The sequence below is a fragment of the Marmota monax genome, unplaced genomic scaffold (genome assembly GCF_021218885.2).
Source record: "Marmota monax isolate L192 unplaced genomic scaffold, Marmota_monax_Labrador192_F-V1.1 WCK01_AAM20220418_F8-fsc00105, whole genome shotgun sequence".
Classification (NCBI taxonomy): domain Eukaryota; kingdom Metazoa; phylum Chordata; class Mammalia; order Rodentia; family Sciuridae; genus Marmota; species Marmota monax.
This window is the reverse complement of record NW_026692947.1, coordinates 326,147-468,791: the sequence shown is the minus strand read 5'-3', so window position 1 is coordinate 468,791 and position 142,645 is coordinate 326,147. Positions and strand designations below refer to the sequence as shown.

Below are 142,645 nucleotides of genomic sequence, written 5' to 3'. Positions count from 1 at the left end.
CGCAAGGTATCAGGGAAGTCCAAATCCAAACTCAAATCTCCTCTTAAATTCACTTGAGGAAGGAACTACACCGTCCAGCCTCTCAAAGAAGAGGTCTAGCTCGATTCAAAGATGGGATCTTTTCACATAAGACAGGCATAGTGGACTCTGTGCCTGGTGAGCATGTGAGAGAAAGCAGAAAACGTGAAAAGAGGTGGAGGACAAGTTTTGCCTCTTCATGATTGTGTCTGGCGATAGGAGAGTTTGTTGTCAATGGAAGTCTTCTGTATTGGCAGAAGCCCGGTTAAGATAATCAGAAATGGGGTTGGAAGGCTACAAACCTCAACTTCCTCTTCTCAAACCCGGTCTCCCTACTTCAAGAAACCAACTGTACTTTAGTTTATAGCTCTTATTGACCCTTTCCCATCCCCCCTCTCCACATTTGGAAAAAGAAAATTGGAAAAGAAGTATGCAACCCAAAAGAGAGAGTTCATTATTCTCAGGGTATTTTCCGTTGATCCTCAGTATCTGCTGTGTTCGGAAAGTGAGACAGCCATTTAGGTAACCATGGAGATAGTACTGTCCTCGGTCTTGTTTCCTTCCTTTTCTTTGCTATTAAAATCTTTCCCTCTGATTTCAGTAATGCACCCCACCTCTGCAGGCGTCTGGATTCCTCAGCTCCTCTCCCTCTTCAAGGGCATTCGTGTAGGGAGCAGAAACACATTTAGGAACACATAAAGCTGTCGATGGACCTTTATTTTATTTTTATTTCTATGTGGTACTGAGAATCGAACCCAGTGCCTCACACATGCTTGGCAAGCACTCTACCACTGAGCTATAACCCCAGCTCAGGAACACATTTTTAACACAGAAGTGTGTGTAAGCGTAAGAACGAGTGAGGTTTTTATCCAAGAGGGATCAGTCCCACCTAAGAACTCTGGAGCTTCAGCCTCTCAGCCTCGGGGCTCTGGTGCTCGGCCTCAGCCCAGACTACAAGTCCCAGAAGACCGCGCGGTGATGATGTTCTCCATCATCCTTCCCTTGCTCTCCCGGAGCGCTAAGAGAAAGGTTCCGTGAGCGGTGCACTGTGCGTTGGTTTGTTTGCAACGGCAGTGACGGAGGCTGTCAGCCCGGAGGACTGCAGGCGGGGGCGTCAGGAGGCGGATTCCGCCTCCCTGAAGCACTGGGGGGCGGGAAGGAGGGGGAGTGGATCAGCGGCCGAGGACCCGACCGAGAAGACAGTGCGCTGAGGAGATGGAGGGCGACGGGCTGCCATGGGGCAGCGAGCCGCTCTCGGGTCCTGGCCCCGGAGGAGGCGGAATGATCCGCGAGCTGTGCCGGGGCTTCGGTCGCTACCGCCGCTACCTGGGACGGCTGAGGCAGAACCTGCGCGAAACCCAGAAGTTCTTCCGCGACATCAAGAGCTCCCACAACCACAGTTGCCCCTCCTCCCCCACCGGCGGCGGTGGGGCCGAGCCTGGCCCTGCCGGCGATGTCGCCGAAACCGGGCTGCAGGCTGGTAAGGAGGACAGGCCTGAGGGAAATAGCAAATTTGAAGGCGAACCTCACCGCTGCCCCTTCCCCTACCCAACAACCCTGGGAAAAGGCGCTAAGTGGGAGTTGGGCTGCGTGGCGGGGCCTCGGGGCCTGGGCCGGCGGGATCCGTGATGCGGTGGGAGGGCATCCCTGGGGGAGGGGTACCGAGGGCTCGGCCGGGGACCTGGGAGCAAGGGGCGTCCCGAGTGCAGGAGCCAGGACCCAAGGGACCCGGCTGTGCGCGGGCGGACTGGGAAGGGCGGGTGCGTGAGGAGTGTGGGTGTAAATCCGAGGAGTGGGGAAAGTTGCTTTGAGTTGGAGGGGAGCGGTTGTGGCTCGGAGTCCCAGTTTAGGGATGGAGGAGAGACAGCAGTCAAGGTGTCGCAGAGTCTGAGGAAGCCTCAGGACTACAGCGGTGGGTGGGTGTGTGTTCAAGTATATAAAATGCTTGTACATCCCTCTTGAGGCAGCTCTGTAGAGAAGGAATGTATTCTAATAGGGTTGGGTGTCACCAAAGGAAACCATATCTGATGGGTGCCAGGGAATTGCCCAGAGATGTTGCTTGTGCTTAATGGTGAAGAAGTTAGAGGGAAGGAAGGGATCACTTTAGTCCTGAGCTCTTCGAGAACTAGTTACTATTGCCCTTGTTTACATGATTCTTTCTGGGATGTGCCCGATGCTCCAGAGCACTTAAAATTATGCATGGTCTTTAATCTTTCCTAACTTCTTGTTTTAAAGTGTTGTTGTTGAACTGGAGGGTCAATTGACTTCTGTGTCTTATTAGGATATAGACTGAAAAGGAGGAGGGACTGGCATTCCACATAGATATTTCAGGGACAACATTGGTTTAATTTAGTGATTCTTAAACCACAATGCGTATTAAAATCATACCATGTCTCAGGCTTTCTCTCAGATTCTGATTAAGTAATTGTGGTAAGGGATCCTAAAAATCTGATTTAACATGAAAAGACCCCGAGATTTGGATGCAGGTGATCTGCTAACACTATCAGAAACACGAGTTTAGATGCCGATAGCAAATTTGAACAACTATTATGTTGAGAACTTGCATGAAATGCTTTGAGGTTGTGTGTTAGATCTTATTTTCCCAAAAGTGTGTGTTTAATGTCTTGAATTTGAAATTCCAGAATTGGTAATAAAAATGAGCTCCTGTCAGTTGCATTGTGCACACACACACCTGTAATCCCAGCAACTGGAGAGGCTGAGGCAGGAGTACTGCAAGTTCAACGACAGCTTCTGCATTTTAGCCAGGCTCTCAGCAATTTAAGGATACCCTGCCTCAAAATTAAAAGGGCTGGGGATGTAGCTTAGTGTGTAAAAGTACCCCTGGATTCAATCTCCAGTGGAAGGGGAGAGCTTGTAACATTCTGATAGTATCCTAAATTATACCATTTCATTTAGTTGACCTGGATATCAATTATTAAAAGCTCTTATTTACCTTAGGGGATAAGTGGGATTAGGATGATAACTAGCTTTTCTGAAGTTGGGTTTTTGACATCTTATGTCGGGGATTTGCTGTTCTAGAAATGAACTTGCAGGAGGAACTGTTTTCTTTGAGGCTATCAGAAAACAGCTGATAAAGTAACTAATGGTTTCGGAGAGGATCCCGGGAATGTGTACTTTCACCTTCTCTCTTAGCAGTGTTTTCCAGCATCTTTCATGCTCAGAAGCTTTTCTCAAAGTTTATCTTAGAAAGCTCTCTATTGCTGTTTTATTTTAGTTTAGTTAATTAGTATTTAAAATTTCTTTTAAATTATTATTATTATTATTTAGTGCTGGGGCTCAAACCCAGGACCTCTGGCAAGCAAATGTTCTACCATTGAGCTACACCCCCAGCCAGGCTGTTTTATTTTATTTTACTTATTTTTACTTTTTTCCCATTTTACCATTGAACCCAGCGCCTTGCACATAATAGGCAAGTACTTCTGATGTACATTCCCAGTCCTTTTTATTTTATTTTGAGACACGATCTCACTAAATTGCCCAGGTTGACCTTGAATTTGAAATTCTCCTACCTCAACCTCAAGATTACAGGTGTGCACCACCTCACTCAGCTCTTGCTGTCTTATGTTACACAACTATTTTAGAATTATTCCTAAGAAAATCAGAGAATAGAGTCACCTTAGGGAGATGGACGTTTTCAAGGCATCTTTGTTGGCTCTTGTTTTTATTTTTTAAAAGCCAACTTAAGCAATACAAATACACCTTTGTATTTTGCCTCATTGACTTTTCTAGTTGACTGCATCGTGAACTAATTTTGCATATTTAGCTCTCTTCATCCTCTGGAATCTGTCCATCCTAAATAAAAACTGAGAGGGTGCAGAAGACAAAACTGGGGGCAGTTTGATTTGTTCCATGAGACACTTCCCTTCCTGTCGCTGTGGAGGGTCTTGTTTTGGGGAAGTAGAAAACACCAGGGAAAATTAGATGATACTTGCTATGTGTATTTAGGGGTGCCATTTTATCAGCTATTTAGGTAATTATGTTAGGAAATAGAAACCACTCTGTAAAAGACAACTAGCTCTTGTTCTCTCTTTTTGCAGGCTATCTGTGTAAGGTCAATGTCATTCAGAGACTGTCTCAACTTTCTTTTGTGAATGCTGGTTTCTGATTAATAGGAACCTGGAATGTTAAGGAAAGGAACACTCAATTCTTAAGAAACTTCAAAAAAGTTTTAATCATTTCAGAATGGCAGTGACCTTCTGGGCTTGAGGCAGTATGGTATTTAAGCAGTTGAAAATTAGGGACAAACTATAAATTTGAAATTGTTGGACTATAAGGATGGTAACAATAGAAAAAACTTTTGTTTCTTTATATACTATTTATAGTGCCATATAATGCCAAGAAGTTTTGTTATTTCACTTTCAACCACAAAGGATTGGGAAGAACCTCAAAATAATACTTCCCTTTTCCCCCCCCTGGTACTGGGGTTAAACCTAGAGACTCACACATACTACATCCCCAACCATTTTTTTAATATTTATTTTTTAGTTATAAGTGGACACAATATCTTTATTTTACTTTTATGTGGTGCTGAGGATTGAACCCAGTGCCTCATGCATACTAGGCAAGCACTCTACCTCTGAGCCACAACCCCAGCTCCCCAACCATTTTTATTTTTTATTTGAGACAGAGTCTCACTAAGTTGCCCAGGCTGGCCTCAAACTTGGCATTCTCCTGCCCCAGCCTCCTGGGTAGCTGGATTTATAGGCATGCACCACCATGCCTGGTTTATTTCCCTCTTAATTTTGATAGTTGATGATGTCGAGAATATATAATATGTTATATTTTAGAAGTTAAACATTTAGAAGTTTAAGAGTTAAAAAGTAGGTGGAATAGGACTCCAAAATGATTTTTTTTAAAAGAGTAGCTTTGTTTATATTAAAAAAAAAATGGAATTGTAAGTGAAGTTTCCTTTATTTAGTTCTGCTGCCCAAATGGGCCTTTTTTCCCATTTTACTTTGGGAGATGAGACCCCCCCTTATATCTTGATTTTTCATCAGAGGGTTCAGAAGTAATGAGATAAAGACTGAGCACTTCTGGAGAAAGGCAGAATAGAATATTACAAAACAAAAGAGGGAAAAGTGTTTTTCTTGTTTTATGATCCAGTAGAGTTCCTGGTTTTGCAGTTTGTCATAAACCTCTCAATTTTAAGAAACTGGAGTGACTCAATTCATTCCAAAGGAATTCTATTCTTTGTGTTGCCTTCCTTCCATCCTGGTTCCACTCCCTACTAACTGAATGACAAACCACAACTGTGTTGTTCCATAGTCTTCATCTGGAGAAGGGAATTTGAATAGTACTTACCTGTAGGATTGTCGGGAGCTAATATATGCACAGGTTTAGAACAGGTGCCATGTAAATATTAGCTATTATTCAATAGAAATTTGAGTTCCTGGGATGTACTAGTCTGTGGGATATATGGGGGTAAAGCGTAAAAGATGTCGGTTTTGGCTTTGGGCTAGTGGACATCGGTCTTTTTCTTCTATGCTTTTCTCCTAAGAAAGAAAAATAATTATAATTATCCTCACTATAAAATACTTACTTGTTTATGTTGGATGATACATAAAAGAACAAGGTAGACCTGAACTTGGTCCTCTACAAAGGTGTAATCTAATCCAAACTTTATTCACCTCCAACACATAAAGCATGGGAGGTGGTGGGAACCATAATAGGAAGGTGTAAGATTATAGGAATTTTTCTTTTTGGTACTAGAGATTGATCCCAGGGGTGCTTTACGACTGATCTACATCCCTAGACTTTTTTTTATTTTGAGGCAGGATCTTGCTAAGTTGCTGAGGGTCTTGCTCAGTTGCCCAGGCTGGCCACCAACTTGGCAATCTTCTTGCCTCAGCCTCCTGAGTTGCTGGGGTTACAGGTTTACACCACTGTGTCAGTACCAGATTATAGGCATTTTATGTGAATTATAATTCTTAGGTTTTTATAACTCTTTTTGCCTTTGGTTAGCGGATAGCTATGTTTCCCCAATATTCTTCATTCCCTTTTTGGCATGTCTAGTATGAACTTGTTGCCAGAATTTAAAAGAAGGAAAAAAGCATTAGTGCACTTATTTAAAACAGACATTATCTTAGAAAGTTGTATGGATGATAAAGTTTAAGTGGCAGAGCGACACTTGGGGGAGATATAAAACACTGGGAGAAAGGAGTCTCTTTGCAACCTGGTTTTGTACACCTGCCATCTTTATGGGGCTGAGGGTTGGGGAGAACAGGTTGTGGGGCAAAACATAGACAAGAGATGGAATTACTGTGTATTCTAGTAGTTTGTGATGTTTAGAAGAGCTGCCTATGAATTATAAGCTCTAGTAGAGATGGTCTTGTAGTTATTTATTTATTTTTATTACCTTAGATTAACAAAACCCCATCTTTTCAAGTATATATGAAACTTTCTCTTTCTCAATTTTCTACCCATGTGGAAGCAGCATACAGTGGTTAAAAGCAAGCATGAACATTTAATCAGACCTGAGTCCAAATTTAAATTTATTTTGTGTGTGTGTGTGTGTGTGTGTACACGTATGTATTGGTACTGGGGATTGAACCCAGGGGCATTTTACCACTAAGCTACATCCTAATCCTGTTTATTTATTTATTTATTTTACTTTGAGATAGGGTCTTGCCTAGTTGCTGAGGATCTTGCTAAGTTGTTGAGGCAGGCCTTGAACTTGTGATCCTCTTTATTCAGCCTCCCCAGTAGCAGGGTTTATAGGCGTGCACCATCACAAAACTGTGTGACTTTGGCAAGTTACTTAGCCTATTTGAGTCTTTTCTGTATAAAGGAGTGATACACAATGCCACACATTGTGTCATTCTATTTATATGAAATGTCCAAAATAGGCACATTTATGGAGACAGAAAGTGGATTAGAGGTTGCCAGGCATTGTGGGGAGAGGCAAATGAGGAGTGACTGCTGGTGGGTTTGAGGTTTCTTTTAAGGTGTTGAAAATGCTCTGGAATTCAATAGTAGTGATGGTTGTACAACTTTGTGAACATACTAAAACCACTGAATTTTACACTTAAAAAGGCATGGTGTTGGAGCTGGGGTTGTGGCTCAGTGGTACAACGCTTGCCTCACACGTGTGAGGCACTGGCTTCGATTCTCAGTACCACATATAGATAAATGAATAAAATAAAGGTCTATCAATATCTAAAAAAACTTTTTTTTTTTAAAGGCATAGTGTCGCACATCTATAAGCACTGTGATAATCCCAAGGACTCAGGAGGGAGGCTGAGGTACAAGGATCACACATTTGAGGCCAGCTTGGTCAATTTAGCAAGACTGTCTCTAAATAAAAAACAAAAAGGGCTTGGGTATGTAGTTCAGCAGTAAATTGCCCTTGGCTTCCATCTGCCAAAAAAAAAAAAAAAAAAAAAAAGAAGTGGGAGTGGGGAGGAGGCTAATTATATCTTAATAAATAAGATGGGAGTGGTAATGCCAACTTTCCAAAGTTGTGACATTTGGTGACAATGATATTAAAACTCAGGTGTATACTTAGTGCTAAATCTATGTGTTTGTGTGTGTGTGTTTGTGTATAGTTAGTGAACACTGGATTAGGAAGCTGGCAAATGGGGTTGGGGAAAGAAAATGAGGGCAAAAAGATGGAATATGGGACAGAACAATTTTGAGTGGGAGCCAGATTTAGGCCCAGGTCTCCAGGCTCCCAGTCCAATTCTGCTTCTGTGACTCCTTGTTCTTTTTTGACCTGGCTGGCCATGGGAATACAAAATGCACTCTGCAGTAGAGAGAATTTGTTACAAATGAGTCATAACCGAGGCTCCATAGCTTGTCATGGAACCATGATTTACTTCAGTGGGAGACTGTTTGATTCAGTGACTATAGTGTGATGTAGCCTACTCAGGCCCCTTATTCCAGTTTCTCCTCCCTGACTTTCAGGGTACCAGGTCTCCTTTTGCTGATTAGGAACCTGGGAGGAAATGGCTTTCTCAAGCACAATGGTGCTTCGCACCCTTTCCCTTTTTAGCCTTTCCCTTCCTAATCTTCCTTTCCTGGAAAAATCTGTTTCCCATAGCTCAGGGCAAGCCTGCTTTTAAAAAGGGTTGTAAAATTCTGCCTGCTCTTAAAAAGAAAAAACATTATTGCCTTTAACTTATTATCAACTGCAATGTATTTAGTTTAGTCTTCAAGTCATTACTTCAGGGCTGGGGCTGGAGCTCAGTGGTAGAGCACTTGCCTATCACCTGTGAGATACTGGGTTTGATCCTCAGCATCACATAAAAATAAATAAATACAATATAGGTATTGTGGTATTGTCCATCTACAACTAATAAATAAATAAATAAATAAATACACAAATAAATAAGTCATTATTTCAATATGGCTTGTGCTTCAGCCATGCAAGTGTTTTTAAAGGCAGCATAGAATTAGCTGGGCCAGTGGTTTGTAATCCCAGCAACGTGAAAGGCTGAAGCAGGTGGACCACAAGTTTGAGGTTAACCTTGGCAATTTAGGGAGACCCTCAGCAACTTAGTGAGACCCCATCTTATAAAATAAAAGAGGACTGGGAATGTAACTTAGTGGTGAGGTGCCCCCCCCTTCACCTGAGTCATAAATAAATAAATAAATAGGGCTGGGGTAAGGTGGTGAAGTGCTCCAAGGTTCAATCCCCAGTACCCCCTTCCACCCAAAAAATCCCCCACAGATTTTGATAAAAATCCAGTGTTAAATTTTGTTTTGGTCTGTCCACTTTCTCCTTTGCTTTCTTCCTTTCTCTGTTCTGTGTTTCACTAGATTGAGAGAACAAAGGATCTTTCTGTGGTTAAATACACTTCAAAAACAATCTTAAAAATAAAACTTCAAAGAATATTATTGAAATAAAGATAAATGTGAATTTCACATTATATCTGTCTAATTCTTATAGGCTCTTGTTTTTATTTATTTATTTGTTTGTTTGTTTGTTTTTGTATGATAGCTGTGAGTGTATTTGTTTTATCCTGCTGACTAGATTGTAAATCTTTAAGAATAAAGACTGTTTTATTTATCTTTGTATTCCCTGCAATGCCTACCATGAGCAAATAAATATATATTAAATTATTTCCATGGCTGGTAGATGTTGGAATGATGTTTTGAAATTAAGTGCAATTTTGGGGCTGAGGTTGTGGCTCAGTGGTAGAGTGCTCGCCTAGCACATGTGAGGCACTGGGTTCAAACCTCAGTACCACATAAAAATGAAATAAATATGTTGTGCCCACCTACAACTAAAAAATAAATATTAAAAAAAAGAAATTAAGTGCAATTTAATTCCCACTTCAGAAGGTTGTTGTTGTTGTTATTATTATTATTATTATTATTATTATTATTTTACCAGAGAAGATATGGATTTTTGTAGACTCACCTACATTTTACTTCTTGGGCCCCTAAAAAAAGAACAATAATATACATTTGATAGATGATGAGTAGTCTGGCATTACTTCTTTTTGGAGACCAAGTCTTGCGATGTTGGCTACGCTGGCCTGGAACTCCTGGGCTGAAGTGATCCTTGTGCATCAGCCTCTTGAGTACTGTAGGTACACCTATAGGGACTGTAGGTACACCCCACGTGCCTGGCTAGGCTGGAGTTACATTCTATGCTGGTATCCCAAATAATGTTTTTCATGTCCCAGAGGATGAATTAGTTGCATACAATACCAATAGACCAGAGTTTCACTCTGATATGGTAAGTAAATTCTTTTTAAAAAAAACAAATTCTAAAAATATTAAATTTTTTGTTGTTGTTGTAAAATACCTTTACTTCATTTTTATGTGGTGCTGAGGATTGAGCCCAGTGCCTCACACATGCAAGGCAAGCACTCTACCATTGAGCCATAACCCCAGGCCCTGGGAAGTGAATTCTTAATTTTTTTCACTCAAAAAATTATTATTTTATTTTCTGATTCTGTACTGGGCACATGACATAGTAGTGAACCACTCTGTCCAACTAACAGATTATTAATTCTAAAGCAATGTTATGAAAGAAGGATTGATGTTTCATTGCATACCCTCTAGGGAGTTGTCTACAAATTAGTTATCTACTTAACCAACAGCTTCTTTGATGGGGTAGGGCACATGGGAATTTGTAAGATTAAATGGCACTGTTAAGAATAGAAGTTGAGTGCTGGGGGTGTAGCTCAAAGATAGTGCACTTGCTTGGCATATACAAGGCCCAGAGCACTGCATCTCCAGCACTGCAAGGAAAAAAAGTAAGAGTTGAGACGTTCTGCTGACTATCTGACCAAGTACAAGAAAATTAACCCTCTTCTTTCTTTGTTAGAGTATTGATAATTTTTGTGTTTACAGGTTTCAAATGCAGGATGCATTCATAAGGATTACTGTTAGAGTTTCTCTCCATCTCCATATCTTTCTTAGAGATTACTTACAGAGAAACCAGTAGTGAGAGTGTAAGGTGTGTAGATAGATGTGCTTTTCTCCCTAACAGTTCTAAGACCTAAAGTCAATTTGCTCCTTCTTGTAGAAAAATAGTCAGCCTCTAGGGATGATAGATTTTTGCTTCCTACGTGGCCCAGGGAATCTGAGTGGTGTCATTTATAACGAGTACAGGGAGTGAGTCCATGTGGAATATGCAGTTTTTCTTTCTTATTTCTCAGAGGTCTATCTGAAGTGCCCTGTGAGGATGTCCAGTCTCAGGCCATTTCTAGGTTGGCAGACTGATTCACCTCTTTGCCAAATGAGGAGTTAGTGATGTTGGGGTCTTGGGATTTGGCACCTGAGCAGAGAATATATATATATAAAATAGTGGTAGAGATCTGTGTTTCTTTGCTTTCTCTGTATCACTGAGAAAGCCTCCTTATGTATAATGTTCCTCCAAAGTTCAATCCAAAACTGTGAAGAAAGGTTGGTCAGAGCCTGAGGACCCATCGATCCCCTATGGACTCCAGATGAAATGCCCATCACAGGCAGTGTGAAAGGTTTGGATATGATCCCCTGCTGTGTGTCGTGTGGCTGTGGGAACCTTTTGACCCCTACTCTCTTTGGGGTTGGTTTTATTATGCTGTGCTTCCGTTCCCTGGGGTGCTATTCTCTGGGCAGGAAGATGAGAAGTAGGACTGGAGAATTGTTTTACTTTTCAGTTGTCTAAATGATGTATCAGAATCGCCTGAAGAATGACTTCTTGGTTGTATATTCATAAAAGACTTTGATTTTTAAAAAAAAATGCACATTTCTTTTTAAAAACTGCTTTTATTTGTATTCTTTTACTTGGATGTAAAAAGTGTCTAATTTTAGCTTCATCAGATTAAGAGCTTTAGTGCCTTACTTATGCCAGACAGATTTCGGTTTGGTGTTCTTTTACCCTTTGTAGTCCATATAATGGGGACAGAATTTCCCAGGATTTCTTTGTTTTTAATAAAACCACTTTGCATCAACAAATGGGCCAAGGACCTGAACAGACACTTCTCAGAGGAGGACATACAGTCAATCAACAAGTACATGAAAAAATGCTCACCATCTCTAGCAGTCAGAGAAATGCAAATCAAAACCACCCTAAGATACCATCTCACTCCAGTAAGATTGGCAGCCATTAGGAAGTCAAACAACAACAAGTGCTGGCGAGGATGTGGGGAAAAGGGTACACTTGTACATTGCTGGTGGGACTGCAAATTGGTGCAGCCAATTTGGAAAGCAGTATGGAGATTTCTTGGAAAGCTGGGAATGGAGCCACCATTTGACCCAGCTATTCCCCTTCTCTGTCTATTCCCTAAAGACCTAAAAAGAGCATGCTACAGGGACACTGCTACATCGATGTTCATAGCAGCACAATTCACAATAGCAAGACTGTGGAACCAACCTAGATGCCCTTCAATAGATGAATGGATAAAAAAAAATGTGGCATTTATACACAGTGTATTACTCTGCATTAAAAAATGACAAAATCATAGAATTTGCAGGGAAATGGATGGCATTAGAGCAGATTATGCTAAGTGAAGCTAGCCAATCCCTAAAAAACAAATGCCAAATGTCTTCTTTGATATAAGGAGAGTAACTAAGAACAGAGTAGGGACGAAGAGCAGGAGACGAAGATTAACATTAAACAGGGATGAGAGTGGGAGGGAAAGGGAGAGAGAAGGGAAATTGCATGGAAATGGAAGGAGACCCTCAGGGTTATACAAAAGTACATACAAGAGGAAGTGAGGGGAAAGGGAAAAATAATACAAGGGGGAGAAATGAATGACAGTAGAGGGGGTGGAGAGAGAAGAGGGGAGGGGAGGGGAGGGGGGATAGTAGAGGATAGGAAAGGCAGCAGAACACAACAGACACTAGTATGGCAATATGTAAATCAATGGATGTGTAACTGATGTGATTCTGCAATCTGTATATGGGGTAAAAATGGGAGTTCATAACCCACTTGAATCAAAGTTTGAAATATGATATATCAAGAAATATGTAATGTTTTGAACAACCAACAATAAAAAATTAAAAAAAAAAAGATCAATGATAATTTGCAGTAAAATGAAGTTCCTGTGATTAATACCAAAAACAAAAATACACTTTGCAAGGACCAAAGCCTTGTCACAAATGCAGCTAGGTTTACAGAACTCGTTTTGATAAAAATTCTCTCTAGAGGGACAGCAATTGAACTAGTAGCGTGAAGCTTAGCTTTTAGAAATATTCCAAAAAATGTACTCTAGCCTTAGTTTTTAATCTTGTGGTGATACATAAATGCAAGGAGAAGTTGGGGGAAAATAGCTTGTTAGAAGAAAAGTCATTCTTATTTTTTGGCATACAAGAACTCTAGTTAAAGCTATTTCAGTTTCTCCTGATTGAAAACTGTCTTGCTCTGCTGATGATTGTCCTGTGAAGAGAAATGGAGAAGTTCTGCTGTTCCCACTTCAGAAATGGTTTTTAGCATAGAAGAAAAGTAGTTAAGAGTATGCTAAGGAAGAGTCCTGCACTCCTGAAGAGGTGGCAATATGTTCTCTAACCCTGAGTAAACAGAAGAGGCCACTCCTGGCATTGCAAGGTCAGGCTTCTCTGGTGGCTTCTTAACAGATGAGCTTGATGGTTAGAGGTTACCTTCATCAGAGTGTCCTGTGCATGGTGTCGGTCTAGGCTGCTTAGCCTTGTGAATCTGGGTTCTAAGTCTGACCCTGAACTACTTGAATTAGTGCCCTGAACTCCCCAGTCCGAATGGGCAGCCATAAACCATCACAGGAAGACTGAAGACATGAAAATAGTATGCAGGGCAAAAGTGGGAACAATGAAGAAACTGTTATTGTTCACATCCTGTTATTACTGAGTAGGATGGATTTTTCCCTGCTGTTTTTCCTTTCAGGTAAAATTCTGTTTCTTGATCACTTTCTTCTGAGATCTAGAGCTGCATATGCCTTGCTAGGGTTTCTTTTTATCATTAAAAATAATTTTTAAGTAATTTCAAACATGCATAAATGTTAACAGAAAAATATTAAGAGCTCTCATACCTACTTCCCGCAGATTTCCCAGTTGTTAACATTTTAACACATTTGATGTATAACCAGCTCCCCCCACCTTCTGGTATATTATGTCTTGTCTTTTTCAGAACCTTTGAGAACAAGATGCAAATAGGTTGTTTCATCTGTAAACATTCAAACATTCTCCCGAACAAGGACATGCTTGTACATGTCAGTGTACAGCTCTCCAAATCAGGAAATTAACATGGATTCTATATTACCAACCAGTCCTCAGATCCCATTCAAGTTTTGCTAACTGTCCCAACAATGATTTTTTTTTTTTCTTTTTGATCTAGAACCCTGTCCAGGAGCACATGTTATTATGTCTCTTCAGATTCCCTTAATCCTAAACAGTTCCTTGGCCTTTTCCTGTCATTCATGTCTTCTGCAAATTTGTAAAGTAGGCCTTACATTCTGTAGTAGGCCCCTTCACCTGGATCTATATGTTGTTTCCTCACTATTAGACTTAGGTCATGGGCGTTTTTTGTTGTTGTTGTTATTTTTTTATTTTATTTTTTTACAATACCTTTATTCTATTCCATTCATTTTATGTGGTGCTGATAATCGAACACAGGGCCCCACACCTAGTAGGTGAGCACTCTACCTCTCAGCCACAATCCCAGACCCAGGTCATGGGCTCTTAACAGGACGGAGAGATGCTGTGATGCACCCACCTCACAGAGTGCATGATGTCAACCCTCCCTGGAGATGTTAAGCTTGAAATTCACCATTTCCCCCTTTGCACTTCATTAGTCCTTTGTGGGGAAGTGTCTGAGATTTCACGGATATTCATCCCATTTCCCCACAAACCTCCTTCCACTAGACCTAGAATCCACTGACACTCCCTCCTGTCTCCATGTTCCTTCTGTGTCTATTAGTTGGCATTCTGCTGGAGAAGACCTTTCCTTTTCACTTTTTTATTTATGTCAATGGGGGACGTGTGAATTTTTTTCAATGGGTTATAACTCTGTTATTTTTAATTTTTATGCATGAATTATCCCCAATTTGGTCATTTAAATCCTCCTTCAGGTTGCTCCCAACGTTTTTTAATCTCCTAGAAGTACTCTACCACTGAGCTACATACCCAGTCCTTTTTATTTTCAGACAGGGTCTCACTAAGTTTTAGAGGCTGGCCTTGAGTTTGCTATTCTCCTACCTCAGCCTCCTAAGTCACTGGGATTACAGGCTCCATTGTCCTTCCCTTTGTACTGGGGATTGAACCTATTATGGGCAAGCTACCACTAAAGCCAATTCACCAGCCCTTTTTATTTTAAGCTAGGGTCTAGCTAAATTGCCCAGGCTGTCCTTGAATTTACTATCCTCCTGCCTCAGCTTCCCAAGTAGGTGGGATTATAGGCATGCACACTATACCTGGCTCCAGTATCCTTTTGACATATTACCACTTTTGAATCATTCTTTGGTTATAAACTGTTAAACACTTCTTTCTAAATTACAGAATCTAAGCTTTCTGTGAAGCCTGTACTTGATGTCTTTTGAGGAACCACTTCCATCTCTATATCCCATAAATTACAGCCTCATCTTCCAGCCACATTTTTGTTCCCCCTGTAGCATGAGCAGCTTCAGGAGCAGTTTCACCCAGAAAGGAACTTGTCAGCAGGCTGCTGAGTGCCTTCTTCTCGTCTCATGTGGCTCCTGCCATTGTAAACTCCCCTTTTTCCTGGTAACAGGACAATCTGCTTAAAATCTGTTGGATCTGGTCACAGTGGCATACTCCTGGAATCCCAGTGGCTTGAGAGGCTGAGACAGGAGGATTATGAGTCCAAAACCAGTCTCATAAACTTAGTGAGGCCCTAAGCAACTCGGTGACACCATGTCTCTAAGTAAAATTTTAAAATGGGATGGAGATGTGGCTCAGTGGTTAAGTGCCCCTGGCTTCAATCCCTGGTACCAAAAAAAAAAAAAAAAAAAAAATCTGTTGGTAATCTGCCAAACAGTGGTGCATGCCTGTAATCCCAGTGATTCAGGAAGCTGAGGCAGGAGGATCCCAAGTTCAAGGCTAGTCTCAGCAACTTAAATAACTAAATAAGTGAGGCCCTAAATAACTTAGTGAGACCCTGTCTGAAAATAAAAAGAGCTAGGCATGTAGCTCAGTGGCAAATTGTCCCTGGGTTCAATTCTCCATACAAAAAAAAAAAAAAAAAAATTCTGTTGAAGATCTTATGACCAGCAGATAGGATAACTTTAGAGATGCTTCTGCCAGCTTGGCTTTCAGTTTCCAGCAAGAGCTTTAGCTACTTGAGTGTATTTCAGCGTTTAATCTCTGCACCCTGACCCCTTCATCAAAATACCTTGTACTGATTGGTCCTGATGATTCTGAAAGCAAGACTACCTAAGCATATAGTTTCCTTAAATCAGGTGCTTCCTGTGTCATTCAGCATCTTAAATTTTGCTGAAGGCCAGTGAGCTTGTTTGGGAATGATAAGTAAATGTTTCTTGTCTATACTTTCTTCTCTTTCATACCCCAGGAATTTTTGGAGCTGAATACTTTGAAATTTATAGTAGAATTGATTATAGTAGAAAGACTATATAACATTCTTTTCTCAATTTAGGTTTTGTTCTTTACTTTTGGCACATATAGTTGATATAAAATAAAGCATCATACTTATTTATGGAAATGCACATTTATGTCACTGGTTGCTTAAGTTAATTATAAAATCCTTTAAATTTCTTTTGCTTTTAGAGAAGACTTGAGGTAGCTTGCCATAAAAGCACATATTATATTTCAGGGAAATTCAATGTTAAAAGTGAGATTCAAAACAAAATAGGGTGGGGGCTGTAGCTCAGTGGCAGAATGCTTGCCTAGCATGTGTGAGGCACTGGTTTCGATCCTTAGCACCCCATAAATAAAGTAAAAGCATTTAAATAAAACAGTCTCCTCGAAGAAGAAAATCATTTGGTACCAGGAACAAGGACTAAGTAGTAACTGTTGATATCTGAATTAACTCTGAAGTCCTTGTTTACCTTGAGTTTACAGAGATTGAAAAAATGTGTGACTGTCATAGGGGTCATGACCCACACTACTCTAAGAAAACACAAGATGACAAGAACAAAACATAACAAATTTATTTAGTCAAAGTTTTATATGCATAAAGCCTTCAGAAAGGAAACCGCCCCCAAGACTCAGGCAAAACTATTAATGATTAGGTTTATTAGAGAATGAACATGAATGGAAACAGTAGACAAAGGGATCTAATGGTAATAGATGAGGTGGACCCAGCAAAATCTGCCCAGATTCTTCTTGGTCCTTCTGTGTAGCCTTTCTTCCTTCCCTTGACCTCTCTTACTAGTGTAATTTAACTTCAAATCCAAATGGTAATCATACTGACTGATAAGAAGTATGTTAAGAATTTCTCTGAAAAGCACCTATAGTTTCTTATAGAAAAGAGACTCTAGAGATCTTAGGTAGAATAATAGTACCAATTTTGAAAATGTACCAGATAGTGGTAATTCTGTTTTTCTCCTCAAAGTCTGTATTCCTCGTGGTTTGGGGCAACTTCTCCTTTAAATTTGGGTCTTACAATACTAAATTTTGTGTTTGGCTCCAGATTGAGAAATGTTGTATTTGGGTAGTAGAGAGCATTGTCTGCTACTGAGTATTAACCTGGCCCCTGAAACTTTGGGGACATCTCCTGCACAGCCCTGCGTTTCACCTTTTATCTGCTTAGATAAGTAGAGGAAACTGGGCTGTTTCTTAGTTCTGATTTTTAAACTTATGTTTTCTCATTTATAAGTGAGGATAAGAGGAGTCTTTGGTAGAGTTGTGAGCATTAAATGAGATTAGGCAAACAAAGTGATCAATATATAGAAAGGGTTCAATAAATGTTACCTAGGACAAATAAGCAAAATGACTTGCTCCTTCCATTGTTATTCTCTTCTTCCAACTTGAAACCTTTGTTTAAAAATAACCCCAGTCAAGATCATCTATATTTAAGTATAGCCACTAAGCAAAAGAAAAACAGAAAGAAAAAGAAGGCCTTGGTTTGCACTTAAGACATTTGATATGAATTTTTCTGCAGCCAGAGTTGGCAGGGTTAATGTGCACCAGCTGAGAAGCCATGCTGTTACCTTCTGGCAGCCATACACAGATGCTATTGTATTAATTACAGAAGAAAACGCCATTAACTCAGAAGTCCTCTGACTGTCAGAGAGGCAGCTGCTCCATCTCTGAAACAGGTTTCCTTCCTCCCTCCTACTGTCAGTCTACCACTTTTGATCTCTTCTTTAGAGAACTGCTAAGACTGCGCTGTTGGTCCTCAGAGCTCCTGGTGAGTTCAGTCAACTTTTTCATCTGTAGTTAGAGGAGTCCAGGGAGAGCTTGCATAATTAAGTTCATATATAAGTTGAAGTAAAATAAATACAATCAGACCAACCTTCCATCTCTTCCCCATCCTTACTCTTTCAACAGTTAAAACTGACAGTAGTTTAGAATTGGAAAGGATGTTAAAGAAGATCTAATCCAACTTCCTCCATTTACAGGTGAGCAATTCAAGGCACAAAAAGAGCAAATAGACTGCCAAAGTCATAGAGCAAGTCAGTGATAAAGCCTGGGATCAGAACATCTGCCTTCACTCTCGTGTTTTTCCCACTTCTGTGTTGTATACTTCATCACTACTGACCTGTGTGCCTAGAGAAGCAATAAGTAAAGACACCTGCATTCAACTTCATTTCTCAGCCTGGCATGGTGGCACATGCCTTAATCCCAGCTACCTGGGAGGCTGAGACAGGAAGAGTGCAAGTTTGAGACTACCCTGGGCAACCATCAAGATCCTATCTCAAAATAAAATGATCTGGGGGTGTAGCTCAGTGTTAAAGTGCCCCTGAATCCAATCCTGCAGGGGGAAGAAAAAAAGAAAGCAATGATCATCTTCATTTCTTATGTCCATGTTCAAATCTCATAGACATGTTGGAGGTCAATGAAAAAAACCAAAGATATGTGGGGGGTGGGGTGGGGACAAAGGGCTTGGATAGTGATATATTGAAAAAGAGGGATAGATGATGACGTCCATCTTGAAGACCTTTCTTCAGTCCAGTAGGTTGTGCTTGGAACCCTTGCAGAGTACCTGAAAACAGAGAATTAGGACGGGGCTCAACTTCAGCCTTGCGCATTGAGCTGGTCTTTGGTTGTTTTGACAGTGGCAGTTTTATGTGTAGGTACTGTTTTTGTGGGAGAGATGGAGCAAGGGAGGTGATAATTTAGTAAGATGAATAATGGGGTGTGTCTCCCGTGATTTTGGCTGATGCTGCATATTTTACTGGCTTTCCTATAGCTAGCACTTGGTCTCAGAGGTGTTGAGGCCTCTCCTTCTAGTTCTCAAAAGTAGTTTAGTTTGTTTTCTTCTGTAATAGCAGTAACAAAGCTCATGTAAGTTTGCTGTTTTTATTTATTTTTTCATTAGGAAACAACAACTTTTATTATAAGAATTTAAAGGTTATCAATGTGAATTGACTCCTGATACATGAAAATCTGGGCGTGGGGCATGGGAAAAGAAGAAAGCTGGGGAGAGTAGATGAGAGAAGATAGTCTGGCTGGACTTTGAATGGTGAGGTTGACACTATGGCAGTTAAATTCTGCCAGATGATTGAGGAAGGTTCTTTTCTTTTGTCCATGTATACTTTCTGGATTGAGATAAAGGCATTTTTTTAAGGAATAATAGTTCCCCTTAACTATTCTTCATGATACTGTACTTTTTTGAAATACTTTGTGTATTCACTTGTAGATTTCTGTAGACAACTCTATGATTCTGGATTCTGACCCAGAACAAACAAAAGTATAACTTTAAGCACTTCCTGTTTGTCAGTCATTATACTGGATGTCGAGGATACAGAGAGAAATAGGATGGTTCTTCATGGCTTTTGATAAGTATAAACAGATAATTAGGATAAACTATGATAAGTGTATAATTATGAACAAGGTACAAAGGGACCTTGTACACAAATGGATCTAGCCCTAGCCCATGCTACTTGCTAAGTGGCCACACAGACAATTGACGAAGCACCCTTGCTTTTAGATCATAGGAGAAAGATTAACCAGTAGCCTGGTATTTTGCTCTCATGCTTATTAGTAAATATCTTGCACCAAATTAGGCACTCAATGCATGCTTTTTTATTTTTCTAAGGAACCCATCTTTTCCCCAGGAGACTAGATTTCCTTGTTTCAGTGTCTGGTATTGCTGATGTTTATTGCAGGCCAGAGTGATGCTCATATAGACAGGCATGAAAGGAAGAGCCTCAGTGAAATGCATAGAGAGGCCTGCATGAACACATACCTTTTTAACCCTTTTGGTGGTGCCATTTGTTGAGGAGCAGGAAGGTTTGAAATAGTAGTAGGGTAGGTTCATCCTGAAGTAAAAACACTTTTGAAGTAAATCAGGCCTCTTGCTTCAATTTTATGAACAAATCAGTCAGCCTATCGCTGGTTTAATGTAGTTTATGGTAAAGTGACTAAAGCAAATACTATTTTGGTTAGTAGTACTGCCCCCCAAAACTTAAATTATGATGTATATGTTTGGCTTAAAGATTGGCCTTTCTGAATCTTAGATATAGGCAGGCCCTGGAGCTGAAAAAGTGGGAAAGGATCAAGTTCAGGGAATCAACTTCTGGTTCTTTTTCCCCAAACAGAAGTTCTCTTGCTTTAGGAGGATTGTTGGTCTCTATTTAATAAATCTAGCATGCCTAGATTTTATCTCCACAGACAGTTCTTTCCCTTTGTCTTACTCAGGGTGTTGTCATCTATAAACAGAAGAAATATGACTTGATAGGAACTCTTGATCTTAATTGAGCACCTGATATTCTAAAAACAGATGACTTAGCAGCTGGGACATTGTCACCAGCTATCAGAGAGATGAACTGGAAAATAGTCTAGAGCTCATGCAGTCTTTTAAAACTTTTCATTTCACTCTAAGTGTATATACAGATCAGCTCGAATATTTAGTTACAAAATATGTCATAAATAAGGAAAATAAGCAAAAACATATGGTAGAGAAATGTAAAAGGCTTGTACTTGTTTAAGCTTTGGGTCTTCTTCAGGAGGTAGGTTTTAATTTTCACACACTGAGGTATAATTTCTTCCTGGACTCATGTCCTAGTAATTGTCATTTTAATTATCTTGTGTTTGTGATACAGTTCTTGTAAACTTCTTAGGCTGTCTCTCCACTGGATGTAAAATAAGTGGGGAGAAGGGATCAGGTCACTGCCACCTTTAATAGCTTTTTCCTTGGGGATCAGCTGGGAAGGAACCTCTGTTTGGTATTTGAAGAATGTTTTTTGACTGGTATGTTTTCCTAGTATCTCCTTTAAGTGCAAGTCTTCTAGAAATTTTTCTTTTAGGTCCTGACAGCCTGAGTCTCTGTCTTCTCTTTCTCATTCTTCTCTCTTTATTCCTTTTTCCTCCACTCTCCCCTTCCCCTACCAGGTCAGCTGAGCTGCATTTCCTTCCCACCTAAGGAAGAGAAGTACCTCCAGCAGATTGTGGACTGCCTCCCCTGCATATTAATCCTCGGCCAGGATTGTAATGTCAAGTGTCAGTTGTTGAACCTGCTGTTGGGGGTACAGGTGCTTCCCACCACCAAGCTGGGCAGTGAAGAGAGCTGTAAGCTCCGGCGCCTCCGCTTCACCTATGGGACTCAGACCCGGGTCACCCTGGCACTCCCTGGACAGTATGAATTAGTGCACACGCTCACCGCTCACCAGGGCAACTGGGAGACCATCCCTGAAGAAGACTTGGAGGTTCAAGAGGACAGTGAGGATGCTGCTCATGTTTTAGCTGAATTGGAGGTGACGATGCACCATGCCCTCTTACAGGTACCAGTCTCATACATCAGTTGTTCACATACATACTAGCTTTTATTTTGACTTCTTGAAAAAGTGGTTTGGCAATATGTACTCTGGGCTCTGAACAGCATTTTATGTAATCAGAGGAACAAAATCTAGAAAGTTGAAAACAGATAAGGGCATAGCATCACCCATCCCTGTTTCTGCCCATGATATTACAAGGGAGTAATCCTGGAAGAAAATGAATATGTGGCTGGTACATGCCTCTAATACCAGCATTTTAGGAGCCTTGAGGCAAGAGGATCTCGAGTTTCAAGCTAGCTGAGGCAACCTAGTGAGACCCTGTCTCAGAATAAAAAGGGCAGGACTGAGATTGTGGCTCAGTAGTGGAGTGCTTGCCTAGCACGTATGAGACACTGGGTTCAATTCTCAGCACTACAGAAAAATAAAATAAATATAGTATCCATCTACAATTAACAAAATATTTAAAAAATAAAAATAGAAAGTAAAAAGGGCTAAGGATGTGATAAAGTGCCCCCAGGTTCAATCCCTAGTACCCCTCCAAAGAAAATAAAAGGAATATGTGATAATCTGATGATTGCATCTTGGTAAGCTTTTATTGAATAGTTATCATCAAGGTTAGTTCATTTTTTTTTTTTCATTTCTTGGTAGAAGGATGTTGTTGGAATTGTTTCTTTCTCTTTCAAGAAGGTTAAGATGATAGACAATTAATGTTCTTATTAGAATTGAGACCACGTGAACATTTCTGTGGGTTTTTTCTTAGATCTAGTCATTAATTTACTGAGTGGGACTGGTCATTTCTCCTACGTTAGAAGGAATGCAGGTCTGGTTCAATTTAAGGAGACATAGTAGTCCTGTCATTTGAAGAATATCTTGGCTTCTCTCTTGAAGTAACCTCACTAAGAGAGCATAGGTGCTGTGTCATATCCTAGGAGATCGATCAGGTGTCTAGCATTCTTACCTCCACTTGGAAGGGCTCTCTTTATCCCCTGGGCTTCCCTTGGAACAGGATAGCTAGGGCTAGGCATTTGCCTACACCAAATGATGGTCAGTAAAGCATGAGACTATGCCAGGGGTCAGGAATGGATATGAAGAAAAGAATGCAGTGATATTAAGAATGGGGAATTTATCAACTGGGGTAGCAATGCTGGGAAGGGTGGACTAGTTTGGCAAGATTTGGGAGAATGTTTTTTTCCTTTCTTATTACTACTTTATATACTCCTCTTGGTCTCTCAGTCAGTGAATGAACCCTTTGGTGTGGCTGTAGAAACTGCCTTCTGATTTCCTTCCGCATATTTCTTTTATCTTCGTGTGCTAGAGGGGGCTGTGTAACAAGCTCCCACTTTTTCTTGGCTCAGTTTTAGTGGTGGGTTTTCTCTGTGTTCAGACTACAAGCTTACACTTCTTAGCTCCAGGTCAGTGTGAGAATTCTTTGATAACTCTTGACAGTAACTCTGGCAGTAATCCTTTTTTATTGATCAAGACCTGTTCAGTTGATCCATGAACTTCTTCATAGTTCATCAATATTTGATTCATATTTAATGTCTCTGTGATATTATAGTGATATATAGTTCCTTTATGGTTTCATTCATTCATCAGTTTTCAAATTTTAATTCACTATAAGAAATACATTTTTGGTCCTGTCCTCTGCCACACATGGGTGGACTTGGAGGACATTAAGTGATATAAACCAGACATAAAAACAATACTGCATGATCTCACTTATATGTGAGATCTTTAAAAAAGGGTCAAACATACAGAGAGAATAAAAACAGGGTTTCAGTGGGTGGATAAGAGAGAGGAGTTTTCGGGGAGGAAATTAAGAGATGCAGGTCAAAGGTTACAAGGTAGCTGATATGGGGCTGGGGGTTCTGCTCAGTGGTAGAGCCCTTGTATAGGGACATCAGTCCTGGGGTTTCATTGTGAGGTGTAATGTTGTGGATTTAAAAACTAGCAGATATGTAGGATCTAACAGGTCTAGAGATCTAAAGTTAAGATAAGGACTACAGTTAATAAAATTGTATTGTGTTGGAGATTTTTTTAAAAATAACTAAATTTTAGCTGCTCTTATCATATAAAAGTAACTATGTGAGATGATAGATATGTTGATTTGCTTCACTGTAGTAATCATTTTATTATTTATGTGTTCCATAACATTACAATGTAACTCCTCAAATATGCACATTAAAACTGACTTTAAAACAAAGAGGAAATATATTTTCCATCAGGATCCAGTATATACATAAACATAGACATATGTATTTGAAATGAAAGTTGCATGAAGCAATACTTTTACTTCCTAAAATGTACACTGATATTTTCTTCTCTATTTGACTTGATTTTTTAAAAAATAATGACAATAACCCACTAAATTGATGCATGACCTGACACACTGTGACCTCTGTGTTAACAAACACTGTCACAAACTGAGTGCTATGACATATTCCTATAATCCCAGCAACTCTGGATGCTAAGGCAGGAAGATCGCCAAATTCCAGGCTAGCCTGGGCAACTTAGTGAGACCCCATCTCAAAATAAAATAAGAAAAAGGGCTGGGGGAGTAGCTCAATTTACCTAGCATGCATGAGGCCCTGAGTTCAATCCCCAGTATCAAAAACAAACAAAAACCAAGCCATTCTTGAATAGCTGAAATGACCCTGCTGTAAGTTGGGTGGTGATTTTTCCCATTCTTGCCTTACAGTCTTAGAATGTAAACAGAGCCATCTGCAGAAGAGGCAAGTTATTTGATTTCTCTGTGTCCTTTCATTTAAAAAATTCGGGTGGGGGGTGTTACTGGGGATTGAACTCAGGGGCACTCAACCACTGAGCCACACCCCCAGCCCTATTTTATATTTTATTTAGAGACAGGGTCTTACTGAGTTGGTTAAGCCTTGCTTTTTGCTGAGGCTGGCTTCGAACTTGTGATCTCCTTCCTCAGCCTCCCGAGCCACTGGGATTATAGGCGTGCCGTGCTCCCAGCTTGTCCTTTTATTTTAAAAATTTAAATCCTTCCCCGTTGACATGGCTTCCTTTTTCCCTTCGCTTCCCTTCCCTTCCAGGTGCTGTTGATCAAACCCAGGGCTTTGTGTGTGCTAGGCACACTCTACCAGTGCACTATTCTCACAGCCCTAATTGGTTTAAATTTCTAATGCTCATTTACTTTTTTTTTTTTTTTTTTTTTGGTACTGGGGATTGAACTCAAGGGCACTCAATCACTGAGCCACATTCCCAGCCCTATTTTGTATTTTTTTATTTGGAGACAGGGTCTCACTGAATTTCTTAGTGCCTCTCCATTACTGAGGCTGGCTTTGAACTCGAGATCTTCCTGCCTCAGCCTCCCCAGCTGCTGTGATTACAGGCATGTGCTGCTGTACCCGACTCTCATTTTCTTTTGTTCCATGAGTTGAAGTGATAAAAGAAAGTGCAAGCTGTTCCCCCAAGTATTTACTAAAAGTTCCCAGGGCTTTCTCCTGATATGTGCTAAGCATACAAACTGAGGTCACAATTGATGAGGAATTGGAATTGCAGTGTCAAATCAGTTTTCTCTGGGCTCATTTAAGATGTAGATTCTCATTCTTCTTGAGGAATTCTGTAGCCTCTCATGTTATTTTATGTGGTTGGTGGGGCTTCCTTAGCCAGTGTTTCTCCGGATCTGCTTTATTCTCTAGTGGTTTTGATGTAAAACTGGTAACAGACCCTAGTGGTCTAAGTTTAGAACCCCTTGATGCTGAGCACCAGAGGCCCTTCCAGCCTTTGCGGAATTCAGGCACTGCCCTTTGGCTATAATTGGGCTCCTGTCTCTGTTAAACACATCAGAGGTGCCTCAGCTCACTATTGGAATCCGTGCATGGCTACCTGGAAGATTGTTCTACCAGTGAGAAAGATCTTTTTGTTTAGCTTCAGTTATTTAGGACCACTGAGTTCACTCTAAACAGCCCTTCTATTTGGTTTGTAAAGAGGGTGGCAAAGAAAGGAAGCATTTAGCTAAAGGAAATGAAGATTGAATTAGGGGAAATGGGATCTTCATTTTGAACTGTCAGATTATCAAAGCAGAGTTTCCCCCTGTACTCTTGTACAATGGCCATTCTTCTAAGATATTATTTTAAAGTCCTCATAAATTAGCCATTTTCACTTTGTTTCAGAATAGTCCAGTTCACATGGACCCGCACTGCTTGGTATTCCCAGCTTTTTAGTCTGGCTTCCGTGAGACTCTTGGTTCATTATTCAATAACAGAGGGACACTGTCAAGCTGTTAGTAATCTGAAACCTGGTTTGGTGTTAAAATATATTGTTCTTTCAATTGTAACATATTTTGCCATTATCCATACTCACTGTAACTATTCTTTGTATACAAAAGTAATTCTTGGGCTGGGGTTGTGGCTCAGTGGTGGAGCTCTCACCTAGCACATTTGAGGCCCTGGGTTTGATCCTCAGCACCACATATAAATAAACAAAATAAAGGTATTATGTCCACCTACAATCATTTAAAAAAAAAAAAAGTACTTCCTCACCCTCAATCCCTCTTTCTAGCACCTTCCACCTATCTTTTTAATTTCTTCTTATAGGTTTGATAGAACCATTGTTGGCGTCTCAGTTACTCAATCTGATTGTGTGTGTATCTTTTCTTTTCACCTGTGAACGTCTGTAAGAAAAGGAATAAAAAGGTGTAAACAGTAGCCATAATTGGATTCCAATAGTGAGCTGAGTCACCTCTGATGTGTTTAACAGAGACAGGAGCCCAATTATGGTGGTTCAAGGTGTTTGATCCACAGCTGCTGTAGCCTAGCAGTGTTGCTCCATTTACTGTGACAGTTAAGCAGCTGCAGTGTTCTGCCCTTTACCCCACTAGGTACTTTTTGGCCTTTTGGACAAATGTACATGTCACCTGTGTCACACAGCTGCACGGATATTGGCTGATCGTGATACCTAGTGGGCTGATGAAGACTAATATTTCCAGGCAAGATCAATGACTTGCAAATAAACTTATTTAAAAAATATTTTCAAATCTAAACTACTGGAGTAGTAAAGTTTTCTCTATGTCACTCTGAATAGCTATCAATGGAAATAATATCTTAATATCATATAGATATTGATTTTGATTTTTAAAAATTTTGGTAATTAATGCTTTCACAATCCATAATGATTATAAAGGGATTTTTTTTTTTTTTTGAGAGTTGGGTGTATGTGTCTTTACTACATTGCCCATGCTGGCCTTGAACTTTCAATCCTGCTACTTCAGCTTCCTGAGTGGTGGGATTACAGGCATGTGCCGCCTTACACAGTTTATATAAGATCTTAAAATGACAGTAGCTTAGACAAAAATTTAACTCCCCATATTTCCTACACATTGTTTATTGCTAGAAAACTAGTTTTTCTCTGTTTTTAACTTTGACATTTAATGTGGTGTCTTACAAGACAAATTTTATGTTACATTTAATTAGATACCACATTGTCTCTTGAATGTAGCTAGATTTTAAAATGAGGTTTGATAGGTAAGAAGAAGGAAAGAAAGCCAGGTATGGCACACACCTATAATCTCAATGATTTAGGAAGCTGAGGCTGGAGGATTACAAGTTTGAGGCCAGCCTCAGCAATTTAGTGAGGCCCAAAATAAAAAATAAAAAGGCTGGGGAGCAGGGGCTCTGGTTCAGTGGTAGAGCACTTGCCTAGCACGTGTGAAGCCCTGGGTTTGATCCTCAGTACCACATAAATATAAATAAATAGAATAAAGGTATTGTGAAAAAAAATCTGAAAAAGGGGGGGAGGTGCTGGGGATGTAGCTTAAGGAGAGCAGCCTTGGGTTTAATTCTAGTAGTGCAAGGGGGAGAAAAAAGAAGGCTCTTTGATGTTTTCGAGGCAAGAAGATGGTCTTGGGAAGAGGGAAATATTTAGAATTAGGCCCAAAATGGTTATTCCAAGGGAAAAGAGTAAAGGATGTGGTAATACATTACAAAGCAGAGGAATACAGAATGATATTTTAGAGTATAATTAAAATAAAATAAAGAAACCATTGTAAAAAGGGTTGTAAAAAGGGAAACTAAACTGATGTGTTAAAAAAAGATGCGGGAAGTTCAGGCAAATGCTGAATTATAAATGCCTTATCATCAGTAATCCTGTGTTCTTTAATGTTTCTTTTATCTTTTTTCTAGCACACACCAGTATTATGTAGTGAAATGTAATTACCCTGCACACATTGTTTTTTGCCAAAAAAGACCTAAGAATACCCTGTTTAGGTTAATATGGCTATTAAGGATGTGAGTAATTTAGAGGCAAGTTGTTTGTTTGTTTGTTTTTGCATCAGGGATTGAACTCAGAGGTGCTGTACTATTCTGCCACATCCCCAGCTCTTTATATATTTTATTTAGAGATAGAGTCTCACTGAGTTGCTGAGGGCCTTTCTAAGTTGCTGAGGCTGACTTTGAACATAGAATCCTCCTGCCTCAACCTCCTAAGCTGCTGGTATTTTCAAAAAATTTCTGAGCTCATCATAATAGCCTTGATATCTCTAAAGGAACAGCCTGAAGCTGGGACCATCTTTACTCAAGCTTTTAGGGAGAAAATCTGACAGAGATTACAACCTTCATCTTCCTCTTGTCTTTTCCTTTTGCTAGGACCCTATCTACCTACCTCTTTCCTGCATAAAATGGATTCCTTTCTGTTTTTCTATTCAAAAACTTGTTCCCATCCACCTCTGAGAAGAGGCGACTCTTTCTTAACTCAGAACTTGAAAGGTAGAATTTTTTTTTTTTGGTGGTGCTAGGGATTGAACCCAGGGCTTTGTGCATGTGAGGCAAGCACTCCACCACCTGAGCTATACCCCCAGCCCAGCAGAACACTTTTGTTGGGGCTTTAAAAAGTATTTCCTCTTGTTTTTTTTTTGGGGGGGTGGGATGGGTACCAGGGATTAAACTCAGGGGCACTCGACCACTGAGCCACCTCCCCATCCCTATTTTGTATTTTATTTAGAGACAAAGTCTCACTAAGTTGCTTAGCGCCTTGCTTTTGTTGAGGTTGGCTTTGAACTCATGATCCTCCTGCCTCAGCCTCCAAGCCTCTAGGATTACAGGTGTGTGCCACAGTGCCTGGCTTAAAAATATTTTCTTTCTCACTTCTTTTATGATGTCTCATCTAGTCCTTGGAAGATATTATCTTGTTTTTTAGCAGAGTCTTTGCTCTGTACTAGCATATGCTTTTTATTTTATTTTAATTAACTAATTAATTTGCAGTAGTGGGGATTGAACCCAGGGGTATTCTCTAAGTGAGCTGGTCTCTAGCCCTTTTTATGTTTTATTTTGAAACAGCGTCTCTCTAGGTTGCCCAGACTGGCCTGGATCCTCCTGCTTCAGCCTCCCAAATTGCTGGGATTACAGGGATGTCCACCATGCCCAGCTTAGCATATACTTTTAAACATAGAACCCTAGGATTTTTGGAATTTCTGAAATCATCTTGTCTGTCCTTTACTTTGCTTTCAGAATTGCCTGACACAGTGTGTCTTCAGTGACTGATTAAATGTGGTCTTTATAGTTATATGGACTTGGGTTTATATCCTAGGTTTGTTATTTAGCTGTATGACTCATTTGTAAGGTGGGCTAGTAGTCCCTGTCTTTTAGGATTGGTGTGAGGCCGACATGAGAGACTATGTCTAAGGCATCTAGCAGTGTCTGGAACATAGTAAGCCAGATCCTTCTTTCCTTTGAATGAATAAATCAGTGTCCTTGAGAAGAGGGCTTTCTACTCTTTCAGTTACCCTTCCCTTCCCAGATAATCATCCTTTTTGGAAGTCCTTCCTTTTGTCAAATTTAAGTCCTTCTTGTTCCAGCTAACTTACAGTCACAGTTCTATCTTGTTAGAGGAAAAATTCTTCATAATTGATTATGACTTACTTTTATAATAAAATGAAAGGAGAAAGATGTCACAAAAGGTCATTAATCAGAAGTATATACAAGTTAAAAGATATGGGATGGGGTTGTGGCTCAGAGGTACAGCGCTCGCCTAGCTCACGTGAGGCACTGGGTTTGATCCTCAACATCGCATAAAAAAATAAAATACATTTTGCCAACCTATAACTAAAAAATAAATATTAAAAAACAACTTGTGCTGGGGTTGTAGCCTAGTGGTGGAGCGCCTGCCTAGCAAGTGTGAGGCACTGGGCTCAATTCTCAGCACCACATATAAATAAATAAAATAATTGTCCATCATCAACTGAAAAAAAAAAAATATATATATATATATATATATATAAAGTTAAAAGGTATAATTTTCCCTCCTCCCTCTTTATCTCTTCTTCATTCTATTATTTTGTCTCTCAATAATTCTAGTAAGTAGTAAGAGAATAAAGCTTCAGATTCCTACTTTGATTTGCATCTATGGGTACCTGGATGGAAGTTTGTCCTGAAGATAGAATGCACAGAGGCTATTCAGTACATTCTTGTTATCTTATCTGTCTCCTAACTCATTGCAGTTTATAATGTAGAGAGGATAATTCCAATCCTGAAAGACTTTGGGTATTTGGGATTGTAAATCTATTTTCTTTTTAAGATATTTATTTTTTAGTTGTAGTCGGACACAATACCTTTATTTATTTATTTTTATGTGGTGCTGAGGGTCGAACCCAGGGCCTCGCACATGCTAGGCGAGTGCTCCAGCACTGAGCCACAACCCCAGCCCCTGTAAATCTATTTTCTTTGAGCATAATGGTTCATGCTTTCTGTGGCTAGTTGAAGGTTATGATTGTGATTAATTTTTTTCAGGTCTTGTATCTGGCCCTTGAATAACCATATGATGTTTTTACTAGGTAGAGAGATGAGCTTGTATCCATTCGGTGTTGACTGCTGGGATAGAGCTCCTGGTTGGCTTCACATTAATCCCAGTTTTTCATGAGGCATGTTATAGCCTAGAAACCCATCCATTCGCAAATTACCCTTGGAGAGTATTTGTACCAGTGAATCAAGGTATTTTCTACAATGTCGTAAGAACAGAGAGATATATTATTTAACAGGCAATTAATATTTAAGAGTGAAAATGCAGAACCAACCCTGTGAAAAACAAACAGGAAAAATTTCTCAAGTGCTCTATAAGAATGATATGGGGGGGCTGGGGTTGTGGCTCAGTGGTAGAGTGCTTGCCTAGCACGTTCGAGGCACTGGGTTCGATTCTTAGCACCACATAAAAATAAATAAAGATTTTTAAAAAAATGATATGGGAGGAGAATTGGAAGTAAAGATGGTTAGGATGTGGAGACAGTGACTGAGGTTGAGGTTGTGTAAATTGCTGAACAAGGGCAGGACTGTTAAATAGTTGTGTACTCCTTTTCTGTGTGATGTAAACCTGAGGCTTCAGAATGGTAGAGAAAGCAAAGACATCTGCTTCTTACCAACTTCAGCCTGAGTACATCACTGTTTTCTGTTTGAATCATCAATTAGTATAATCCCCTTTGCCACAATGGAGTTGGTAATGTGCTGTGAGTAAGAAGGCCTCACCAATAAGAGCCAGTATTTCTCAGGAAGGAGTCAGTAATTGAGTGACTGCTTCTTGGCCTTTCAAGTAGTATCATCTTACATAAAAAAACAAAACCAAAGCATCATTCTGGTATCTAGAGAGTAGTAAGCACCTTTCTGTTACATTGTTTTAATCCTGCCAAGAAAATTGATGGTAGCAGATCAGCTTCTGTACATTACATGGAGTTGTACAAAATGCATTTTATAAGAGAAATCTCTTTTAGGATTTTACTGTGATTCAAAATGGGAATTAAGGATTTTTCTAACAATTCCCTTAGATTCTTTTTCCTTGGTAAGAACAAAATGCTTACTCAGTGCTTCATTCTTGGAGTGGAGGCAAACAGCAATATCGCTAAATGTGTGGGATAAGATGTGAGGGGTAGGAATTGAAAGAAATTTTACATTTGATGATTGAATGGTTTTGAGCAAGTAGTAAAGGCATCATTTCTTTACTAATTCATTGTACATTTATTTACTGCATGCTTACTAAATGCCAGGCACTGTATTGGGTTATAGGAAGGGTGGTCTTCTGAGTAATAATCTGAGGTCAGACTTGTGTCTCAGGTGGCTGTAATAGGGCCCAGGAGAGCTCTAGCTCATCCTCTCTATATTAATTATTATTATTTTTTCACTCCCTGTCTCCAGGAGACAGTGCTGGCTTCCCTTTTTGTTTATAACCATCCAGCATGAGTCATCCCTTCACTGTGAGTATTGCAGAATCACATACCACATTCCAGTCTAGTTTGTACTATTGCCAGGGTCTCAGCCTGCAGCTCTTTGCCTGTCTTCTGACAGTCATGAAAGAACAGCAAGACCAACTGCACAAATGAATTAACTGGGGAAAGGAGAAGAGAGAATATACCTGGTTTTCATCCATATTTGTTTAGTACAAGATATATTTAGGAATGGATGGATTCTTTCTAGGTGTCAGTGTATCATACCATACCCTACCATTAGACAGCCTTGAATTTTTTTTTTTTAATGAATTTGCACCTATGAGCAAATAAAGACAACTGGTCTTTTAAAAGGGTCTTATAAGTAGATTTGGCAGTTTTAGCTGCTGGTTTTGTTGTGTACACAAAATGGTCCTTTGAGGAAAACCTGAAAATATATTTTAAAAATTTTAAAAAATCAAATAAACAAGCAGACAAAATTCTTCCTAAAAATTTTCAGGGCTGGGATTGTGGCTCAGTGGTAGAGCACTTGCCTAGCACGGGCGGTACCTGGTTCGATCCTCAGCACCACATAAAAATAAAGGCATTGTGTTGTGTCCATCTACACCTAAAAAATAAATATTAAAAAAAAAGATTTTTCTAAATAATACTTTGATTTCAGATATTTAGGTTTTCTTTTTATAGGTTTGATTGCTTAATATCTTTGAAAATGTACATATTTATGGGAGCTTTACAAGATCAAAACATTGTCAACAATAATTCTCTACCTAGTATAACTGTTTTCATGTCTTGGGATTCCTTTTTCTTTATCTATTATATGTGACTGTAATGTTGGTATTTATGCAATTGTATGTTCCATTCTAAATTTTGAAATTTGTTACATGCCAACTTTTTAAAAATGCCTCTCTGAAGTGACTCACACATCAGCATTTGTGACTCAGGGTAGCAAAAGGGGTTGTTTTGAACAGCAAGATGAGTGTCAGACTAGTTTTCCAACCAGAATACATTCTCTGCAGTTTCAGGCAGATGAAACAGCAAATTCCTCTTGGTCTGGCCTTGGGTAAGGAGTAGGTGGATTTATGCAGTGTTTGCTCCAATTATAAATGGGGAGATGCTAAAAGCACTTTAGCTTTTGGGAGTGTAAAGTGGCCAGCCAAGTGAACATCATGTGACCTACCTGAAAATGAAGCTTAGTTCTTTGTTGGAAGAAGGTGAGACATTTGTGCTTCGCTTGGAGTGGAAAAAATAAGAACAACATGCACGCTGAGTCAGTGTCAGTGGAAAAAGATACTGGATGTAATAGGCTGGCATTTCCCATTCCTTATCTAGAGAAGGATATCAGAAAGGTAAAGGGCTCAGGTTTTTGTTTTTTAAAAATCTTTTATCAGAAAATACCTGCTCTTCAAATAAGGTAACGAGTGAAAGCAGATATTAATTTGAAAGGAAATAAACAAAATAAAATTGCATCCCTTTTAGGTTTTGAATATTCAGTCTGAGAACTCTTTAGGGTTTTAAAGTTGAACAGATATGTGTTGAGTTGTCTTATAACTCAGTAAGTTCTAGAGTGCTATGGAGGGGGTTGTTTTGAGTTTACAAACCTCAGAATACATCAAGAGCCTGTGTACTTATGATAGTGATATGGGCCTGAGTTCCCAGTCACCCCTTTGTGTAGACATTTTCAGAAATATGAGGAGTAACCTGTTCAGTGAATGGAAATAAGTACTTTAAGTGCTTTGAAACTCCTCAGGAAAGAAATAGAAAACAAAAATAAACTATAGCTTGGAAAAGGACTTGTGTAAGGTTTGTTTCTAAACCCAAGATCATTCTGGAATCTCACTTTAGAAACTTGGGATATAGATTAAATTGGATTCAGTTGTAACATCATCACAAAAACAAGAGTTTAAACAAGGCAGTGCTTAATTTTTTTTCTTACATAAAAGAAGTCCACAGCTTCTTTTTGCTTCATGGTGCTTAGTGCTGGCTCCCAGCCTCAGGTTTGCCTAGGTCTGCAGCATGACCATTTCTGCTCCAGCTATCACATCTGCACTCGGGTAGGAAGATGGGCCAGGCCAACGGGTGTTGCTTCCTGGTAGAATCACCCTCCCCTGAAGAGCTTTCCTGGAAGCCCTACTCTATCTGTAAAGGACGTTGCTTTCCCCAAAATACAGAGCCGAGATATTGGCGAGGTAGACCTTGATCTCTGTCATGCCGAGTGATCATATTCTTAAAAGTATTTCTAAGACTCAGGTGGCTAAGACCTACAAAATCTTAGAACAGGACAGTAATGTTTGTTGTACTTAGCTTTTAGTTTGCTGCATAATTGATTGGTTCAACAATGTTGTGGACTTACTGTGTGCTCAACACTGAAGTTAAAATAATGAACAAGACAAACATGGTCCTTGCCCTCAAAAAGGTTTACAGGCTAATGTAGAACAAAATGGATTTTAAATAAATGTATTGTAAATGTGTTGAACATTAATTAGGGAATTAAAGAGTGTTTGGGATTGTGTAATAGTAAAGGCTCTGTAAGGCTCTGACAGTGTGTAGGGACTGCCATACACATTGATTTAAAGGATGCTTAGGAGTTATTAGCCAGGTTAGAAAACGGGAAGAGGGTTTGTGAAGAGCGAAAGAGAGGGAGGAATTCCAGGCAGACTCACTTCCAGTCTGATAATTGCCACAACAGTTTCCTTTTCTTCCATTATTTGTCTTATTTCTTCATCCGAGGGAATCAGTGGGAATTTCCAAGCAACAAAGGAAGGCAGGGACTAAATATTTGCTTTATCTGAAATGGCTGAAGGGACCGCCATCTTTCTACTTGTTGTTTCACTCTCTAGAGGAGGGCCTGCCCTCACAGGATGTACAAGGGAGTGTTGGTAACCAAGGAAGGAGGTGGACATATGATTGGGGTGCACTGAGGTCCAGTTGCTCCACCGTAGATCTGGATTTTGGTATCAGTTGGGACTTTGGGGAGGCAAGGAATTGTTCTGACCCTGAGGTGCTGATATAACCCCCTTCCCCTTCCAGGAGGTGGACATTGTGGTGGCACCATGCCAAGGCCTCCGGCCCACAGTGGATGTTCTGGGTGACTTGGTGAATGATTTTTTACCTGTGATAATGTATGCACTCCACAAAGATGAACTCTCTGAGAGGGAGGAGCAGCAGCTTCAGGAAATCCGAAAGTATTTCTCCTTTCCCGTATTCTTTTTCAAAGTGCCAAAGCTGGAGATAATAGACTCCTCCATCAGGAGAATGGAGAGTGAAAGATCACCGCTATATCGCCAACTAATTGACCTGGGCTATCTAAGCAGCAGTCACTGGAACTGTGGGGCCCCCAGCCAGGACACTAAACCTCAGAGCATGTTGGTGGAGCACAGTGAGAAGCTGAGACACCTGATCACGTTTTCTCACCAGCTGCTACAGACCCGCCTGGTGGAAGCGGCCAAGGCCCTGAACTCGGTGCACTGCCACTGCCTGGACATCTTCATCAACCAGGCCTTTGACATGCAGCGGGACCTGCAAATTACTCCCAAACGTCTGGAATATACTCGAAAGAAGGAAAATGAGTTGTATGAATCATTGATGAATATTGCCAACCGAAAGCAGGAGGAAATGAAGGACATGATTGTCGAGACCCTGAACTCCATGAAGGAGGAGCTTCTGGATGATGCTGCCAACATGGAGTTTAAAGGTAGGTCCCTGCAGCTATGTGGGGTGCAGAATGTTAGGAGCTTCCCTTTTCTAGCTGGAAATTGAGTTCATCAATTCTTAAGGTTCCAGCAGAAACCTCTCTTAAATCATGAAGCCTTGGTGGCCTCTGTTGTTCTCAGGGACCTTCTTGGAAGATTCCATGTCATTCCTTCCAGGGCCATTAGGCTGAGTTTTGGTAAAACCATCCTAATAGCTCTCCACCCTCCACTTTGCATCTGTCCCTGGGCCATAAAGGAGCTGGAGAAGAGCTGCTTGGAGAAGTTTACTAGGTTGTGCTTTTAACCTTTGCTCTATCAGTGTGGCCCACGCTTCTTCGTGGTTCTTTTTTTTTATCTCATGGTCTCATTTTTCTTTTTTTCAACTGCTCCTGAAAGTCAACTCAGGAGGATTTCCCAAAGTAATGTTTTTTAGCTTTTCTGGCGGTCCCATTTTTCACAAATGGCTGTTAACAAAATTGGGTGAAAGCGATTGGTCAGGTCTTTCTGTGTCTGAGGTTTAAATGCGCTGACTTTGTATATTGACTACTGTGTGAACCTCCATGTGTGAACATTAACTCTGCTACCTTTAATTGAAATGACTCAGTTTGCAAGGTGCTGTTTAGATTCTCAATCATAAGAAGAAATCCAAATCCCCTGAGAGGCTTTCTGAAAACACTGGTGCTCAAGACTGCTAAAGACCACTCCAGACTTAGTCAGGACTTCTGACATAGCACCTAGTGTCAGTGTTTTTCCGAGTCCTCCCTAGGAGGATTCCACTTGTTTCCATTTTTTAGATGAGGGAACTAAGACTTAAAATGATTAAGTACTGTGCCCAAGGTCTCACAACTAGTGAGTCACAGAGGTAGGCTTTGAAGCCAGACTGCCTGATTCCTCAGCCCATAGTCTTAATTTCCATGCTTTACCTATTCTTAATTTCTTCCTTAATTTCTTTCTTTCACCACCCTCTTCTTGATAGCCAGCATCCACACCTCAGCAGATCTATTAACTGTCATCTTCCCCTTATTCCCTTGTCTATCAGTTGCCAGGTATTGATGAGTCTTCTTCCCTTTTCTAGCTGGAAATTGAGTTCATCAATTTATTTTTGAGATAGGTCTTGCTAAGTTGCCAAGGCTGGCCTTGAACTAAGCACAAATCCTACCTATTCTTTTATATCTTTTCTATTCCATTTTCCTTAGTCTAACTGAACTATCATTACCTGACTTCTTTCTCTCCTTTCTCCACTTCATCTTTATTGGATCTCTGTTCCTATAGACGGTTTAAACTCCTCAGCCTAGTGTCACAGATTCTCCAAAACTGAGCCCTTACCAACTTTGCTAGTCTTGTTTCCTACTCTGCATCTGCCTCTTGTTTTTATTTGGATTGATCTTAACTGCTTGCTGTCCTCTGAACACTCTCTTCACTTTTTCTTTGCTTGTGCCTAACCTTAAACCTGAAATGTCATTTATTTTCTGTGAATTTCCAAATTCTACCTATTTTTTAATTTTTTGGTTATGTGGTGATGCTGGACGTTGAACCCAGGGCATGCTAGGCAAGCACAAATCCTACCTATTTTTCTTTAAGATCTTACAGAGATGCCATATTTTTATGAAATCTTCTTGAATTTTTTCAAATACCTACTAACAATTGCAGTCATCTGAAATTCCCACAGCATTTCATCTGTAACTTATTTTTGGTGTATTTGACTATTTTGGGGAGGGGGAAGTCCTGAGAATTGAACCCAGGGGTGCTCTGCTGCTGAGAGTATTCTCTTATTGATGGATATTTAAGCTAAGTTTGTGTGGCGGCGGCGGGGGGGGGGTGTACTAGGGATTGAGCCCAGAGACTCTCTACCACTGAGGCACAACCCCAACCCTTTTTATTTTATTTTGAGACAGAGGCTCACTAAATAGATGAGGCTGGACTTAAACTCTTATTGATGGATATTTAAGCTATTTCCTTTTTTTTCCTTTTTATTTTGAGATAGGTCTTGCTAAGTTGCCAAGGCTGGCCTTAAACTTGCCATCTTCTGCCTTAGCCCTAGCCTCGAAAGTAGCTAGGATTATAGGTGTGCACCACCACTGGGGCTTCACTTTCTATGTTTTAATATAGTTATTTATTTTCTTTTGACTATTTTTTTAAAATCCTGGAGTTTAAGAGAATAGAGCTGGGTCTTACATCATCATATCCCTTGTAGCAAATAACACACATTTGTGTGTGTATGTGTGTGAATCTGGGGATGGAGCACAGGGGCTTGCCAGTGTAGGCAAGTACTCTACCACTGAGCCACATCCCCAGCCCTTGAATGTAGCAGGTCTTTGAAGAATGAATGAGTTTATAAATAACAGTCTCTATGTCACACTTTTTACAAAGGAAATACAGTTGATTTTAGCAAGGATAGGATGTCTGATTTTTTATAAGTCTTTCTAAAGATGAACAAAGGTACATCTTTGGTGAATTCCCACTGCAGGAAGGAATGGCTGAGAAATGCTCACTTGCAGTAGAAATACTAGAAAGTCCTCTCAATATTTAATTAAGGACATTGGAGCATCAATGCTAATATCATAGTGTGCATGATGAAGGAAGGTTAGGGCAGCTAGGTTGAGCAGACAGTGAAATATTTCATTGTACTCTGCCAGGCATGCCATATATAGTGCCTGGGATATAGTGATTAGCTAAACAGACATGGGGTGATTGGGAACAAGTAGATCAAGTGTCTGACTCTGTTAACTTCCTTGTGGATTTGTGGATCTACTTACCTAGATGGAGATACATTAGACGCACTTTGTGTGTGTGTGGGAGGGGGTACTAGGGATTGAGCCCAGAGACACTCTACCACTGAGCCACACCCCCAACCCTTTTTATTTTATTTTGAGACAGAGGCTCACTAAATAGATGAGGCTGGCCTTAAACTTGCAATTTTCCTGCATCAGCTTCCCAAGTCATTGAGATTACAGGCGTGTGCCACTGCACCTAGTTTTATTAGACACAACTTGTATGTTCAGTTCTTACTTTTTTCTAAGACTATTCTGAGTACTCTTTAAGCAATGATAAAAAGGTTTAAAGAAAGCAACCACATATCTTGTGGAGGCAGATTTCTTTTACTGGTATTTTTCTTTAAATAAATGTAATGAGGGTTAGGGTATAATTCACTGGTAGAATGCTTGCCTGGCATTTGCAGGCCATGGGTTTGATTCCTAGCAACACAAATAAACAAAAAATAAAAATAAATAAATATATAAGGTAACCCATGTACTCTGGATAATATAATATACCTACTTTATAGACTGTTTATATTTTTAAAGGATAAAACATACATATATACTACTTAATTCAAATACACAGAGGCACTGTCCCCAGCCATTCTGTTCCCCTCAGTATATTCTTTTGTATCTTGCCATTTCACCTTTTCAATGTATATCTTAGAGGGCTTTTCCCATAAATGTCTTCTTCTAATGGACATATCTTAATTTATTTAACTATTCTCTTATTGATGGATATTTAAGCTATTTTCTTTTTGCTGTTACAAACTTTATTGTATTAATCATCGTTGTCCATAAATGTATTTCATATCTGTAAGGATACATTTCTGGAAAAAGAATTCCTACAAGCAGAATAGTTAAGTAAAGAGTATGTGGGTTTTTTATTGTTTGTGTAATTTTCACCCCCCAGTACTAGGGATTGAATCCAGGGAAATGCTCCACCACTGAGCTACCCAGGCATTATTTTTATTTTTGTTTTTGTTTTTTCTGTTTTGAGATGGGCTTTCACTAAGTTGCCCAGGCTGGCCTCGAACTTGAGATCCTCTTGCCTTACCTTCCCAGGTTGATTACAAGGCATGTGCCACCCATGTTTGGCATGGTTGGTTTAAAATTTTGATAGATATGGCCAGATTTCTTCTGAAGAGGTGGTACCAATTTAAGTTTCCACCAGTAGATTTGAGAGTTCCTTTCTAAGAGCAGATCTTTTTTGACTTCTTTTTTTTTTCTGTCCACTGGCCTATAAAATAGATTTTTAAATTCTGAGAGGTAGTGGCATGATAGGGACAATAATTGAGTTTCACTGTTTATTTAGTAATTGATTAGACTAAAATTCCTTCTCTTGGATTCTTCTCATTAACATATTAACCAGTGAGAAATATTACAAAGACACGAGGCTTTGGAATCAATAAGCTTGGGGTTCAAATGCTAGCTGAATTACTTCCTAACTGTACCTTCCCCTTTCCAGTGCCCACTTTGTCCTCTCTCTGAGGCTGTTTCCTGATCTAAAAAATAAAACTAATAATACCCACCTGTCAAAGTTATTGTGAAGATGAAATTAGACTGCATATTTTAAAATACTTATTATTATGTCTTTCAAATAGTTTGCATGCAATAAATGGTGTTTATCCCCTCCTATAAATTTGACGTAAAAGTTAACAAAATCAACAGACTTGTTTTTAAACATAATTGCTGCTTCTCAGGATCTTGGTAGCCTTAAGTAGTTGAGCATTATGTGGCCCTGATCATGCTGAGGGTCAGTGTTCATCAACCAGTTGTGTCTTTTTATAGCCATTGTCCTGTGATTCATTGGCTCTGACTTGGGAGAGGCCTTTATGTAGTAGGTCTGCCCCTTTCCCTCACAGCTAAGTAGCTTATTTCTCTGCCTCCATAGATGTTATTGTCCCAGAGAATGGAGAACCAGTGGGCACCAGAGAGATCAAATGCTGCATTCGACAAATCCAGGAACTCATCATCTCCCGGCTTAATCAGGCAGTGGCTAACAAGCTAATCAGCTCCGTAGATTACCTACGTGAGAGCTTTGTTGGAACTCTGGAACGGTGTCTGCAGAGCCTGGAGAAGTCACAGGATGTTTCCATTCATATCACCAGTAATTATCTCAAACAGGTATGCAAAGAAAATGGTTCAAATAGAAAACCTGGAATAATTCACACACTAGTCCAACTTCAAATTAGCCAGGATTTTCCCTCTCAAATTTTTACCTATTGTTTGAATTTTATTGTTTTCCTACCTGTGACCACTGCCTATGGGAGGTGCTGGTGAGCTGTAAATTATAGTCAGTAAACATGAAGAGGAAGTAAAAAGGCCTAACTAGTCACAGAGTATGCAATCAACTTGAGTTAATTCTCTCTATATATATATATATTGAGGGATAACTTTGGAAACCTTGAGACTGGACTGTGTTCTTGAAGTAAATATCCTGTATTGAATTTTCTTTGTGTATACTCTTTTAGATCTTAAATGCTGCCTATCATGTTGAAGTCACGTTTCACTCAGGGTCCTCGGTTACAAGGATGCTGTGGGAGCAAATCAAGCAGGTATGCGTTGCTTTGAGGGACAGTTTTCAGTTCCTTATTGACTTACAGGGATCCTAATCACTCTAGGAGGGAGCACATGGCTAGGATCTCCTCTTAAGATAGATTGGCCTTGTGTTCTGATTGGTCTGCCTGAGAGAATTCTAGTTTGTGCCTATTAAATAATTATTAACAGTGATCCCTTTCATTCTTAAAAGTGGTAGGTTTAAATGATATTTCATGGAACCATAAGCCTCTCCATCACTAGTTTCTTCATATTTTTCTTAAACAGACTGAATGTTTTCTCAGAATTAGTGGTGGTGTTGCCACAGGCTAAGGAATGCAGTTCCTGTTCTGGAATTGACTCTGGCTCTTGTGCTGTTATGTTATGTTATGAAGTAGTTATTTACTGCTTCAGATTCAGACACTCCCCAAGACTGCATATAATGTATTGAGGGTTTGTGAGCATGTAGACTCATAGACTCAGCCTACTGTTTTGGTTTTTTTGGCTTAGTGTTCTTTGATACCTTCCTCTGGGCTGAGCCCTGATTGTGGGGTAGATAGGGCTAGATGGAATTAGAGAGGAACCTTGAACTTCATGAGGCTCTTATTCTTAAGAACCTTCTGCTAATGGGTGGGTAATCCAGAAAAGGAAGGGCATCATTGGGACCTTCTAGTAGTTCCTTTCTCCATCCCTCAGTGATCTCATGTCCTTATCTTGGCAGATCATCCAGCGTATCACCTGGGTGAGCCCACCTGCCATCACTCTAGAATGGAAGAGGAAGGTGGCCCAGGAAGCCATTGAGAGCCTCAGTGCCTCCAAGTTGGCCAAGAGCATTTGCAGCCAATTCCGGACTCGGCTCAATAGTTCTCATGAGGCTTTTGCAGCCTCCTTACGGCAGGTTGGTATGTAGGAAAGGAGATACAGCTAAAATAAGCAAAGGAGAGCTTCATCAAGAGAAGAATATTTTGCTCTTTTTTTAATATTTGTTTCTTAGTTTTAAGTGGACACTATCTATTTTACATTTATGTGGTGCTGAGGATCGACCCAGAGCCCCAAGCATGCTAGACAAGCACTCTACCACTGAGCCACAACCCCAGCCCCAAATATTTTGCTCTTTGCTGTCCATATTATTTTGAAAAAAAAAAATCACCATTGTATTTTTCTATTTTGTTAAAGATAATTCTATATTATAGGAAGTTTCACCGATAAAATTTTAATGTGGATATTTTTCTAACTCTAGGGAGAATGGAGGGAGCTCAGTTAATTTCTCTCAATTTCACTGAATGAGGAAAAAAAAGATACAGGCTTGGTTCCATGGCACACACTTGTAATCCCAGCTTCTCTGGCTAAGACAGGAGGATCGCAAATTTGAGGCCAGCCTGGGAAAGTTAGCAAGACTCTTTCTCAAAATAAAAATTACAAAGGGCTGGGGATGTAGCTCATTTGTAGAACACCCATGGATTCAATCCCTAGTACTGAGGAAAAAAAGAAAATAGAGGTATAGGAACTTTTTTGTAAGTTTATATAGTGTTTTTAGGAATGAATGACAGAGATGACTTTCCAATTTCCATTCTAATTCAGTTTCGTGACATAACTTGTGTGTGCGCATGTGTGTATGTGTGTGTGGAGAGAGTGGATAGATGTGACTGTGTATCCAAGAGAAAAAATTACTGTTTATTGAAAGTTCTGATTGTAACAGTCACTGTGCTAAACGTGCTTTTTAATTCTCACAGTTTCCCATTGAGGTAGATATTATTCCTGTATAACATGTGAGGAAACTGAGGCTAAGGGCTTAATGTGTCTTTTATTATGGGTCTTTTCTCTGTTTCCCTCCTAGCTGGAAGCTGGCCACTCAGGCCGGCTGGAGAAAACTGAAGATCTGTGGCTGAAGGTTCGGAAAGACCATGCCCCACGCCTGGCCCGCCTTTCTCTGGAGAGCCGTTCTTTACAGGACGTCTTACTGCATCGTTAGTCCTTGTTTTTTGTTTTGTTGTGTTTTTCTGGCCTCTGAGAATCCTAATGTCTCAAGCTACTTCCTTGAGGAGTTGCTTAAGCACTTATTGATGTGACTTTGAATTTTTTTTCACTCTTTTAAAAAAATTTTTTTTGTAACTTATTTACTTTTTTATGTGGTGCTGAGGATCGAACCCAGTGCTGCACACATGCTAGATGAACACTCTACCACTGAGCCACAAGCCCAGCCCAACTTTGAATTCTTGAAGTCTTTTGGTCCTGCTATTTATTTTTGTTTTGTTTATTATTTATTTTTATGTGGTGCTGAGGATTGAACCCAGTGCCTCACAGGTGCTAGGCAAGTGCTCTACCACTGAGTCACAACCCCAGCCCAGGTCCTGCTATTTATATAGCTTAAATAACATTACCAAAGTTTATTTAGTTACTTTCCACTGTTTTAGAATGACACTAGAATTTCTTCCCCTGGCATGATTATGACTTCTGGTCTCTAGGCAGGCCCACATCTAAGAATCTTACAGAGGTTTCCCAGTAAGTTCCCTCCTTCCTTTTCTCTGTCTCTGTCCCATGTAGGTAAACCTAAACTGGGACAGGAACTGGGCCGGGGCCAGTATGGTGTGGTATACCTTTGTGACAACTGGGGAGGACACTTCCCTTGTGCCCTTAAATCGGTCGTCCCTCCAGATGAGAAGCACTGGAATGATCTGGCTTTGGAGTTTCACTACATGAGGTGGGTCCTAGTCTCATCCATCTCTCTGGGAAAGATCCCTAGAAGAGGCCAGAAACCGGGAATAAGTGTTGTACCAAAAGCTCCAGCTCCCTGTTTCTCCATACCTAGGTTTCAAAATATTTGTGGGTCTAGCCTAGCCATAGGTACTCTTTAAAGACTTTACTATCTTGGTTTGGTCTTTTCTAGCCATTTTAAATTCTTAGATTTCTCATTCCATTTAACTTTCTTTCTTTCTTTTTTTTTTTTTTTGGTACTGGGGATTGAACTCAGGGGCACTTAGCCACTGAGCTAACACCCCCAGCCTTTTTATTTTTTAATTTTTTTGAGATAGAGTCTCACTGAGTTGCTAAGACTGTCTTTGAATATGGAATCCTCCTGCCTCAGCTTCCCGAGTTGCTGAGATTACAGGCATGAGCCACTGTGCCCAGCTGTTTATTTAACTTTCTTTCTTAGTCATCAAGGCTTGTTGATTTTTAGATTCCATGTTTCTTTTTCCTTGGTGGAAAGGTTATTCTGTTAGCACTCTGTCTATACTGAGCGCCATTCCCTATGGACCTAAACTAAGCATGGTCTTAAAGCTATTCCTTCCTACATTTTGACATGTTATACAAGATTAGAACCCTAGTATTGTAGCCCAGACATCTCTTCTTCCCACAGATCTCTACCGAAGCATGAGCGATTGGTGGATCTCCATGGTTCAGTCATCGACTACAACTATGGAGGTGGCTCCAGCATTGCTGTGCTGCTCATTATGGAGCGACTACACCGGGACCTCTACACAGGGCTGAAGGTGAGGCAAAGCAGGGAGAGATCTCTATCCAGCTGAGGACTAGAACCTCTACTTCCCTATTGGCCTTTCATCCATTCCTGTTTATTCAGAGCCTCCTATTTTCATAAGATATTGTTGGAATTATCAGATTTTAGAATTATCAGATTTTATTGCACTTATATCCAAAATCCTTAAAACTGTCTCAGACGTAAAAAAGTCTTTTTTTTTTTTTTTTTTGGTCCCAGTATTTATATCCAGAATACTGTCATTTATAGTAGTGATTAAAATTAGAAGAGCAGAAAAACTTCCTGGAACTCTGTTCCCCTTTCTCTCTTTTTTTGTTCTTGGTGGATAAAGCCAGTTTTATTTAGTCAATAAATATTTATGCATAACGCACTGTATTAAGAACCATTAGGGAATATCAAAAAATATAACTTCCAGGAACTTTCAAAGGAATCACAGTCAATATTTCGTGAGGATGTGGAGTTTGAGTTTGACACGCGTATCAAAATGGGTAAAATTTTGGCAGTTGGAAAGAAAGAATCGCTGTAGAATTCAAGTTTGTTTTAGACAATGAAAACTCCAGATTACACATTCTAACACAGGTCCCAATAAGGTTTAGAACAGAAATCATGGGCTGGGGCTGTAGCTCAGCGGCAGAGCTCTTGCTTAACATGTGTGAGGCACTGGGTTTGATCCTTAGTACCACATAAAAATAAACAAATAAAAGCATTCTGTCCATTTACAACTACAAAAAAAATTGTCTTTAATCATATGATCTTTTTATGAATTGAGATATGCCACACTGAAGAATTTTATTTGAGTGAAGATGAAACTTTCAGTTGGATATTGAAATTTAGATGAGTTCCCCTCATCTAAAACCACCACCAAAAGGGAGGTTTCTTGGAGCTGGGAATGTAGCTTAGTGGTGAATTGCTTGCCTGGCATGCACAAGGCCCTGGGTTCAAGCCCCTGGGCTGAAGGAAAAAAAAAAAAAAAAGTGGTTTCTTTTGTTTGTTCCCTACATTGGAGCTGAGGAGAGAAAAACAGATATCAGAATATCTAGGTAGTCCCTTCTTACAGATTCCTTTTCTACAAGTTTACACAGAATCTTCCAGAACTAGGGCAGAGAACAACTTAAATGCTCCCAGGAGTCATGACAAATTGATTGGATGAAGAAAATGACTCTTCAAATGATCCTCTCTATTACAGATGAGTTAAGCTCAGAACGTCTGTTGCTTTTGTACCTGTGGACTAGCAGCCCCACTTGATCTTTTGGATGAATAATACAGTATTTTCCAGAACCCAAGAGCTCCTAAACTAAAGTAATATGAGTGGTATTTGAAGTCATTAAACAAAATCTGCAGTGACTAGGCCTGTAAAACAGCAGAAGTAAATCCACCTCTGCAGTTGAGGTGTTCAAATGTTCAAAATATGTTCATGGGAAGTTACACTCCATGTATGTATGATATGTCAAATTACATTCTACTGTCATGTATAACCAAAAAGAACAAATAAAAACTTTTAAAAAGTGGGCTCATGGGCCAGGCATGGTGGCTCGTGCCTGGAATCCCAGAGGCTTGGGAGACTGAGGCAGGAGGATCACAAGTTCAAAGCCAGCCTCAGCAACTTAGAGAGGCCTTAAGCAACTCAGTGACACACTGTCTCTAAATATAATATAAAAAAGGGTTAGGGATGTGGCCATTGGTTAAGTGCCCCTTGGTTCAATTCCTGGTACCAAAAACAAATAAACAAACAAAAACAAAAATCAGGGTTCATGGATTTAGTTTTTTGGTTGCACCTCTCCTTGTCACCTCTGGGCATCATTCAGCTGTCCCAACTGCAGCCCCCAAGGGATTTTATCTGGCTTTGTGTTCTTTTCAACTTGTACTTCCTTGCTTTTCCTCCACTTCCCTCTCCTAACTGCTTTCCTCTTCCCCTTTTGTTTCTATTCGTTTTTCTGTCTTTGTGTGTCCTGATGTGGTCAGTCTTTTAGTTCCTCAAAGAATGAAGTCTCAGTTGGTTCAAGCAAGTTGGATTGAGGAGTTGCCCTGTTTGTGACAGTAAGTTCTTTTGTTTCTCCAAGGCTGGACTGGCCCTGGAGACACGTTTGCAGATAGCACTAGATGTGGTGGAGGGAATCCGCTTCCTGCATGGCCAGGGACTCGTCCATCGTGATATCAAACTGAAAAATGTACTGGTAAGTAGAGCTGTGTCCCCAAGAAGACACCCTGCTTCTGTGGGTGGAGGATGTACAAAATGTAAGTTTGATCCTAAGAAAAATCCAGATGGAAAGAAGTAGAGTTAATAGTATAGTGGATGGATGGTTTTCTTGGAATTTAAGGTTAGGCAGGAGTTTCAGTACAGACCTACCTTATAGTAGTATAGAGTTTTTCCCCCTGTACACTGTTGAAAAATTTTTAACCTTATAGAAAAAGTTAAAAGAGTGGTACAGTGAAGACCTAGATATCCTTTATCCAGATTCTTCTTCTCTATTTTCCTCGCTCACTCACATTCTCACTGTTTATATGTATACACTTACATGCACACACAGGCATACTTTTTCACAGAATTTTGTGAAAGTAAGTTGCAGATAATACTTCATTTCTAAATACTGAAGCATGTATCTCCCAATAAAAAGGCAGTCTTACACAAAATTAAAATGTCATCACACCCAAGAAATTTACCATCAATACAATGTTGTTACTTAACATGCAGTCTGTATTAACAGTGTTAAAGTTTCCCCTAATATATCCAATTGCTCCAAATATGGTCTGTTTGTTTATTTGATCCAGTATCCAGTCCAAGTATCATATAGTACATTTTGTTGCCATGCTTATTTAGTTTCCTTTAATCCAGAACAGTCTACCTTTTTTTTTGCTTTTTATGACATTTACATTTTTGAGGAGCATAGGCCTTTGTTATTGCTTACGGTGATATTGGATGAGAGCAGAGATAAATTAATAAAGCTTAAAAGGTAAGAGAGTCATGAACTCACTGGTCCTGTTATCTAAATTATGAAGAATAATTTGGGCTAGAGATTTGGGGTGTAACTCAGTAGTAGAGTGCCTGCCTAGCATGTTCCAAGGTCCTGGATTCAATCCCCAGGACTGCAAGAAAGTAAGAGGAACTTTTGACATATTCCACTTTTTTTTTTTCTTTTAATTTAGACATACTCCTCTTGAAAAAGAATCTTGTTTTGTGGTGCTTTGGATTAAACCCAGGCCCTCATGCACATTAGCAAGTGCTCTGCCACTGAGCCATACACACACCTAGCCCTCCAAAAATCTTTCAACATAGACTTCTTGTAAATATCTTAGAGTATCATTAAGGTATTTCTGGTAGCACTTCAATGATGTACAAAGATGACAGCTGTTTGAGAGAAGGGAACAATCTTACTAAAAGTATAAGTGAAATCTAAGAGGAAGGCTGATCATTAGCCAAAGTGTCCCCCCCCCCATGCTGCCCCACCTCCCCCAACTGTGTTGTTGCTGGGGAATCTGCCCAGGGCTTTGAGCGTGCCAGGCAAGTGCATTGCCACTGAGCTACACCCCCAAATGGGAGTCACAGTGCATTCTGTTGGATTTCTCTCTTGGTTAGGAAAGGAAATACAGGAATTTCAGGAAGCTTCTAGGCTGACTAGAGGACTTCACCTTTCTGTCCTGGGGTCAAGTGAAGAATCCGGAGTTGAAATGGTTTTCCTCATTGTTCTTCCATAGATCCTCACTTATTCATTCTTTCAAGATTTATGAAGATTCTCATAGGTGCCAGGCTCCATGCTAAGTGCCAGGGATACAAACATGAAAGAAACAGTTCCTGCCATCAGGTTGCTCACAGTCTCTGAGGAGGAGAGTGTGAAGATGGGCTAGGTGGAGGCAGATTTTGTTAAGCACTACTTTGAGGTGCATATTTTGAACTTGGATATACAATTGAATACTACCTGCAAGCTCAGAGACAAGGTGAATTCTTCCCCTGCTTTCTTGGCAGCTGGACAAGCAGAATCGTGCCAAGATCACTGATTTAGGATTCTGCAAGCCAGAGGCCATGATGTCAGGCAGCATTGTGGGGACACCCATCCATATGGCCCCAGAACTTTTCACAGGTAAGGTCTGGAGGGCAGGGAGTGGATTTGGGCAGGGTCAGAACTACAATCCTGAGAGCTACTCATCAGACTAAGCAGTATGCACAAGTACTGCTGGCAGGTCTGGCTGACAGGGGAGAAACCAGAGGAGGGCAAACCTAAGGCAGGTAGGGGAAAAGTGAAGAGGTATAGAAGTAGGAAGGGAAGTGCAAATGGGAAGTCACAGTGCATTCTTTTGGATTTCTCTCTCTCTGGGTTATTATGCCATCATTGCTATAATCATTTAATTATTTGATCATAAATTCTAAATCAAATAACTCTTATATAATAGCAGTTGTCTTCTATCAATAAAGAACTTGCAATTGACAAAGAGGTATATTAAGAGAGGTAAAGTAATTTGGACCCATTATCCAGCAGCATATAATTTAATACTAAGTGAAGGGCTATATGATGTACCGTTGGTGTTCCACAATGGGAAAGAGGAAGGTTGAAATGTTTGACGGTTTGTGTTAGAGGTGAAATTTTAGGTATAACTCGAGTCAGATCTGGAATGTTGGTATGTGGAAAGGGAACTCATTTATTTGAGTATATACTTTGAGGTAAGCAGTGTGGGCATTTATACATTTTGTTCCTTTAATCTTCATAATTATGTGATAATGTTGGTGTATTTTTTTGTTCATTTCCTGGACAAAGTTGAATCCAGATTGATGAATTAACTCACCCAAAAAAATATTTAGCTAGAAAGTAACAGATATGGGATTTGAATCTAGGTCTTTTCTGACTCTAGAGTCCAACCATGGATCATGAAGGAGAGAAACTTCCAGAGGCTAGAGAAGGGGAAATATTAAGGAATATTGTAGAATAGAAATAATAATAGAAATAAGTATGACAAGATAGAAATAGTGACAAGCAAGGTTGGAAGTGAATACACTGAGCTTGAAATTCTGGCGGAGGAGGTAGGCCTGCTGTGCAGGAGTGGGCAGCTGCTGAGCTCCTGAGGGGAGAATACAAAGAAGATGCTTATGAAAGATTAGCTTAGCAGGAGTTGGTAGAGGGGATTTGAGTGAGAAGAACCAAAAACAATGAGAGGGTTCGGTGGTGGTTATCTCCAGGATTAGGTTGGTGTTAATGCTGAAGCAAAAAGAGATAGATTTGAAATCAATTCAGAGGATGGAATAGACAAGATTTTTTTGTTATTTACTTGATATGAGTGATGAACAGGGAAGAATGACTGAAAAATGACTGAATTTTTTTAAATATATTTTTTTAGATGTAATTGGACACAGTACCTTTATTTATTTTTATGTGGTGCTGAAAGGATCCAACCCAGCGCCTTGTACATGCTAGGCGAGCACTCTGCCACTGAGCCACAACCCAGCCCGACTCTGAATTTTTGAATGGGAGTGAGTAGAGAAGGGTTGTACTTTATCAGGAAGATGGAAAGGTAATTATAGGTCAGTCATTAGAATTGATAATAGCTGAAATTAGCAGTGTATTTGGATTTCTTTTATTTTGTTCACAAGTCTTCTCTCAACTCTTCATCAAGTAATGCTCTGAGGATTAGAAGTTAGGTAGACAGCTCTAGTCCTACCCACATCTGAACCAAGTAGTCACCATTTTTCTTTCCCTAAACTGACTTTTAAAAAATATTTCTATTCCTGTCACTATTATTCTACTTTGACTGCTTCATATTTAAAGTCCTTTATTTCTATTATAGTCTACCCTATTTCTGTCAGAATAATCTTTCTAAAATATTTTTCACGTCACCTCCTGCTTTAAGGTGTAAATGATCTGCTGCCCACTGGCTCCAGACTCCTCTCTGACTTAAAAGAATCTATTATGTTCTAGTTCCAGTGTACCCACCCACCTGTATTTCCCTGATGTGACCTATTAGGATTGATTTTGTAGTTACCCCATGAAAATGAAAGGCCTTCCTCCCTTTTCCTTCATCCAGTTCAAGTGTTGGTATGCTGTCAGTGCCTAGCTTTGGCCTCCCCGTGCCTTCGTGTTCATATTGTAAACATGTCCTGACTACCTGGCAGGGCTGTTTTGAAAGACTATGGATGTTAACAGCTCCAGAAAAAAAACAACAACATAAAAAGACCTGCTAATGCACGTGGATGGCCATGTGCCGTCTTCCCTCTCTGGTTCACTAGTGTTCATCCCTTCTTGCTGTAGGAAAGTATGATAATTCCGTGGATGTCTACGCTTTTGGGATTCTCTTCTGGTATATCTGCTCAGGCTCCGTCAAGCTCCCTGAGGCATTTGAGAGGTGTGCTAGCAAAGACCATCTCTGGAACAATGTGCGGAAAGGTAAGAGCCAAGGCACTGCTCTGCCTCCACTCCTTTAGTGAGAGCAGAGTCTGGCATTGCAGCAGGGCCCTGTCTCCTCCACAGCAACACATGCATATTTAGATCATCCTGGAATCCAGAGAAGACATAAGTCAAACCTTTGCTTCCAGGCAGCATTGTGTTGAACTATCTCAAAATGCTTTTTTTCTTTAAAATTTCCTCTTCAATTTCCTATGTCGAGTGGGTTCCAGACTTTCTTCACTGTTCCTATTAGATTCTAACCTATGTCTGCAGTGGAAACCTAAGCTCCTTTTACTCTTTAGTTCCCTGAGGCCCAGCTGGCCTGGCCAGCTGGTTGGGTTGGGCTCCCTCTCACTGACTCTCTGATTTCCATGCTCCTTTCTCTAGGGGCCCGCCCAGAACGTCTCCCTGTGTTTGATGAGGAGTGCTGGCAGTTGATGGAAGCCTGTTGGGATGGTGACCCCTCTAAAAGGCCTCTTTTGGGCATTGTCCAGCCCATGCTCCGGGGCATCATGGACCGACTGTGCAAGTCAAATTCTGAGCGGCTGAACAGAGGACTAGATGACTCTACTTGAAAGCAAAGACCTTTCTCCTCCATTCTTTGTTTCTTTTTTCCCCCCTCACTTTTTGGGCATGGGGAGAATTTGACTTTTTTTTTTCATTATAGGGAGCTCCTGAGAGACTGGTGCTTGCTGGTCAACTTAAGACCTTCCTAGGCAGAGGTGGCTCCTGGACAGTGGAGAGTTGGATGACTGAGCTTTCTGGGTGGGTCATGGATGCCCCATCCTATCCCTTTGTCAAAAAAGATTGTCTAAGATGTATAAAAGCTGAGGAATGTAATGTTCTGGCCTCAGAACTAAAGGAGGCAATTGTTACCATTGTCTATTCACTGTATTATGTTTCAAAGACAATAAGTGGGACACTGCAGTGGCAATAGTACTGAAAATGTATTATTTTCATGATTTCAGCACTAGCTAGGAATAGTTTGATTCTACCCAGTGGTAAGGACCACTTAGAAAATTTCAGTTTAGGTCAAGATTGTGTTAACATAGGGACACATGACAAAACTTGTGGATACCTGGATCCTGCTATCTGTAACCAGGAATTTCGGGTTGTAATGGTCAGAAACCCCAGTAAGGGAGCTAGAAACAAACCTATATTTTCCTCACAGTGCCAGTGTGTTTACATGTATAGGGCTACACATCCCTGATTCCTGGGAGGTTTCACTATTACAATACTAAGAGACCAAAAAAGAAAGAAAAGAAAAAAGTGTGCATATGTCTGTATATACATAAGCTATTGGATTTTGAGTTACTGCTAACTCCAGAACAGAATCTGTTCTTCTACCCTTGGGTCTTCCTCCCATGCCTCTCCCTTCTTTTGATCTTAAGGTGGGAAAGCTCCAGATTACATGGTACTTAGAATTCAGTGAGCAGAACTGACTTAAAGTGAGGCTGTGGGTAAGACCTGAGAGGGGCAACGAGGGGAGGCCACGGCCTGCATACAGCCTGTTTGAAATGTGCATACCAGCTTGTTTTCAAAACTTTAATCAGAAACTCTTTGGGGGGTTGAATCTAACACACTAATATTTTTAAAGCTTGACCAGTGGTTAAAAGGCCAAGGTTTCTTCTGTCCTTTCTTTACCTTATTTTAGATATAATCTGTTAGAAGAAAAAAGGAACCAGATGAAAGAGAAGAATAGCTCTGTGGTAGCTCAGTGTGTTGGTGGCTGGAAGCTCTGCTCCCTTCTGAGTGGTCTTTGGTGGTGTTCTTATGAAGTACACATAGATACAGAGATGGACAACTCCAGTCAGAGGAAAGGGGAACAACTTGACACTGGTGCATCTCAGGTCTTGACTTCAAGCCTTCCACCAATAAACTGTTCCATTAGATTTAGAAACACAAGTAGATGAAGAAATTGTGGAGGTGAATAGCCTCCATCCATCTGTCCAGTCTCAAGAACTCTGGTCTGGCCCTTTGTGTTCATCTCCAAAGTGTGTGAATCAGGTTCCCAGGAGGTGTGTAAGATGAGTGTTACAGGATTGGAGCTGTAGCTCAGTGAGTGGCAGAGCGTTTGTCTAGCATGTGTGAGGCACTGGGTTCCATCCTCAGCACCACATAAAAATAAACAAAGACGTTCTGTACATTCAAAAAAAAACTAAAAAGATGAATGTTACATTAGCTGCTGGGATTTTCTAGGTTTGTCTATAACCGAATGACCATCCCTTACATATTTACGGAGTATAAGTGGAGTCTAAAACATTTTTATGTAACTTTTATTAAAGCTCGCTTTTAACTCTGGTTATGATGCAGTTGAGCACAATAACCCTTAAGCACTGCATCCCTTCAAAACTTATGTCATACTACAGACCTTTTTATTTGCAAATGATAAAGGGGACCCATTGTCTTTGGGTTCGCTGGTTCTGGCCTTGTTCTGGTAGAATGTTCAATTTATCTCAGAACCTGAACATCTGTTTAGCTATATACTTCAAGTCACTATTCTCAGCATGAATTTGTTGCCTTCTGGGAACTATGATGGGACTTACAGGAAGCCAGGTGTCAAGTTAAAGGAGAAGCAAGTAGTCTCTACATGGGTGAAAATCATAATCTGTACTGTATGAAATTTCAAAGAAATCTTATATAGTTAGTTCCTGTTGTCAGATCTTTGTCTTCTAAACCTCAAATAATCAGAAGTCTGTACTTCCATTGTGGAGACTACATTCCTAACATTCTTGCAGAGCCTTAGCTCATACTCCAGTCACACATGGGAGGTCAGATTTTCCTACCCGAGTTCCTTTTCAGTTTATCCCTGTGGCTTAGTCTGCTCTGATACCAGTTTTCTAGCAAGTTCTCTATATTTCTTTTCCCAGTGGGAGGGAGGAAGGGAGGAACTAATGCTAAGTCAGGAGTTGTTTTACAGTTAATTTTTAAAAAGTATTCTGAGAAATGGTGCAAGATACTCCTGAAAGTCCCCAGGCTAGCCAAAGTCCACATGGATATTTGGGGGCGTTATTTAAACACTCAGCAGGCTGAGTGCAGGAATATATGTGTATGATGTGTGTATATTTTACTTTTGGTTTATAACTTTGTTAGCCAATTTTGAATTCTTAGCTCGTTGGCACCCATTATTAATGTGATGGTATGCCATGAAATGTACTGTATTGTATATAACTTGGGAGGACACTAGGCATTCAGAGAAGCGTGCAGCACTTAAATGATACAGGGCTTAGTATGGCTGAAGATTTTACCTCCCAGCTTCAGTTAGTTGTGTTCCCAAGTGGTAAGGTGAGATTGTGACTTAGGGAGGAAGAAGAGTGGCATGAAGAATTATCCTCACTGTGTTCAGTCCTTCTAAAGAATTGAATGAGGGCAGTTTACCCTAGCCCAAAAATGTTCACCTGGCTATTTTTAATGAAAAATTGCTCATTTTGCTGAGCGAGAGGCTTCCTGGAGAGCAAGAAATGATGGTGACACCTGGGGCCTGGGATGGCTGACCTTGTGCCTAGAGAGCTAGCAGCAACGTGGTTGCCTAGGAACTGCTGTTCCGAGAGGTGTCCACAGGCATCCCTGGTTCTTGAACCGCCTATTACTGCTCCAGGAAGGGGACTGCACTGATTGTTCCCAGACCAAAGATAGTCATTTTTGACTCCGTCAACTTTAAGGGGACAGAGCCTCGCAGCAACTGCTCCTAACTTAACACTAAAGCTGGAGGAAACAGTGGAGGAAAGGATTCATTACTGATAGATAGGACTAGGGGAATGATAGAACTTTTGACCAGTACCTGTAAACTCCCAAATGCAGTTTTGTATCTTTGTTTGGGCTGCCAAAGAAAAGTTGGAGGGCTGGGGGTGTAGCTCAGTGGTAGAACATGTGCTTACCATAAACCTGGCGGTGGGTTCAGTTCCCAGCACGAACAAACAAACAAAAAAACCAGAAAAGGTAGAGTGTTTGGAAAATTTTTTCCTGATAGAAGTGGCTCAGGATAGCAGAGCTGCGGAGTGACAACTGCACTAAGTGACACTTTATTTTTTTGGCTTATTATTTAGCACTGAGAAGCCCAGGGAAGTGGTGATTACAGTAGCACTTTGGGAAACTGAGGTACTCTCTGGCCATGCTTTGGAGAGACACCATGCTTGGTATTCTGTCGGGCTCATCAGGAAGCCTCCAAAGTTCAGGTTATATCAGAGCCGAATGAAGAGTCCTGGAAAAGTCCATTGCTGAAAGGGGAGTTACTTTAAGTTTTCAAATCTTGATTCTTGGGTTTGCTGGATTAAATAACCCACTTTTTCTTTAAAAGAAAATGAGGTTTATTCTAATGATGGGGGTGGGATGGCTTAGAGCTAGTGTGATAAGTGGGTAAGAAAGGAGTGATCTGGAGGCACTTCCTTTGAAAATTCCCCTGGAGGTTTTAAGTAGCACTATAGTTCTTAAAAGAGTTTTATTATTAACATCATCTGCTTTGTTAATTTCTAGTCCAGTTGAGGAGATGGCAGAGACTGTTGAGAATATCTGACCTGGGGAGGCCAGCTTGCTCAGAGAGTCCATAAAGAAAATTGGCCTGGACAGCTTATGGTCTTTATGCAATGTTTTTTTGTTTATTTTAAAGAACTAATGTCTATTACAGTGTTAAATAAAAGTGTAACATACTAAATGTGTAGAATAAAAGTGCAATAACAAAAGAAAATTACTTTGGCACAAACGTCAGTCTCTATACTCCCTTCTTTCCTATACTATCTGGCTTTTTCCAAATACTGTTACAGCACGACCACGATGTATGTATTTTTAAGAGATGCAACTAGGGGTCAAGTCTTCATCAGTGTAATTTTGAATGGTCAGGTTTGGTTTTTTAGAGTATTCTGTATAATCATTAGGATGCACAAATACCAGATGTGCTATATAATAAAGATCATATTAACATGTTAGTGTTACAACTGTTTGGCTTTGGCTTTGATTTCACTACCCATGTGAATAGGATGCTCCCTGATGCATTCCATTCCACTGTTACCTGCGGTAAGTCTTGCCCTTTGCCTTAGGGGAGATTGATGCCACACGCCACTCCTCCAGCAGGGGCCTTATTCCATAATGGTCATTACTCTTGGTAACTGAATATTTTGCATTACTACTACTAGCAGTGTATTTTTCAGACCCTATCCTGAGGTGACCCCCTTTACTCCAATTTTCAGCACGAACTTGCAGCATTCAGAGTTTATACATGAGTCTAGTTATTCCTTATTAACTGTGAGCTAATTGGGGGCTATAATCTATGTACCAGTTTTTCTGCATTTGGAATACTTTGAGTTCATATAGGCCCACCCCACTGTTCAGGTTTGCTTGTTCAGCAGTGCCTGAAGGTGCCAGTGTGGGCCTCTACCTGAAGCAGCACTGTCTAGTCCCCACGGAAGGTCATCACAGTGTGTGTCTTCTCCCATGGGTGTATTTGTTTTGGTTTGTTTGGGGTGACTGTATCATATTGAACATGTGGCTGAGTCACTGTTTGCTAAAACTGCTTGTGATTTGGCTGCAGCACAAGGTTGGCCAGGAGATGGCAGCACATCTTAAAGAGTTAGCGAGTTTCTACTTAAGAGAAAAGTTCAAAGTGAACATCTGGTTGGTCCCCAACCTAGCCTACACAGCAGTGGTCACACAATGCTGGTAAGCCTCTTCTGCTGGTGAAACCTCACTAACTCCAGCCACCCTTCTCAGCCAGTCATACCGTACCTTTTATGCGCATACTCTGTATTCTCATATAAAGTTCAATGTGATTGAGCTCCCTTAACCTCCCCCCTTCCCATTGCTACATTGGAAAAAATAACATGTGGTGTACACATTTTTAGATTTAATATGCTCTTTTAAGCAGGCATGTTCCTTAAAGTAGGGCAACTTGGGTGGCCTTCCTGGTCCTATGTTTGAGTGAGGCTCAGAGGGGAGAGGCTACCAAATTTTTGAATATTATTAAATTCTTGAAAATTTCTACCTTTAGCAGAACTCCATGAGGCACTAATTGAATAGCCTCCTTTTGAAACAGTGTACTTATCACACGTGGTCACATGCTGATTGAGGCCCCTTAGGATTCTTCTAGGGATAGCTTCTTCCTTAATACACTCTGAAGGAAGCACTTCAAGTCTGTGGGAAAAAATAGACTATTCAATAAAACTAGCTACCAACCTGTCTGTTCCTGTAACAAATACCACAAACTGGGTGATTTTAAATGATACACACTTATTTCTGACAGTTCTGGAGGCTGGGAAGTACAGGATCAGGACATTAGCAAATTTGGGTCTGGAAAGGGCTGCTTTGCTTCTAAGAAGGTGCCTTGTTGCTGTATCCTTTAGAGGAGACTAATGCTGTAGAAGCACTATGGAAGCACCTGAGGGCAAAAAGGGATGAACATGTCTTTACATGGTGGAAGAGATGGAAAGACCAGGCAGCTCTCTAAAGCCTTATCGATCCCATTCACGAGGACAGAGTCCTCATGGCCTAATCACTTCTAGTTAGTCAGGTTTCTATTGTTATAACAAATATCAGAAAGTATTAACTTATGAAGAAGAAAGGTTTATTCTGGCCCACAGTTTTAGAGATTTTTAAGTGTACAATCTGCTGGCCCTGTTGTTGGTGAGGCAGCGTATCATGATGGGAGTATGTTGTAGAGCAAAATCATTTACCTAATGGCTAGGGAGCAAAGAGAGAAAGAAGGAAGCAGCCAAGGTCCCACTGGCCCACTCTAGGGCATGCCTTAGTGATTTTAGGATATCCCACTAGCTCCATCTTTTAAAGCTTCCACCCCCTCCCAAAATCACTACACTAGGAACCAGGCCTTTACCACATGGACCTTTGGAGGATGTCCAAGATCCAAACTAGGGCACCTCCCAAAGTCCCCTAATTACCATCACCTTGAGTTTTAAGTTGCAACATATACAAGAGTCATATACATTCAAACTGTAGCACCATCTGAGAAAAAAATAGACTCAAATCCTCATCAGAACAAACAAATAGGAGCTGTGGCTCAGTGGTAGAGCACTCACCTAGCATCTGTGAGGTTGTGGGTTCGATCCTCAGCACCACACTAAAATAAAATGAAGATGTCTACTTACATCTAAAAAATATTAAAAATAAATTTTAAAAAAGCTCAGTTGGTGCGGTGGCTCACACCTGTAATCCTAGCCACTCAGGAGGCTGAGGCAGAATTGCCAGGCCAGCCTGGGCAACTTAGCGAGTTTCTGTCTCTAAAAGAAAAAAATAAAAAGAGCTGGGGATTTAGCCAGTGCCCATCATTCAATCCCTGGTACCAGAAAGAGAAAGAAAAAAAATTATGAAAATATGTTTGTTTATAGAACAGAGAACTTCTTTGAATGTGATGGAAAACCCAGAAATCATAAAGAAAAAAATGATCAAAATTTTAAAAGTTATGTACAATCCAAGACACCTAAACCAACCTTAAGAGGATAATTGCAGTAAATAGCAAATACAAGGTTTACATACTTAGTATATGAAGAAATCAGTAAGAAAAAAGTCATCTAAAAATAGATCACTAGTAATTATTTGAAAAGATCTTCATCTTGCAAGCAACTGGGTAATGCATAAGAAAATGAAAAAGCTATTTCCATCTATTAATTTACTAAAATATACATACTTAAAAATCTCTGTTCATGGTGGTGTAGGGATGAGCACTTCCCTATGTTGGGAAGCTGCCAGAGCAGCAGAAGTGGCAGTACCTATAAACACTTTAAATGTATACTGTATCCTTTGTCCCAGAATGCTTTCTAGGTGGTCCCTATCTATAAAAATGTTTGCAGAAATGTGCAAATCTATAAAAGGGTGTTTATTGCATCATTATTGGTTGTATGAAAAAGTTATAGGCAATATTAATGTCTGGCAATTGGTGACAAATTATGGGACTCATCTCCTTCTCTTATAACTTAAGAAAATGAAGTCTGGCTGATTTAGGAGAAAGGAAATATTTATTGGAAAGATATTAGGAGTTCACAAGATCAATAGGAAACAGAGATCAGGCTCACCGAATGGAGTAGGAAGTAGGGCAGCTCTGCAGGCTATGGCCAAGGCCTCCTTATGCCTGTGATGAACACCTTACTCCCTCATAGGACATGGTGTGGAGGGTTTTCCCAACTGGCCCTGCATAGGTCCCAGGCCCATTTCTAAACCTGTATTAGTTCAAAATTGGAAAAGATTTATCCCTTTCAAATTCCATGGTGGTGGCAAGAGCCGGGGACAGACATCTAGGTTTGCCTGCTTGCTAAAAACTGCATTTAGTGGAGATATCTTTCCTGAAAGGTAATCAAAGACAGTTAGAAAAGGGACCTAGATTCAGGACAGGCCCTGGTGACAGATGGCAGTACAGATCACTTCTTGGGCAGCTCCGTATCCATTTACTCTTCTGGCATGACTGTGGGACAAGATCATAAAAGAGGATTGACTGATTGGTGCCTGCATTTACATGGAGAGGTCCCAATTTGATCTATGGGAAGCACTGCTAAATCTCTCAAGATTTTTCATCGGAAGAAGACTCTGTTTGCTGGGCACAGTGGCATACGCCTGTAATCCCAGCAACAAGTTTGAGGCCAACCTCGATAGCTTAGGCCAACCCTAAGAATTTAGCAAGACCCTGTCTCAAAATAAAACATAAAAAGGGATGGGCATTGGGGCTGGGGATGTGGCTCAAGTGGTAGCACGCTCGCCTGGCATGCGTGAGGCCTGGGTTCCATCCTCAGCACCACATACAAAGATGTTGCGTCTGCTGAAAACTAAAAAATAAATATTAAAAAAAAAAAAACAAAAAAACGGGATGGGCATGTTGCTCAGTGCTAAAGTGCCCCTGGGTTCAATCCCTAGTACCAAAAAAACTCCACGTTCCAGCTTGGGACCTAGAGCAGCTAGATTCTGTCTTAAAAAATAAAAATCAGGCATGGTGGTGCATACATGTAATCCTAACAGCTAGGGAGGCTAAGGCAGGAGAATCACAAGTTCAAGATCACAACTTAGTAAGGTCTTAAGCAACTTAGTGAGAGCCTGCCTCAAAATTAAAAATGGGCTGGGGATGGGGATGTAGCTCAGCGTAGAGCACCCCTGGGTTCAATCCCCAGTACTACCTACCAAAAAAAAAATCTATTTTGTCTGATAATGATGTCATTATTTTATTATTTATATCATTTTACTTTCAGCTTTTCTGTTTTCATTTTACAAACTTTTTAATTATATTTCTCCTAAAACATGAATAGTTAAGTTTTTAGAATTCAATCTGGAAACACGTGAGTTTTAAATGATGAGTTTTGGGCTGGGGATATAGCTCAGTTGGTAGAGTGCTTGCCTTGCATACACAAGGCCCTGGGTTCAATCCCCAACACCACACACAAAAAAAATTAAATAAATAAACAAACAAACAAATAAATAAATGGTGAGTTTTGTGCTTTTCAGTTGTCTTACTTGATTTTTTTGGGGTGGGGTGGGGTGGGGGTGGGGTCTTATTTTGAAATAAATTTTTTTGTCAATTCATCCCTTCTATGTGTTTGTTTGTAAATTGTACTTTCTCTGGTATGGTACACATGCCTGCAATCCCAATGACTTAGGAGGCTGAAGTAGGAGGATCACAAGTTTGAGTTTAGCCTCCACAATTAGTGAGACCCTGTCTCAAAATAAAAAATAAAAAGGACTGGGGATGTAGCTCAGTGGTGAAGTCTCTGGGTTCAATCCCCAATGGTAAAGTGTCTCTGGGTTCAATTCCCTAATAATAATAGGCTAAGGATCTAGGTCAGTGGTAGAGTGCCCCTTGGTTCAATCCCCCCAAAATATTTTACTCTCTATTCTTTTGTTAGTTTATCCTGATATTTTGCCATGTATATATGATATAAAGTTTAAATATAATCTCTTTATTCCCTTCCCAGACCATTAAATGGTATAAATAAATCTCTAATGTTGTTCTTATAAGCCTAAAATTACTATACAACTTTATTTTGGAGAACACCAGCTTGATAGAATGCTCTTTTAAAATTTCTACCTTAAAGACTTGTATACCTGGAAGATATGAACACATTTCATATACAAAGCAGAGTAATAGCACCATGATTATATTGATGTCTTTATATTAGTCAAGTTTAGCTTTTAAGTAACAGTATAATGCTCTAAAATAACAGTTGTTGTTTTAACCAGTTATTTAGTTTCTTTAAGATTACTTGCTCTAAAAAAAAAAAAAAAGAAAAGAAAAAAAACAAAGCTTAATAAACAATGTTATGGGTAAACTAATGTTTTAAGAAATTTTTGTTTTTTTAACATATAGATCAAACTTTGGTTTCTATGAGTATGAACATTTGACCTTAGGGATAAAACCTTAAAATAGCTTTGATTGTTTCACCTATATATATAAAACCAACTTACACAGACCTTCTTTATCATTTACTTAAACCCTCTTATTCACTTCATCATATAAAGACTTTCTTATCCAGAAACACTTTTTTCCCTTCTATTAAATGTTTTTCATACCTAGAACCTTCTAATTCCTCCTTTCCATCTGTGAACCTCCTTTTCTGTTCACATTTTGAAACAATCCTTGTAAATTTCTGAATTTAGGCAAATTATTCATTTTAATAAAAATACTTTATTTTATTTACAGTACTCTTAATTGAAACAGTTGAAACTTTTGGGCTTTTGTATACAGAAATCTTCTATAAACCTTTGTATATAGAATCACATCTGTTTACCATTTTATGAAAACACAATGTTTAAGTACATAGAATTATACCTGTTGGGACTTTAAATTTTTAGTAACCTTTTTCAGTGATGACAAAGCAACTTTAAATCCATTTTTCTTCATTTATCAATTTATGAAAACATCAGTGTTACCCAATGGAATTCAGGTGTTATGAGTACTTGATGGTATATTTAACATTTAGTGTTTTAACCTTGTAAATTAATTAGATGTCTAACAAAAATATTTATAAATATGAGTAATCCCATGTCAAATCTACTTATTTTACCAAAATATCAGACAAGTGTACTGAACAGTATTAGCCATTTCTTCCTTGTTGAAGAAAAGTCTTAGAACCAAGGGATATTAGACAGTTTATAGACATCACATTTTATTAGTTTTTTTGACCACCTAGAGAGACTTGTAAATTTAATTTTGGAGACATCTTTATTTTCATCTATTTACCCAATTTAAATTGAACAATTTTTTTTCCTAGTTGGTATTTGGACAAGTTTGTATGGTGAAAATTATTTTCTATTAATTTTGAGAACAAAGCTATGATATTAAGCTCCTTACTGAGCAGGTCCATTATTTTGTATGACCATTCTTAGAGCCTCAACGACAAACAGGTTTAATTTTGCTCCATAGTTGAGAACAGAGGCTCAAAATAAGGCCCCGTTTTAATGTCTTAAAGGCTTCCAAAACCTGTTCATAACTCAGAGGAGGAGTAAACTTTTTTTTTGGTAAATTTATCCTTTAAAAGTAAGTGGCCCTTTGTGGATTCAGGATTTAGGGTGGTGTGTTTTTATTGTCTCCCTAAGTTTCTCCATGAAAATGGTAGGGCTTTCCTGGGGGCCCAGAGTAATTTCAGAGACCTTGGAATAGTTAATGGGCTTTTGCCTGATCTTCCTGAGGGCTTCAAGGATCAGGCTTTTGCCTGATCTTCAAGGGCTTCAACATTTGGAAATATGTCATCTTCCTAGCATCCTGTTCATCATTTGGGTCCCAGTCAGGATGTTTCTGGGAATTGCCTGTGCTCTAGATGAATAATTAGGTTTGTTTCTAGTTTGTGATGCTGGGGCATGGGCAAGATGTAGGTCCATCCCCAAATTCTTCAGCTACTTGCTTTAGGATGGTGGCCTCCTCCTTATTGGAGGCTAAAGTTTGGCTAAGTAATAATATAATATCTTTAATATCTTTCCAGGTGAGGTCAAACACCTGGTATAAGTTTTGAGTCCACAGTAAGTGAACCACAAGAATAAGATGTGGGGGTTGGAGGATGGGAATGCTCGAAACTGAGATTTCAAAGGTGGTACAGTTATTGATACTGACAAGATATTATCCTGGGAGAGGCTGCAGTGAAGGAAAAAGTTGACTGGAAGGGAGAGGGCAAAGACTACGAGACAAAGGCACTGGATAAAATTACTTGGGTATGGAGGTCACCAAGAATTGTGGTAGAATGGAGTTGGGGATGTGGCTCAATCGGTAGTGTGCTCGCCTGGCATGCGCGGGGAGCTGGGTTCAATCCTCAGCACCACATAAAAATAAAGATGTTGTGTCCACCGAAAACTAAAAAATAAATATTAAAAATTCTCTCTCTCTCTCTCTCTCTCTCTCTCTCTAAAAAAAAAGAATTGTGGTAGAATATAAGAAATAAAAAATAGGTAGAAAGGAAACATAAAGGAAGGGCAAAAGAAATTTAAAAAATTTTTTTTGGTATTGGTGTTGGAACTCAGGGGTGCTCTCCTACTGAGTTACATCCCCAGGCCTTTTTGTTTTGATACAAGATCTTGCTAAGTTGCTGAGGCTGACCTCAAAGTTGTGATCCTCCTGCCCTAGCCTCCAGAGAAAGAAATATAATTTTAAAGTTCTGCATACTTTTCCAGGCCTGTCACTGCCCAAGCCAGTGTCTCTCCTAAGCCTGTCACTCCTACATTTCTGGGAAATCTGTATATCCTTGTGCACTGTCAGTTCACCCACCAATAAATAGATTAAGCAAAGGGAGATATGATATTTTGAAACACCTGTAACTTAGAGGGCTTTCCAGCATTATCTATTGATCAGATATTGGTGACCATGTCAACCTAAGATTCCCCAAAATGACAAGACTGCCATAAACCTTCTTGAGATTAACAGACTGATATCATTCTCACATATCTTCTCATACCCACTCCTCACCAAGTTTCCTCTAAAAGAAGAGCTGGGAACCCTTGAAAATGTGTCTCTCTTGCTTTCCCTTAGCAGGGGCTCTTTTTCTCTGCATCATACCATTATCCTCTTAGAGTAGCTTGTTCCTTTACTTCCCTCACTTATCTCTTGCCCAGACAGCTGAGCTAGTGACCTCTAACAAAGAAAACCACTAATAAATGTGACTACATAAAGGTTCTAAATGTTTGCAACATACTCTCAATCACTTTCCATATCCCAGAAATTTCTTAAAAATCTTGGGTTTGCTGATGGCATACACCTGTAATCCCAGCAATTCAGGAGGCTGAGTCAGGAGGATCACAAGTTTGAGGCCAGCCTGGGCAATTCAGTGAGACCGTGTCTTAAAATAAAAAGTGCTAAATGTAGCTTAGTGGTAGAGTCTCCCTGGGTTCAATCCCTGGTGTCAGGGGAGGTGGGGGAAAGCATGATGGGTTCACAGATCGTCCAGATATCTCTAATGGATTATCTTTAAAAAATTCCATCTCCAGTGGATGTAGTGGCACATGCCTGTTATCCCAGAAGTTTGGAAGGCTAAGGCAGGAGGATCACAAGTTCAAATCCAGCCTCAGCAACTTAGCGAGGTCCTAAGCAACTCAGTGAGACCCTGTCTCAAAATAAGTAAATAAATAAAAAATAAAAATACCTGGAGATGAGACTGAGTGGTTAAGTGCCCTGGATTCAATTCCCAGCATCAAAACAAACAGGGGCTGGGGTTGTGGCTCAGTGGTAGAGCACTTGCCCAGCATGCATGAGACACTGGGTTTGATCTCTGGCACCACATAAAAATGAACAATAAAATAAAGGTATTGTGTCCATCTATAATTAAGAAAAAAAAATTAAAAACAAACAAACAAAAACCTCACCAACTCTGATTTCTCCCATAGGTATTAGTCTAGTTTTTACCACCCCATACACACTTTGGGAGTTAGCTTTGAAAGTACATAAATATTCCCAGGCAATCATTAATTTCCTCTGTTTTTGTAGTGCTGGGGATCAACTCAGGGCCTCACACATGCTAGGCAAGTGCTCTTAATATGTGAGAAAATGTGTGTCTTAGAATTGACAAAATAAAGTACGTCTTTAGCCTGGACCTCTTCTTTGAATTCTGAGCCGGTACGGTCACTTGGATTTCTCATTCACTCTTTAAACCTGACCTGTGTGAAACTAGAGTCTTCATCTGCCTTGCCAAAGGCATTTCCTTTCCTGCATTCTATACCTTGCAAATGCAGCCACCCAAACTACAGACATTGGAGTCACGTCAGACCCATGAGCTGCTATTAATTTTCACATATTAGAGGTCTCTTTTAAAAAATCAATTCTGCCTCCTACAGCTCTCTCTTTTTGAAGTATTGGGGATTGAGCCCAGGGGTGCTTTATCACTGAGCTACATCCCCAGCCTTTTTTATTTTGAGACAGGATGTTGCTCAGTTGCCCAGGCTGGCCTTGAACTTGCAATCCTCCAGAGTCACTGGGATTGCAGTGGGCCACTGTGCCTGGCTCCTACACCTCTCTTGAATGGATTGTCTTTTTTTCTCCTCTATTGTGTTTTTTTCTGGAGGGGGGGTACTGGGGATTGAACTCAGGGTCACTTGGCCACTGTGCCACATCCCCAACCCTATTTTGTATTTTATGTAGAGAGTCTCACTGAGTTGCTTAGTACCTTGCTATTGCTGAGGCTGGCTTTGAACTCATGATCCTCCTGTCTCAGTCTTCTGAGCCGCTGGGATTACAGCCACAGCACGCGGCCTCTATGGTGGTTCTCCATCATAGAAGGAATTCCTCTTATCTCCATGTGACTTCAGCAGTAAACTCCTAAAGACTTTCCATCTCTCAAATCAATTCCTATTTGGCAATGTCCTTAAGTGTTTTATTTCTTATGCTGGAGGTGTAGCTTTCTGGTGGAGTGGGTTAAAAAAAAATGAAAAACATGTTAGGGCTGGGGATGTGGCTCAGTAGCAGAGCATTTGCCTAGCATGCATGAGGCCATGAATTCTATCTTCAATATTGCAAAAAGAAAAAAAATGCTTTATTTTCATTTTTATTTATTTATGGACTTCTTTGGAGTAAGCATTCTACCTCTGAGCTACACCCCCAGCCCTTTTTTGGTTTTAATATTATTTTGAGACAGGGTCTGGCTAAGTTGCAGAGGCTACCATACAATTTGTGATCCTCCTGCCTCCACATTCCTAGTAGCTGGGAGTTGCAGGATTATATTTTTTACACACCAATCTGATTATATTAGCCCTTGCTTTAAAATCTCACAAGATTAATAGCCCATCCAAAAAACAGCAAAGGACACCAGCCACTTTTCTTTGAAGAGGAAAAACCAAACCAAACCAAAACAGGTATACACATGAAAAGTTGTTCATTCCCCCTCATCAGGATGTAACATTCTTGTTAAAGGTAACAATGACATTTTTTTTTCATTTATCCAATAGGCAGTTTAAGAGACTTAATAACGAATGATTGCAAGAGTGTGCATAAATAATCCTATATACTACTGTTGGTAGTGCAATATTTTAGATGGCATTTTGAGAATGTTTTGATATTTGAAGGAACACAAATTACCTAATATTTCTGGTCCTCAATTACAGTATCTGGTTAAATGAGGTTAACACCTACCCTAATGGTCTCAAGGAAGTTACAAAATGTAGGGGAAAATGACTTATAAATAACAGCTAATATTTATTGAGCATTTGCTATTTTAGGTGCTTCATATGTGTTAACTCATTTAATCCTCATGACAATACTTTTAAGTACTATTATTACGATTTCCTGAGAAACAGGGGATAAAAATATTGCTCAAGGGACAGAATGAGTTAGGGGTAGAGCAGGGACTATTGTATCTATATAGGAGACCAAGCCTGAGTTTCTGCAGCAACTTTCCTTTCTCCCCACGCTTTTGTTTTTGGGGTGGGGTGGGGTGTAACTGGGGATTGAACCCGGAGCACTTTACCACTGAGCTATATCCCTAGCTTTTTTTTTTTTTTAATTTTTAATTTGATGACAGGGCCTCGCCAAGTTGTTGAGGCTGGCTTTGAACTTTGTGATCCTCCTGAGTGTGCTACCGAGCCGGATTCTTTCCTTTTCGTAAAAGCCCACGGCATCCGTAGTCGGAAATGGTTTACATAAGCCGTCCCCCGCCCCGCGTAGTTACCATCAGCTGGCCTTCGCTAATTGCTTTGTGTATGTCACCGCAGTTGTCTGATGGACCTCTCCCGGGGAACTCAGTCCATTTCTCCAATTCTCTTTCACAGTGTCCAAGTCAACTCTGGGTACAAGGTAAAACCTTAGGTAAAGGCCTAACAAATGTTATCGTACCGAGATCAATGGCATATCTTTACAAGGGTGAAATAGTTTTCACGAAAATGAGTCAGATACATGATAACTATTCTACATACAGGGTAAGTAAGTGCCTTGACATTAGCGGAGCTCCAAGTCGCTGGCATTAGGGGCCGACCTTTCCCGCTTTCCTACGTAAGTAGCACCTGTCCGGAACCTTTCCGGCGGAGTCTGAAGTAGCCTACCCGGACAACGCCTCGGAACACATAACATAGCGAGAATTAGTGGGTTAACTAGATGCCCGAAATTTCTAGCTTAACTACATAGTCCCGACGGGAAAACCCTTAATTTTTAAAACTTTTTAAAGTCCTGGGTGAATATTACAGTTTTATACCTTAAAAAGATAGTAGTTAGTTAATTCTAGGAGAATTTCTTTTTCTTTTTGTTTAGGCATGTATGTAGACAGCCACTCGAAACCAAGAAGGAAGGCGGGGGAGGAAAGCGGAAGCCGCGGGGCCTTCTAAGTCAGAAAGTCTCCAGAGCTTGCGCCTGGCTATTTGCGGCGCCCGGCACTTAGACGCGGGTCTTAGAAGCGGGCTGGGGAGACGGAGTTGTTGCCGGAGCTGAGACCGGGCGGCCAGAGTCCGCAGGGATGAACCTCGAGTTGCTGGGTGAGGAGGGCTATGACTGCGTCTTAGAGAACGCTTTGGTACTGGAAAGAGGGAACCGGGGCTGGAGGGGACTCAGGCTGCAACCTAGGGACTCTGTCCTGCGATGGATCTTTGGGCGCTAATGGTATGGAGCTGCAGCAGCAGGGAGAAATCCAGCTTCTGGAATAGACTCTGCATTGCCTTTGCGAAGCCACTTTCAGATCAGTTGTGGAGCGATAAGGACACTTTGTGACTCAGCTGGGATTACAAGGGTCGCAGGTGCTGAAGTAGCTCAGAGCAGGCAGAAGCATAGTTGTTGGAGATGAAATCTGAGGAAGTGAGGAGTTGGGGGAAGCTTTAAAGACCTGTCACTATTGAATGTCAGGACAGGTTAAATCATTTTGTAGAAACACGGAATGTCTAAGAAGGCAACTTGGGAAACTTAAAGTAAAAGTATCTCATTGAACAGCTTTGGGGGGAAAAAAGGTTCAGAGGGTCATGACTAGGCACTAAGCAAGTAACTGGGACAGTTGGCACTGGAATCCGGTTATCCTGACCGCCAATTTAAAATCCTAGCTACCATGGATGGTGTGTACAGTACTAAAGTGTGAAAACAGAGGCAGTTGATTTTTGTTACCTTCTCTTTGAGACATTTCCTCCAACCCCTTACTCAGGTTGGTCCAATCTTTAAGGGTTTTATTAGGTTTAAGCTTTCGTTTAGCATGGCAGCTTAGGGTGTCTGGGATGTTTGAGAACTCCTACATGACTTGGTATCTTTATTGGTTAGGTTTCTCTTAAGAAAAGAAGGATTCAGAACATGTGTTGACCAAAGGGTTATAAAAATAACTTAAGAAATGGCCTTGCCTTTAAGTGTGGAGTGTAAGGTGATTATGTAAATAGCTGTATTGTATGGCAGAACATAGGCTTTCACAAATCATTACCAAGTGCTAAGAACATGTTGAAGAAGGAGTTAATAATATCTGTGGAGCAGGGGAGCTAAAACATCAGGGAAAACAAACCCCCCAAACCTAGAGAAGTTGGAGTGGCTATTTAAAGGTGGTAAAATATTGACAGATTAAGTATGAAGATATGGGGAGAAATGCTTACAAGTCAAGATATCAGTGATACAAGAACTAAAGAATTCCTGTTTGGCCAGGAGGTGGGGTTGGTGCCATCTGTTTTGTGGCACTCTTGAAAGCCAAGCTGAAAAGTTTGTGCATTTTAAAGAAGGGAGAGTAGGTTCATTGAAGGGTTTTGACCTGGTAAGTAACTCAGTATCATCTCTTGGTTTGCAAGGTTTTATCTGACAGTAATGCGTAGTTGAGTCTGAGTGGAGTATAAAATCCATTTGGTGGGCTACAGTAGGTGAGTGATAAGGAAGCCTGAATTAGGAAATGGAAAGAAAATGCATTGAGGAGGAAAAACTGACAGAATTTGAGAATTTATTGCATATAGTGATGATGAGGAAGAGAGTGAAATGAAAAATAATGGAAGCAAATAGGGGTGCTATTGATAAAATTTAATGATATTTGGAAAAGAGAGTTAGGTTTGAATGTGTTGAGTGTGTACCTAGAGTTCAGAAGACAGGTTTGGATTTATGAGAGAGAGTTATAATTGTCATAGGTGGACTAACTGAAATCTTGTGAATAGGTGACTTGACCAAGGGGGGGATGTAGGAGGGGCAGAAAATTGCCAAGGACAAAATATTGTATAATTAGGGGACAAGAGGAAGAATAAATGGTAAGAAATTAGAAACCAGTTGTTTAGTGCTTAGTATCAGCTAGGCATATTTTCAAGTGCCTTCCTTACATTTTTCCAGATAGGCATAGAAGAGAAAATAGGTTACTGTGGTGCCTTCCTATAGAAGCCAGTTGTAGAGCAGTTGAGGTTGACAGCTGAGAAAGGGCTGCTCTATTTTGCTCTTAGGCAGCTTGGGCTCCCCAGCAACCTGAGCTGATGGCAGATTACAATTAAAGAGAAAGTCGGGTCATGGGAAGAGGAATTGGTTTTTTTTTTTTTTTGGTGCTGGGATTGAATCCAGGGCCCCATGCATACTAAGCACATACTCTACCACTGAACTCTACCCCGCCTGGGAAAGGTTTTTTCTCAAATGATACAGAAGATTCATGAGGGGGAAACTGAGGAGGGAATATTTAGCATTGAGAGGTTAGACAATTTAAATGAAGTATGTGTCCAAAAGCTACAAATCTTTGTAGAAATGACTCAGATTTAAAGCCAGAAGATTCATATGTACATATAAAAGGGTGAAAGAAACAGTGATGTGATTGTGGGAGCATACTAAAGGCCACCTGGTCTGATAAAGGAAATGATAATGTATGTTTCTTTTTTGGTAGAACTAGGAAGTGAACCCAGGGGTGCTTTACCATTGAGATACATTCCCACTCCTTTTTATTTTTTAAGACAAGGTCTTGCCAAGTTCCTAGGCTGTCCTTAAACTTGTGATCCTCCTGCATCAGGCTTCTGAGTCTGGGGGATTGCAGACATGTGTCTGTATGCCCAGCAATGTGTTCCTAATGTGGCCATTCAGATGGATCTTAGGTATGACACTAACTTTTACAACCACTTTTTGAGCCCCTGCTGTATTATCAAGTAGTATGCACTGGAGATACGAAGTTAATAAGACAGTTTTTCGAACTCTTTTACCACAACCCAAAGTAAGAAATATATTTTATATCACAGCTTATTATATATACATACACATATAACTTTCAAAATTATATGTAATCCTTGTTATGCTTAGTTTCTTGATATTTCTTTTCTAATCTATTAATTTATTGAAATTCATTAAATTAATTTTCCCATTTATGGTGAATTGAATTCTATGATTTGAGAAACACTAAAATAAGATACTGTCTTTGCACTGGATAAACAACTAGAACTAAAAGGAAAGACAAACTTAAACAAGTAACTCTGTGTTATAGGGAATCAGCAAATTAATATATTATGAGAATCCAGCAACTGAGCAGTTAATTCTGCATTACTGGTGGAACTGGCTGTAGGATTTGGGAAGATGTTAATAGAGGAAGTGCCAGTTAGACATTAAAGATGGGGTAGGGAGCTAGGGCTGCAGCTCACAGGTAATGTGCTTGCCTAGCATGTGCAGTGCCCTGGGTTCGATCCCAGTACCACCAAAACAAAACAAAACAAACATCCAAAATGGATGGAGTAGGATTTTTCCAGAGAGAAGTTGAAGACAACTGCAGGGACAAACAAACCTCCCAAGCATGATGTGTATACATTATGTTCAGGAAGTACTAATATGCAGCTGCTGCTGAGGATGATTAAATTGAGGTTCTTTTCTAGATGCCAGTGGATAGAGAATTAGCCAAAGATAAATTGGAAAATACTGGTTGGGGTCTGAATGAAATTACTTTTGAAAATTATATTTAGTAGTTTGTACACTGTTTAGCTAAAAGGTTTTTATTCAGGTGAGAGATGTAATCTGGGGCTTAGAAAGTCAGCTCCAGCAGCTTTGAGAAAGATTGAGGGGCAAGACTGGAGCCAGGGAAATACAACAATTATTGTGTTGGGATGCGGGTACAATGGGATTGTCATGGGAGAAGAGATGTCTCTGGGGTAAGGTCCCGAGGAGTTTCCAGAGAGAGGAAAACTCAACCCAGGACCCATGAGCTCCTTGACATACATGTCAGTAGAGGCACAGAGATTTATTTAGGAGAGTAAGGAGCATGTATTCAAGGGAGAATGCAGGCCATCTTCAATGAGAGATACATTTTTGGGGTTCTTGGCTCCTCTTTTAAAGGAAACTTGGTAAGGGGTGGGCATGGGAAGGTATGTGAGGATGACATCAATCTGATTATTTTTAGGCTGATGTGAACTCCATTAAGTGATGAGAAGATAACACTGGAAAGTCCCTAAAATTGTAGGTTTCTTAAAATGTCATAGCTCTCTCTACTTAGTTTGTTTATTGGTGGGTTAATTAACAGTGTACAAGGTAATTGTCATAAGTGAACAAATTGAGGGTTAGTTTTTTTTTATAATTTTTTTTTGGTAGTTGTAGATGGACAGAATGCCTTTATTTTATTTGTTTATTTTTATGTAGTGCTGAGGATGAAACCCAGTGCCTCATGCATGCTAGGCGAGCGCTCTATCACTGAGCTACAGCCCTAGCCCATGATGGTTAACTTTTAAGATTTATAGATTTCCTAGAAGTTTGGGGGTGATAGGTGGGAGAGTGACTGGCTTAGGAAGTGACAGGCCTGGAAAGGTTAGTGTAACCTCAGATTAAAATATCTTCTACCACTTTTTTTTTTTTTAATTCTTCTATCCTTATTTCAGTATCAATTATCTAGACATTTCAGAGTTATATTTCTCTAAAAGAAATACTAATGGACCCATCATCCATTAGAGGAAGCAGGATGGAAACTGCTGTTCTGGTCCTAAATTAATGTAATAGGGAGTAACTGGTTTGCAAGTGGGAAACAAAAAAGCTATTGGGAGAAAAGGTACATGATATTTTAGAGCATATGACGATTGAGACTTTAAGGAGGTATATGTGATACATGTAATGAAGGAAAAAGGCTAGAGAGGCTTAGAAAACCACAGGAAGTTTGGAGAAAGAATCCTAATAGGAAAAGGAAGATCTGAAGGGGTATTTGAAGAAGCCATGTGGTTGCACTGAAAATTGTTTAAACTCAGATTCCAGAATGGCATGTACCAAAGAGGGGCACACAGCTACAGGTGGACATGTGAGACTGACAGGCTTTTAAGAATAGAGGTAGGAAAGCAAATGTGATTGAAAGCCAGGATTGTAAAAATGGGGTCACAAGAAAGGGTTTTCAGTATTTTGAGTAGTATGAAGAACAAGGACCTTTTGGGCTGGATGGTATAACACCAGAGTTATTCATTTAACATTTAGACAAATACCTTTTGTGTACCTACTATGACCTTTGTAGGCAAGGGATAAACATAATGTTTAAATTCTTATTTTTCTTTTGCTTCTATGGCAGAAGTATAATTTTTTAAAGTAAAGTGAACATTGGTTGTTGCCAAGAAAAGCTCTCAATTGGTCAACATTTTAGGTAGGTCACTTAGTTCATATTGCTTGGTGAGTTACATTCCTTGACCCTGAGGAAGCTTGCACAGAAACCATTGTGACGATCTTGGAGTATTTGAAGAGAAAGGAAGATATGCTGAAAGGAGGTGGACAAATGGTGACTTTCAATAGAAGGCAGGTATGTTCTGCAAGTCCTAGGGGTTGAATTCAGGCAAGATTCTAGAGGCTTTTTAGTATAGTTACAATGTAGTTAAAAATACATTTCTTGATCAGATCACTTTACCAGTTTTTAACTGTGGGAACTGATTTAACCTTTTTGTGCCTTTCTTCATTTATAAAATGGGGCATAGTAATACTTACCATTTAATAGTAAATTGAGAGGACTAAGATAAAATATAGAAGTTCTAGCATAGGATATGGCACATAAACATGTAATAAGTGGTAGCGGCTAAAAACAAATGGAGGTTTGAGCACAGCAAAGAAGTGATGAGCCATCATGAGTTTGTGTGTGGAAAGGCCCATGAGTCTTGACCTACTAATGTCCTTTTTTTGATGTTTTCCAAATTAACAAGTATAGTACGTATTTGTAAAAATAGAGGAAACAATACAAATATACACACAGGAAAAATCATCTTTGTCCCCCTCTCCAAATGTTCTTTTATACATTTTTTCATGCTCATATAAACATATTTACATATAAATTGTAAAGACTGTTTTTGTTTTTTCCTGCAGATAGAACCTTTTCTTTTCCCTTTGCAATGGGAGGTAGCATTGTGTTGCCCAAGCTGGTCTTGAACTCTTGGGTTTAAGTGATCCTTCTGCTTCAGCATTCCAAGTAGCTGGGACTACAGGTGCAAAATTACTCTGTCCAGCTAAAGCCTTTTTAGACACATCATTTACAATTTGTTTTTCATCTAACTATAAGATGCTGTTTCTGCGTATTAGGAGATAATGGATCTTGCACTTTTTAAATTTTTTTTTTTTAGTTGTAGATGGACACAATACCTTTCTTTAATTAATTAATTTATTTTTACTTTTATGTGATGCCAGGGATTGAATGAACCCAGTGCCTCATGCATGCTAGGCAAGCAGTCTACCTCTGAGCCACAACCCCAGCCTAGATCTTGGCAGGTTTTAGTTCATACTATGCATTCTCATATGATACATCATTTTAACTAATTATAATTGCGTTTTTTTAAGAAGTGTGTTTTTTCCTTTGTCTGCTCCCTTTATTGATGGTCACGTATTTTATGCTCATAATCTTGTTTGTGCATGTACACTATTTTTTTTTTTTTGTATTGGGGATTGAACCTGGGGGTTCTTAACCATGGAGCCTGCCTCTCTCTCTCTCTCTCTCTCTCTCTCTCTCTCTCTCTCTCTCTCCCCCCACCCCAGTACCTGACATATGCTAGGCAAGTGCGCTACCCCTGAGCCTTAGCCCCAGCCCATGAATACTTTATTTTTTAAGTTGTGTTTTTTGTTTGTTTTTAATATTTAAATAAATACTGCTTTTTGTTTGTTTCTCAACCATGTGAGTATATTCTTTATTATTAATTTGGAAAGAAACATACAGAAGCAAGTCACAATAATATGTATACTATTTTTTATTATAAAACTATATGAGTGTATAAGCATGTAAAAATTAAGTTTTTACTTTGGTAAGTGGGTTGAACAAAGGAAGCTATCATTTTGAAATTGTGCATTTCTCTATATATTTTACTTCAATAACTTTAAAAATCTTCTTTCCAAAAAAAACCCCATCTTGATAGGATTTCAGCATTTTTTTCTCTTATTCCTTTCATGATTGAACAGGGTCATCCATTTGAAGGCTGTTGCATAGTCGATAAATAAAATGTTTTATAAATAAAAATAACTACCTTTTCTGGTAGTTATTTTTATGTTTCAGTTTTCTCAACTATAGGGCCCATGTTTCTTTTGATTGCTTTTGTTTTTTCACTCTTTATTTTTTTGTGTGTGGGTTTTTTTTTTTTTTCCCCCTTGATACTGAGGATTGACCCAGGGGTGCTTTACTACTGAGCTATATCCCCAATCCTTTTTATTTTTTATTTTGAGATGGGTTTTGTTAAGTTGCCCAGGCTGGCCTGAAACTTGCAATCTTCCTGCCTCAGCCTCCCAAGTTGCACCACTGGACGTGGGTAATTTTCTATTATTTTTCTAAAGAACAAAAATGCAGGGGGCTGGGGTTGTGGCTCAGCGGTAGAGCACTCGCCTAGCAAGTGTGAGGCCCTAGGTTCGATCCTGAGCACCACATAAAAATAAATAAATAAATAAAATAAAGGTATTGTGTCCAACTACAACTAAAAAATAAATATTAAAAAATGCAATAAATTTTCAAACTTTATTTAAAGCAGTAGATTTATTTTTAAAATGAAATTTTAAAAACCTCCCTGGATATCCTACATGTGAAACAATTCCTTGCATATATACTTCTTAGAATATACTGTAAAGAGCTACTATAATAAAATCTTTTGGAAATTACATAAACAAACCCAAAGATAGGGCTGCTGCCAAAATTAGACTTCTGACAAGTAGATAATATACCATTACAGTAGCCCAAAACGTTCATTACTAACATACAAATACCAAATTAACATAGCAAATGTATAATGTGTGTATCAAAGCATTATTTACACAAGAAATGAATATAGAGAATTGTGTGTTTAACCAACTACCAAATTATGTTACAGCCTAAATGCTTTTACAGTAGTTTACCCCTTATCAGTGGCAGGGCTGAGGGAGGTTGAATGTAATCCAAGAGCTCCAGTAGATTTTTGAAATTGCTGATAGTACCAAATCCTGTATGTACTGTGATTTTTCCTATGCCCATGTATGTAACAGTGGCACTTTGAGGCCATTATTCAGTAAGATGAATGTTGCTTGAGCATAGGCAGTATGATACTTAAACGATTATCTGATATTGAGGATGGCTACTAAGTGACTAAGGGGTGGGTAGTATATACATTGTAGATACTTTGGATAAAAGGATGATTCACATCCTGGTCAGGCAGAATGAAGTGGGATGGTGCAGGAATTCATCATGCTACCCAAAACTGTGTAATTTAAATTTAGAAATCATTTCCAGAATTTTTGGGGCCATGGATTAACTGAAACCATGGAGAGGTGGGTAACTACTATATTAGCCAGGAAGAGGAGTGAACACTGCTGATTGACTGCTGCTTTATTAAGGATTTCAGAGAGTAGTTGGGGCTTGAGATAATTTGACTGATTTGATTTGGTTCTTTCCCTTCATTTTAATAAATAAGAAATAAATTATGAAAAGCCTGAAGAATGTGGTGGGGAAAGACTGATGTTAAACCTGGATATATTAACACGCCTCAACCTTTTTGATCTTAGGGTCCCTTTATACTTTAAAATTCAAACTTGCACCTTTCATAGGTGGGCTTCATTGCTTGCAGTTGACTGTAATGATGGCTAAATTGTCATCTGGGATTTCTTGACAAGAGGAATTGCTAAAATAATTAGTGCATACATTCATCCAGTCTGTTCTTTATGATAAGGAATTTTTACTTAAAAAAATTTTTTTTAATGGTGCTAAGGATCAAACTCAGGGCCCTGCACTTTCTAGTGGAGTACTCTGCTGCTGAGATACACCCCTAGGAATTTTTAGATTAATATATTAAATATGAGTTAAGATAGAGGATTGAATGGTGACTATCTACTAAAAAATAAATTGAAGGTTCCCCAGCTGAACGTGGTGGCACCAACCTATAATCCCAGCTATTTGGGAGACTGAGGCAGTAGGATGACACTTTCGAGGCCAGCCTGGTCAAGTTAGTGAGACCCTGTTTCAAGATAAAATTAAAAGGGCTGGGATGTAGCTCAATGGTAGAGCACTTGTTTAGGCTCTGATTCAATCCCCAGCATCACAGAAAAAGAAAAAAGGGAGGGAGGGAGGAAGGAAAGAAGAAAGAAAATTAAGGATCTCTGAAGATGCTTTTGTTTATGTGGGATATAGCTACTGATATTTACTAATTTAGAAGTTAAAACATATTTTTAAAGCTTATTAGTTAAATATAACCATAATAACATGAGATGTTTATATGAATATTTTGTTTTTGAAAACAAAAAATATATTGTAAGAAGAATGGCATTGTTTTGTATTTTCACAAATCTTTTTAATGTTGCCTAAATAGAAATTGGCTGGATTCTTACATCTGCTTCTGCATTCACTTTGTTGAAATGTCACAGATCACATAGCCTCAGGAAAACTCATCTGCATACTTGGGAGATAGGAGTAAAGAAGGCAGATACTATCTGTGCATGATAATGAAAATAGGTGTGACCTTACAGAGTCCCAGAAAGGGCAGCAGTTGCCCCTTCACTTGGTTAACCTCTGCTGTGTACTATTCATGAGCTGTATGATCCCTGTATGTGGCGCATATTTCATCAATCTCTTTCTTTTGCTTTGTTGCAGAGTCCTTTGGGCAGAACTATCCGGAGGTAAGAGTATAGTTTTGTCATAGTTTTAGGAAAATCGTGATTATGTAGTGATTATGTTGGTTGACAAAATAACATTAATTGTGATAGATCTTTCGCTATGATAAGGGATTAGATGTAGATGTTTAACTTTGAGCAGGGGTAAGTAGATAGATAATATTAGCTAAAAATTTCACCATAATGTTATAAATCTTGTCAATTGCCTTTAGGTTAAAAAAAAAAAAGCAGACACAATTTTTATAAAAATTTTTTTGTAGTTGTAGATGGATACCTTTATTTTATTTATTTATTTATTTTTCTATATGTGGTGCTGAGGATTGAACCCAGGACCTCACACATGCTAGGCGAGCACTCTACCACTGAGTTTACAACCCCAGCTCCCCAAAACAGAAAATTTTAATTGAGTTTTTTTTTTTTCCATCACTTGTACATACATTTTTTTTGTTCCTATGGGCTTTTATTTTTACATAGTAATAATCAATAAGTATCAGTGTGCTTTTACAACACTTAAATATGTTTCGGCATAGGTGTTGTTATTTTAAGTGGCTTAATACTAACATAAAATAATTATTTGATTTCCCTAATGTTACCTATATAGGCTATTATGTGTTTTTGGTTTTTATTCTTAAATGGTCAAAAGGTATGACTCTAGTGGTTTTTCTTAGATATTGCCCATTTGGCCTCCAGAAAGTTTATACAGTTATAGTGGTATGTAAGGGATAGATCACATCTGTTTCCAAAAATTCATGGTTAGCTTTTATAAATATTTCTTCATTTTGCATAATTGAAAGGTATAAGAAGACATATAGAGACTATTTCCATATGCATTATTATTTAAATTCAAGAGAAATGTCATAAATGGCAGAAAGCCTTTAAGAAATAATTTAGATGCCTGGCCATTATTGTCTATATTTCTGTATTTGTTTTAATTTTTAGGAAGCTGATGGAACTTTGGATTGCATCAGCATGGCCCTGACTTGCACCTTTAATAGGTGGGGTACATTGCTTGCAGTTGGCTGTAATGATGGCCGAATTGTCATCTGGGATTTCTTGACAAGAGGCATTGCTAAAATAATTAGTGCACACATTCATCCAGTCTGTTCTTTATGGTAAGGAATTTTTATTTTAATTTTTTTTGGTGGGGAGCTGGGGATATAGTTCAGTTGTTAGAATGCTTGCCTCACTGGGGATTGTGCAAGGCCCTGGGTTCAATCCCCAGCATTATGAAAAAACAAATCCATCACCTGTACATAGAAAAAAATTTTATGTGTTTTTGTTTTTTGCTTCTGGGTGGTGCTGGGAATCGAACCCAGGGCCTTGCATTTGCTAGTGGAATACTCTGCTACCGAGATATACCTCTAGAAATTTTTAGATTAATATGTTAAATACAAGTTAAAGTAGAGGAATGAATGGTGACTATGTATCTGCCATTTTCAATGTAGATATTTTAATATTTAAAGTTTTAGGTAATCAGCCATCAGTCATATCATCAGCTGGGGTTGTAGCTCGTAGTCCGTGTAGACCCTGAACCCATACTGTCCTTAAAATACCTTTGTAGGGAGACAGTCACTATAATAGGGATTTTTTTTTTTTTTTTTTTTTTTTTTTTTTTTTGGTACTGGGGATTGAACTTAGGGGCACTCAACCACTGAGCCATATCCCCAGCCTTGTTTTGTATTTTATGTATTTTACCACTGAGTTGCTAAGTGCCTTGCCATTGCTGAGGCTGTCTTTGAACCCAGGATCCTCCTGTCTCAGCCTCTGGAGCTGCTGGCATTACAAGCGTGCTCCACTGCGCCTGGCTATCATAGAGATTTTTTTAGTCAGGTTCCTTCTGGGAATATTGCATTACTGAAATGAGATATTGTAGCTGTAGTATAATCATTACATGACTTTTCATTTAAAATAAAGTCATGGTTAGGAGGAAATCTTGGAAGTCATCTAGTCCAACTTTCAAGTCTTGTTCTTGAATTCATGCTTGTTCCTTCATTGAAATGTATTTGATAAGGTTTATTATCAAATACATTGGGCTGATATCTGTTATATAAATTCCCATTGACTTCACTATTACTCTCTGAATTTACTTTATTCATGTCAGAAAATTTGGGGACTGAATTTTTTTTTTTAATGAACTTGGTACCCTTAAAAAGCACTTAGTCAGATCAGGGTTATTTAAATTATAATTATTTCCTGTTGTCTGAATGGGGGCAGCAGTATTTTAAAGCACTGGCTTGGGAATTGGCTTGAATGCCTATCTGGGATCTAGGAACGATGATTGGTCAAACTTTGATTTACAAAATGGCCTGGCCTGGATGATGTGTTAGGTCCCCTCCAGCTCCTGTGCATTTCATTTTTGCTGTTGTATTCTTACAATAAAGATTTAAATAGATACATATATTTTTAACAGCATTAGTAGGACAGATATAATTCATATAACATAAAATTCACCCAGTTTAAGTGTATAGTTCACTGTTTCTTTTACTTTAAAAGTTGCATAGCCATCATCACAATCTAATTTTGAAACTCCTACTTATTAAACTATGTGTACATTTTAATTATGAAGAAATATGTATTCATCATTTTAGAAAATAAAACAATAGAACTACTCTTCTCCTTTGTCCTATCATCTAGATATTACATCTATAAATGTTTTCATAAATTTCTACATACAGTTTTTTTAAAGTTAATGCTATAATTTATTTTATATTTTGCTTTTTTTTCCTCCCTAACACTATCTAAACGTTTTCCTACTTAATAACTTTTTTATGGCTACATGTATTCTGACAGTTAAACTGTAATTTTTTTCCCTTTTTGTAGTGCTAAAATCAAATCCAAGGTCTTGCATTTTATAACTTAACTATTTTTTTTCCCTGTTACATAATGTTTAGTGTATGTCTTTGTCCATAAGGTTTTTCTCATATAGTCATTGATTGATTCAGCAAACATTTATGTCCCAGGATTTATGTTTGGCATTGGGAATCCCAAAACAAATGAACAGTTATTGTTTTATTATTTATTTATTTATTGCCATGCTGGGCATTAAACCCAGAGGCAAAATTCTTGATTATTAAAGGGAAGTGAGTTTGCAGGCAGGTGCATGTAATAAAGGTTCTATACTAGAACTATATTTAAGATTTAGTGGAGGCAAAGGTATAAAGGAAAAAGTGTCAGTTGTACCCATGGAGAATAGTGTTCAGAAAAGCCTTTGTAGATGAGGTGGTTTCTAGCTCATACTTGTAGTATGAGTAGGCATCTGCCAGGTGCATTCCAAGCATAGGGCACTGCATATCAGCCTTAAGCAAGTATGATAAGATGGAACAATGATATTTCAGGAGAGCTAGATGATGCTATGGGAGATATGATATGACAAGAGCAAGGTAAGATGAGATATTCATGGAAAGCCTTGTGTGCCTTATTCATGAATTTGAACTTTATCTTGGTACTGTGAAGTCATTACAAGATTCTAGGCAGGAAAGTGACTTGATGAGGTTTTATTTAAAAGGTCTTTAGAGCAACATGTGGAAAAGAGATCGAAGGGGACAGTGAATGAAGATAGGAAAATTGCACTGCAGAAGAGTGTTGCAGACGGAAGCAAGGATCAGGAAGCAGAGAGAGACTCCACTCTCCAGATACAAAATATATACCCCATAGCTATGCATCCAGTGAACAACTTGCTCCAGCCACACCCCACCTGCCTATAGTCACCACTCAGTTTAATCCCATCAGGGATTAATTCACTGAACAGGTTAAGGTTATAACCCAGTCATTTCTCCTCCAAACCTTCTTACATTGTCTTACATGTGAACTTTTGGGAGACACCACATCTAAACCATAACACAGTCAATGTAAGTTATAAGTGAATATAAGTCATAGGAAAACAAATTATTAGCTTAGAGTAGAGAAGAGCTTCCCAACAGAAATGCCATGGATGGGATAGACTGCCCAAAAAGAATAGTGGGACTTTCCCTGCTAAGGCTTTCTGTCCCCTCTTGCACATTGGGAGGGGGCCATAGGTACAACTAAATAATCTTTACAGCTATATAGTCTTGGTCTGGGGGTGTGGCTCTGTAATGGAGTGCTGCCTGGATTCCATCTGCAAAAACCAAAAAATCTAAATGATCGTTAAAACTCTTAACACTTTTAGTAAAGATCTATCTTTTTTTTTTGCAAAGATACAAAATTTTCAGATGTCATAATCCCTAATTCTTGAGTTTATAGAATTTAAAATTAAAGAATTATTTTTATTTTATTTTTGTGCTGCAGATTGAACCCCAGGGCCTCACATGTGCTAACTGCACTGTACCATTGACTATACTCTCAGCCAAGAATTATTTTTTTAGAAGGGAAACCTCTCTTAGTTTTCACTTCTATTTATAACATAATTTTAAAAATTAGATTCCCCTCTACTATAACAGAAATATGAACTCATTTTGAAAGAGGGAAAAATGCTATAGTGCAGAAAGGTTTAAAGGAAAATGAAATCACAGCCACCACTGTTATGCAGTCAGATTGTACTAAAAAGGCTTAACAAGAATAGCAACAAAAGCTGTCCTTTGTTTATCCCCACTCCTAATCTTGTGGCACTACCAGTCTACTGCCATTTTTGGGAACTATTTCTTTTCTTTTTTTTAATATTTTTTTTTAGTTGTAGAAAAACACAATACCTTATTTTATTTTATTTGTATATGGTGCTGAGGATTGAACCCAGGGCCCTACACATGCAAGGCGAGAGCTCTACTACTGAGCCACCCACCACCCTCGCCCCCAACTATTTCTTAGATAATTTATCTTTTTTCTTTTTTCCAGTACTAAGGATTGAACCTGGGCATTCTATCACTGGGCCACATCCCCAGCCCTTCTTATTTTACTTTTAAATTTTGAGATAGGGTTTCACTAAGTTGCCTCAAACTTGCAATCTCCTGACATGTTTCTCACATTGCTGGGATTACAGGCATGCTCATTATGCCCTGCATTCCTTCAGTTATTTATTTCTCTGATTCCTGCTTTCCTGTGGATTACTTGAACAAGGTTTTACAGTTCTGCTTTTTATTTATCTATAATGGTTTTATTTTTGTTTTTTTATTTTGTTTTTCAGTTGTACTGGAAATTGAATCCAGGGTTGTTCTACTAGTACATCCCCAGCCCTTGTTATTTTTTATTTTGAGACCGAGGCTGGTCTTGAACTTATGATTCTTCTGCTTCAACAACCTGAGTTGTTGGGATTACACTGCACCTGGCTCACTTAGCTTGAATCAGTAGGTTTTTAATATCTTTTTACCTAATTGGAAGAAATTTCATCCAGTTTCTTTAATAGTTTATTTTTTTTAAGTATTTGTAAGTCTCATTCTCTTTGGGAATCTGATGACATGAATATTAGATCTTTCGTTATAGTCCTGCAGGTACCTGAGGGCAATGGTTATTGTTTTTATTTTTTTTTTTTAATTTTTAATTTTTTATTCTGTTTTCTTTCTATTCAGTTTGGGTATTTTTATTATTCTGTCTTCCAGTTTGCAGATTCTTCATTTGATCTTTCTCCATTGGTTTTGAATCCATAGAGTTTATTATTTCAGTTATTATATTTTTCAGTTCTTGAATTCCATTTAGTGGTTCTTTTCTTCTATCTTCCATTACTTTGCAGATAACTGCTGGGTGGGAGTAGAAGAATAGGTCTCCACTAAGTTTCTGCTGATACCATCCTGTGTGGGAAGGATAAGAATGCCTTGTTCTCTTCTTGTGGCCTCCACTAACATGGTGGTGATGGGACCTCATTACTGTTGTTGGTTAAAAAAAAAAAAGTCTTACTTGCCACTCAGCCTTCTCTGACAACACCCTTGTATGGGGTAAAGGTGTCCTATTACAATTGGGTAAAGGTAGAGTCTGGGCTATCTGTTTAGACCTTGAGGACTGGGGTATGGGTGGGCTGCATTGTTTTTTCTGGTGTTCATATAATGTTCAGGGTATTTAGATGTGCTTAGCAGGAAAAATTCATTCTTCCTTTTCTTAATTATTTTTAAATAACTGATACTTTCTTTTTGTTTTGTTCATGGTGCTACTTCTGGGATAACTTCAGAAAATTCAGATACGTTTCACCCCTGAAACCAGCTCCCACCCCCTGTCAAAATCTCTGTCTTTCTCTCCTTTTTTATTATTGGTGCTTGGGATTGAAACTAGGGCACTTTACCCCAGAGCTATATCCCCACCCCTTTTTTAATTTTTTATTTTGAGACAGGTTCTCAGTAAGTTACTTAGGGCCTTGCTAAATTTCTGAGACTAACCTCCAATTTGTGATCCTCCTGCCTTAGCCTCTGGAGTTGCTGAGATTACAGGTGTGTGCCACCATACCCAGTTTGAGTATACTTTAAAAAAAATATTGACCTGTGCGATTAGAGCAATGTGTGTGACTAACACGATTCATCTACAATCATGGCACATTAAACTTTAACTTCAAATATGTGCTAAATTACCTATTTTTTTTTTTCCTAGCTGGAGTCGAGATGGCCATAAGCTCGTGAGTGCTTCCACTGATAACATAGTGTCACAATGGGATGTTCTTTCAGGAGACTGTGACCAGAGGTTTCGATTTCCTTCACCCATCTTAAAAGTCCAATATCATCCAAGAGATCAGTATGTTTAAGCTGTTCCTTTCCTAGGGTGGGGTCTAATTCTAAAAGGATCAGCTCTGGGCTCATGATAGTTAAAGGTTTTAGAAGGCATATGCATATATCTTCAAATCTAAATAAAATAATCTCTTCATATAGGTTGGGCCTTCTGGGTACATTTTGAGGAGATTGTGATTGTATTATATAGTTAAAAACTGGCCAATATTAAGACTTTAGAAATGAGCAAACGTGAGAATACGTATAATAACTGGGCCTTGACTTGGGGCATTTCCTTCCTTGATTATTTGGATTTCTTTAGCATGGGGATGTAGTTCATACTAAAACTACCTTTAAGAAAAAGAAATATCTACATTCCATTACCCAGACAGAACTACTTTTATTTCTCTGGGTTCTCTTGTCAGCTTCTCTGTAAGTATAAAGCTTATTATTTAATGCTTTGTAGCTCAGTCCATATTAAATGTACCTAAATATGCATTCTTTACATAGTTGTAATCAGTGTTTTTTACTTTATTTCATATTTTACTAGTTTTTTCTATCTTCATATTTATTTTTAATAATCAGATTTTGTTAAAATAAGATCTCATAATTTTCCTAAATTTTTTTTTTTTTTTTTTTTTTTTTACTGTTATAAGACATGTAGATTATTTGCTTTTTCACTGTTTCAAAGTTTGTCTGGGAGAGTTGATGAGAGTAGTGGACAGGGATCAGTGAAAAGGACAGGGAATCAGCCTGCTGATACCAAAGCAATAGCCAATGTGCTGTTCATATTTTTAAACAGGAACAAGGTTCTCGTGTGTCCCATGAAATCTGCTCCTGTCATGTTGACCCTTTCAGATTCCAAACATGTTGTTCTGCCGGTAGACGATGACTCTGATTTGAACGTGGTGGCATCTTTTGATAGGCGAGGGGAATATATCTATACAGGAAATGCAAAAGGCAAGGTAAGCCAAGAAGCCTGGAGGTTGGTGAAAGGATCGTGTATCTTTGCATTGGCTCATTTTATGTGTACTTGTTCTACTTCTTTTGAGTTTTTAAAAAATTGCTGGATTAAGCATAGCTTTTGCCTGTAGTAAATGTAGCTTCTTTTTCTTTCTTGTCTTAATAATCACTTCTGTTCTTTAGATTTAGAGTGGGCAGAGGTTATTTGACATAGAAAAGGGTCATTACTTGATGCTAATGAAGGGCTATGACTAAATTATAAAACCAAATTTAGAAGTCCTGTCACCATCTGGAACACTGCTGATGAAAACATCTTCACAGCTAGTTGTTGTATACAACCTTGTGTGGGGCTGGGGTTGTAGCTCAGTGGAAGAGCACTTGCCTAGCATGTGTGAGGCACTGGATTTGATTCTCAGCACCATATATAAATAAATAAAATAAAAGATCTATTGACAACTAAAAAAAAAATCTTGTGTTATTCAGGCTGCCTTAACCTGCAGTACTGAGACTTCATCATCTTTCTTTTTCCCTTCCTTTTAAACGTCTAACCTTGCCTTTTGGAATGTTTGGAAGGTGTAGGCACTCCTTCCTGGGATGCATTGTAGTAGGTGTTTCTTCTGTGGAATAAGAAGTCAAGTTAGGTGAGCTTTCAGACTCTTTTTATGCTTTAAGAGTTTGTAGTTGCATTAGGCACCTTGTGGTTTTTTGTTTTGATGGGGGCACGAGAGCTAGTGTAATTTCATGGTGACTTTAGAAATGACAATTTTTTTAAAATTATGATAAAAGTTCAAAAATAACATAAAATTGACCATGTTAAGCATTTTTAAATGTGAAGTTCAGTGGTATTAAGTACATTCAACCCTCACCACCATCCTTTCCAGAACACTCTTTATCTTGTAAAACTGAATTACTGTAATCATTAATAATTTCCCAGTCTCTGTTCTCCCCCAGCTCCTGGCAATCATCATTATACTTAGTTTCTGTGAATTTAACTAATCTAGTTACCTCTTAAGTGAAATCAGATCTCATTTTCCCATCTGTGGCTGCTCATTTTCTTAGCATGATGTCCTCAAGGTTCATCCATGCTGCAGCATTTGTCAGAATTATCCTCCTTTTCAAAGTTCACTAATATTGTAGGTATATGTCACATTTTGTTTTTTCATCTGTTGATGTATACTTTGGTTGCTTCCACTTTTTTTTCTTTTTATCCTTTTTTTTTTTTTTTGAGACAAGGTCTCACTAAGTTCCTTAAGGCCTCATTGAATTGCTGATTTGTGGCTTTGAACTCGTGATCCTCCTGTCTCAGCCTCCCAAGCCACTGGGATTTCAGGCATGTGCCACCATGCCTGGCTCCACTTTTTGACTATTGTAAATGATGTTAAATATTCTATTATAATATGTCCTAAAGGACATATAAATAAATTTGAAGAGGGAAAAGGGACTATCAGTTGCTCAGGTTGAATACATGGGAATAGAGATGTTTGCATTTTTACCCAGTCTCTCACAATATTTACTCTTTTTTTCCCTCTTTTTTTCTTGTAAACCTTAGATTTTGGTCCTAAAAACAGATTCTCAGGATCTTGTTGCTTCCTTCAGAGTAACAACTGGAACAAGCAATACCACAGCCATTAAGTCAATTGAGTTTGCCCGGAAGGGGAGGTGAGTGAAACCTTGTCTTTTTAGGGAGTGTTTTAAAAGTAAGAGGAATGCAAAAATTTGAAATTTGTAGTTTTTCTATATATTAAACTTTAAAACTTTTATTAAAGTTGTTAGAAACTTTCGGTATCTGGTTCTTGGTTCATAATTAGTCACATTTTCCTTATCTGATAATTATCAGATAGTTCCTTTACAGAAAAGATATTTGAGTGGTTAGTGCTTAAAGCCAGAATGCCTGGCATATATTAAGCACTTGGTATTTTATGCTTTTTAGTGGTGCTAAGGATGGAACCCAGGGCCTCGTACATATTAGGCAAGTGTTATGCCACTGAATTTAACCCCCAATTATAATCAGAACTGATGTCATAAAATTCACGTGGTAATTGAACATGCATTTACAGAAAACCTGTTTACCCAAGTTAAAAGTAGATATCAACAGAAACAAAAAGAAATTGGTTGTCAGAAAACACTCATCCTGTTCTGTTTGGGGATACTCATATATATTTGATATTCATGTTCAAAATGCTCTTTTGGCCAGGCATGGTGGTGCAGGCCTGTAATCCCAGTGGCTCAAGAGGCTGAGGCAAGAGGATTGCGAGTTCAAAGCCAGTCTCAGCAACTTAGCGAGCGCTAAGCAATTTGGGGAGACCCTCTCTCTACATAAAAATATAAAAAAGGGCTGAGGATGTGGTTCAGTGGTTAAGCACACCTGGGTTCTATCCCATGTACAAAAATAAAATAAAAATGCTCCTTTGTTGGGGATTGAAATGAAGAAAACTATGTTATGTGCATTTATGAGTATGTCAAAATGAGCCTCACTTATGTTTAACTATAATGCACTAATTTTTAAAAATGCTGAAGCACATGCACGTACAATGTGTGTGTGTATGTGTTGTGTGTGTGTGTGTGGTGCTGGGGTTTGAGCCCAGAGCCTTTGCATGCTAGGCAAGTGCTTTAATACTGAGCCACATTCCCTGTCCCTCAAATTGCCCTTGAATTAAGAAAAGGTTAGTTAATAGGATCTATAAGAAAGTGATGAGGGCTGGGGATATCTCAGTTGGTGTAGTGCTTGCATGCACAAGGCCCTGGGTTCAATCCCCAGCACCACAAAAAAAAAAAAGTGATGAAATAGGCCTGGGGATGTATCTCAGTGAAAGGGTGCTTGCCTATTGCCAGACTGCAACAACAACAACAAAAAAAAAAAAAAAGAAGAAGAAGAAGAAGAAGAAAAGTAAGTGAAGTGATGTAAGTAATGAAATAACTTATTTTAGACAGATTTCTAAGATTTTTATTGTCCTAAATGTAAAAAGTTGGACATTTTAAAATGATATATTTATTTAACTTATTAAGAAGGACATATTGTGTGTATGAACAGGCCAGAGAAATGAACTATTTATATACATGTTACATAAACTTTGAATTTAGCAAGCTGGCTTCAGTTTAGAGGTCTTGGATCTAGTTAAATACTGACAGTTGGAACATTTGGATTCATAGATATTTAGAAGGGATAAAGAACATATATTCTCACTTCACTTAGTTTTGAAGGTGACAAGAAGATACAAGTATTCTACACTTACATTTTTACTCAGATTCTCACCAGTTTGTTTTGTGGTACTATTCTACATATCTGGTAGTTAATAGGAACAGATTTCTGACCTCTGCTGTCAATATGTTTTTCCTTTCTTTAGTTGCTTTTTAATTAACACAGCAGATCGAATAATCAGAGTTTATGATGGCAGAGAAATCTTAACCTGTGGAAGAGATGGAGAGCCTGAACCCATGCAAAAATTGCAGGACCTGGTGAATAGGTATGTATCACAGCTTGAAAAAGTATATGATAGTTAGTTCTTCACTGGGACTCAAGTTCCAGTTCCCCGTGGGGACTTTCTTTGTTCCTTAGGACCCCATGGAAGAAATGTTGCTTCTCTGGGGATGGGGAGTACATAGTGGCAGGCTCAGCTCGGCAGCATGCCCTGTACATCTGGGAGAAGAGCATTGGCAACCTGGTGAAGATTCTCCATGGGACGAGAGGAGAACTCCTCCTGGATGTAGCTGTGAGTAGAGCAGGGCATTGTTGTTACTCACATAATCCAGAACATCTTGAATCTGTTCTTACAGCCAATTTTTCTTTCCTTCATTAAAATTTAGTGGCATCCTGTTCGACCCATCATAGCATCCATTTCTAGTGGTGTGGTATCTATCTGGGCACAAAATCAAGTAGTAAGTATTTTTCTGGTTGACTTGCTTTGAAACTAGATACTTCTCACACATAGTAAGGTAGTTCTTACATATAAGAGCCTTACACTATAAAAGGCTAGGTACTTACCTTATTTTGTTTTTTAATCTGGTATATGATTTCTATCACCCAGTTATGTTCAGTGTGTCTCATTTCACTCTATTTTTATTGGAAGGTCTTGGTCCCAAGCTAGATTACTAGCTCTGTTTTCATGGAGAAAATCTAGTGTACTTTCTGTCATATTTTTCTATTTCTTGAGCTATGTTTTTCTTTTTCTTATTTTCACATCCTGGTTTTGCTTTAAACACTTTTATACTGTATTTGTGAAAATTTAACAATTCACCTCAAAATTACTTCTTAAAATATTAAAGAAGGCAGTTTTTGTGAAAGAGCCACCATTTAAAACTTGGAATATTTAGATAGGAAGTACCATAAGATAGGAAAACCTCCCACATTTAATCTCAGACTTCTGAGTCTCTTTCATGCTCAACTCTTTCATTTTTATCATTAATATCTAGATTACAGATTATTGCTTTCTTGTGTGGTTTTTATTTTGTTTGTGGTGTAGGAAAATTGGAGTGCATTCGCACCAGATTTCAAAGAGTTGGATGAAAATGTAGAATATGAGGAAAGGGAATCAGAATTTGATATTGAAGATGAAGATAAGAGTGAGCCTGAGCAGACAGGTAATATTTCCAAAAGGAAAAAAATGATTGCTTTACTTAATACTCTTGTATAAATTTATTTTAGCACCTAATCTTTCACCTTTTTTCTTTAAGAATACAGTTTTCACAATGTCTGGGGAGTCTTAATATATAAGACATTAATTAAGGGTTTACTAAGGCATTACTAGGGCTCAAGCAGCCCTCTTGATATCTCACTTGTATTTTCTGATTAAGTGCAGATGATTGTTAGGATTTACTTGCTACACCTAGCAGAGCACCTAGATGTGCTGAGTGCTCAGCTTATATGGTGTTCTGTCACTTGTTTGCAAGGTCAAGGACATGGACTCTAGAGTCTGACAGCTTTGAACAAAAAATTTAATTTTAATAGTTTTTTTTTTTTTTAAAGAAAGAGTGAGAGAGAGAGTGAGAGAGAGAGAGAATTTTTTTAATATTTATTTTTTTTAGTTCTCGGCGGACACAGTATCTTTGTTTGTATGTGGTGCTGAGGATCGAACCTGGGCTGCACGCATGCCACGCGAGCGCGCTACCGCTTGAGCCACCTCCCCAGCCCTAATTTTAATAGTTTAACTTGAATTTCCTCAAATGTAAGATAGGGGTTATAAATTGGGTGCAGTAGCACATGCCTGTAATCCCAGTGGTTCAGGAGGCTGAGGCAAGAGGATCATGAGTTCAAAGTGAGCCTCAACAACTTAGTGATACCCTCAGTGAGACTCTGTCTGTAAATAATATATAAAAATGGCTGGGGATGGAGCTCAGTGGTTAAGCGCCACTGGGTTCAATCCCTGTTACAAAAAAAGCAGGGGAGGGTGGAGCGTGTAATAATAGTACCTGTCTCTTAGGATTGTAGGAATAAATGAAATAATTATGTAAAGCACCTAGTATCTGACTAGGCTGTAATAAGCACCCCAATTCTTTTTTTTTTTTTTTTTTTTTGGTGGGGTGGTACTAGGGATTGAACTGAGAGGGGCTTCACCACTGAGCTATATCCCCAACCCTTTTCACTTTTTTAAATTTTGAAACAGGGTCTCACTAGGTGGCTGAGGCTGTCCTCAAATTGCAGTCCTCCTCCCTTAGCCTCCCAAGTAGCTGGGATTACAGGTATGCATCATTTGTGCCCTGTTCTTTCTTTTTTTATGGTGCTGGGAACCAGACCCTTGAGCATGCTAGGTGAACACTGACTACTGAGCCTTAGTCCCTAATTTATTTTTTTATTTTGGAGAGGGGTGTCTTTTTTTTTTTTTTTTTTTTTTTTGAGATAGGGTCTTCTCATGCTTGTCTTTTTTTTCTTTTTTCTACATACTGGTCTTGAACTTGGAGGCTCAAGTTATCCTTTCACCTCCATTCCAGAGTAGCTGGCACTATAAGCATGAACCACTGTGCCCAGCTTAAATGTCATTTTTTATTATGATTATGACTGTAGTCTTATTTTGCAAGATGGGGGATCAAACCCAAGACCAGACACATGCTAGGCAAGTGATCTCCTATTGATCTGTATCCCCAGCCTAATCATTGTTATTTTTGTCTTCTGAATCTCTAGATAGGACCTCCTTAAAGATAAAAATAAAGATTTTACTTTTTATCCTAATGATCTTTAAACAGGTTTTTACATGTAGTAGGGATTTATGTATGTGATTACAATTAGCAATCATTGACTCCATTGCATGGTGCCAGGAACCAAGGAATCAGGAAAATTTTAGTTCTCTACCACTCACGTTAGGTGTTAGATAACTTATGTGCCTCCTGTCAAATAGAACCCCTCCAGGGTTGCAGAATGTTCTGGATTATTTTGGCATTCCTGGATAATTTCCTGTGATGTTCCAAGACCTACGTAAATTACTCCTTCCTTCTTGTAAGCACATTGCAAATACTTTTGTGTTCGTGTTTACTATATTAAATGGAAGTGATCTGTTTGTGTCTGTTTTCTCAGATTATGAAGGTTTTACTGAAGAACTTTTCACACCTTTCTTGGTCATCATACTATTCCTAGTGCCTAGCATATGGTGGAAGTTCAGCACCTGTTTGTTAAATGATTAAGTGTACTTGGCTTTCTTCCTTTGTTTCTCCTGAATTTCAGTTTATGAAATCATTAAGCTGCAAATGAAAAGTAGTTTTCTACTTCTCCTCAAACCTCTCCTGTGTTTCTGTCGTGCAGGAGCTGATGCTGCAGAAGATGAGGAGGTGGATGTCACCAGTGTGGACCCCATTGCTGCCTTCTGTAGCAGGTGAGCTGGCATGGAATGCTGGGCATCTGGGATGCTCCTCTTTAGTCTTTGATGGAGTATGTAACTCTGCTCCCTTGACTGCCCTCTCAGTTCCATCTGCATATTAATTGAAAGAGAGAACTCCTTTGGTACAGGAAAAACAATTCAGTCTTTATTCTCTAGTCCTACTTTCTCTTCCCTATCTTCCTGATACAGAATTTAAAGAAACTGAAGTAATACATGTAATCTGTTTATGATTATTGAATTTTGATTTCCTGTGATTCGTGTTGTCTGATTTCCTGTGATTCCTCCTGGCTTTCCTAAAGTTCTAGATCTATACCTGTTGTGTATGCTAATATGGGCGCCAGAGGAAGAGGGCTTATGGTTTAAGCAACTCTCTCCTCTTTTTTCCAATCCCTTGTCTGATCCTTTTCCAAATAGTGATGAAGAACTGGAAGATTCAAAGGCTCTGTTGTATTTACCCATTGCCCCTGAGGTAGAAGACCCAGAAGAAAATCCTTATGGCCCTCCACCGGATGCTGTCCAAACTTCCTTGATGGATGAAGGGGCTGGTTCAGAGAAGAAGAGGCAATCTTCAACAGATGGGTCCCAGCCACCTAAGAAGAAACCCAAAACAACCAATATTGAACTTCAAGGAGTACCAAATGACGGTAAGAGCTGCATCTCCCTGCTGCCCAACAGGCACCACTTTTAATTTTTAAAACTGATCATTTCCTATTTGAGCAATTTTTGCCTTAAGGAAATTTTCCCATGATTCTTTATTGTGCTTTACAGCTTTTTAATGACTACATCTGTGTTCACATCTCTTTTAAAATGGAAATTCTGCCCTTTGGTACCTCACCTAAGATGACATGCTTTAAGTCTTCTGACTCATGGCTCAAAATTTGTTTCCTTGTTATATTCATCTTCTTTTTTAATCTTTTCCCATAGAGTGGTCTGATTAGGTGGTAAAGTACTAGTCAGACCCTGACAGTCATTTTATTCTGCCTGCCTGCGTTTATAAGCTGAGTTTGCAAGCCTTTATTATCCTGCTTTGGGATGGTTAGGGGAATGGATGGAAGTGGGTATGTGTGTGTGTGTTACTATTGGGCGTCCTCCTTTCTTTAGCTACAAATCAATTAAATATGCAACTGCATTTTTCCCCGATGCTCTAGATTGTGTGTGTCTGCCCTGTTCCAGGCACTGTCGTGTAGTTTATATGCTCTTGCTGACTTTTACATCGGCTCTGCAAGTTCTTTTACTCTATTTGAGCTGATATTATGTAACTTGGTCAAGGTCTTACGGAAAGTGGTGGAACCAGGATTCTTGCCCTGATCTTTCTAAATCCAAAGCTCATCTTTTTCTTTCTTTCTTTTTTTTTTTTTTTTTGGTGCTGGGGATTGAATCCTGGGCCTTGTGCATGCAAAGCAAGCACTTTACCAACTGAGCTATATCCCCAGCCCCAAAGCCTATTCCCTTTCTGCTCCCTCATACCAGAGCTTGATTTAATATACTATCAGTGTGTCTTTCAGTTACGTTTTCAGTTTAGAGTTGCTATGGCTTGGAGTGAACCATATATAGGCTGTGTGTTCCTTTGGGTCTAGCAACTATTTGTCATATAATATATAGTCTTATAGTTTTTTTGTTTTGTTTCCTTCCCCCCCCCCCCCTTTGGTACTATAGATTGAAACTAAGGGCCTTCTCTGACTAAGCAACATTACTAGTCCTTTTAAAATTTAAAAAAAAAAATTTAAGACAGGGTCTTACAAAGTTGCTAAGACTAGCCTCAAACTTGCCATCCTCCTGCTTCAGCCTTCTGAAGCTGGGATTACATGCGTGTACCACCACACTTAGTGTAGTTTTTTAAACAATTAATAAGGCAGACTTTTCTGTTTATGATATTAGAATTGGGACACAAAAGCACGTTTTTGCTCACAGAGGTCTGGTGTGGTGCTGAGACTGTTATTGTGTGGATCCCTTTCCATCCCTATCTATCCTTGTTCTACAGAAGTCCATCCACTACTGGGTGTGAAGGGGGATGGCAAATCCAAGAAGAAGCAAGCAGGCCGGCCTAAAGGATCAAAAGGTAAAGAGAAAGATTCTCCATTTAAACCGAAACTCTACAAAGGGGACAGAGGTTTACCTCTGGAAGGATCAACGAAGGGTAAAGTGCAGGCGGAACTCAGCCAGCCCTTGACAGGTAAGGACACATTGGGAGCACTGTCTGGCTTGCTTTGTGGCCTTGCTTTGTACAATCCCTGACTTCCTATAACTGCAGCATTCCCCTCCCCCCTTTCCTCCTTTTTTCCAGCAGCATATAATGCCTGAATTTTAAGCTGCTAAGGGTAGGCTAAACCTCAATTGGCTTAATTCAGTGGCTCTTAACCTTGGGTCCATAAGTAGGTTTCAGAGGGCCTTCATTCCCCTAGTAGTATATGCAAAATATTAGGGAGATATTTTTCTGGGGAAGATACTCATAGGTTTTATCAGATTCTTATAGAAGAATCTCTGACCCAAAAAGGTCAGAACACTGGCTTAATTCATTTCTTCATAAATAGCCAGAATATAAGCTTTTAAAATATAACCCCTGTCTGTAGCATCTTTTCTTTACATATATTGTTCAAATTGCACAAATAGCACCATCATGTAAAGAAGAAAATGAGGTTTTTACATAAAACCCCATATCTGAGAACAGGAGGGAATTACCCAAAAGACAGAACCTGTGCTCTTTGTAGCTTCTTAAGCCTAAGCCTTTTGATATATAACATTTGGTTTTCTCGTTTGTATATGATTGAGAGATTTTTATTGGAGGATAGAGAGCCATTTTAATTTCCTATCAAATATTTGTTAACCTAGGCTATTTGTTGGAAAAATATTAACCAGATTGGAATTCATTTCTATTAGATGTTGAATTTTGGAAGTGTAGTGTTTTATATATAAGCACTACTTGAGTTAATATAATACTTTTAATTTTTTAGGCTAATTGAGTAGTCTCAAAGCAGGATTAATAAAATATTAGTGTTGTATTCAGGTTTTTTTTCCTCCTGCTTTAAAATTTTAATCAAAAATTTTAACCCATATACAATGAAGCACTAGAATGCTAACAGAATTCCTTAATTATACCTTGTCAGTTAATCATTGTATATGAATATGACTTTTCTTCTACAGAGAAGCAGAAAACAGAAAACAAATTGAATTAGTCATTATTTGCAATATTCCACCTCAAGTTTGCTAGATTTAGACTTTAGTTTTTCATAACCTGATACCATACCACTCTGTGCTAGTATTTTTTCCTCCAACAACAGTATGCTTCACTATTATTCAGTTACCACCATCACACTCAATCCTCTTAATACTCTGTCTATATTGGAAAATATACCCAGCAAAACTAAGCTTCAGAATTGATGGTGAAACCGTGATGAATAAAAGTTAAAAGAATTCACAGTTAAAAGCCTGCACTGTAACACATACTCAATAAAATATTTCATGAAGAAGAAGTGAAAAATAAAATTGAAAACCAGCAAAGGGAGGAACACACTAGAAGAATAGTCAAATAAAGGAGAAATTAATTCAAGTTTAAAACAAGAAATAAATCAAGCAGGCCAGGCTATTACAGGGGATAAAAAATATGATTTATCAATAATAACATTGAATATAAATGGCTTACACTCATCAATCAAAAGACATAAACTGGCAGATTGGATTAAAAAACAGACCCAACAATATGCTGTCTCCAAGAGACTCACCTCCCAGGCAAAAGACATCCACAGACAGAAGGTGAAAGGATGGGAAAAAAACATATCATTCTCATGGATCTCCTAAACAAGCAGGGGTTTCTATCTTCATGCCAAAGTTAATCAGAAGGGACAAACAAGGTCATTTCATACTATTTAATTATACCTCAGCAAGATATAATATCATAAATATTTATGCCCCAAACAATGGAGCATCTACGTACATCAAATAAATCCTCTTAATTTCAAGAATCAAATAGACCACAACATAATAATACTGGGTTATTTTAACATGCCTCTCTCATTACTGGATAGACCCTCCAAACAAAAACTAAATAAAGAAGCTATAGAACTAAAAAATACAATTAATAATTTAGACTCTACAGACATATATAGAATGTTTCATCCATCAGTGGCTGAATATATATATATTTTTAATATACTTTCTTCACAGCAGTACACAAATCCTTCTATAAAATAGACCAAATCTTAGGCCACAAAGCAATTCTTGGCAAAAAAAAAAGATAATATGTTACATTCTATCAGATCATAATGAATGAAATTAGAAATCAATGCTAAAATAAAAATAGTAGCTATACCTGGAGACTAAATAATATGCTATTGAATGACCAATGGATAACAGAAGAAATCGGAGATGGAATTAAAAAAATACTTAGAGGTAAATGAGAATAATGACACAACACATCAAAATCTCTGGGACACTATGAAGGCGGTTCTTAGAGGAAGGTTTATTGCAATGGGCTCATTCGTTAAAAGAGTAGAAAGTTACCAAATAAATAACCTAACATTACAGCTCAAAGCCCTAGACAAAGAACAACAAATCAACACCAAAAGCAGTAGAAGACAGGAAATAATTAAAATCAGAGCTGAAATCAATGAAATTAAAACAAAAACAGTTCAAAAAGTCAACAAAACAAAAGTTGGTTCTTTGAAAAAATAAATTGATAAATCCTTAGCCAAGCTAACCAAGAGAAAGAGGGGAAAAACTCAAATCACTAAAATTCATGATGAAAAAGGAAATATTGCCATGGACACTACTGAAAATATAGATGATTATCAGAATCTATTTTGAAAATTTATACTCCCCTAAAATTAGAAAATCTTTTTTTTTTTTTTTCTTTGTGGTGCTGGGGATTGAACCCAGGGTCTTGTGCATGCTAGGCAAGCACTCTACCAACTGAGCTATATCCCCAGCCCAAAATAGAAAATCTTGAAGACATTGACAAGTTTCTAGAGACATGTGACCTACTCAGATTGAATCAGGAGAACGTAGAAAATTTAAACAGGTCAATTAGCAATGAAATTGAAGACATCATCAAAAGCCTGCCAACAAGGAAAAACCCAGAACCAGACAAATTCTTAGTCAAGTTCTACCAGACCTTCAAAGAAGAACTAATACCAATCCTTCTCAGTTTATTCCATGAAATAGAAAATGAGGAAACTTTTCCAGACTCATTCTATGAAGCTAGTAACACCCAGATACCAAAACCAGAAAAGATACATCAAGCAAAGAAAACTTCAGAACAAAATCCCTGATGAACATAGATGCAAAAATTCTTAATGAAATACTGGCAATTTGCATACAAAAACATATTAAGAAGATAGTGCACCACGATCAAGTGAGTTTCATCCCAGGGATGCAAGGTTGGTTCAATGTATGGAAATCAATAAATGTAATTCACCGCATAAGTAGACTTAAAGATGAGAATCACATGATTATTTCAATAGATGCAGAAAAAGCAGTTGACAGAATTCAGCATTCATTCATGTTCAGAACACTACAAAAAGTAGGGATAATAGGGACATACCTCAACATTGTAAAAGCTGTATATATTAAACCCAAGGCCAACATCATTCTAAATGGGGAAAAAAAAAATGGAAAGCATTCTCTAAAAACAGTAACAAGACAAGGATGTCCTCTTTTATTATTTCTATTCAACATTGTCCTTGAAATCCTAGACAGAGCAATTAGGCAAAAGAAAGAAATTTGCCGCAGTCTGGCTGGGCACAAATGCCGCAGTCTGGCTGGGCACACAATCACGAGCTACCACACAGCTTGTAGATTCAAACAGCAGCTCTTTATTCCCGAACTCACACCGGCACTCTACAAACACGTTCTGGGGAAATCCACGTTCTCTTCCCAAATTCACCTCCACTGGGCTTCTATCTCTCAAAATATACTGTCTAAATCCCGTGAGAACTCAAGGGGAACTCAGGCAGCAGGATATGCCCTATTCCCAGCAGGAATAATCTTAAACCTGGAACCTAAACTGGGAACGCCCTAAACACGATTATCTTAAAACCGGGAACACCCTAATCTGCCTTGGTCCTTGAGCAAGGTCACGTACATTCAATGTCACTGCAACATGGGGTACGCTGGCAAGGAAATTGTCATACCTACTTGGCTAATGGCTCCCAGCAGAAATTAAGGAGCTATGAACAGGAAAAGAAGCACTCAAACTATCTCTATTTGCCAATGGCATGATTCTATATTTAGAAGACCCAAAAAAACTCGACCAGAAAACTCCATAAACAAATTCAGCAAAGTAGCAGGATATAAAATTAACACCCCAAATCAGTTGTGTTCCTATACACTAATGAAGAATCAGCTGAAAAAGAAATTTAGAAAACTGTCCCATTCACAATAACCTCCTCCCCAATTAAAAAAAAAAAAAGTAAAATAGCCTGTAACAGACGGTCATTGTCAACAAAAAATGCACATCAGTAATTGACTAGACATAATAAAGATGATCTTTCATAGCCCACTTCTTGGACAAACTGATGCTATACAGAAGGAGCAATTTAAAGTTTAAATAGATTTCCCTGACCCAAAGAAATGCTTAGGGTGATTTAAAATGTGGCCAAACTGGGTTGGGGTTGTGGCTCAGTGGTAGAGCACCTGTGTAGAACGAGTGAGGCAGTGGGTTTGATCCTCAGTACCACATAAAAATATTAAGGTACTATGTGCATCTATAACTAAAAATAAAAATTAGAAATGTGACCAAAAGGTATTTAATTCATTTAAACTCTTTAGGACATAGTCTTCCACCTTCTTTAAACTTTTCTGTAATTAATCTTGTGTTTTCTGTAGGAAGTGGTTGTAAATAAACCATTTTAAGTTTGTTTTTGTTTTTATTTTAAACTCACATTTTCTTCAGTAATACAGTGTTGTCACTGGACAGCAACTGTCTAAATGAGAATTAAAGTAAACCACGTTGAAAAGTTTACTCAGCCCTGAAGGAATAAGTCTTTTTAATTCCCTAAAATTCTCAAACGCATTAGTATTATTATCTTAGTGACAGAAGAAAGTTTGTAGTAAAAATTTGAACTAAATGTGGGATATACATATTATAGTATTTATACAAGTTAGCATTTTAAAGCCCCTTCTAGGAAGAGTAGATACTGCTATTGGGGGGCAGGGAGGGGTGGCTATTACAAGATTTTTCACACTCACTTTGTTGATAAGGTTAGGAGGTACTGACCTCACTTGTGTATTATAACAGCAGGGTGCTTCATTCTGGACTATTATTTTCTACTTATTTTTGTTAGACACCAAAGTGGATCAACCTTAAGTAGAGGGGCAGCTCCTTTAACAAGTTTACCCCTTACAAGGGCTAGAGGAGGCTTTCCTTTGACAGGGCCAGAGTGATGGTACATTTTGTGATAGAGACACAGCAATGCATAGATGACTGCAAGCATTTCCCCAGTTCCTCATGGTTGTATGCATTGCATACTTACCCACCTGATTTATCTGTCCCTCCCATTTTCTCCTTCCTTTTTTTGGCCTTGGTTCCTCAACCTTATCCTAATGGAAATCTCCAGAACAGATATGGCCAGTTTAAACTTCAGAGTGGACAGGTGTTGCTTCTGGGGGCCAACAGACAGAGTAGGATCATTTAAAAAAATAAAAAAACAAACCAAAACAAAAAACCCCCAGCAGGGTCTTGCAGCTTTTGAGGTTCTGGACCCTCAGGAGGGCTGCAGTAGCTTTTGTGGCTAGCTGCAGTGTAGTTTCCATCTTTATGAAGGCTGCAAATTTGGGACAGTGGTGAGACTAGATAACCTATGGGAAGTCGCCATTTTAGGACACTTATCAGATCTTGGGTGTGGGATTCTTTGATTGAGGGTTGGGGTTCATCCATTGGCATGGTCATCTTGAGGACCCTGAGCAGGCAAAGCTGATTAGCACACAGCCCATCAAGGCCCCTGAGGGAAACTGGCATCTGGATCTCATTCTTCCACAGAAGATTTTTCAATAAAAGATTACCTTCAAGCTTTTCCATAAAAGTCCGTATGTAGTCATTGCTTTCCCAACGGGTACTAAGAAGTGAAACCTAATTCAGAATGCCAGAGGCCGAACTATCTTTAGGAATCCATCTAGTCTGAGAGTTTTCATGTTTCGTAAACCCCCTTTATTTAATGGAACAACTTTTGTTTTAAAACCAGATTGTTTGAAGGCAGGGTCTTAGGTGTAGGTTGTGATGCTACCCAGGCTAGATGGGTGGCAACTGTTTGCTCATATCTGCAATTAGCCAGTTGCTATAGAACCTGTTCCACAAAACTCTCAGAGCTGCTGTGTGTGTTGAGATATGGTGCATTTCAAGGGAAAATTGGAAGACAAATGAATCACCGTAGAATTCACCTGGAATCTAGAGCTACAGAACATTCTTTCCTATCAAACAGCTCATTAGTATTGGATTAGCAACTGAGTGCCTACATTCATGAAGATACAGTTTCTGTGTTGAGTGAGGACCCATCAGTGAAGCATGGCAGGAGTAACCCTGGAGCTCGGGACTTCCCAGGGAAAGGCCAGGCTGGCGGATCAGTGCCATCTATCAAATGTCTGTTCTTCAGTACATTGGCTACTCTCCAGAGGAGAGTCCTAGAAAGAAACAAGATGTGAGCAGACTCGCGTTTCCATGTAGCCTAAGAAATAGGGCACGTAGGGTGGTGAATTTGGCTCATCAGGAGCAAAGTAACACAAAGTTTTGGTCTATCACATACATGGCCTAAAGGCCTCATGGGATGGTGAGCATGAGGGATTGGTGTGTACCTGGGTCTGTTCTGGGTAGCAAAGGCCAAAGTGAGCAGAGGTGTTGCTTCTGGGGGCCAACAGACACCATTGCAGGTTTTCCTGCCTTGGGCCATTCTGCACCACTGCTCCCTGATGCTGTCCTATCACCTACAAGTCACAGAACCCAATTGTTTTAATCACTTGTTAATGAGTAAGGTGTGTGTTTTGTTTTTTTTTATGAACAGTCTCAAAGACTAATTTTATGAAATCTTGCTAAACTCAGCGAGTTGGATATTCTTTCTCATGTGATCTTATTAGCTGAATAAGGTAGAGTTTGAAAATCATGATCCTGCATTCTCTTAAGCTACCCTGGATGAGGCTGCTATTAGGAGGTACCCAAAATGGCTATTCATCTTAAACTGAACTCCTTAATATTATATTACTGGAGATTTCCTTTATGTTGTAGCTAAACAGTGTGTTCCCTTCAGGCAACTGCTGCGGGTCTTCTGTGTTGCTATTTCTGTGTATTTTACCTTGCTTGGTATCATATGCTCTGGTTTTGTTCTGTGCCTAATGCCTCAACAAGCCTATGTATGTATGTTTTTATTTTATGTCTTTTCATAAGAATAAGGATGTTACTGAAACACAAATTACACAGATAATCAGTATAAGGTGCTTAGTCATTTTGAGTGTCCATTATTAAGGCTACTGATATGTTTTTTTGGTTTTTTTAAAAATATTTATTCTTCAGCTTTAGGTGGACACAACATCTTTATTTTACATTTATGTGGTATTAAGGATTGAACCCAGTACCTTATGCATGCTAGGCAAGCTCTCTACCACTAAGCCACAACCCCAGCCCAAGGCTATTGATTTGTGATCAAGCCACTTTCTCCCATCATGATTTAGAATTACAGTGGCAATGCTGTATCTCTTTCCAAATTGTTAAAACTAAATGGATCAGCGTACCTATGGGAAAAATCAGTGAGACTAGCCTTTAAGTGGGTAAACACACAATATTGAGCTTTGTAGAGTATATTCTTTTATCTTAAGATTTTTTTTAAAACAAACTCAAATTTATTATTATGTTTTATTTTGGGAGTGATCTGAAAAACAGGTGCTACATAAATTTTTTAATTTGATTTAACAGTGTAGTATTCAGCAGAGAGCTTGTATCAGGGAGAGAATGTTGTATCTTGTACTGATTTCAGGCTATTCTCAGGCAAATGTGAATATATTTTTATAAACACTAATTTCATTTATACTGGAACTTTAAGCTAATTTTTTTATAAATGGATAGTTTTCCTTCATAACTTGGGCAATTTTTTTTTTTTAGCTTTTTACCCTTAAGCAGTATATTTTCTCCCATTCCAAGTGACATCTGGGAGGGTTTTCTTCACCTTATTCTCTTTTTACACTTCCTAGTTTATAATTTTACAACAGTTCATTTAAGGACATCCCTAGGAGGTTGAACAGCTTCTGTAGAGTAACCAGGGAAGTGGTCATTTGATTTTACTATTTCGGATTTTGTGTATCAGTTAGTTATTGGTGTGTAGACATATGGACAATAGCTTTAATTAACATTTCACTTTATTTGGGATTCTCAGGTGATAGAAATGTCACTTAAGGAACAGTGGTACTTGGACAGGGTTTCTCATTGTTAATCATTTAGTGACTGTTTTAGTCTAATATAGAAAAAGTTCAATACTTTTCCTTTCTTCTGTTTATCACACCCTTTTGATTGCTAAGCATTCTTTCTAACACCATAGAGAATGGTCAGCAGCTTAGCTTTACCTCCCACCCCCATCCCTTTGGGACAGTACTGAAAAAAGTGTTGGGGCAGAGATTTGGGGTTTAGATTATTTGTTGCTTCAATGAAGAGTAATTAGGAGTTGGAATTGGTTATAACTTTTCCTTAAAGGGGGGACATTCTTGGCGCATGTATGCTTGGAGTGCAGCATCCATCAGTGTTTCTGTTCTTAGAAGTAACTGATCTGAATTGATGGTAAAAGAATTCTTTTTGTGTCTAATCTCTTTAGCAGGAGGAGCAATCTCAGAACTATTATGAAGACCTTGAAGTTCTTCGTTCTTCCTCACTTGCCATCAGGTGGCCTCTGGACAGTGTGGTCAGTTATTTGAGATTGACTTTAACTTAAAACAAAGGCCTCTGCCTCCCACCCAGGAGGTGGAAGGAGTGAATTTTATGTTTGAATGAAGAAGCGAATTATGGAAGAAGAGTATATGTCCCTTACCTTCCCTTTCAAGCGTAAGTCCAAATAGGCTCTCAGGAACGAGGATTTGTGAAGGCATCCAGTAGGAGATTTGACTCACATAAACTTCAACGCTTGGTTGTGTTGCTGGAGAAAAGATACCTATGTTTTGTTCATCTAGCTATTGTACCCAGAATCATTTTGACATATCATTTCCCGTCTCCTGATTGCCTTCCGTCCTCAATGCATGTCCTTGAGTGACTTGTTCTTATCTGAAATTTTGTTTCCAATATCCTAGGAAAACTTCTGTTGCATATTCTTTTTCATTTTTAAATGTACCCTATCTCAGATAACTCCTGTATTTCCATTTAGTGTACAAAGGTTGGGCAGAAAAGAAAGTGCTTGAAAGATTTCAAATTTACAGGAAAAGAAGAAAGATAAGAAGGCCCCCTCTTCCTGTCATACATTTTGCTCAAGAAGCTGGGCAGTAGGAGATTCAGGGTTTTTCCTTGCATTGCATGTTTCTCCAGTATTGGTTCAGTCTCATTAATCATGGATTTTGAAGATAACTAGTTTTATCCATCTCCAGCAAAGAATCATCAACACTTTATATTACCTTATCTGTGCTGGCTTCCAGAGTTGGAAACAAAACAAGGTGTTTCTCAACAAGCTTCTTTTTTATTGGGGTGGGGGAACCTGTGCAAGGACTAAAGTACAGATTCCAAAATCAAAGCAGCAAAACAGTTCAAATCAAAGATCAAGGTAAATTTTTTTTTTTATTGTTGCCTATGAAAACCTGTCCCCATCAGCCAGTGCATCTTTCCCCTCTTGCATCCATGCATTCGTGCTCCTTTTTCTTGCTGTGTTTTCCAGTCACTTCCTTTCTGTGAAAGGTTGCTTAGCTTTTTTTTTTTTTTGCTATTGTTTAAATAAAAAGTAGCAGATTGGATGGATGTGTACATTAGGTATTTGAAATTTTCTGAAACTCCAGAGTGAGGAAACCAGGTGTGGAAGGGGCTTAGTAGCCTGTCTGAGTAGAGCTTTTAGCTGACCCAAAGTGCTTACCCGGGATCATCATTTTCTCAGTATTTTCAAAGGAGAATTTAAATAGTGCGATTATTGGCAAGTCTTTATCAGTTGGTGGATGCTCCTTTAGGTAGCCAAACACATTGATTATTTTTTAGATTGTAGGATAGAAATCAAAGTAGAACACATCAGTAAGGGCCTCTTTTTCCCATCCCATCTTTCAGAATATATATATTTTTTATTTTTCCCAGAAGTCAGAACTCTTCCTGAATTTTTTAGTTGCCACTGCTACTTCTTCAAGTGCTCATTTCGTGAATTTCACGTGAATTGGACAGTGGTTAAGATTGGCAGGTGGCTCACTGGACATGTTTCTGTTTTGCAGACATTATATTCATTCCCATTCTCTGTGCTGCATACTGTAGTGGTGTGGAGACTGATACAAAGGGTTTCTGCCTTACTCCCATGTATGAAGGAGTTTGGTTTCCTCACCTGGGCATTTGGTGTTTATACTCTGTCCAACTCCTCAACTGGCTACTGAGAAAATCACGTCCTGTCAGATTATCTCTGGCAGCAGCTCCTGATAATTATTTATGTTTTGGGGATTTTTTTTTTCAGCCCCTAAAACTGTTTGTCCATTTCAGTTTGAGTTTCTTGATTTGTGTAATATATGTATATTCTCTTCTTCCCTTTGTCATCTTCTCCCTGCCCACCATTTTGTTTTTCAAATGTTGTGTAGTTTTGTACAAGATAAAAACGTAGCCTTGGGTACTTCTTGCTGAAGCTTTAATGCTTTGTAAATAAAATCGGATGTTTATTAAAGCACAGGTGCAGATGTTCGTTTGTAAACACTGATCACTTCTGGAGCTCACCAGCCACTTTCATATACTGGGGAATGTGACTTCCTGTGATGGTGTTAGAGCCCTGTATGGAACTAGAGAGCTGGAGAGTGTGGTGGGGTGGGGGCACAGAGTCTAAATTTCTGCCTTTATACAAGATCATAAATAAATGATTTGAAACAAAAGGTGTTGTTAATCAAAAAGATCATCTAGGAATGATCTCTTCCGATTTTTAACTCAGTGTAAGTTTGTTTAATTACCCTGAAGAGGCCATAGTTTAAATTCTGGAGGTTACAAAAATGCATGCCAGGAAGTTCCAGGCTTCCAAGGGACCTTTCTTAAATTCCTCTTTATTCGTCTTTTTTCCTCTATTAAATAGCTTTAAAATCCACCAACTACTCATTGTCTCCTCAAGAATAAGATCTTTAAAAGTCTGATTTTAATTACTGCCAAATCTGAGTGTCTGTTTATTAATTTTTTGTCATATTACTGAGAACTTGTCTTCGACCTCATAGCTGTTTCCTAGCAACCCTCATCAGCATAAGGAATCAGTGAGCCCCTCTGCTCTGTGGGGCAAAGGGAGCAGGCCCAGAGGCAGCAGCTTGCATCCTTTGGCCCAGCCCAAGTCTTCAGTACCCTGAGTCAGAGGAGAACCTTCAGCTTGGAACAGTGCTACTTTTGACAGCCTCTCTTGCTCATCTGATAGGGCGTCTTGGCCCTTGCCTTCATGAATTTTCTTTCTTTTTAAAAATTCCTTATACCCGACCAATGTGTCACACTTCATAGAGTGTTTTCACGTGCCCTGCATCATTTGATGGTCAAAAGTGATCTCCCTGAAATAGGTGGGGAAGGCTTTATTTATGGAGGAGGAAACAATTAGAAATTCAGAAAGGGTAAGTCACTTGCCTCCCAGTCCAGAGTTCTTGATCTTTTTTATATAGAATCTTTAGGAGCACTCATAGTAAATAATTCAAGGTATTGAACTGGAACTTAATTTGCTTAACCATCTGTTCTTTTTAGACTTTGGTATATATTTTTTTTATTTGATCAGATTCAACTTGGGAATCCTGAAATCTTTAATTATCCCACATGGAAGGGGAGTGAAAGGGTAGGAGAATGTAACTTCATTTGGAAATTCACTTGTCCATCTGTGGGGATTTTTTGTTTTTTGGAGTGCTGGGGATTGAACCCAGGGCCTCATACATGCTAGGAGAGTATCCTACCACTGAGCCAATCTCCAGCCCTCCATCTGTGTCTTTTCAAGAGGTGGATTTAAATCTATTAAGAGGATATGAAAGGAACGGAGACTGGTAAGCTGGTCATTAACAAGCATAGATAGTAAAGCAGCAGAAACATTGTGATTGTTTTTTGTTGTTTTTTCTGCCTTGGGACCTCACTTGTGAGTAAGGACTGAGATTTTGTGTATTTGATTGCATTATTTAGTTGACAGTGCATGCATCATATATCTCTTGACTTTGAAGGACATCCCATGTTGAAGGAATTCATTTATGATGCAGAGAGAATTCAACTGGAATACCCAGAGGGCTCTGGCTAAGGGTAGTGAAATGCCTGTGGAGACATGAAGACTTCAGCCACTGGTTTCATCCTCACAAGTCTGGCGTTGACTGTCTACCCGCCATTGGTGGTGTCTTCACCTAAAACACTGGCCATCCCTGAAAAGCTTCAGAAAGCTGTAGGGAAAGTTATTGTCAATGCTACAACCTGTACTGTGACTTGCGGCCTTGGCTATAAAGAGGAGACCATCTGTGAGGTGGGCCCTGATGGAGTGAGGAGGAAGTGTCAGTCTCAGCGCTTGGAATGTCTGACCAACTGGATCTGTGGGATGCTGCATTTCACCGTCCTCGATGGGCAGGAGTTTGAGCTTAGCTGTCTGAGTTCAGACATCCTGGAGATTGGACGGAAAGCTTTCCGCTTCACCTGGAGATTGGCACGGGGTATCATTTCCACTGACGATGAGCTCTTCAGACCCTTCAGAGCTGAATCCTATTTTTTGAGGTTTAAACCTGTCCAGGAGTATGATTCTGGGACATACCGCTGTGATGTGCAGCTGCTAAAAAACTTGAGGTTTGTGAAGAGGCTCTATTTTGGGCTGAGGGTCCTTCCTCCAAAGTTGGTGAACTTGAATTTCTCTCAATCTCTTACCGAGGAACAGAAGTTAGTAGATGAGGGCTTGGAGGTTAATCTGGACAACCATTCCAAGCCTTTCCGGCCAAAGTGGCAAAAGAAGGTGACATTGGCCTTGGGAATAGGAATTACTGGTGGAGTGGTTGGTGGTATTTTGGTGAGCATTGTCCTCTGCGGTATGTGGAGGGGGACTGATGGCACTTGGAGCCACAAGAGCTTACAAGCCTTGCTCCCAAAGGACTGCCACCCAGAAACCCAGGCTAGCTCTTCAGGGAATGCTCTGGGTGTCAGGTAGTGAATCAGCTAGGAGGGAGGCTCCCACTGCCAAAAGGTTGGGTGAGGGGTGTGGAAGGAGCAGCTTCTTGCTAGCTGTGGGCAACCATCACCAGCTGCTTTGTGTCCCACGTGGGTCTCTGCTCCACATCTCCCTGGCTCTAAGTTCTCAGGAGACTGCAGGCAACCTCCTGTTCCTGGGAAGAGTTCTGTCTTCCAAACTTGCATTCTCTCTAACCTCTGTGCTTTCCCATCTCCATCTCCCCTCTCTTGAGCAGCGTACTCATAGTGAAAACATTTTTTCCTCTTCAATAGAAGTAATTTATATGGAAACCTAGCATTTTTCTTTCTTGCATTTGTTTAAATGGTCCCATAATCAGCCTGGCTTCAGTTTCCCTTGGATTTCTTAATAGTAGACAATGGACAAATTGCTTTGTTGAGGGCCCATGCCCATAGGTGGCAGAAGTTGTTAGTAATGACACCTGACTCAGGTGTGTAATAATCCCTAAATGTTACCTGCCCTCTCTGCCCTCCCCAGGTGAACCCTCTATGTTCAATGTTAAATTAAATTTCCTTGCAAAACAGAGATACTTCACCTGATCATTGAAGCAGTTCTGTGGCTTGCTCCCTGCTCCTTTATTTTTGCTTACTCAGTGCCCTGAAGTTTGTGCTCCTGGAAAGATCAATGTATGGGTCTCTGATAGTAGCCAAAGCTCCCATGGGAGGACTCGCACCTTATTCCTCTGTACGAGATCCAGTGTTAAGACTCTTGGGGACCATTGAGACTATCCAAAATAATTGGGTTATGGAACTGTCAGGAACCAAAGACTGGTGGTTCTCTCTCCCTTGAGCCTTGTGTCAGAATCACCTGGATGACTTTTTGGAAAATAGATTCCTGAGCCCCAACTCTGGAGATGCTACTTCACTTTAAATTATGGTCAAAGGGTCCTTATTACTTCCTTTACTTTTAAAAATTTCAAACCCAGAGAAAAGTTAGAAGAAAGGTTTATAGTGGTCACCCATAAACCCTTTGCCTAGGGTTCATCAGTTGTTAGCTTTTTGACAACAACTGCCTAAGTTACAGATTTTATGAACCACTTGAAAGCGTCACAGACATTGTGACCCTTTATTGGAAAGTAAATCAGGTATGTATCTTAGGGACATTCTCCTGTATAACTACAATACCTCTACCACACCTAAGAAAATGAACAATTCCCAGTCTTAACATATAATTTATGTTCAGTTGCTCCAATTTTCAAAATTTTAGAGCTTTTTGATGTAATTTCTTGATCTAGGAGCTAATAAAGCTTCATGTATTGTGTTCAATATTTTCTCAAGTCTTCATTTTTCAACAGATCATATATATGCGTTTGTGTATTTTCTCATGACATTGATTTTGTAGAATTTATTACTTTGGGGTGGGTATTGGGGGTTGAACCTAGGAGTACTTTACCACCGAGGTATATCCTCAATCCCTTTATTTATTTATTTTTGGTACTAGGGATTGAACCCAAAGATATGTTACAACTGAGCTATATCCCCAGTCCTTTTTATTTTTTTATTTTGAGATAGGTCTCACTAAATTGCTGAGACTAGCCTTGAACTTGTGATCCTCCTGTATAAGCCTCCCAAGTTTCTAGGACTTCAGGTGTGCACCACCGCATAGGGCATGACATTGATTTTATTGAAGTGTCTGGCTAGTCCAATAGTATTGGGTGGTGTCCCACAATCTGGATTTGTCATTTTAACATTAGATTCACAAGAAATGAGTTTTAGACATTTTTGACAAGAGCCCTACGTAGATCCATACTTAGTATATTACATTAGGTGGCTCATGGTGTTAGATTGGCCCACGATTATTGATGATAAGCTATACATAAAAGATCAAAGCATCTTTTTTAACAGGTTTATCAATGACTATGATACGTAGTTGAGATTGACTCAGTAGCTTAGGCCCATGGATAGGGAATTGCTTTACTATTGCTGTTATTTTTAAAAGACCTTAAATTGTACACAGACCCTTAATTCTCATCTGCACACTTCAAAGGGGAGTTCAGAAGATTCAACTCTGGCCTGGGTCTGCTATGGGCTGTACTGGAGCAAGCCTAACACCTTTTGTAGGCCTTATCTTGGAAATAGGTGATTATGAGGGTGCAGTGAGGTCAACTGAAGTTTGGGAATGTTATTAATGATTCTTTTTACTGCAGTACTGTTTTACTGAAGAATTCAGGAGATAGCTTGCTGTACTTCAAAGTCGGGAAACAGCATCTTATGTAGTGAACTGCGTATTGACTTTGCTGAGGGCTGCTGCTTGCCATGTTACAGATGGAAAGACTGATACTTGGAAGAGCTAAATAGCTTCCAGCACTCAGTTGCAAACCAGCAGTCAGGTGATCCTATCCCACAGCTCTTGGTTTACTGCCCTCTGTGCCTTGGGCTCTTGAACTTTGACTTAGGATGGCAAATCCCTTGACTCAAGGGTTTGAGCAAAGAAAAGAACAAAAAACTCTCACAAGTTACCAAAGACAAACTAAATTCAGTTAATGGAGTTCTGTGCATGTAATTTGCCTCTAGAGGGTCAAGGAGAGGCTGACTGGACTAAAATTTGGGTTCCATAGTGACCTGTGCTCCCAACATCCACTTGGGGTGAAAAAGGAAGAGGTGACCTTGTTGTGTCAGACTGGTGTCTACATGGGACCTTTCTCTTGCTGAACAGGCCCTCTCCACTCACCTTGATCTCCCTTAAGAAAATTATGAGACAGGATGGACCCCTTTGTACCTGTTTTGCACTGAAAATCCAATACAGGGCTGTGTGCCGCCGCAGGCACAGCTCATCTGTCGTGGATGTTGGATCAGTGTTTGTTGAACGTGTAAGTTGTGGCTGCAAACTGAGTAGTAATCACAACCTTTGGGGGCTGCAGAGAGCAGAGGGAGCAGTCACGTGCTCCCCAGTTGGGATCTCTCTAAGGGGAAAGACCTCCCTTTGGGACCACTGAGTCAACACCTCAAATGTTTTCAAAGCCAGGGGACCTTAAAGCGGTTCCATCCACAGGTATTGTTTGCTGCCACTGTGTTAGATGAAGCCAGCCCATCTGGCAAAGTGCCTGCTGTGTTCTGTGTCACCTGCTTGAGTCCCCTGGCAGTTTTCTCCCTTCCCAGGACTGGATGAAGCGATACAGACTGCATGTTCTAACAGGATTCACTGTGATGGCTGAAGGCCCTGGATAGAGGCCTCAGGTTACCAGACAAGACAGGAGATGTGCTAGAGCCAAGTGATAATAAAAATCCACAGCCGCTGCCAGCCGACAGGTTGAGAAACCATCTTTATTTACGAACTGTCTGCTACCAGAGTCAATAAATAACTACCATACAAGAAGTATAAGAGCGGAACAGTGGGCCCGTGGGAGTGGCTCCATTTGAACAAAAGCTGTATAGTCAGTGGTCTATTAGGCCATAGCATTTGCCAAGCCCTGAGCTTCTCTAAGCTGGGCAGGCCCTGAAGCAGGTGGCAAGTTGGAGGCACCTTGGACCAAGGCAGGATGCACCCTATCCAAGGGTACTAAGTGCCTTAGGCCTGGGGCTGCCTAGGACTCTGGGCAAATCTGTCTGACCCATTTTGTTCCTCTCCAGTTTTCCTTTATGGCCCTTCCTTCCCAAAGCCTATGACCATATATACAAGTTCATGGGGCACTGCCCCTCCCCGCCACTGGCTCCTAGGTACCTGTTTCCACGGAACTCTTTGAAGTCCCTTAGAAAAGAATGCCTATCTGATCACTAAACTACTCCAGGAGTCTTTGGCCCAGGTTGAGTCTTGAGCTGGGGAGACAAACATCACACCTGTGCCAGTGACACAGGTGTGAGGGTACTACTATCCCTGTGACATGCAGGAGCCCCACTGGCGATCTCAGGAAGAGAGGAGGAAAACATCTTTTAGCCGTCTTGGGCTCTTGCCCAGAGTGCAGGCTGGATGGCTTTGGGGACTGCCAAGGGGCAGTGCATGCTGGGGAAGGCACTGGGTTGCCACCACAATTCCTGGGTGCCCCTTCCTCCTTAATGGCTTCCTTTAAGACACAGGAACCACAACAGATGACATCTTCCTATGCTTTGATTCTAAGACTCAGCTCTGGAAGGACAGACAGCATCTCCTATCCCTCCAGTCACAGCTTCACCTAACCTAGACTACACCAACACTCCAAAGTCCTCAGAGGTCTCTAGAGAACTAACTGCTTACTTATTCCAGGGTCTCATTGCAGAAGCTTCTTCTCATGTCTAACTTCAGTCTCTCCTGTTACTTTATTAAAAGAGAAAAAAATATCCCCCACCCCACCCCCACCCCCCATGGCCTTGCTACTCCCTGGCATCACCTTGTGATTTGCTACCCTGAATGAAAGTAGAAGCTGCCCTGTAAGCCCCGCAACTCTCTGAGCAGATGCAAGAGTCTCCGCCCTCCTGCCCTGTTAGAGACACAAGGACCAAGGAGGTGAGTGCTGCTGCCTGGGCCCCAGTGCTTGCAGATCAGTGGGTGCTTGTCTGCCCAGCCCTGAAAAGGCATCTTAGGCTGGCTGTCCCTAGTTCTCAGGGCATTTACTCGTCATTATTAAGCTGTGAGGCAGCAAAATACTTGTTTGAACTAACCCTTGCTTCTGCCTCTCTCTGGGGCTTGGTGTGAAAGGAGGGAATTCAGAATTGAGTCCGGACTGCAGCAGGAGTGAGCCCCACTCAGCTCCCCCTGCCCATCCAAGCAGAGAAGACAAAATCATAGGCCCCTCAGGCAGGAAGGGACTCTGGAAGCTGCCTAATCTAGTCTATTCCTCTAAGCCACCCCAGCAAGAAGCTATTCCATTTTACAAGCCTGTAACCTCAGTCACATGCAGTCTTATGCTGCAGGAACATCTGCTATAATAATAGAGTTCTATGGCTCTGTCCCCCAAGCAAATTCTGTCTGTGAAGCAGTCAGGTTTCCTGGTAAGAAACCCTTCCTGGTCTCCCAAGCAGATCACCATCCCCCTCTTTCTAATGGACCTCTTTGAAGTAAGGTACTTGACCATGAGTGTTCCTTCAAACAAGCTTAGGGGCTGCAGCCTCCCGCATCCCTGGTTAGCTCCTGTGCCAAAGCAGCTCATCCCGGCCTGGCAAGTAGGCTCCCTGTCTCCCCTGCTGCAGCCCCAGGCAGTGAGGAGAGAATCAGATAAACCTTGGGGAAGCTTCTTTCAGTGTCCCCTTCTGGTAGAGAACTGGGCACAGGCCAAATCATAGCTAGCAGGGCACAAAGAGAGATGCTAGGCCAAATCTGGGGTCCCTGTGAGGGGGAATGGTCACTTAGCTAAGCCCGTAGCCTCCTTGCAGTCCTGGATTGCAGGGAGGTGGCTGTGGGGTGGCAGGGAGAAGTTGTGTGAGCTGACGTTTTTAAAAAAATTGTACTGGGTAAACATTAACATAAACCTGCCCAGGAAAATAGAGCAGGACTTAAAAGTTTAAAAAACCATAACAAAATAGAGCTCTAACTGTAAACTACAGAAAACTGGCCCAGGGAGCTTCAGGGACAAGTGCCCTTCAAGATGCCTGTCACGCTGCTCCCAGATGTGAGAGTCCCCTGGCAGAGCACAGGCTTTGGGGTTTCCTGCTGCACTGCTACTGCTGCCTGGATTGGGGAACTCTGTCCTTGCTTTGGCCTCTTCTTGGAGCAAGGGTAAGGGGGTTGGGACTTCAAGTTGGTAGTGCATGTTGAGTCCCCAGCAGAAGCCAGGCTCAGAAGGCAAGGGAGGCCTGAGCATCTCCCAGAATATGCCACACCTTGGGCTGGGCTCAGCCATGCAATCCTCGTGGTCAGCAATGGGGACCCTTGAAGTAGACTGTTCACCCCCACATCAGCCTTGATCACCTTTATAACAGCCGTCAGCACTGCCTCCTCCTTCTGCAGAGACAGAGCCTTGAACAGGCAGGTAAAAGAGTTGTGTTCTTGTCCCATCCCCTCTACTTGTAGGCCCTGTGACCTTGAGAAGTCCCTGATCCTCTCTGGACCTCCAGTTCCTCATCTGGGGAGTGCAGGGCGTGGACAACTTGAGCTCTCAGGCCTCTTCCAGTTCTGTTGTCCGTGACTGGTAGTACACCTGAGCTCAAGGTGGGATGTCCCCTTTATTAACCCCTCTTTCTTCTGGGGTTAGAGAGCGGTCCAGGCAGTCTAGGGAACAGGGCTCTCCAGGTGGTCCAGGGTATTCCTGGGAGCAGGCAGGGTCATATTGATCCTTGCCTGGCTCAGAAGCCTCCAGAGGCTGGAACAGAGAAGGAATGCTGCATTGAGGGTGGCAGTGGGGGAGGTGGCCACAGGTCTGCAGGCAGAGCTGGAGGGGATGGGCGGGTGAGCGCCTGGTAGTCTCCTGCCCTAACCCTGGAGGGGCTGTGCAGGATAAGTCTTGGTGAGGGACTTCCCCAAGACAAGCCCTTTAGTCCCAGCCACCTAGGGTGGCTCTGGCACTCGGGTGACAGGGTTGGGTTGGCAGTGTTGGCTGAGAGGGCAGTGTCACCCACATGGTGCCCATAACTCAGGCTCAGGCTGGTGCCCCATTCCACCAGGCATCCCAGCCTCCCAACCCTTCTTAGCTCCCACCCCTAAAAGTCTGGAGTCTCATCCCTCAATGCTGAAGGGGCTCAGGCTCCCGATCCCAGCAGCAGGGCAAGAGTTCTAGCCGCCCAGGCAGGCAGGGGCTGCTGGGGAGTCGGAGGAAAACGCCAGGGTCCGGCGGCGCTGCTCCTCAACAGGAGGATGAGGAGAGGTCTTGGTCCCAGGGTTCGTCCTTTTCTTAGTTGAGGGAGGTCCTCAGCCCGCTCCTGCCAGGTGTTCCCACAGGGCCCAGGATTCTGCACTCAGGTGACAGAGTCTACATGTGGACTCCGAGTGCCATCTCTTGCCATTCAAGATATGCATTCAACCCCCTTCTTCCCATGGGCTCGTTTCTTCCATCCAGAACCCCTAGGGGCCCAGGGGTGGGTGCAGTATCATCATGGAAGTCACTGCTCAGTACATCTTCATTTAGAGAAAAAGATCCGCCTATGGTTCTGTCCTGTGGCAGAATATGAACTATCCTACCTCCTGCACAAAGGGTCCTGTTTAAAGTAGGTGTTTAAAACCAACCACTCTGGGCACAGTGTTGGGCCACCTTGGCTTGGGAACGGCCAGGGCCAGCTGGCTGTGTCCGTCAGAGTTGGGTTCCAGTTCTGTTGCGGAAGGAGAAGCGCCGAGTTCAGAGCTCCAGGTAGCCTATGAGGATGAGCATCGCTGTGGAGTGGGAGAGGATGGCGCCGGGGTGTGGGGCTGGGCAGACTGCCGCGTCTTCCACCATCATGCTTGTGCCTGAAACCAGCAGAAATGCAGGCTGAGTGAGCAGGGCCTGGGTGACCCTAGCCCCATGCTTGCAACAGGATCCAGACCTTTCCTAAGTAGACACTGGGTGGGGGGGCAGGGGGGTGGAACACTGCAGACCCGAGTGTCAACGGCGCCTGGTATGCTCAGTCCTACTCTCATAGTTTTCCAGGGCCTTTGTCCTTGGCTGTAGCCTCCTTTTGTACCCAGTAAAAGAAGCACCCTCACTTCAGTGGCCCTCGGGCTATGTGGAGAGTGGGAGAAGGCAATGGCTTTGCTCTACTTTGGTTCCTGCCTGGCTTTTCCATTCTCCTGGGGTCTAGGTTGGAGGTGGCTGGGGTGGGTGGACATGATCCCTTCACCAGGTGTCTGGGTGGAGTCTGATACTTCTGGGGGACAGGAGAGGGGAGAGGCAGCACCTCCATTCCTCACGATGTGAACTTCTGCCGGGATGCCATCCCCTCCAGGTCCCGTGGTCCGAATCTGTACAAGGGCGTGGCCAATGTCTTCGGGTACTGGGATTTCTATCCAGTTCTTGCCAGTAAGGTGGAGTGTGGGAGTTGGGTGTAAGTCATTCTGGTACAGCATCTAGGAAGAAGGTTTCCGGGTGGAGTTTCCTTATGCCAGGGCAGATCCTTCTTTCTTGCCCAGATCTAGTCCCTGGGGGGAGCCCAGTTAGTTCTGGGCCCTTGAGGTTCTGTCTCCTCACCCCTCCTTGGCTTTACCATTAGCCAAGCTCCTCCCTGGTGGGAGGTGAGCTTGCAAACTCACCTCCAGCCCCCCTGCTGCCCCACCACCCCTGCCTTTTCGCAGCAATCCCATCTGCTCCTGTTTAATAGTCTCTACCACAGGCGAGCTGGAGAGCACCTCTGTGCAGCAAGCCTCTACTGGTCCCACACTCTGCTTCTGTCTCACTCAGATCTCTCTTGCTGCATATTGTGGCTTTCATATTTACCAGAAAGACCAGAGCTTTTCTCACCTGTGGATCTCTTCCTCACCTTGTAGCCAGTGACTGCAGACTCGTTTTGGAAAGGGACCACAGCGTCCCATTTAATGCTGAGACTGGAGCTTGAGAAAGTCCAGGAGATGTTGCCAGGAGGTCGCCGGGGAGCTGCCAGGGGAGGAGAGTTGGAGAGACCTCCACATGGTCCCCTGTCCGCCCCCCCCACCCCGCCTCAGCATCCGCCAGCCCTTCTCCAGATGTCTGCCTGTACTAATTACACCTAGAACATTCTGCCACCAGTGCCTCAAAAACAAAGTCCTTGAAAGTCCAAAGGCTGGAGAAGACAGAGGCCGTGAATTTCTACCTCGTTTTCAACAGGCTCACCCCTTGTTTCTGTGGACCAGAGCATGTGTCTTGTTGCTGGAGAAACAGTGACCCTGGAAGCACCCCCAGCATCCCCATCACCCCTGGCAGACAGACTCACGAGGTTTCATGGTTGTGGCATTGGTGGGAGGACTGGCAGGCCCGGTGCCAGCGCGGTTATAGGCCCGCACGGTCACGTGGTACTTGGTGTTAGGGTGGAGGCCGGTGACTCGGGCATTGGAGTCTAGCCCTGCTGTCCTCACTCTGTCAGCAGCTGCTTCTTTGTCCCCAGCTTTCCAGTAGCGGATCTGAAGGGGGCAAGAGTACCCTGGGGTCAGTGGTCAAGCCCAGGATCTCAGGGCTACCCTAATCCTGGTGCCCACATTCTGTTTCCCTCTTGCTCGCCCTGATCCCAAGACTCAGTCTCTTAAGTCTTAGAATTGGGATACTTGGTTAAAGCACCCAGAGAGCAGGGTCACCTGGTGTGAGTCCCTGTATCTCTCAGTGCCCAGCAAAAGTACTGGGTCCAAGAAAGGTGCTCAATGTAGGGATGAGGGAGTGGTGCGGGAGGGATTAGCAGGGGTGAGCACCGGCTCAGCCTGGTGATGGCCTGCCAGAGCCCAACTCATCAGGAACTCAGGGGCTCCCATAGAGATTCCAAGGATACAACATCATGTTTATATTTGCAAAGTAGCCCCTGGCCCCCAGTAAGTTTATGATGGCTGCTCAACAAACAGACCCGATTTAGTAGTAGCTGGAATATTAAGAACTGCTAAACATTTTTCCAAATCAAGGGGAGAGTTTGGAATAAACTTCTCCCTGTGTGATCTGTCCTGTGCCAGCTCTACCCAAGCACTCACTTCATGTGTGACATCTATGAGTTTCTCTTCCCCATTGGGGGTCAACTATGGATGATGATGATGATGATCATCATGATTTTTTGGTGCCAGGGATTGAACCCAGAGGCTCTTTATCACTGAGCCATATTCCAAGCTCTTTTTAAAAAATATTAGAGTTAGGTCTCGCTGAGTTGCTTAGTGCCTCACTAAGTTGCTGAGGCTGGCTTTGAATTCGCAATCCTCCTGCCTCTGCCTCTTAAGCCACTGGGATCACAGGCCTGTGCCATCGCTCCTGGCTCAGCCACCGATCTTAGTGAAGTTGCATCCACAGTGCCCCACAGACTGGCAGCTCAGTTTGTCAGGCAGAGAGTGAGTGACTCCAGGAAGAGAGATGAGTGAGCTGTCAGGCGTCCCCCCAAGCCTCGAAGCCCCAGCACCCCTGCACACCGCATTCCTCTCTCAGGCCCCGGGTTAGTGCTCACCTCATACCCCAGGAGGATGCCATTTGTGTCCTGCCGCACAGGTTCCCAGGTCACGTTCATCTCTGATGATGAGATCCCCTTGGCCCAGACCTTGGTGGGGGCCACCCTGGGCTCTGGGGACCAACACAGAATAGGTTTGGATTTCTGGAGCATTCCTATGTCCTACAGAGCAGCTCCCAATAAGGACTGCCTAGGATTTTAGAGGAAGAGTCCAGGCCCAGGACAAAGGCTGGGTGGGAGCCCCCAGAGTGTCTCTCGGGGCTTACTTTTCTTCCTAGACAGCTGCTCCCCTCCTTCTCCTGCTCAATGAGCAGAAGTGAGTCCGGTGGCTTAGAACCCAGGGGCCCTCTCCACCTCCTACTCTGAATCAAGCTGGGGCAGGAGCAGCAGTTTCCCCATCCCATATCCTAGGGACAAAAGGCTGGGGTGGGCCAGAGGGGTGGCCCAGGAGTGGCCCACCTTCCTCGGCCGAATACACAAGTGCTGTGAGGCTCTCAGGCCCATCCCCCCGGCGGTTGTAGCTTCGGATCTTGACCTCAAAAGGCGTGTAGGGCTGGATGCTGTCGTTGCTGTAGACGAAGTACTGGGCGTCGGCGCCGGGCACCCGGGCGGTCTGCCAGCTAGTGCTGCCCTGCCTGCGGAAGGACAGCAGGTAGCCGAAGCCGTCTCCGTTCTGGTACTCCCGTGACATGGGCTGAGGGCAAGAGGGTGGCATGGGCGAGGAGTCACGGATGCGGTTCCCTGCCCAGCCTTGGTCCCCACCCAACCTTCACCAAGAGGGGCAGCCCTGGGACACCTGCGCCTGCAGTGGGTTTGCGTGAGGGGCAGCAGGTGCAAGGGGAGGGGAGGAGGAAGTTGGCAGCTTTTGAGTCAAAATTGTGCAGTGGACCCTTCTGCCCACTGCTCAAGCAGAAGAGTCAGGAAGGGAGGAGGGGGTGGGACTCGTCTGCTTCTGTCCCTGGCAGCTTACAGTCCAGTTGACGATGAGCTCTCCCGGGGCTCCACCTCCTCCGCTGAGTCCTGATGGTGCCACTGAGGGGGCTGTCAGGGGCCAAGGGACACAGATGTGGCTTGTTAATGGGCAATGAAGGAACAAAAGCTTCAAGCCTGTGCCTGGAGCACATCTCAGGATGGGAACATCCTTTCAAATGCATCCTGGTTTTGTCCCCAGCAGCCCTTCTGGGCATGGGCTCTGGAGTCAGACAGACCCGGGATCAACTCCCATTTCTGCCATTGACTACGTGGGTTTCCTGGGCAAGAAACTCAACCTCTCTGAGTCTCTGCTTCTCCTCTTCATAAGATGGAGATAATGTCTCTCTCAAAGGTTATAATGAAAACGAAATTAAAGGTGTGGTGAGCACATGGTAGGGAGCTGCTCAAAAAATTGGTCGTGGTCCTTTTCACTCCTGTCAGCTTAAACTAAATCACAGACACCAACTTGGGTTTGCTTTAAGCAGAATAAATAACCCAGAATGGCGGTTAATGCACCACAACACACACACACACACACACACACACACACACCACTGAATAAACAACAATGATAAAAAACAAAAACAAAAACTATTTCTTTTGGGCTCCAAAGTGTTTTTAACTTATTCTTTTTGTGACAGATTTAATTCCCTAATTGGCTATAGTATTTAAAAAGGCTGATGTTGTGTGGCACACACCTATAATCCCAGCAGCTCAGGAGGCTGAGGCAGGAGGATCGCAAGTTCAAAGTTAGCCTCAGCAACTTAGTGAGACTCTAAGCAACCTAACAAAACCTTGTCTCAAACTAAAAAAAGACGGGAGGGTCCTGTAGCTCAGTGCTAAAATACCCTTAGGTTAAATCGCCAGTACCAAAAAAAAAAAAAAAGGCTGATGTTAAAACAAGGATGTATTTCACCTGCTCATGCAGCTTGGCTGAAAGTAACCTGGCTGGGGTCTAAATATTTCTGCAGAGAATTCAGCACAGGGAGACTTCACTTTTCCGATGATGATCTCTTCAGGCCTTGTACTTTGCATGGGTCACCTAAATACATCGCCTATTTGATTCTGCAAGGTGGGCATTATCATCATCCTTGTCATAGTAGAAAAGATTGAGGTCTGGGGCAGTTAAGTGACTTGCTTAAGGTCACATGGCTAACATATGGCACAGCTAGAATTTGAACTCAGTTCTTTTGATTTTTAAAGCCCGTTTTTTTTCCATTGCACAACTCCTGGGAGACTAGAATAAAGGAGACCTCTTCCCACCTCACATCACCAAGAAGTTCAGGGTTAATTAAAGAAAGTACTCCCTCTGAAACTTCTTACTACTAAGAGGTACCAGCTAAAAATATTGGTGATTCCAGAACCAGCCTGGAGAGTCATCCTGGAACACACAGAATGCGCTTAAAGGAGACACCAGGATGGACCCTCTCTACACATCTGATGCAGCAGGTCAGAGGAGGCAGGATGAGGGAGCAGGGTTCAGAGTCCTGTCTGTTCCAGGATCCCTCATTCCAGGCCCTCACCTGCAAATGGCTCAGAGGCAGGTGGGCAAGAGCCTCCCAGCAGATGCTGATGGGGCCTGTGCCTGTTCCTCCTCCTGGGCTCTCTCCCCACTTCTGTCCCCACTCAGGTTCTGAGACATACACTTTTCACTGAGGGTCATGGGCAGACTCTTCATTCCTCCTGTTCCCAAAGAGGTCATCTAAAAAGGGCTTGGAGACACTGGCTGCTTCCCTGTCCCCACTGGGTGACACACACACACAGCCCTTCCTCATTAACTGATCGCTGCAGCTTCTGCACTTCCAGGAATGCCACCCCATGATTCAAGTTCAAGTTCAGGCTCTGCTGGTGTGACCCCTTCCCTTTTCCAAACTTCTGGTTTTCCATATTTTTTAAAAATGTAAACTTAAAAAATAATCATGGATTCGCATGCAGTTGTCAGGTTGATTCTTTTGAATGAGCGGTTTGGACTTCACGGCTCTCCCCACAGCAGCCTCGCCCTCGCCCTCGCTTGTGTGTCCTTTCTCAGCTGTCTTGTTAGAGCCCAAAGCCTGGTGAGCAGGGCTGGAACTCCGTGTTGGCTGCATGCTGGAAGTCCCCCTGTAGGGGGAGCCAATGTCTCTGCCCTGCTGTGTTTCCTTTGGGACATCCAGGACCCTGACCTGCTTCCTTGGTCCGGATTCGGCTGGAGGGGCCACTGGGCTCCCCGGTGCCCAGGATGTTGCTGGCTAAGACTCGGAACTCATAGTCCATCCAGGGCGTGAGGCCCAGCACCTGGGCGGTCTCGGCATTGCCCTCGATGTTGGCAGGATCTGCAAGGTACCAGGGAGTCGGTGCACAAAACTTGGTTATTCATCTGGATGAGGGTGGGCATTGGGCCTGATCACCTTGGTAACCAGCCCCCATGGTGGCACCTGCTGTATACTAAGCACTCAAAACCTCCTCAGACTCGATTGAAAAACTAGTCAACTCCCCTGGTGTGTGCACCCCACACCCTAACCAGTATTTTCATTTCTCCAGTATTAATCCTTCCTCCAAGTATTTGAGGGTGCAGACTGAGCATCCCCTCCTCAACTCTCTCCCCTCTCCTGCTCTCTGTCTCTTTACTTGCCTGGACGCTTCTGGATAGTAGAAAACTAACATTTCAAAACTCCAGGTTCATTGCTGACCCTCTGACCCCTGACTCCTGACCCTGACGACACCCTGCCCCCTGCCTCTGACACATACAGCCCAGCTTTCTCAGTGCTGAGCCAGGTGGGCCTCACACTTACTGGTCCGAACCTGCTTCCACTTCCCTGCAGGTAGAGAGCGGGCCTGCAGGGTGTACTTGGCAATGGGACTGTGGTTGTCGAAGCCACGGCTCCAGCTTAGCCGGACAGTGGTGTCACTGATGTCTCTCACCACCACGCCTCCTGGGGGGCCTGGTGGACCTGCACCGAGAGCAGAGCACACTGGGTCAGAGTTGGGCAGCTTCTTATTTGAGCCAACCTTCTCCAGGGCTGGTGCATTACCAAAGCAGGGCAGCAGAGGGAGCAGTGGACACACCCAGGAAGGAAGGTAAGGGAGGGGCAGTGAGTGGGGAGGGGGGGCACAGTGGGAGGGGTGGCCTCAAGCTGGGGGTGCTCACAAAGGCACTGGCAAAGCGATGTGTAGATTCCCAAGCACCAGGCTTGAAAACTGGGTTTAGCAAAGTTTTCTGCCTTGGTTTAAGGATGGATTTTTAAAAAATATTTGTCTTCGCAAGAAAAATATTCTACTCATTCAGAACCCACGAAAAATCAACCATACAGGCACAGAAAGGATATACCAGGCTCAGCAGATGACCTATGCCAGAAGCCCTTCCCCACAGCTTGCAGGGGAGGAGGGGAGCTAGGGACAGCAGGCCAGAATAGCCCTGCTGGCTGCCAAGAAAGCAGGGGTGGGGCAGAGTGGGGGGAACCCGTCACCTCGGACCAGAACGGTGGCCTCCTTGGATGCACTGTCCACCACTGTCTGGGCCATGCATGTGTACTTCCCTCCATGGCGCAGCTGGGCATTCAGGATGGTCATGTCCCCAACGGTCTCCTTCTGCATCCAAGGGGACATCCAGGTCAGAGAAAGTAGCCTTTACTAGTTCACTGGGCCATGAGATCAAAGCAGAGATCTGGGGTCCCCCTGCTCCATTATGTCCGCAGGCCCCTCTGCCTCTCAGTTCAATGGGAGGAATCAGCTACTCCCTGCTTAGTACCCCCGGGGACTAAGGAACAAAGCTTATTACGGAAGACAGTCAATGTCACTGCAAGCCATTGGTCATTTGCATTGGGTGGCAGGATAACAGGAAGAGTAGCCGGGAGGGAGTTTCCTGGGATGCTCGGGTTCCCAGTCTGTCTCCAACCCTCCCCTGAGTGACTGGGATCCAGGAGGGACAAGTTTGCCTGCACGGGCCTCAGGGAATGGGGAAGGCTCTGGAGGGGCTTCAGGTGGTGGACAATGGTGGCTTCAGATGTCCTTCAAGTTGAGGACATCTTGGGTCCCCTCTCTATCTGAAAGGAGGGAGGAGTGACAGGGAGTTTGGCCTTAGTCCTCACCACACTGGCTCTCCTATAGTGACCCCCAGGCTTGTCAAAGTCAATGGGGAAGTCATCGAGGGTCCAGGTGAACGTGAGGTCCATGGTGGGGTCATGGGAGGCGTGGCACTGTAGGGTGAGGTTGTCACCCACATTGATGTCGGCACTTGAGGGGGCCAGAGTGATCTTGGTTGCATCTGAAAACAAAACAAAAAAGACCCCTGGGTGAGTGGGGGAGGGAAAAGGCCAGGCCAGGGGCTGCAGTAAGGCACAAGGCTTCGTCCTGGGCCCCAGGAAAGAACAGAGGCACTGTGACCTATAGTGTCCTGACCCCTCAGCATCCCTATGCGTGTGTGGCCAGCAGTGAAGCAGGACCATTTTCTGGACAGTGACAAGGGGATGGCCCCATGCAAAACTGAATCCTGGGGTGGTCTCAACACCCAACCAGAAGCCATCTGGGGTTACAGGAGTAGGCTGGTGGGGGAGGTGGCCCCCAGCCACAGCCCTTACCACGCACAGACAGGATCCCGGTGCTGTTGGCTTTGCCCATAAAATTCTCAGCAAAGCACGTGTATTTGCCCTCGTCGGACCGACTGATGTTCCTTATGACCAAGGTGCCATCCGGAGTTACGGTCACTCTGAAGCAAGGACAAAGCAGATCTGGCCAACCCAGGGACACACTGCAGACACGGAGGGGAACCGGCCTCCAAGGAGAACGTGGAGGAGCGTGGACGGCTCGGGGTGGGGTGCGGGGTGGTACCTGCTGCTGTTGACCAAAATCTCAGTGCCTTTGCTCCAGAGCACCACGGCCTTTGGAGCTGCCCGGGGCTGGCAGGGAATGACGATCTCTCCTCCTCGAGCGGCAGGGATCAGACGCCTGACAGGATTCTGCCTGAAGTCAGGCGCCAGTGCTGGAGGGAAAGGGGAAAGTCGCGCAGTCACCATAGAGTAACAGCAGTGCCTGTCGCCCTGGACGGGCCAGGCACTAAGCACCATCAGTACCTTAGAGACCAACCCACAAGCTCCCGGCAGCACCACTTCCAGGACACACCCAGCATCCAGCCCCTTCCCCTCCTGGCCACTGCCATTGCTCTCGTCCTGCCTGGACTGCTGACAAAGCCCCATATTCGGTCTTCTTGGGACTCTGCTTCCCTCCTACAATCACTTCTCCCCACCCCGCAGCCAGCAATGTCTGTAAAAATGTGAATCAAGCATTCAGAATGAAGCCAGCAGCTCACAGCCATTGAAAACAAGTCCCCACTTCTCCCATCCCTTCTCCTCCCCTGGCATTACACTCCAGTTATCAGCCAATTTATTTTTTCTTTTGTCCTTCAAAGTTGACAAGCCTCATCCTGCCTCAGGACATTTGTGCTTGCTGTAACTGTGGCTAGAAATTCCCTAACTCTTCCCATGGCTGGCTCCTCCTTAACACACAGGTCAAATCCCAAATTTGTTTTGCATTTGTCCTTCTCCCTCCAACAGTTTATAAACTGCTTGAGGACACAGACATGATCTTTCTGCTCATTCCCTTGGAGGTACTGAATGGGCGAATGAGCAAGTCTCCCTTAGCCTCACTGTAATTTTTTTTTAAATAATTTTTTAATTGTAGATGGACACAATACCTTCATTTTTATTTATTTGTTTTTATGTTGTGCTGAGGATCGAATCCAGGGCCGCAAGAGTTTGAGGCCAGTGCTCTACCACTGAGCCACAACCCCAGTGCCAATCTTTTTTTTTTTGTGGTGCTGGGGATTGGCCTTGAGGCAAGCACTCTACCAACTGTACTACATCCCCAGCCTCACTGCAACTTAACGAGATAAGTATTATTATGCCCACATTACAGTTGGGCAAACCAAGCCTCAGCAAGCCAAAGGCATTTGAACTAAACACAAGCACTAGGTGACATTTCATGGGCACTTGTCATAAGATGGGCAGGCCCTTTATGCTTTTCCTCTCCATCACATTTACCCTCACAGTAGCAGAACGAGGGCATGACCATTATTATCATTTTTTTCGGGGGGGGGGGTGGGTACCAGGGATTGAACTCAGGGACACTCAACTACTGAACCACGTTCCCAGCCCTATTTTATATTTTATTTAGAGACGGAGTCTCATTGAGTTGCTTAGAGCCTCACTAAATTGCTGAGGCTGACTTTGAACTGGTGATCCTTCTGCCTCCGCCTCCTGAGGGGCTGGGATTACATGTGTATGCCACCATGCCTGGCCAGGGCAGGACCATTATTGCCCACATTTTATATATCGAGAAACTGTGGCTGGGTATGTTGGCACATGCCTGTAATCTCAGCAAGTCAGGAGGCTGAGCAGAAGGATTGTGAGTTCAAAGCCAGCCTCAGCAAAAGCAAGGCACTAAACAACTCACAGTGAGACCCTGTCTCTAAATAAAATACAAAATAGGGCTGGGGAGGTGGTTCAGTGATTGAGTGCCCCTGAGTTCAATCCCCAGTACCAAAAAAAAAAAAGAATGAAAAAGAAAAATAGAAACTGGCAGAGACGCTAAGCAATTGCCAAAATCCACACAGCTGAAAGGGAGGGGTTAAACAGAGCTCATTAATTTGATTCTTGATCCTTTTTGCTACCTTTTCCCCCCACCCATTTGCGTTGTCCCTGCCAGACGTGGAATGAGTCAGAGACCTGGTCCTCTGGGACCTGTCAATCCTGTGTCTCACCTCCTTTCTGAAATTTCTCAATTCTCCCACTCAGAGGCTGTTGGAAAACTGAGGGCAGCTGCCCGCACACGTGGGTGCACTTGCGCATGTGAGCCTCAGGAGATGCTCTCTTCAGAACTCTGATGGCCCACCCCCCAACCGCCATGTGCACAAGGATGTCCCCTCCCTCCCTGGGCCCTTTACCTTGCACGGCCAGCTCAGCGCTGGCATAGATGGTGCCGTGCTTGTTCTCTGCCACACACTGGTACATGCCCGAGTCCTCCAGGCTCAGCTTGGAGAACCGCAGGTCTCCGGCCAACACTTCCACCCGGTTCTGTGCAGAAGAGCCCCGCCCAGGGCAGGGCAGGGGGATTGGGATGACTGGAGGCCCGGGAAGGAGGCTTAGCAGGGATGCATGCAGCGGAGGCTCGAGGCTCGTAGCTCCTTGGGATGGGGCTCATGTGTCGGGTCCTAGCTCAGCACAACCTGGAATCTCAGGACTCTGTGGTTACCCAGCCCAGCCCTGCCCCGAAGCCAGGAGGGCCAAGTGATCCACTCAAGACCACATTCTGTTTTTGTGTCTGGGTCACGTTTGGACCCAGGTCTCTGAGATTCTCTCTAGTTGACCAGCCCGTGGCCAGGTGACTCTGGGATGGAAAGAAGCACCCAGAACCCCCCACAACACCCTGGCAGTCAAGAAGGGCTACCAGTGATGTGGGGGGGGGGCTTTGGGGATGAGGGAACCAGGGGAGCAGAAGAGGGTGTGCTGTGTGGGAGGAAGCCCAGGTCTACCTGGGAGGCCAAAGGCTCCCCGTTCCGCAGCCAGCGCACGGTGGGTCGGGGCTTCCCTGCAGCCGCGCAGCCCCAGCGCAGGTTGGAACCGATGTCAGCCTCTGTGTCTGAGATCACTTTGAGCCACTCGGGTTGAGCTGTGGGGACCAAGGGAGAAGAAACCTGGGATGACCTGGGAGGAGCCTCTGCTCATTAAATAGAAGGGAACAGGGAGGCTGCGGTGGGTGTGTCCGACAGCAGGGGCGCGCTCTGCACCCTGGGATGGAGAGGATGAGGAGAGGGCAAGAAGCAGCAGGCCCAGGAAAGTCGGCCCTCTGTGGTTGTGTAGTGGCGGTTTTAGCAACTTAAATCACTCTAAAGTGCTTGTGTGCCGCCTGCACCCCCAACTGAAGCTCTGTGCTCTCTCTACCCCATACTCAGTGCAAGAGGGCTGAAGCGAGGCCCCCCGGACTCCCTCTGACTTTTGGGGATGTTTCCTCAGGGCCAGAGGTGTAGGTGAAGGTGTCCCCGGCTCCATACCCTGAACAATGATGCGGCCCTGGACGGTGTCGCGGCCCTTGGAGTTCTCCGCCTCACACTCATACGTTCCCTCGTCTTCAAAGCTCACGCTGGGGATCTGCAGGGTGGGCTCGGCTGTGGCCCACTGTGGGGACAAGGAGCCGTCTACTTTGCGCCACTTGATCCTGGGCACAGGACTGGCAGGGGAGACAAAGCCAGAGCGGGCGGCTGAGCTGGGCATGTTCCTCCTGTGCCCGGACTCTTGGGTTGGGGGTGGGGGCCCTGGGAGGGGACATGTGGGCTGATTCATAGCTCTTCTCCCTGCTAGGCTTGGAATGCCATCAGGGAAGGGAAAAGGAGCAGGCCTCCTCTACTGCCCCTGTCCACTGCCACAGCTGTGAAGCCAATGAAGTGGTCTTCAGGTGGTCCGGTTTGCCCTCTCACTGTCCTGGTCAGCTGTAGTCTATGTGCTGGGTCTTTATGGTCCCCTTTCCTATGGCCCCACTTTTCAAAGACACTTTAGTTATGAGTAACCTGTGTCCTAAAATGGATTGAGGAATCAGCATCCTGAAGGGCCACTATATTACCCTTCCATGTGCCTTTCAGGTAGGGTTTCTGCAGGCCCAATAACTTTCCACAAAGCAGCAGCCCCAGGACATATTTGAAGCAAGAGGGGACCAAAGTCAAATCACATTCTTTCATTCATTCCATAGACATTTATTGAGCACCTGCTCTTTCTTAGCCCTGTTCCAGTGAAGGCTTTTTTTCTGGGAGAGCAGGAAGGTTAATGGTTTCTATTGTACTTTTGAAATAGGTGACTGTTGACATTCAAGGAATGCTTACTAAATGCCAGGCATTGTTCTCAGGCTTTAAGTATATTATTTACTCGTAACAATCTTACCAGGTGGTTACTGTTACTCTCACTGTTTACAAAGGAGGAAGCTGAGATACTCGGGTTATCTCATCTTATGCCCAAGGCCTCCCCCTCAGTGAATGACCTCCAGGATCTGCACCAGGTGTGCTGGGTGGAGCCCATTTTGCTCCTGCCCCTGCCCCAGTGTTGCTCAGGCCATCTGAGCCCACTATGTATTGCTGGCAGGACCAAGTGATCCAATGTGTGCAAGGCTCCTGGCACCGGATGCCTCACCTGCAGTTAGTGATCAGAGGGTGGTCACAGTACCTACTGCCCACCTAGCACTCTGCTTGGGGCAGAGGGGCACCAAGTTGCCTGTTGGCCTTGTCCACTCTCACCCTGGGGTCCCCTGTGTCTCTGAGGAGCTCTGAAAGGTTGTGCCTGGCCCCAGGGAGCTCCCCTCCTCTGTGCCACTCACTTCCCAAAGGCGAAGCACTCCAGGGTGACCTGCTGGCCCACTAGCGCGTAGGTCTCTGCTGGGAACCGGGCCTTAATGCTGGGCGCGAAGAGCCGGGGATCTGGGGAGAGGGGGAGGTGCGTATTATACATAAGTGACTCCAGGGGAGTCACCTAGCTCCTGTGCTAGGATCCTGTGAGGCACCCTTCAGAGCCCGTGGTCTCCAGCTTGGTGGGGTCTCAGAGGACTTCCCTTCCCCTTGGGGCCTGGGGCAAAGGTCTGAGACCTGAGGAAGACGAGGGGACCTATTCCCAAAGCCCACTGACGCTTCCAGCGCCCTCCTCCCGCCACACCTGGCAACCCTGACCTTCAGCAGCCAGGTTGAGCTGGGCGAATTTGCTGAAGACGCTTTTGGTGGAGAAGTCCATGTGGCTGGTGGCCAGGCAGGAGTAGTTGCCCAGGTCCGAGGCGTTGGTCCGGGCAATGTACAGGTTCCCTGTGGTCTGGGACACGAAGTGGCGCCCGTCCGTCGGGATGAAGTTGGGGAACTCGTTGAGGAGCCAGCGGTAGGACAAGCCTAGGGTGCAGGTAATTTGAGGAAACCAGGGGGGCAGGGCTCAGGGGCAATCGTGGGGGGACCCCACATGCTGGAGAGAATCTGTGGACCTTGCTTTGGGAGCCTCCCACTCTCTGAACTGGAGTTGAGGGGAGACCTAGAGGCTCTGTTCTCAGGGAGCACAAGGTGCTGGTGAACACACCCTTAGGGACAATTAGAAAAGGGCAGACCCACCACACAAAGAGTCATTTAAAGTAGGGGGACCCAGCATCAGTGCTTGCGAGGGGCACTTGCCACCTCTTATTCCAACCTTCCTTGGCTGAACATCCAGAAGTCATTCCTGTGTTCCCGGCAGGGTCCCACTCACCTGGGTAGTGGGCAGGTGGGTTACAGGGCAGCATCACCCCCCAGCCTTCGTGGGTCTTCACAGGGTCTCGCTCCTCCTTGGAGAATTCCTGCAGAACTAGAGGTGGAGACGGGGAATCAGGCACCATCCTCCGTGCCCGGGGCTCCCTCCCCATCTCATCACCCTCCCGGGGCAGTAGAGGTAGAGGGCATGTCAGGGGAGGGCAGGAAAGCCTGGCTTGAGGGCGTCCCCTGGGCTTCCTGCCTCTTTTTCCCCTCCCCCAGTGTCTTGGCCACCCATTGTTCTCACAGCCAAAGCGGAGGACGGCCTCCCTGCTGACCACAGTGCCCACTGGGTTTGAGGCCAGGCACTGATAGACACCAGCATCCTGTGCCTTGGTGGGGTTCATGATGACCAGGTTGCCCCCCACCAGCTGGTGGCGGGAACCTGGCTCCAGCTTCATCTCGGTGCCATTCATCTTCCACCTGTCAAAGGGGACAGAGGAGGGGAACCTCTGAATCCTGCCTGCAGTCGGGGCTGACGTGAGGGAAAAACAGTGCGGCTGCCCAGGGTGTCCAAGGACTCACTGCAGGGCCCTCACCTATAGGTGGCTGGAGGGCTGGCCCGGGCACGGCACGCCAGCATCACCTGCTCCTCCGTAGACTCCTCTGGGAATAGCAGGCCGACAGGTTGTTCTTCAAAGACAGGCCCAAAGGTGGCCAGGGATCCCTGGGCTAAACTCCAAGCTGCAGAAGAGGACATCACCAGAGGGGCTCACAGCCTGAGGCTAGCTGGGGCCTGGCCTCTAGCGCCATGCAGCTCAGCAGAACTTCCTGCAGTGCAGGAGATGTTCCATCTTCTGCACACTAGACACTTGAGGCTATTGAGAACTGGAAATGTGGCTAAGGAATCAATTAAAAAAATTTTTTTTTTAAGTTGTTGATGGACCTTTATTTATTTATATGTGGTGCTGGGAATCGAACCCAGTGCCTCACACATGCCAGGCAAGTGCACTACCGCTGAGCCCCAGCCTCAGCACTAAGGAATCAGTTTTTAAATTTAATTTTAACTAATTTAAATTTGAATTTAAATAGGCTGGGCAGGCCCCTCTGGTCAAGTTGTCACAGTCAGTCCCCACCCTACACTCAGGTATTAAGCACCTGCTCTGTACCTGACATTGGGTTAGAGACTGGGCTGCGAAGGTGAAGCAGACACAGCCCCTCTCCCTGGAGGAGCTTGAGGCACATGACACAGAAAACTGATGGTCCAAGGTGGCACGTGTCCAAATAGTGATCAAGACGCTGGGGCCTTGGAATGGAAGCAGTTGCTGCCACCCTGGGGGACTCTCAGAGGAGCCTTAAAGAACTGATCCATTGGGCGTGAGATGCAGGAAAAGTCACTGGCCAACCCCGGGGGAAGGGGTGTGTGTCCCTGGAGTCTGGTACCTTTCTGGGACAATGTGACTCAGTAAAAAGCCTTGGGCTGGGGGCTGGGTTGGGCCTCCTACCAGCTGTGTGACCTTTGGCAAGTTGTGGGACTCTTCTGACCTCCCATGTCTCTACCTGTGAAAAGAAAACTAGCCAGGTGCGGTGGTGCACCCCTGTAATCCCAGCAGCTGGGGAGGCTGAGACCGGAGGATTGTGAGTTCAAAGCCAGCCTCAGCAAAAGTGAGGTGCTAAGCAACTCAGCTAGACCTTGTCTCTAAAGAAAATACAACATGGGGCTGGGAATGTGGCTCAGTCCTGCCTCTGAGTTCAATCCCGGTACCGATAAGAAAAAAGAAAGGAAAGCTGTGAACCCCCTCCAGGGCCCACAGGAGGATCCAGCCAGGGCCCTAGCAGGCATCTGGTGTGTCTGCCAGATCCAATCCAAGTGTGGGGCGGGAGGGGCTGGGGGGATGGAACCCGACGATGAGTTGATGAGTGGATGGCTGATTGGTGGCACTTTTCTAAAATCCCTGTGCCACAATTCAAGAAAGAGAGGCCCGGAAACGAAGTGGTTTGCTCATGGTCACACAGTAAGTCTGACACAGACCCGTCTAAATCCCACTTCTCCTGAAATTCCTGAAAGAATGGTTACCACACCCACACACGGAGCTTTCCTGCCAGTCCTGTCTCCTGAGCAGGCACCCCTCACTTCATGCACCATTGTCCCACCTCTCCAGGACAGGGACAGTGTATGAGGGACACAGGTGACAGGGCCTGGGTGTCTCTGTCGGCCGCCTGATGGGGCCCGTGCACTTTGTCTCTGTGGTGTCAGCAGGAGCCAGTGCCCCCCGCCAAGTTGGCTCCTAGCTCTCCACACTGGCTGATTTCAGGCCCTGATCGGCAGGTCATGAGGAGGCCGGGATCCCCATTAACAATTAGTGCCCCAGTGCATCCAGCTGTCGGCCTCCATCCAAGGGTGGGTCTCCATGCTGCAGCTGAGCCTTCCCTGCCCCCTGGGAGTGAGGGCAGCTGTTAAGCAGCTCTCAGAATGAGAGAGGAGACGGGGCTCCCAGAAGCGGCCTGGTGCAGGCACCCCCGCCCCTCCCTGCCACCCATCACTCTCCCTCACTGCCGCCCCAGGCCTGGAGACGGTGGTCTGCAGGCACCAGCATCATCTCGGCTGGAAAGCCCAGCTTAATCCCCAGTTAATGATGGCGGTGGAGGATAGGGATCCTGCCCCAGCTGGGACCACTGGGAGGGGAGGGAAGGAGGGATGGAGGCAGCCAGGGCGCTGGGAATCGCCTTTACAATAGCAGCTTCCAGGAACTCTGCGGGGTGGGACGGCTGAGTGGGCCAGGACACACTGATGCTCTAAGACTGTCCCTCTTCCCGAAAAAAGCTTTCTGCAGTGCACACCGTCACACTCCCCCGGGTATCCATATGGACACACCTCACATGGTTCACCCGCACACTTCCTCACACTCGCTCTTAGGTCACATTCAGATACACATTGACATGTGGCTCTCAGCTACTCAAATGGCCAGATACACAGTGTAGACACACATCTGTTCCCACCCACGAACTGCTGCAAGTGGCATGTATATACATTTACATATGCACGCATTCATAAGTAGGTGTTTGTTGATAATAATAAAATAAATAAAAGTAATAAAAACAGACGCTATTGATGGATTGCCTCCTGATTATCAGATACCACACCACGTTACCCACTTGCTTCTCACACCCTTTGACAGATAGGTATTGTGTTTTCTTTTTAACCAACACAGAATCTGAGACTTAGAAGGTTAAACAACGTAGCCCAACAGCACACAGCAAGAAGGAGCAGATTGGTGGGTGGAGGGGGGCAGGTCCTGACCTTGGCCAGACTTGCCCTACAGCCCGCGTCATTCACCACCACCGTCCCTGATTCCTGACCTCGGTTTCCCATTGGAACCATCAGAGGCCCTGTTCCTTCCAAGATCTGGAGTCAGAATCACTAGGCATCCGGATTGTAAAACATGTCTGGTGGAGTTCGGAAGGACAGCAGGAGTCGAGAGCCAGCGCTGTGCTGCTAGGCTTGCCAGGACTGCCACCCAGGGTGATGCCCCTCCACACCACGCCTCGCTCCAATGGCCAGATACACAGTGTACACACACATCTGAGTACGACACCCACGTGCACGGACATGCCCTCACATGCCCCACTTCCCTCCATAGCTGCATACACACCCACCTACAGATGCACTTTCCATACATGTGGGCATTCACACGTGCACACACACAAGCTCCCGGGCAAAGTCAGCCCTTCTTTGCTGTCCTGTTTAACATTCTCCCATTTCCTCCTGATTCCCCGCTCTGGTGACTCTTGCCCCCCTGCACAGGCCTCAGAAACCCTGCAGAGGAAGAGGGTAGAGGGATGGGAAGGTGGGGGGGTATCCTCGGGCCTTTCCTTGCTCTGGGTGCCGGGAATCCAAAACCGTATCCAGAGGTGAGGTTGGCAAGGGAAGCAAGAGCTGAGCACCTGCCTGGCAGGGCTGTGGGCAGGGGGATTCCCACCCTGCCTCCCTCTGTTGTCTGGGAAGGTGTCAGACCAGGTCCTGGCCCCTTGGCAGTTGCCTTCGGGCACCCTGGTCTGAGGACCCTGGAGACGGCTCATCTCCTTGCCTCAGATGGAGGGAGGGGTGCTGAGGAGCCCAGCTCTGCTCCTCTGACCATCGGGGGTTCCCTGTGCAGCCAGGCTCCCCATGTTGGCAGCTCCTCTCGCTCCAGTGGGCCCGGGCACAGATGGCCAGGGCTGGGGCTAGGGAGCGCCCCACCTTCTGGGTCAGCCCAAGTTGGATGTAGGATTGGGAGGCAGCGAGGACCCGAGAAGGCCTGGCCAGTGGAGACCCAGGACCAATGCGTACTGGCTGTGGCCTCGCGGGGGCCTGGGAGGGAAGGGAGGTGGAGTCTGAGGTGGTTAGAACTCCAGGGCGGACTCCTTCTCCCATGGAGCTCTTTGAGGGGGGAAAGAAATGCCCATTGACCTTGGCAGGAGGTCAAGGCAGAGGCTGAGCCCTCCGAAGCAGGCCTGGGAGATGTTGGTCCTTCAGTTCCAGGACAGCTGAGTTTCCGGCCCCCCTCTCTGCCCTCCCCTCCATCTGCAGCCTCCCCCTTCCCTCATGCAAGCTGAGCGTCTCAGGATGAGGACTCAGGCTCTCCTGCTTTGCTTCATCTCATCTCACTTCTTGCCCTTCCTCCATCCCTCAGCAAGATATAGGGGTTCCTGGAGGGAGCCTCCCAGAGTTTAGTGGTATTCTGCGGTCTCCTAGTGTCAGGGACCCTCCAGAGGAACTCTTAGATATGATGGGCATGTTCCATGGTCTATGCTTTTGGAGGTGGCTATTGAGCCCTTGAAACATGGCTTGTGCTACTGAGGGCATCATTTGTTAATCCAACTGAATCCTAGGTCAGCAGTCCCTCTGTGGGTATTGCTACCTTACTGAACAGCACGGCCTTAGAAGCTACAGCTCCAAGCTGATAGTGTGGGGATCTGGTTATGCTATTATCTTGCTGTGTGATCCAGAGTAATCCACTCACCCTCTCTGGGTCAGTCTTCTTTTATCTACCATGTGACAAAGACATATTCCTCCTTCCTTGTCTCCAAGGGAAGGTAAGATCCACAAATGCAAAAATTTTAGCAAGGAAATGGTCTCGGGAATCTAGATGCTACAGCAGTGTAGAGGCAATTATCTTGTGTAGTCATTGCCCCGAACACAGCAATGATTTAATGATATAATGATCCTTTTGGAGCCTGGGCAGCCCCTCTTACCTGGGGAAGCAACAAGGGCCATGGTGACCAGCAGCAGCAGCAGCAGATGTGGCTTCCTCCCGGCCAATGTCTCCATGGTAGGCATCGCGGATAGAGGAGGGGATCAGAGGACAGGAGCCTCAGCCCAGCTCAGGGAGGGTCTGGCTGGAGGCACAGGAGCACCTGGGGAGGCAGGAGAAGGAGGGCTCTGAGCGCCCGCCCAGCACAGGCTCATCTGGCCAGTCCTGCTTCCCACCCGCCTGAGTCCTGCAGGATTGCACAGGCTCTCATCCTCCCGGAGCCCCAGGGGAAGGGGCTTGGCCATTACCAAAGCGCTCTTCCTGGGGCTGAGTGCCTCCAACCGTCCCCTGGGAGTCTGGCTTTGCTCTGTGCCCCCACCTGCCCCCCTCCAGCCAGCAGGGGGCTGCTCAGGAAGTGAAAGCAGTAGCTAATTAGGAGACAGGAACCCACCTGCCCGCATGCAGGCGCTGGCTCCTGATGCAGGATCAGGAGGAGAACAGCACCTGTCTCCCGGTTGGGGGACCAGCACATCTTCCCCTGGCAATTGGGGATGGGGCCGACTCTCCCCTGCTGACCCCACATCTACCTGGGGGCTAACAAGCCCCTCTGGGAGCTGCATTAAGTCTCTCGGGACCAGCCTTGTTTTTCTAGTGGTGAGACGGGGTCTCATGATTTATCTATGACCCCTCACCGGGGCTCCAGGTAAGGCACTTTATGCTTTGTCTGATGGAGTCATGACCTTGGACCCATTAGCCACACTCTGACCCCAGAGGCTTTCTGGGCTCAAAGAGTTAACGCAACTCCCGGGAGGAGGTCTCTTACACAGAGGTGTCAGAACCACTCTTACACAGAGGTCCCAAGAAACTACCCACTGTAGGTCACTGAGGACAAGCCAGAGACTCGACCCTTCAGCCTGAGAGCTGAGACTTCATCTTGAGGGGCAGGGGCAGGGGCAGGGGCAGAATCAACCTCCTTGTCCACTTCTTGTGTCCAGGAGGACATCTGAGATCTGAAGGGTCCAGGGACTCTTGGGAGCCTGCCTGCCAGTAATTGCAGTCAGACTGAGCTACTGACCCCCACAGTGCCCACCCAGCGCTGCACATCTGCCCCACCTGCCTGCCCTGCAGAAAACCAAAAAACAGGGCCAGGCACGATGGTGCACGCCTGTAATCCCAGCAACTTGGGAGGCTGAGGCAGAAGGATCGCAAGTTTGAGACCATCCTCAGCAACTTAGTGAGACCCTGTCTCAAAATAAAAAAATTAGAAAAAAGGGCTGGGGATGTGGCTCAGTGGTTAAGTGTCCCTGGTGTCAATCCTTGGTACCAAAACCAAACACACAAACAAAAACAACCACCAGCACAACAAAACCAACCAAACAAAGAGCAGGGCAGGGGGCCTGAGGCTGGAGGCTTCTCCACTAACTGGCTGCAAGACCCTTGCCATCTCTGGATCTGTGACCTCCTCTGTAAAATGGGTGCTAAGGTCCCTTCAGCACTGGTACTCTGTTGTTCCTGGAGATTACAGGCAACTGAGGTCCGGGAGGTGCTCCCTTTTGGGTGTGGGTGGGGTGGGGGAGCTGCAGGCTGCACTGGGCAGTGCCGGGCCTGAGGACGGGCACCCCCCTGCCCCACTTCACACTCCATCTCCTTGGAGAGAGCCCCGCCCCTCCTCACATAGTCACCATAACACTGACACCTTTTCCACAGCCACAGCTGGCACCTGAAGGAGCTCTGGGAGTGAGCGGAGAAATGGCCCCAGGGTCTGTCAGGGTGGATGTGGCAGGAATCCTGTGCGGAGCCGAGAAATGGGGTGTTTGGGTATGCATGCAGGGAGCAGATGGCATCCCTCCCCACCCCAACTCCAGCTTCATACCCACTTCCTGCTGTTAGGGAGGGGGCCTGCTCCTCCCCGTCCTTGCCACTCAGTTCTAGTCTTGAACTCCGACTGTTGGCACTGCCAGCCCCGCTGACACTACCCAGCACTATCTCTCCCCCTTGTGGTGCCCTTCCGCAGAGAGGCTCCCCCTCCTACCAGGCCCCGTGCCCATCTCATTCTTGCTAGGAATCCCCCAGATGCCCCATCAGCTCAGTCAGAATTCAGCTCTGACCTCGACTCCCTGGTGTCCCACCCATGGAGCTGTTTGTCTCCATTAGAGGGCTGTGCGCTCCCCAAGGAGAGAGACCGTGTCACGTTCATCTTGGTATCACTGAGCCTGGCCCATAATAGGTGTCACTGTGTGTCACATTTAACTGATGGAGAACAACTGTGCTTACATGTCTCCAGGAGCCAGCGACACACACGCGCACACTCATATAACAGAGGTCAATATATATCTGAGCAGGCTGATAGGACTTCAGCGCTCTCTGGGCAATCCCAGGGCAAACTGGCCCATGCTGGTGCACACATACGTGCCCAGGTCTCTAAGGCTGGCAGCTGTCTGGTCATGAGGAAATCTCGAAAGTGTGTTCCTGGATGTTATGCAGATACAGGGAGTTGCCCTCAGAATAGGGAGCCTTTGGGGCAGTATGGAACCTTCCAGGGTTTGGAATATAATAGACAGGGGTTGGTAATACTGACTTCATGTCTTAACAGCTCTGTGAACTTGGACAGGTTATTCTCCCTCTTGGAGTCTCAGTTTGCTCATCTGCAAAGCGGAGCTGACACCATGCGCTCCACAGAGCCAATCAGCAGAGTGTCCTGCAGCGCCTCTCAAGCTGCCAGGAAGCCTCAGGCCACAGTGGGAAGAGACAGAGACCTGCTGGGGCACCGGACCGCTTCCCCACCTCTGCAAGAACATCCCCACTAGTGTCTGCTTCATCTACTGGACTTTCCCAGGAGGTTCCCTTGTAGAAAACCTCCTCTGGAGAGTTTGAAAATCACCCCCTTGGCACTGGGGAGCCACGAGCTGGCGTCTGGCACAGAGAAGGTGCTCAATCATCGTTGGCTCCCACCCTTTGTCGGCTTGCCAGGCCTGGGAACTCAGGGAGGGGCAGGGGCTGGCCTGGGCGGAGTCTGGGCTGAAGGCACTTATCCTGAATGTGCCAGAGCAAGGCAGAGGCGGATGTCACCATGATCACCCCCACCCTGCAGAATGACCTGTTGTCTGGATTACCATAGGTAATTACTGTAGATCATGGATAGTCCAATCCCACTGTCCACCTTAAACTTCAACTTTATCCAGACTTTTATCAGCCATCTCCCCAGCCCAAGACCCTGAGTCCCCTCTGGAAACAGACCTGCAGCCTTAGAGGAGATATGTAGGGGATCTAGGAGGACCTGGGGTTGCCTATGGGGAGCACTAGACACCTGTCAGCCTCATCAGATAAATATTGAGCTCCACTCTGTGCCAAGGTCTTGAGTAAATGAACACACATGCACACGTGGGCGCGCGCGCACACACACACACACACACACTCAGAACTGGGCTAAAGATTGGAGCTTATTGCCTCCCTGAAGGTGAGATGATTGGCACCTAGTGTTGCCCTGCATGCCTTTCCATTCCAGCTTCTTAACCATGGTGAGGCATCATGTGACGCACAGGGGAGACCATATTAAAGACACAGCCTTGCTGGGCACGGTGGCACATGCCTGTAATCCTAGCGGCTTGGGAGGCTGAGGCAGGAGGATCACAAGTTGAAAGTCAACCTCAGCAAGGGTGAGGCACTATGCGACTCAGTGAGACCCTGTCTCTAATTAACATACAAAAAAGGGCTGGGGATGTGGCTCAGTGGTTGAGTGCCCCTGAGTTCAATCCCCTTTAAACCCCACACCCTTAAAAAAAAAAAGAAACAGCCTTCATGGAACTCCCCTGACCAACCGAGAGCACCCATAAGGGCTCCCAGGTCCATAGGCCAGTCATGTCCCCACATCATCTATCCTATGACATATTCTAGAATATCTAGGATGGAGGAGGCCTTTTTGTCAAGAGCAAGGCTGGAGTGGAGCTATGCCAGGCCCGGAGCTGGCCTTGCCAGCTCTGAGTCAGTGGACTCTTGCCCAGGCCAGCTGCCCTGGTGCAGGGGTGCAGGCACAGGCTGGCACAGGCGGGCACAGGCTGTCACTTGGGGGCTGGTCCTATGAGGGACCAGTGTATGGGGAATGGGCCACTTGGGGGTTCAAGGGCACCAGGGGAAGCTGGCTGCAGTTCTGAGCCCAGGAAACAAAGGGCTTGGGGACAGCTGGGGGACAGAAGGCTGTGAGATGGTCTCTAGGACACAACAGGGTTTCCTGGGCTAAGGACCCCTGCATGGAGCTTGCAAAAATGACAGATAACTCCCCCAAATGCTGCACTGGGATGCTCCCCTCTTTGGCCCTCGACCTATCTCTTCTTGCCCTGGATAATGGGGACCGGTGCATTAAGAACTATGGCAACTTTAGATGGTGGGATAGGAAAAGAGAAGTTAGAGCCCATTTGAGGGGACAGACTGATTACTGTCAGCCTTCAAACTACTGTAGGCACCCCTAAGGTCCCTCCCCAGCCTCCACCGTGTTGCACACCACAGGGCAGGTGAGTCAGTGTTCTAGTGCTTACTAGTCAGCATAATCCCAGTGTAGCTAACTAGTGTAACTGGGGTTATCACCCTCATTCCTTAACCTCTCTAAGCCTCAGTCTTCCATCTGCAAAATGGGGAGGAGAGGGAAGTCTCCAGCACAGGGACTATGAAGCATTCAGAGCCACACCGGGGGCCATCGCCAGCTCTCAGGAAAGATCAGGCATTCTGTGAACCCTCCAGAACTCATGTCTGCAGTCAGACTCAAACCACCACCGCCTCCAGGCTGTCCTCCATGTGTGAGGACACTGACAAGCCCACCCTCTCCCTGGTAGGAGTCTTCCTCCTCTTAATCCCATAGGTATAGGGACCCAGGGAGCACCAGCAGCCACCTCAGATTAGGGCACAAGGATGCTCCATGGCTGAGATACCCTGGCACTGTGTGCAGAGGAGGAACATGGCAGGGGCACCATGGAGCCCTTCAGAGCGGATCCTCCTTCTCAAGGACCCCAGCTCTTGCTTTAGGGGCCTGAAGGTCAGAGATCACCACCATGTCCCCTGCCTAGGATTGGAGTTGCCACCTGGGACAGAACCATCCTCTTCCAGGAAGGTCTCCATCACTTACACGCCCCTCTGGAAGGACATGGCTCTGTGGGAGTCTGGTGGGTGCTGTCGGGGTGCTTGGCCTGCCAGGTCAGGGAAGGGCATGGTCAAGAGGTCTCTGTGGTGGCCTGAGCTGGTCTCCTGGGCTGGAGAGGTTCTCAGAGCAGATATGGGTGGGACAGGGACTGCCTCGACATCAAGTGGGGGCTGGAGGGGCAGCGTGCTCACCCCCCCCACCCCCCGCCGGCCCTTAGTTTTGTGTTCGTAGGAGGTTCCCTGAAGTGCTGATGTGCCTTTTGGGGACACTGTGACTCCCAGGCACACAGATTTGTCTGAAATTTCAGCATTGGGCATGGGGCAGTCTGGTGCCCGGTCTGCGGCCTATGGTTTGGGTTCTCCTGTGCCCGTCTCTCCAGTGGACGGGGAGCGGGGGAACAATCCAGGAGGAAGCTCGGGAGTAGGAGGAGCAAGCCACCCCGAGACCTGCTGTCTCCTACCTGCCTGCCTGGCTCTAGTGAGTCAGGGCTCTGATACGAGGAGTTCCCCCTTCTTTATGGGGGCAGGGGTTGGCAATCGAGGCCTCACACGTGCTAGCCAAGGGCTCTACCACTGAGCTACACCCTGGCCCCAGAAGGATCCCTCTCTAAGGTTCTAGGAGTAAGAACAATAATTTCAATTTGTTTCTAAAAAAAAACAAATCAGCAGGGAAAAGTCCCTCCTGCATTCATGGAACAATTTCTGCATATCCCCCCTCTCTGCTGAGAGGAGACCCCCCATTTCCCAGCCAGTTTCCCATAGGCTGGTTCACAGCAGAAGCTTGGGGTGCACAGGGCAGGAAGGCTGCCCCCCTCCCACTGGACGCAAGGTAGGGAAACCTCGTGGTCCTTGAGGTTGGCGGAGACTGAGAGGGCATGGGCTCCAAGACTGAGAGGACATGGGCTCCAGCTGACGGAGAGCAGCAGGTCTCACCTGGAGGGTGCACTGTGTGAGGGGTGGGGTTGGCACGCACCTCTAAGTGAGGGACTAAGTGGCTCCTTAGAGGAGGACCTTGAGGTGCATTTGGGTGTGTGCTAGGGTGGGAAGGGCTCAGGTCTGCAGTGAGGACATTACACACCCTTGCTTTTGTTTGCCACCTCTTTGGTAAACAAAGAAACAAGGGCTAATTTTGTAGCAAGGACTAATCCCAACAAAGAACGGACCTCTTCACTCCAGGGTGCTAACATCAGCGCAGGGGTCCACGTGTCCCAAGAATGGTCCAGGTTAGTAATATCCCCTGGGGGGCTTGGATTAGGGGTCGCAGTCCTCTTACAGGCTGGGAAATGGCCAGTGTGAAGGAGAAAAAAAAACATGTGGTCTGTCTTATGGATTCCTGAATCATAACTGCCATTTACCATTTGAGACTGGAAGAAATTTACTGGGTCACTTCACCCCTCACCGCCTCTAGGCAAGACTGTCTTTAACTTTGGACCACGCCCCAGTTCTTCAGGCCATCTTTAGAGCCATCTGAAACGAGACTGCCCAGTGAGTGGCCCATCTTCCTACTTAGGCAGTATCTCCTGCAGTCTAACTTATATCCCTCCTGCCTTATTCTTTGCTCTGGCTCTTTCTTGTGTATTGATCAACTATCTCTTTTCCCCCTACCCACTGGCTGTGTCTTAGGAATTCCTCCCCAGACACCCACATCCAGGTTGAAGACTGTCTTTGAAATACACTTTCTTATCAATATTTGGCTTGAAAAGGTTGCTAGTGGTTTGTATCCTCCAAACCACCCTGAAATGTATTGCTGATGGGGTCAGAGCAGAGAGGATACCTTGGGGTACTCATTTCTGCATACTCGTCCCTGCAGAGTAAGCTTGGTCAGCCAAAGGCAGTGTGTGCAACCGTCCCATTGAACACAGTTGCATGGAGCCCATTCCACACTTGTTCCCATTTGAACAACTGCTGGCGGAGGAGATTCTGGAGGGGGGTTGCATAAGGAGAGGAAGCCGGGAGGGGAGCCTTGTGGGGAGGCTGAGGGCTGGGTGCAGGTGCTACAAGGGGGGAGCTGCCCAGTGGGGAGGTGGGGAGCAGAGGAAGGAAGGAGAGTAAGAGAGAGCACCCGGAAGAGTAGGCTCCTCGGTGCCCAGCCCCTTCTCATCAGGACGCACCACTGTGACCCTGGAAGCTCGTGAAGAGCAGGAGAAGAACAGCAGTTTCTATATGAGGCAGGCGACTTGGGTGACTTTGATACCATCAGTTCAGGGGCCCCTGTCTGTCTCACCTCCTGCCTCCACCACTGGCTAAGGACTTCCTCAGGATCTTAGGCAGGACTTTGACCTTGTGGCGGAAGACTTGTAAGTGGTTCCTGCTGAGCCTGGCTAGAAAGGGGTTAAGTGGTGGGCACCCTGGGGAGGGGCTTGGACATAATGTCTCTGAGGGCAAAACTCACTCTGCCAAGGCCAGGAGAGAGGGCACCTGTTCTGACTTCCGGGCCTTTGCCCCACCCCACCCCCATGGAGCCATGGCCATCTCAGCCTCTCTTACAGGTGGCCCACTCTTTGCTGCCCTTGATCTCTAGCAGCTTGTCCAGTGTCTCTGAGTTAGGCTGGGGATAAGTTGGCAGACAGACTCAGGGGCTGCCTGGACTGAGGGGCTTTCTGGCCAGAGGCTTGGCAGAGGAGGCGGAAGCTGCCATCTGCAACTGCGCTCAGGTGCTCAGGGATGGACCAGGCTACTTGCTCTGTTCTCCCTCCTGGGCAGAGGGAAAAGATGTCCCAGCCCATCTGTGTCCAGGGCTGGGGCCATGATAGGCACAACCCACTCTGTGCTGACCACACTGGATTCCCAAACCTCTAGACAACCTTGACTGAGAGCTTCTCCCCCAGGGACACGGGCTCGGCTCCCCTGGTCCAGTGATCTGATGCCCCCTCTGACTGGGCAGCTCCTTCCCCAGGCACTGCCTCATGATCCCCCCGGCTTCCCAGAGCACAAAGTCCCTCTTGGAGAAGAGGACAAGACTCAGTTCGGGACACTTACTGGTCGGAGCTGCTTCCCCACCTCCGGCCCATTATATAAGCCCGAGGTGCAGGACAGAGGGATCCCCCTGTTTTCAGAATCCCCTGGAAAGGAAAACTTCCAGCAAGTCTTTCGTTCCTACCAGCCAGAATGAGGGGGAGGGATCTGAGGAGAAGACAAGGTTGAGCAGGGGGAGGGGAAGGAAAGGAATTTCAGTCCCCATCATCCCAGTTGCTCACCCTTGGGGTGTAACTTGCCTGGGTTTCTCCTCCCTGAGTCCCCACTCGTGGACAGGCCTTTTCCCAAACTTGTGCTCTCCTCTGTCTCCGGTCTCTTCCCCAGCTTCCCCCCTGTCCAACTGAAGCAGGACTTTGCAAAGAGGTCACCCTGTAAAGGCGGCCCCCCAGGTGACCGGGAATCTGGGAACCCAGGCTCAGTTCCACCCAGGTGCTTCTAAGGGCAGGCCAGAGCCTGGAGCCTGGCCTCAGGACCTGTACAACACTAGATCAGGGGGCCCAGGGCAGGCCCAAGAGCCACTGCCCTGTCAGCTGGATTTGTGACTGCCAGCAGGCCAGCTCAAATTCCTGGACTTGCTCCTGGGGTCCGGCTTCCTGGGCCGGCTTGGCCTGCCAGGCCCCTGAAGGATGCCACCCACGTAGACAGGGCGGAGGAGAACCTCTGTCCATTGGCCACTGTGGAGCTGGGCTGAGAAGTCAAGACTGGCCCGGCCGGCCGGGTGTCCCTGTCCCCTTTCAAGTTACAAGGGGCATATTCACAAGGGTTGAGCATGGTGCCCCTGCTGTAGCAGGGTCCGAGGAAGCCCCTGGACTGGGGCAGACAAAAGCTGGGGGCACCTACCTGGGGTGAAGCACGGGTGTTGGCTGGAGCCGGCGGACGCTGCCCGGGTCGGTGAGCCGGCCGGCCCCGCGGCCAGCCCCTCGGCCGGCTCCCCTCGGCCCCTGCCGGCCTCGGCCGCTTGCTGTCCTGCTGCTGCGGCGGCCGCGGCGGTGGCGGCGGTGGCGGGTGAGGGCGCGTGTGTGTGTGCGCGCCCGCCGGAGCCACTGCAGCATCTCTGCATCAAGATGTGCTCCTCCCTCCCCCAGGCTCCGCTCACTGGCTGGCTCCGGTCCTCAGCCAACGCTCGGGGCCCTGGAGATGGCTTCCTTGGCCCCCCTCCCGCCCCCTTCCGTCCCCACCCTCCTGGCTTTACCTCATTTGCTGTCATTTAAGGACCAGGGAGCCAGCCGATCGCCAGTCTTCCATAATGCATGGGCAGCTCCTCGCGGGCCGGTGCTGTCTGGCTTGCCTACCCCTCTCTCCCCACCCCGAGCTTAAGGGGCCAGAGAGGGGTGAGGCCAGGAGGGACAAAGAAAGTGGCTCTTGCTCCTCAAACCCTGGACACCCATGGAGCCCAAACTTCTGGTTTCCTCCAGAAATTTCCTATTAGAGGAAAAGATCCAAATCAGAAATGCCCAGTCTGCTGTGTGTGGTACCAGTGAGATGGAGAGGGTCCGGCTTGGGTGCCCACCCACATGGCCTTCATCTTCCCTGCATCCCTTGCTCCAAAGTAGCACAGGTTCCTTCTTATAAAAATATCCCAACCTTAAATTTAAAAATAGATAGTGCAAGTCCCTTAACCACCACCCTCAAAAAATTTGAGAACCTGCCTCAAATTTTCATGTGTAGGATGATGTGGATCATTAGTACTATTTTATGAAGATGAGGATCACACCCTAGATCATGATTTGCAGAATATTTTTTTAACTACATAATTGATCCTGGACACCTTTGCCCGTTGGTACATATGGATCCAAGCCCATTGTTACTTAACCAGCCGTGTGATGTCACGAAAAACTCACTGGATTTGGTGTGTGGATGTCTCAA

At 42.9% G+C, this 142,645-nt stretch overlaps 4 protein-coding genes across 11 annotated transcripts; 3 read left to right on the top strand and 1 right to left on the bottom strand.

Annotated features, from left to right (window-relative positions):
• The first annotated feature begins 1,081 nt into the window (after positions 1-1,081).
• Positions 1,082-55,248, top strand: Dstyk (dual serine/threonine and tyrosine protein kinase). 2 transcript variants are annotated; one of them, XR_006853295.2, is made up of 14 exons: positions 1,082-1,498; positions 20,920-21,308; positions 34,498-35,161; positions 39,810-40,042; positions 40,390-40,473; positions 41,175-41,351; positions 42,291-42,420; positions 42,998-43,154; positions 43,812-43,944; positions 46,010-46,123; positions 47,911-48,025; positions 50,183-50,317; positions 50,705-51,082; positions 54,791-55,248. XR_006853295.2 is itself a non-coding variant. In XM_046452097.2 (13 exons), the coding sequence occupies exons 1-13, from the start codon at positions 1,234-1,236 to the stop codon at positions 50,890-50,892; spliced, it is 2,784 nt and encodes a 927-aa protein (XP_046308053.1). In that variant the 5' UTR covers positions 1,082-1,233; the 3' UTR covers positions 50,893-55,248. The 2 variants fall into 2 exon arrangements, 1 of the variants encoding a protein (XP_046308053.1); XM_046452097.2 differs by having other exon boundaries at positions 50,705-55,248.
• Positions 55,249-66,394: 11,146 nt separating this feature from the next.
• Rbbp5 (RB binding protein 5, histone lysine methyltransferase complex subunit) lies at positions 66,395-103,829 on the top strand. 7 transcript variants are annotated; one of them, XM_046452093.2, is made up of 15 exons: positions 67,055-67,174; positions 72,214-72,366; positions 76,645-76,670; positions 77,604-77,776; positions 83,151-83,291; positions 84,066-84,228; positions 85,776-85,885; positions 87,571-87,690; positions 87,783-87,936; positions 88,031-88,102; positions 88,687-88,804; positions 90,957-91,026; positions 91,447-91,676; positions 93,014-93,205; positions 101,814-103,829. In XM_046452093.2, exons 4-15 carry the CDS (start codon positions 77,634-77,636, stop codon positions 101,840-101,842), a joined length of 1,542 nt encoding a protein of 513 aa, XP_046308049.1. In that variant the 5' UTR covers positions 67,055-67,174; positions 72,214-72,366; positions 76,645-76,670; positions 77,604-77,633; the 3' UTR covers positions 101,843-103,829. The 7 variants fall into 7 exon arrangements, with proteins under 7 accessions (XP_046308046.1, XP_046308048.1, XP_046308045.1 ...); XM_046452090.1 differs by lacking the exons at positions 67,055-67,174; positions 72,214-72,366 and adding an exon at positions 66,395-66,503; XM_046452092.1 differs by lacking the exons at positions 67,055-67,174; positions 72,214-72,366 and adding an exon at positions 66,395-66,515 and having other exon boundaries at positions 93,014-93,091.
• A 145-nt stretch (positions 103,830-103,974) lies between these two features.
• Positions 103,975-107,590, top strand: Tmem81 (transmembrane protein 81). The gene has a single exon (XM_046452096.2). It carries the CDS (start codon positions 105,426-105,428, stop codon positions 106,284-106,286), a length of 861 nt encoding a protein of 286 aa, XP_046308052.1. The 5' UTR covers positions 103,975-105,425; the 3' UTR covers positions 106,287-107,590.
• Positions 107,591-110,610: 3,020 nt separating this feature from the next.
• On the bottom strand, positions 110,611-141,723 carry Cntn2 (contactin 2). The gene is made up of 23 exons (XM_046452212.2): positions 141,620-141,723; positions 132,675-132,836; positions 128,039-128,183; positions 127,747-127,922; positions 127,459-127,554; positions 126,903-127,112; positions 126,557-126,656; positions 125,247-125,422; positions 124,728-124,864; positions 124,140-124,269; positions 122,030-122,180; positions 121,780-121,907; positions 121,291-121,466; positions 120,670-120,790; positions 119,995-120,153; positions 119,386-119,535; positions 117,222-117,292; positions 116,711-116,945; positions 116,252-116,364; positions 115,052-115,238; positions 114,623-114,735; positions 114,044-114,212; positions 110,611-113,615 (listed from the first exon to the last, which is right to left on the bottom strand). The coding sequence occupies exons 2-23, from the start codon at positions 132,757-132,759 to the stop codon at positions 113,506-113,508; spliced, it is 3,138 nt and encodes a 1,045-aa protein (XP_046308168.1). The 5' UTR covers positions 132,760-132,836; positions 141,620-141,723; the 3' UTR covers positions 110,611-113,505.
• Positions 141,724-142,645: the final 922 nt, after the last annotated feature.

What these genes read in the sequence shown, in the direction of transcription:
- Dstyk (XM_046452097.2), top strand. Translation starts at nt 1,234, where the DNA reads ATGGAGGGCGACGGGCTGCCATGGGGCAGCGAGCCGCTCTCGGGTCCT. An exon ending in TTGGAGTTTCACTACATGAG is followed by an intron (nt 43,155 to 43,811) that starts GTGGGTCCTAGT and finishes TTCTTCCCACAG; the next exon opens with ATCTCTACCGAAGCATGAGC. An exon ending in GGCCCCAGAACTTTTCACAG is followed by an intron (nt 48,026 to 50,182) that starts GTAAGGTCTGGA and finishes TTCTTGCTGTAG; the next exon opens with GAAAGTATGATAATTCCGTG.
- Rbbp5 (XM_046452089.1), top strand. Translation starts at nt 66,410, where the DNA reads ATGTCACCGCAGTTGTCTGATGGACCTCTCCCGGGGAACTCAGTCCAT. An exon ending in GGTACAAGGTAAAACCTTAG is followed by an intron (nt 66,516 to 76,644) that starts GTAAAGGCCTAA and finishes GCTTTGTTGCAG; the next exon opens with AGTCCTTTGGGCAGAACTAT. An exon ending in TCTGGGCACAAAATCAAGTA is followed by an intron (nt 88,103 to 88,686) that starts GTAAGTATTTTT and finishes TTTGTGGTGTAG; the next exon opens with GAAAATTGGAGTGCATTCGC.
- Tmem81 (XM_046452096.2), top strand. Translation starts at nt 105,426, where the DNA reads ATGAAGACTTCAGCCACTGGTTTCATCCTCACAAGTCTGGCGTTGACT.
- Cntn2 (XM_046452212.2), bottom strand. Translation starts at nt 132,759, where the DNA reads ATGCCTACCATGGAGACATTGGCCGGGAGGAAGCCACATCTGCTGCTG. An exon ending in GCTCAACCTGGCTGCTGAAG is followed by an intron (nt 126,657 to 126,902) that starts GTCAGGGTTGCC and finishes CCCTCTCCCCAG; the next exon opens with ATCCCCGGCTCTTCGCGCCC. An exon ending in GCATCCTCCTGGGGTATGAG is followed by an intron (nt 115,239 to 116,251) that starts GTGAGCACTAAC and finishes TGCCCCCTTCAG; the next exon opens with ATCCGCTACTGGAAAGCTGG.